The sequence below is a fragment of the Acomys russatus genome, chromosome 19 (assembly GCF_903995435.1).
Source record: "Acomys russatus chromosome 19, mAcoRus1.1, whole genome shotgun sequence".
Lineage (NCBI taxonomy): Eukaryota > Metazoa > Chordata > Mammalia > Rodentia > Muridae > Acomys > Acomys russatus.
The window spans coordinates 17,426,640-17,568,183 of NC_067155.1; the positions used below are offsets into that span (position 1 = coordinate 17,426,640).

General features: G+C 49.1%; 6 protein-coding genes, 1 non-coding gene and 1 pseudogene across 8 annotated transcripts in view; 6 read left to right on the forward strand and 2 right to left on the reverse strand.

Annotated features, from left to right (window-relative positions):
• Nucleotides 1-342: 342 nt before the first annotated feature.
• Nucleotides 343-2,306, forward strand: LOC127203244 (zinc finger protein 60-like). Its single transcript, XM_051162036.1, has one exon. It carries the CDS (start codon nt 651-653, stop codon nt 2,304-2,306), a length of 1,656 nt encoding a protein of 551 aa, XP_051017993.1. The 5' UTR covers nt 343-650.
• A 5,247-nt stretch (nt 2,307-7,553) lies between these two features.
• On the reverse strand, nt 7,554-10,311 carry LOC127203245 (guanine nucleotide-binding protein-like 3; annotated as a pseudogene).
• Nucleotides 10,312-18,551: 8,240 nt separating this feature from the next.
• On the forward strand, nt 18,552-56,400 carry LOC127203803 (zinc finger protein 780A-like). Its single transcript, XM_051162675.1, has 4 exons — nt 18,552-18,647; nt 47,332-47,458; nt 48,931-49,029; nt 54,302-56,400. The coding sequence occupies exons 1-4, from the start codon at nt 18,615-18,617 to the stop codon at nt 56,398-56,400; spliced, it is 2,358 nt and encodes a 785-aa protein (XP_051018632.1). The 5' UTR covers nt 18,552-18,614.
• Nucleotides 18,596-79,375, forward strand: LOC127203804 (zinc finger protein 780B-like). Of its 2 annotated transcripts, none has more exons than XM_051162677.1 (4): nt 18,596-18,687; nt 69,090-69,216; nt 71,502-71,600; nt 77,368-79,375. In XM_051162677.1, the coding sequence occupies exons 2-4, from the start codon at nt 69,180-69,182 to the stop codon at nt 79,365-79,367; spliced, it is 2,136 nt and encodes a 711-aa protein (XP_051018634.1). In that variant the 5' UTR covers nt 18,596-18,687; nt 69,090-69,179; the 3' UTR covers nt 79,368-79,375. The 2 variants fall into 2 exon arrangements, with proteins under 2 accessions (XP_051018634.1, XP_051018633.1); XM_051162676.1 differs by lacking the exon at nt 18,596-18,687 and adding an exon at nt 67,874-67,961.
• On the forward strand, nt 19,445-29,574 carry LOC127202945 (zinc finger protein 60-like). The gene is made up of 7 exons (XM_051161786.1): nt 19,445-19,465; nt 19,575-19,701; nt 21,995-22,093; nt 27,609-27,629; nt 27,737-28,682; nt 28,767-29,281; nt 29,369-29,574. The coding sequence occupies exons 1-7, from the start codon at nt 19,445-19,447 to the stop codon at nt 29,572-29,574; spliced, it is 1,935 nt and encodes a 644-aa protein (XP_051017743.1).
• Nucleotides 79,376-86,140: 6,765 nt separating the features above from the next.
• On the forward strand, nt 86,141-86,283 carry LOC127204036 (small nucleolar RNA SNORA48). Its single transcript, XR_007832399.1, has one exon. It is a non-coding gene; the product is annotated as a small nucleolar RNA SNORA48 (small nucleolar RNA).
• A 2,959-nt stretch (nt 86,284-89,242) lies between these two features.
• Psmc4 (proteasome 26S subunit, ATPase 4) lies at nt 89,243-98,224 on the reverse strand. Its single transcript, XM_051162715.1, has 11 exons — nt 98,161-98,224; nt 97,240-97,338; nt 96,914-97,100; nt 95,582-95,728; nt 95,382-95,491; nt 95,184-95,277; nt 90,767-90,934; nt 90,612-90,688; nt 90,302-90,470; nt 90,070-90,125; nt 89,243-89,452 (listed from the first exon to the last, which is right to left on the reverse strand). Exons 1-11 carry the CDS (start codon nt 98,194-98,196, stop codon nt 89,339-89,341), a joined length of 1,257 nt encoding a protein of 418 aa, XP_051018672.1. The 5' UTR covers nt 98,197-98,224; the 3' UTR covers nt 89,243-89,338.
• Nucleotides 98,225-115,231: 17,007 nt separating this feature from the next.
• LOC127203868 (IgGFc-binding protein-like) overlaps nt 115,232-141,544 on the forward strand; it is a 37,097-nt gene continuing 10,784 nt past the window's right edge. The window contains exons 1-12 of the mRNA XM_051162777.1: nt 115,232-115,286; nt 119,026-119,375; nt 123,107-123,677; nt 124,293-124,897; nt 128,308-128,875; nt 130,225-130,817; nt 132,031-132,616; nt 132,725-132,924; nt 134,401-134,542; nt 138,352-138,689; nt 139,879-140,452; nt 140,743-141,359. Coding sequence (XP_051018734.1) covers nt 115,232-115,286; nt 119,026-119,375; nt 123,107-123,677; nt 124,293-124,897; nt 128,308-128,875; nt 130,225-130,817; nt 132,031-132,616; nt 132,725-132,924; nt 134,401-134,542; nt 138,352-138,689; nt 139,879-140,452; nt 140,743-141,359 — 5,199 coding nt within the window. The remainder of the gene's footprint in view (nt 115,287-119,025; nt 119,376-123,106; nt 123,678-124,292; nt 124,898-128,307; nt 128,876-130,224; nt 130,818-132,030; nt 132,617-132,724; nt 132,925-134,400; nt 134,543-138,351; nt 138,690-139,878; nt 140,453-140,742; nt 141,360-141,544) is intronic.

Sequence of the window (141,544 nt, forward strand, 5' to 3'; positions counted from 1 at the left end):
AGGCATTCCAGAACAGAAGGTCGATGGCCTTTGAAGGATGCCTGGATCCATACTAAATTTTTATAGTTATCAGAGGGGACCTGTGTAAAGTATTACTTATACCTGTGGTATAGATTTTTTTTTATCTTATGATTTGGTTGAAAAAAAAAAACATTCACCAACTTGTGTATGTTTCCTGTTGTATGCAAGAAGCATATAAGATGATTTCCCCTTGGTTTGTTACTATTTCGCTACGTAGACAGGCCTCTCCACTTTCCGCCTGTTCTGCTGTAAAGAGTTGTCTCACGTGGACTTTCCTCATAGTTGTCCTCTTTCGTCCTGTTCAGCATCACGGAAAACACTCTGAGGTCTGGTCGTTCGTTTACTGGGTTATATGTTTCAGGTAAATGTGTGTGTGTGCATGACAGGAAAATAAAGTATCCTTGCTTTCTCCTTTAATTTCAGACTTGGAGTCATGTTATGAAGTTGAAAATATATCTCCAGAGAATATTTGTAATACAAAGTTACACAACCAGAGCATAAGTCAATTAAGTAAAACTTATGACCTCAAAGGCTCCAGTTTTAGTAATGGCCCCAACCCTAGTACATTCAAGGGACCACAGGGCTATCAAGAAGGAGACGCTGATCAGGAGATTACTAACAGGGAACCAATGCCTCCTCTTACCTGCCGGACTTTTTCTTACAACATAGGAAAAGCACATGAATGTAAAGAGTGTGGGAAGTGCTTTGGCTGTAGGTCAAATCTCACTCAGCATCAGAGCATTCACACTGGAGAGAAACCCTATGCGTGTGAGGAGTGCGGGAAGGCCTTCAGACTCCACCAACAACTTACAAGACACCAGAAATCTCACAGTGGTGAGAAACCTTTCAAATGTGAAGAATGTGGAAAGACTTTTCATCTTTCCACCCTGCTGAAGTACCATAAGAGCATCCACACAGGTACAAAGCCCTTTGACTGTGAGGAGTGCGGGAAGGCCTTCAATCGCGTCTCCACCCTTCTTCAACATAGGATCATTCATGCTGGCTTGAAACCGTATGGATGTAAGGAGTGTGGGAAAGCCTTTAATCGTCGCTCAAACCTCCTGCAACATCAGAAAATTCACTCTGGTGAGAGACCCTTTCAGTGTACTGAGTGTGGGAAGGCCTTCACTGCTTTGGCACAGCTCACTCGGCACCAAAACATTCATACTGCGGAGAAATCATTCGAATGTAATCAGTGTGGGAAGATATTTAGTACTGGCTCTTACCTATTACGACACCAGAGTACTCACACCAGTGAGAAACCCTTTGAATGTAATATATGTGGCAAGGCCTTTAGGCTTCACCTATACCTTTCTGAGCATCAGAAAACTCACACCAATGAGAAACCTTTCAAGTGTAAGCTGTGTGGCTCAGCCTTCAGACGCAAGTACCAGCTCAGTGAACATCAGAGAATTCATACTGACGTGAGACCCTATCAGTGCAAGGATTGTGGGAAATTCTTTCGCCGAAGGTCAAACTTTACGGAGCATCAGAGTATCCACACTGGAAAGAAGCCCTTTGAGTGTAAAGACTGTGGGAAGGTCTTTAGACTTAATATACATCTCATTCGTCACCAGAGATTCCATAGTGGTGAGAGACCTTTTGAGTGCAAAGAATGTGGAAAGGCTTTTCATTTTTCCAGCCAGCTTAATTACCATAAAACCATTCATACAGGTCAAACACCATACGAGTGTGAGGAATGCGGGAAGTCCTTCAAGCGTGTCTCCAGCCTTGTTGAACATAGAATCATTCATGCTGGTGTGAAACCATATGAATGTAAGGAGTGTGGGAAAGCCTTTAATCGTCGCTCAAACCTCCTGCAGCACCAGAAAATTCATTCTGGTGAGAGACCCTTTCAGTGTAAGGAGTGTGGGAAGGGCTTCACTGTCTTGGCACAGCTCACACGGCACCAGAGCATCCACACTGGAGAGAAATCATTTGAGTGTGAGCAGTGTGGGTCAGCCTTCAGACTCCAGTACCAACTTACTCAGCACCAGAGAATTCACACCGACGTCAAGCCATTTCAGTGCAAGGAGTGTGGAAAGGGCTTTCTTCGTGGCACAGGCCTTAGAATCCATGAGAGAATCCACACTGGGGAGAGGCCCTTTCAGTGCAAGGAGTGTGGAGAGGCCTTCCAATACCACTACCAATTCCTTGGACATTTTAGGATTCATGCTGGCAAGAACCCGTATGAATGTAAAGACTGTGGGAAGTTCTTTACTTGTGGTAGAGACCTTAAAGCACATCAAAGAATCCACACTGGTGAGAACCCTTACCAATGTTAAGAGTGTGGGAATGCCTGTAGTTGAAATCAAACTCTGCTTGACATTGTAATCTTTATAAGAAGCCTTATGTAAGAAACGTGGAAAGTTCTCAGTACTTCTGAGCTATATATCAAAGAATTCACACTGGTGAGAATGAATGTAAGAAACGTGAGAAAATGTTTATATTAAGTTCAACCTTCAGTGCACATCAGAGAACTTACATTTGTATGAAACCCTATCAGTATAAAGAATGTGAAAAGACCTTCAGCTTGAGCTTAGGCTGTCTTCAACATAAAAGGATCTATGGTGGTGCTGAGCCCTATGCAAAGAATGTGGGAACATTATTTTAGAGTCGCTGAGCTCTTAAAGCTCCTCAGAGAGTCCATATAGGACGGAAACCATATGAATGTAAAGGACGTAGAAAAGCCATCTCTGTAAATGGTGAGCTTAGACAACATCAGGGCAGGAAGGCGGACAAGCCTTTGGAAATTTTACCGAACATCAAAGAACTCATTGATAAGACGAACTGAAAAGAATGTGGGAACAATTTTAATCTGCCCTAGAGTTTGATTAACATCAGATTATCCGTCTTCTCTTGATACCGAAAACCCTTGGTCTAATGAGAGTATAAGAGGTCTGTTGGTCAAGAAGATGCTCTGTTGAGAATGTCTTTGAATGTCAGAAATCCAGTGTAGCCATCATGTGCTTGATTTATCTGATTTTTAGCACAACTGTTAATCATATAGACTTAATTTCCAAATACTATTTAGCCAATTTAGGAAGAGCAGTTACGGGAATTAGGGTTATGTGAGGCACCTTCCTGTCCCCATTAACACCCTGAGGTTCCTGTGATATCTGAGTGGATGTTTGCTTTCTCCTAATTTGTTAATGGTGAGCACAGTGTCAGCCAAAGTTTGGGAAACAGGGTTATATAGGACAGAGAACTCTTGAAATAGTATTGGTTTCATGCCCATGTTCTGTAAAGTAGCTTTTACAGTGTTCCTGCTTTTACTGGCATTACTGTAAGTGATATGAAAGCTAAATTGTATTGCAGATGGTTTAGAAAAGCCTCATGCACTCCTTAATTATTAAATTTCAAATAACTTCATTGTGGATAAATTCTGATGGGTGAAAAGGTATAGGAAAGGATTTTCATTGAGAATCTGTTCAGGTATTTTGTGGAGATGTTACAAATATAGCTCTTGGTGAGCATGCACTTTTTACAGGAGTTAAGCATAAACTTTTCAAAAGGTAAAACCTGTCACTTATGCTCTTTGCCCAGACATTAAGACAAAATACATTTGTGACAGGGCAAGACACTGCAGAACCTCCTCCATCTCAGGATTCTTGCTGAGGCTATTTTATGTTTGACTAGAATTTTGACTTCTAATGGAGACTCTTTGGGAAAATTATCCACCTCTATTCTATGAACCAGAGGTCAAGATTCCCCTGCTAATTTGTGTTGGCTTCTGCTAAACTTCCTGCTGTGCCCTCGTCCCCCCTGCAGTTGCCAAGCAAGGTAACAAAATGTGTTGGTTTTTTTTTTTTTCTTTTAATAGCCCCTTGCTCTAAATGCCTAGGGTTACACTTGATCCCACATGCTGGAGTGTAGTCCCAGCCGACTGGAATAAAGACTTTCAGTTGGCTAAACCTGAGTCTCAGTGATCTTCTTTGGTGGGCTTCCCATAAAACATGAACAAAAATAGCCAAAATCAACATCAGTTAGAAAAATACACGTGTGAAGTTTTTCATACAGGTGGAAAAGTTGGAGGAGCAAAAAAAACAAAAACAAAAACACAAAACACTATAGTCTCACCTGGATTCAAAATTGTTAACAATTTACCATGTTTACCCTATTTTTTGTATATATGGGTACTGGGGCTGTAGCATTAAGAATGTCTTTTAGAGCTGGGTGTAGTACATGCCTGAAACCCAGTCTGGGAAAGCTGACACAGCGGGATTAAAAGTTGGAGGCAAGCCTAGTTACGTTGTGCAACTTTGGCTGTATGGAGACCCTTCCACAAAAAAAGCATTGTGGACATGACATTTTTTCCCCTCATTACATCAGCTAAAGTTAAGAAAATGATCCAGAATTTTATGACTTTCAGAAAATTGTCATTAGCCTCCAAACTGTCTTTTTACAAGAGTACACATCCTTAGAGGAATCCAGTGTGGATACAGATTTGGTCTTGCCCTACACTTCATTAAAATTTCACTGTTGATATAACGTAGGCTCTTGTGTGTGATAGGCCTGAGCCTGGCTGTTCAGATGCATTGCTAGCCCTTAGCCATTGTTTCTTCTAATCCAAGGGAAGGGAAGTGCAGATGAAACACTTGGGCTAAGAACAGGTTGTATATCTCTTTGCAAGATGTCTAGAAGCACTTAGAATCCCGTTGTCACATTAGGTAAGATGCTGGCTGCCAGAGGTCCACTAAAAAGTCCAGTGTGCTGTGGATAAGTAATCTTGCCGGGGGTGGTGGCGCACGCCTTTAATCCCAGCACTCGGGAGGCAGAGGCAGGCGGATCGCTGTGAGTTCGAGGCCAGCCTGGTCTACAAAGCGAGTCCATGATGGCCAAGGCTACACAGAGACACCCTGTCTCAGAAAACCAAAAACCAAAACAAACAACCACAAAACCTTTATGTTAGTGCCTATCTTGAGTGATGCCTTCGTGTGTATGCCTTTTGTGAGGGATTGGTCTGAATCAAGTTTGTCATGGTGAAGAGTTTTGTCTAGTAGAATATTCATTAATGGGTAACATTGAGCATTTTATTGTTTTCACCTGTATTAGGTTCTCTAGAGTCACAGAACTTATGGGATGGGTTTGTCTGTCTGTCTCTAGTCTGTCTATCTATCTGTGTTTGTGTATATATTATCTATTATGTCTATATTATGTTATATATAATTATATGTCATATATATATATATGAAATGACTTACAGCTGCAGTTCAGCTAATCCAACAATGGCTATCTGTGAATGGAAAGTCCAAGAATCTAGTAGTTGCCAAGGCTCAAAAGGCTGGATGTCTCAGCTGGTCTTCTGAAGCCAAAAATGTGAGACATTTATTTACCTTTTGTCAACCAGGAAATAACACGCAGGAAGAAAAAAAAAACGTCAACGAAGTATTGCAGATGTAATGCATGCTACTGCAAGGCAGTGCTGCTCTAGACCTGGCCATGGACAACCATCTTACACAATCCCCCAAAGTTCTATGTTATAAAATATCTATTGGAGTTTATGGTCCCTTGCCCTCAGGGACAGTAAGAATGGGCTTGGGAGGGAGCAGTTTGACTTTCCAAGGATTTATTGTACATCTAGGAATTATAGTTGAGGGTTTCAAAGGATAAATGAAAATAATGGCTTGTGTTAAAAAAAAAAAATATATATATATATATTCAATTCAACACAGCTGATAGAATTGCTCAGCTCTTACTGTTTCCCTACATCAAAGGCAAAGCTGTTCCAGTGGGAAGATCAGGAGGGTTTGGAGTTACTGTTAATGATCAAAGGCCAAATAAAAGTTGCAAGTGAGTAACATTGAAATAAAGGTTTGGTGGATACAGTAGATGATGTAATTATTATTTCACAAAAAATCTTGAATTCAGGATGGCCACTTCAAAAGGTTTATACTCAGTTTCTAGGAATTGGAAAGTAATCTCAGATAAAACAAAGTGTGATATGGCTTCAAAGTGTGGCAGGAGGCAGTCAAACAGGAAAGTTAAGGCCTTGTGTGGCTGACATAACCATACGTTTATGGGGATGAGATTCATTACTCAGATTAATATCCCCTCCATACCAGAGGCAATCCCTAAGGTAAGGGGTGAAATGAAATGTGCTTCTGGGGACAGTGCTGAAAATGCCATCCAGAGCAACCACAGACTGTGCCGGTTGTCCCCAAATGGGGGGGGGGGGAGCCACCACTGAAATGACACCAATGACCATACCCTTAAAATGGTTGAATAACAAGCTTGTGTGGGTAGAGACATGGTCCTTAACTAAAGAAAAATGAAAGGCACTTGAGCAGTTGGTACAAGAGCAACTGGAGATTTAACATATAAAAGTCTACCAGACCATGGAAATCCACTACATTTGTTAAAAAAAAAAAAAAAAAAAAAAAAAAATCCAGGAAATGGAGAATATTAACAAGCAGCCATAGAAAGATCTACTCATGCCTTAAAAGAGATGCTTGTAAAACAAACAGGAAGGAAAGCAAAGGCTGTGGGTGCCACCAAAACTAACAAAAGCTCAGTTGAATAGGAGTGATCTGAAAACCTTGGTCACTGACCAGAAAGAGTGAAGAATAGAACCTGGCCAGGTGCTGCCTTCTCCTGCCAGCCAGAAAAGCCTGCACAAGAAACATTCAGCATCTAACCACTGACGGACCTATGAGCAGGACTTTGGCTTCCTGAAATACACAGCCATTCACAATGCAAAGCAACAACAGGCCAGTGAGCAGGATTTTAAAGACAGGCTCTGCTGAATACTGCATCTGCATGCCCAAGTCGGGGCTGCAAACCAAAGGTTCACAGAGCTTTCAGTGGGTATTAAGAGACTTGACTGAGGAACTCCAGCATCCAAGGTGCTGGAAGATAAGACAGTCCAGGAATACAAAAGGATTCAAAGTGGTACCCAAGTTACAGGAAAGAGAAGCCTTGTTGTTAGGATCTTATCTCAGTTGTGGATATGTTTCCTGAGAGATGAACAGGAAGATCACATCAGACACCTGGAAAATTTTTACTTAAAATAAAGGAGAGCTGTTTCACCGAAAACCATCTCAGTAAAGGACCCCCCCTCCCGTCCCAATGGAGAATGGGGATTCTGGTAGCCTGTCTGCACCAGTGCTGGACACCCCAAGGCCAGAAGCAAACCCAGTAAGACACCTCAGCAATGAACATTGATTTCCGCACTTCTGCCATTTTTCTTATGGTTTTTTTTTTGTTTGTTTGGTTGGTTTTTTTTGTCCTTGTTTATGTTTTTGTTTGGTTTTGATTTTGGTTTTGGTTTAATCCCGATGGGCACCCTGCCTCAGTTAGGGTTCTATCGCTTCGAGGAAACACTGTGACTATGGCAACTCTTTTTTTTTTTTCCTCTTTGTATTGTTTTTAATTTACAACATGATACACATTTACAAGATTTACAGTTTATGTCGTACCAATCTAAAACACTACGTGGCACATTTTAACGTCCACAGAAGCTCCACCTAATCTGTGCCAAAGTCACAGGCCTCCTCCTCGTCACTCATTTTATCCACTGAAGTAAGTGGTCGTCAGATGGCTTGCTTGCCGTTGATTCCCCCAGCTAACACTTCTCTTGTCTCTTCTTGCACAGGGGCCACATTTGAGATACCTGCATTAATTTCACCAACGTTTTCTTTCTTTCTTTCTTTTTTTTTTTATTAATTTATTCTTGTTACATCTCAATGGTCATCCCATCCCTTGTATCCTCCCATTCCCCCCCCCCCCTTTTCCCCTTATTCCCCTCCCCTATGACTGTTCCTGAGGGGGATTTCCTCCCCCTGTATATGCTCATAGGGTATCAAGTCTCTTCTTGGCCGTTTTCTTTTTTTTGCACCCCCAATTAAGTCTGTATTGACCCCGGCTTGGGGACACTTGACAGCTCTTTGGCTGCATAAAGTTGATCCTAAGCAGCGGCATATTTGATGTCTCAGATCTTGCCTGTAGCTGACATCGATGAGTCTCTGGTTTTGCGTCGGTTTTACCCAGATTCTGCACACAGAACCGAGGAAACCTCCACAGGGCGATCACGACCCACCAACGTTTTCTCGATGTTTGCCATCCCGTTTGTTTTTCTCTCTGTTTCGGCAATTCCTCACGTTTGCCCTTTACTTCGATTACTCCGTTTGTTAGGCCCAAAGACTGGAACATAATCCTGTTAGTTAAATGTGGGCCCCAAGGACGCGGATGCTGTCTGCGCTATTCTTTTCTAGTTCTTCGGGATTAACACCCCTCTTCATATTTGCTGCAATAGTCTCATGGAAATGAGGAGCAGGGCTGCAGGATGCAGGGGGATGGCAGTAGTAGCCTCATGAGGCACCTGCCCACTAAGGCCGTAGCAGCTTAGCAGCACTTGCAGCATTTGGACTTCCACATTTTTGGTGCAGACCTCTTCTCTGAACAAGTTTAGTTTTTAAAAAAAAAAAAAAAAAAAAAAAATATATATATATATATATATATATATATATAATATCCCTTATACCCCGGGACAGTGTACTTTCTTTCTTTCTTTCTTTCTTTTTTTTTTTTTTTTTTTTTTGGTTTTTCGAGACAGGGTTTCTCTGTGTAGCCTTGGCTGTCCTGGACTCACTTTGTAGACCAGGCTGGCCTCGAACTCACAGCGATCCGCCTGCCTCTGCCTCCCGAGTGCTGGGATTAAAGGCGTGCGCCACCACCCGCCCGCCCGGCTCGGCAAGTTTTTATTTCAATGTTATTCAATTACAAATTCCCTTTACATTTACATGTTGTATGCCACAAACTATTTTATATTACTATTAGCTATATAAATACAGTAAAGGAGGTGTATGGTACCTTGAAGACATAGTGTATATTAATTAAATTCTTGGTGTGCATAAGTATAGCGTGTTGTTTGTCAGGAAGTTATAATACAATTGTAGAATGTGAAAAAAAAAATGCTTGCAGTGGGTTATTTCCCTTCAGTAAATTCTGTCACTGTAGTAAGAATCTCTCACTTATAAAGAATGTATGGATGTGTTTTATGTTGTTGATATATTGAAGACATATTTAAGTTTTCTGCCTTTCAAATGGACCTATTTAACTATTCAGATTAGAGATCATTCCAGAGGATAAAGCCTGAGGAATGTAATTTGAACGCAACCGGGACAGTGTCCTTTCACACCCTTTGTTGGCCATCAGCCTGGGGCACAATAGCGCTGGCAGCCTCCAAGGATCTTAACTCTTCAATGCTTGCTGGACTTCATAGAGCAGGTGCAGGAGAGGAGTTACACGGTGAAATAGTGAGGCACGGACTCTCTGTGACCATGCTCTGCTTGTCTAAAGGGGACAATCTGCATGTCCCTTGTAAGTCGCATGGAGAGCCAACATTGCAAATCCGTTCTTGTTCTAAGCTATTCGTGATGCTGTTTCCCTCTCACATTTGGAAAACCATTTACTCCCCGAATCTCTTTTCCACATGACTGCTGGAAACCCACAAGAAGCTTCCAAAGGGCTTCCTTGCCACAGCAGCAGATTTGTACTCTGGAATGGAAGAGCTTTCTTCCTTCTTCTTCTTCTTCTTCTTCTTCTTCTTCTTCTTCTTCTTCTTCTTCTTCTTCTTCTTCTTCTTCTTCTTCTTCTTCTTCTTCTCTTCTTCTTCTTCTTCTTCTTCTTCTTCCTCTTCCTTCTCCTCCTCCTCCCCGCCTCCCCCTCTTCCTTCAAGTATCTTCTCTCTGCCCTTGATGTCTCTTGAAGTTGTGAACACCACGGTTGACAATTCTTTTATTCAAATAACTTACCCTGTTCCCCACATTCTCCTTTGGTACTAGATCTGAGTTATTCAATCCAGTACCAGCTTTTTATGTCCACCAACCAAGAGCAACCAAGAGGATCTCCGGCACCCAAAACCCCCAGCACAACATCTGGGGCCTCAGTCACACTTTTAAGTTCCTGACAGTGTGACTTCTTTGGGTTCTGTTTGCCTGATTTAGCTTTCTTTCTTTCTTCTCTTTTTTCTTTTTTTAAGATTTATTTATTTATTAGTATGTATACAGTGCTCTGCCTGCACATACACCTCCACACCAGAAGAGGGCGTCAGATCACGTTATAGATGGTTGTGAGCCACCACGCGGGTTGCTGGGAATTGAACTCAGGACCTTTGGAAAAGCAGCTGGTGACCTTAACCACTGAGCCATCTTGGATCCTTCCCAGGTTTCTTGTGACCCCGTTTTTTAGCCTCCTTCCTTGATTTCCAATGACATTTTTTTTTTTTTTTAAATAATGCTTATGGCAGGTCGTGCATTTACTCGCTTTCTTTCATTTTGGCCTCTTCATGCTGACAGTGGGCCCTTCAGAAGCAGAAGAGGTCTCAGCCACGCTGTGCTTTCTCAGGTGCCACACGCGAATTGAAACTGCGGGCCAACGTCACCAACTATGGCAACTCTTATAAACATTTCATTTGGGGCTGTGTTGTTATTAAAATCCCAAATCGTTCTTTTTTTTTTTTTTTTTTTTTTTTTTTTTTTTACCAATTAAGATTCAAGAATCAGATGCTGGGGTGGAAAGCCTACCAGCTCAGAGAAGCAGAGAAATCACAGTGCTGAGCTTATGACTCAGCTCATATGCGAGAGGAAAAGCCTTTCTTATTCAGCTCAGGTCCTAGATGGAAAAAGCCCAAAGCCCAAGGCCAAAAACTTGCTATCTCAGCTGCCAGACCAGGAGGAAAGGCCTGCTAGCTCACCAACAACCCAGAAGAAAAAAAGCTAAAAGCCCTTTCTTCTTCTCCTTGCTGTCTTAAATACTCTTTGATTAAAAGTCCCAATGCACATAAATTAAAGTTAAATAAAATATTTTTTTTAAAAAAAGATGTGTGTTTTAGTGCTGAAGCGCACCAAACAAGAAACAGAGCTTTTACAGGTCTCACTCTTGGGGTTCACAATGGGACCAAGTGTCTTGCAGCAGGGCTGGCTTGCAGTTTCAGAAGCTTAGTCCGTCATCACGGCGGGAAGCATGGCAGCCTGCAGGCAGACACGGCGCTGGAGCAGGAGCTGAGAGCTCTACACCTTGCTCCTCAGGCAGCAGAAGGAAGTCTGTGAGCCATACAGGGTGTAGCTTGAGCCTAGGAGACCTCAAAGCCCACCCCTACAGTGGCAGGCATGCTGCTTCCAACGAGGGTGCACGTACTCCCCCAAAGCCACTGCTAAGATTTCCACTTCCTATGGGCCAAACATGTGTCTACTTTAATCAGCCCATGAACTTTTTTTTTTTTTTTTTTTTTTTTTTTTTTTTTGGTTTTTTAAGACAGGGTCTCTCTGTGTAGCCTTGGCTGTCCTGGACTCACTTTGTAGACCAGGCTGGCCTCGAACTCACAGCGATCCTCCTGCCTCTGCCTCCCGAGTGCTGGGAATTAAAGGTGTGCGCCACCACGCCCAGCTCCCCCATGAACTATCTTAAATTAGACATGGTCTTTTTTTTTTTTTTTTTTTTAGAAGTGGAGTAGAAAAAATATGAAATATTAGGTTTTTTAAAAATATTAGGGGTTTTTTTGTTGTTGTTTTTGAGACAGGGTCTCTCTGTGTAGCCTTGGCTGTCCTGGACTCACTTTGTAGACCGGGCTGGCCTCGAACTCACAGAGATCCGCCTGCCTCCGCCTCCCGAGTGCTGGGATTAAAGGCGTGCGCCACCACTGCCCGGTTTAAATACTAGTTTTTTTATTTTTTTAAAAGCATAATAAAAAGTTTTCAACAGAAGCATCTCCAGGTAATGGGCATTTCAGCCATAGGTGTGTGTAGGAAAGCACTCCCCTCAAGGCTCCCTGACCCCCTTATACTGTCTCCATTTGTGTTCTGGCCGAGAGTTCACAGCTGATATGCTGTCCAAATCAACTATGCTCTGTTGATTTTCTGGTTTCTGGTTCTATCAATTATTGAGCCCGAAAACAACTGGCCATGTGGTAGTGGTGCTCGCCTTTAGTCCCAGCACCTGGGAGGCAGAGGCAGGCGTGTATCTGATTTTCGGGCCAGCCTGCTCTACAGGGAGAGTTCCAGGATAGCATGGCCTACATAGAGCAACACTTTTTTTTTATTATTATTAATTTATTCTTGTTACATCTCAATGTAGAGCAACACTCTTTTGAAAACAAAAACATGAAGAAGATTGAAAATGTGATCATAGGTTTGGCTGTCGCTCCTTATTGTTTGGAGTTGTGCTATCAGTATACTGTGAGTTTATTTTAGTTTTTAAGCAGAGTTTCACTATATAGTCCTAGGTGGCCTATGTCTCCCATCTGGCTGCTGCCTCCCCATCCCTGGGATTAGAAGGCACCACACCCAGCCAAGTTTGTTTTCCCTTGATGATTTGCCCTCTTTTTTCTTTGTCCCCCAATCTGCCTCAATTTTAAAGTTGACTTGAGTCTTCTTTTGACTGTTGTGAGGACGGTCACTTTGAATCTGCTAGAGTATTTATCTTAAATATATTTTCTGCACTTAACACATGGTTGGATCTGACTTATTTCAAATCTAATTGGACAATCTATACTTTAGGCATTTAGATAACTTACATTTAATTCGAGCACTGATATCGCTAGGTCTGTCTATTACCTTGATATTTGTTTTCCATCGCGTTCTGAGATGAAAAAAGTTTCCTGTATATATAAGAAACACAAAAGTGATTTTTAAAAAAAGTTCAATAGTGTCATGCTACGACCGAAGCGCTTCTTCCTACAAGCACGAAGGGTGCATTTATGCTTGTTTAGGAATCCTTCCCATGCGAGTCACTGATTCTTCCCGAGGTAAATGACTGTCTAATGGGCGTGGTTCTGTTGATACATATTGATGTGGTCCTCAGTCGCATTTTCCTATCTAGATAACTGAGCCCTGGAAGGTCCAGAATATCTGGCTCGCTCATGTAAATTACACACGCGTTGGCACACGCCTTTAATCCCAGCATTTGGAAGGCAGAGGCAGGTGGATCGCTGCGAGTTCAAGGCCAGCCTGGTCTACAAAGTGAGTCCAGGACAGTGAAACCGTGTCTCAAAAAACCAAAAAAGAAACACAAAAGACAAAACCAAAACCAAACCAAACAAACAAAAAAAAAAACCAACCAAGCAACCAAACAACTCAACCAATTCTTTAGTTTCCACAGCGCGGTGGGATCCTACTCACTGGGTCTCAGGCAAAGCGTAATCAAGTCAGCTACAGCTCGATCTGACCTTACTTCCTATTCTGAATTTAAACACTTTAAGTTCCTTTGCACGCGCCACGGGAGAGAAACGCGGAACCCGGAAGTACCTTTTGATCGCTGGAGGGAATCCTCCCCCTTTACGGGCGCGACCCCCGTGGGAACTCCCACAATCCACTGGGCGCCGCTCCGGGATTGGCTGGCCCAAGTTGCATGCTGGGAACTCCCTGACGAGCAAGAGCGCTGTGCTTCCGGGAGTTCTGCGGAGAAGACTGTTACTTCCCTGCGGCCGCCGAAGCAACGGCACGGATTCCGGAGTCCTGCGTCACGGCCGCGGAAAGTCAGAGGAAGAAATCGCTGCTTGGCGCAGGTCGCCACAGAGTAAGGAGGGAGCCACCGGGCTGGGTGTGCGTGTGCGCGCGCACCTGTCAGCCTGTCTGTCTGTCAGTCTGTCTGTCTGTCTGTCTGTCTGTCAGTCTGTCTGTCTGCCTGTCTGTCAGTCTGTCTGTCTACCTGTCTGTCTGTCTGTCAGCCTGTCTGTCTGTCTGTCTGTCTGTCTGCCTGTCTGTCTGCCTGTCTGTCTGTCTGCCTGTCTGTCTGTCTTCTGCATCATGTGTGTGACGGTGTCGGTCGCTTTCCGCCCCTGCTCGTTCTCAAGGCCGCAGGGCCCGAGGCAGAGGACTGAGCTGCAGTAAGGAGAGCCCGGGCGCGGGGGCTGATGGGAAGCTGTCCCCGGGGTGCAGCCTGGGGCTCGGGGCGAGCGTTCTGGGGCCGGAAGCGGCTCCGAGGGCCGCCTAGGCGGGCAGCTGCTGTGGAGCCCGTGACTTGGTCAGAGCTCTAGGCGTGGTGATGCTGTGGGGCGTGAGGGAAGCGCTCGCCGGGGATGCGCTCAGAGACGGCCTGGGAGCTCAGGCTTGCTCAGGAGGGGGCTGCACCGGGGTGAGGTCGGCTCAGCGACACAGCTGAGATCCGAGAGCCAGTTTGCTCTGTCTTTCAGCTTGAGAAACGAGGTTTCAGGTTTAGAATATAGAATTGTCAGTAGCTGAAGGAGGGACGTGCAAATTGGCACCTCCACCATTGCGGCCCTTACGTTGTCTCTTTCCTTTTCCTTTAATATTCACTTAATTATTTCTGTGACACTTGGTATCTTCCCTCTACAATAACTCCTCTTCCCCAACTTGTTACATATAGGCATGTCCACATGTTGGCGTTAGAGCTTTCCAACTCTTTTTTTTTTTTTTTTTTTTAAAGATTTATTTCTTCATTATTATGTATAGGGCGCCATATCACATTACAGATGGTTGTGATCCACCATGTGGTTGCTGGGCACTAATTTGGCGTCTTTTGAGAGCTAGTGATTTTCACGGTGTCTATGTATCGACATGGCTGACATTGGTCATGTCCAGATGAGCAGTGCGGGGTTGGATGTGCTGGGGTCGTGTCTCTGTAGCGTCCAGGTTGGAGTCTCGGTTCTTAACCTTTCCGGTTTGTCATGAACTTCAGAATGACTGTTGTAAAGCCTGTTCGTGCAAGGCCACCATGCGATAAGTGCCTGCTGTGTCTCAGCTGTTGCTCCGCATTCTCTTAAGTGTTGCACGGTACAAGGGAGCGCTGGAACCAATACCGTTACCGCCTGTGTAATTAAGGAAGTGGCTTAAAAACAGCAATGCTGGGCTTTGTGGTTCTCACTTTAACCTCAAGCCCCTGGGATGCGGAAGCAGGAGGATCACCGAGTCCATGGTCAGCTTGGTCCACATAGCCAGTAACAGGCTAGTTGGTCTACACAGTGAGACCTTGTCTCCAAAACAGGAAGAATAAGAAAACGTACTATTGTAGAACAGTCCTTTTTTTTTTTTTTTTTTTTTTAACTTTTCAGGCGAAATTTTTGGTCTTGTGTACAACATGATACTGTGGAGTACTCACATACTTTGGAACGACTAAGTCTGTTATGGTGGGAACACGTAATGTCTCCTCTCGTATTCTTTTCAAACCCAGTGATGGCGGGCATGGTGTTTGCTGCACAGTATATCTCTTGGCCTTCTGTTGTGCAGTTCCTAATTGACATCCTTCCCAACTCCCATGTGCCTCTGCATCTCCCACTCCCAACCACGATAACTGCACATCCAGCCTCAGCCACGCAAATCTCACTAACCACCATTTGATTCGCTCCTCTGAAGTTACAGTTTCGGATTCTCCATGAGTGAGATCGTATCTGCCATTTCTTTTGAAGATTAATTATCTTAAGTTTAAATGGTATGTTGTGTGAACCTGAGCACAGATGCCCTCAGAGACCAGAGGTGTAGGCTCTGCTGGAGCTGGAGTTACAGGCATTGTGAGCTGTCAAGATACTGTGGAAAAATCACGCCAGCTCTCAGCCGTGGCACCGCCTCTCCAGCCACGCCAGCTCTCAGCCGTGGCACCGCCTCTCCAGCCACGCCAGCTCTCAGCCATGGCACCTCCTCTCCAGCCATGCCAGCTCTCAGCCGTGGCACCGCCTCTCCAGCCACGCCAGCTCTTTCAGCCGTGGCACCGCCTCTCCAGCCACGCCAGCTCTCAGCTGTGGCACCGCCTCTCCAGCCCCAGCATTTGTCCTTTTGTCCTTTTGTCTTTAGTTTATCCATATTGTAGTAAATAGTTGGCTATCACCCCACTGTGCTCATGACCCTTACTCTAGATTGGCTTTGTTCATCCATCTTTTGGTGGGTTGCATATAAGAGCTATGCAAATCGTGGTGGAATAAATGTGGCAACGAAACTATCTCTTGCAGATACTGATTTTCTTTCCTTTGTGTGACCCTACTCAGTAGTGGATTGCTTTGTCGTCTAGTTGTTTGAGAACCCACCATATTGTTTTTTACAATGAGCATATTAACATCCCCCTCCAGTCATGTGCCTTTTCCCCCCTGGTTTGTTTTTTTTTTTTTTTTTTTTGAGACAGGGTTTCCCTGTGTAGCCTTGGCTGTCCTGGAACATGCTTTGTAGAGCAGGCTGGCCTCGAACTCACAGAGATCCTCCTGTCTCTGCTGCTAGGATTAAGGGCATGCGTCACTATGTCTGGCTTAGTAATATGTTTTTTCTTCCACATTCTCCACATTATTTCTTCTTTCAGACAGTGGACACTTTCAAAAAGATTATTAATTGATAATATTATTTTTCCTTACGTGTGGTTTTCCCCCCCTATATTTATGTGTGTTTTGGCTGTGTGTCTGGTGCCTGAGGAAGCCAAAAGAGGATATCAAATCTGTTAAAATCTGAGTTAGAGATGGTTGTGAGCTACCTTGTGGGGGCTGTGAGTTAAAACTCATCCTCTGTCAAGCAGCATGTGCTCTGGCCTGTGGACGCTCTCTCCAGCCATCTGATAATGGACAGTCCCTACAGGCATGAGGAGCCCTGTGACTGTGATTTTAATATCTATCTCCTCATCCTTATTTTTGATATGCATATTAATAGGCCATACTGATGTTCCATTTGGGGAAATCTGTATTTCCATGTTTGCCTCTTTCTCAGTTAGCATTTTCCTCATCGCTGAATTGTCTGAATTCTTTACAATGTTGATGTGCACGAGTTTAGGTGTTCACTCCTCATCAGGCGTGCAGCTCTCTGGATCACCTCTCTCCTCTGTTGTTTCCTTTGCTGTGTCAGGGCTTTTACATTGATGTAAACCACGCCGGTCCGTTCTGGTGCGTGTGTTTTTGAGTAATAATATATCCAGCATCATGGAGGCTTTCCTCTATTTTTGTTCTAGTAGTGTCAGTTTTAATTCTTATATTTTAATCTGTCTTGAGTTGATTTTTGCAAGTGGTGTGACTGAAGGTCTAACGTCATTTTAATAAGTGTTAAAATTGTGTTTGGCCAGCAAGACTGAGTGCAGACGCTAGCCTGGAAGTTACGCAGACCAGGGTGGCCTGAACTTTGAGTAAGCCTCCTGCCTCTGCCTCCCCAGTGTTGGAATGGTAGGCCTATGCTACCACCACCAGCAGAACCTTCTTTGCTTTTCTCTATCTATGGTCTTCAGGACCACAGACGTCATGGATGTAGACAGTTATAAACATCATGAGGACACACACTAAGGTATCATACAAACTTTTCAGTGTGGGCTGTGCAGATGGCTCAGTGGGTACGGTGCTTGCAAACATGGAACTGTGCAACGCCAGACGCAGCCGTGCACAGCTGCAATCCCAGCCCTCCACGGCTGCAATCCAAGCCCTCCACGGCTGCAATCCCAGCCCTCCTGTGGCAGGATTGGAGGTGCAGACAAGAGAGTCCCTGCGAGGCTGGCTAGCCTGGTGTATGCAGAGGCAGGAGGGCAGGAAGGAAAATGAAAGAAGGGAAACTTGTATGTGAATTTCACGTGGAGAGGAAATAGTATAAGTTCATAAGATTCTCAGATGTGTACCTGGGAGCTGGGCGTGGCTCTGATGTTAGCATGGGAGATGGAGGAAGGAGCATTGGGAGTTCAGGGTCAGCCTGGGATACACAGGATTCTGTCTCAAAAACCAACTAAACAAACAATCCCAGAGTGTATTGAACCAAGTCGTAGGCCTGGTGGCTAGAGCGCTGGTTCCCATTTGGTGCTGGCCGCTCCCTGGTGCAGGGTCTTGGGGCGTTGTGAGGCTGTGTGCGCTGCTCAGGTCTTGTGAGAAGAGGCTGAATGCTGCTGAGGTAGAACAGAGCACAGAGTGTCCTCCCGCACACGCCAAGACAGAGCGATGGTGTCCGCAGTGCTGGGGGTGAGAAACCCAGTTCTAGACGCAAAAGACCTAAGACCCCTGGAATGAATATAAAATTATTTTGTGCACAATATCCCATAATATGGAAAGAGGAAACAGCATACTCATCTCCTGTGACAGTGTGTTTTATAGTCAATTATCTTCATCAGTGATCACGGTTTAATTGACACGACATAAGCTGTGATCATAGATGACAAAGGTGCTCAGGAAAGTTCCACGGTGTGCGATCCCATTTACTAAAGTGGGCACGGAATGCTAGGCACTGCCTGACACTGCGGCTGCAGCCCCTCCAGCCTCGCTGTGCCTCAGCCCTGAGCTGCCATGCGATGCTGTGAGCCCTGTCAGCCTTGCTAGGCGGGACTCCAGTTGGAAGGTCTCCTCACAGGAGGAGGAGAGGCCCAGCCCTAGGCCTGGCTGGATCCCAGGGTGAAGATGGGCTCCTCTGCTGGCCTCTTCTGCAGGACCTCCAAGGCAGCCGTGCTGATGGCTGCTCTCCACACTGAGCCTTGTGCACTGGGCTGTCTGGGTTAGGAGAGGATCGGCTTTGTGTGGCTCCTGTCTGCTTCTAGTTTGTGTGAGGGAGGCTATGAGCGGTGAGAGGAGACAGTGAGTGGGGATGCTCGAGAAATAAAGAGGTCGATGACATCATCCTGACAGGAGCCAGTCCGGGAACAGCAAGTCATAATCCAACGAGAGGCTTTCTTTCTGTCCCCAGGGAGGAAGCCTGAAGATGGCCGGCTCCAATTGTCAAGACACGGTCTGTGTAAGTTGTCGCTTCTGCCTTTGACACAGGGGACTTCCAGGTTAGGTGACTCCTTCCTGTCTTGTTCTCTAGAAGCTTCCCAAGGCTCTGAAATCCTCCAGCCTTGTCTGCCCCTTACAGTGAGGTTGGAAGGTCAGAGCACTTCCTGTTTGTGCCTCTTTCCAGCTGCTCCTGGGGTTTTCTTTGACTGCATTCCTCCTCGTGTGCTGTCTGCTGGGTCTGTGGTCAGGGAGGACTGTGGTTGCAGGGGAGGCGTCAGTCCCACAGGGAAGCAGGCTTTGGGGTGTCAGAAATCTGATTGACATCTCTGGTATTTTCCGGCTGATGACCCAGGGTGTGAGAGTGACTGTCTTCAGTGCATGTGTGTGACCAGGTGACCTGCTTGAGGAGGCTTAGGAGAGCGTTCAGTGACCAGAGGGAAAGGTCATCCAGGCTGTGATAGGGAGGTGATGGTAGTCTGCAGACTAGGGAGACCTGAGGCACACTGACCACCTTCAAAGTTTTTTGTTGTTGTTGTTCTGTTTTTTAATGATAAAAAGGATAAACCCAATATGCACCCAATATGGACTCTTACATAGCAATTTTATGGACTTTTATGTAGTGTATAAAATTATTCTCATGACAGAAATCTTAATGATAGCATGGGACGCTATAATAAACTCAGGGACTCACACTATTTCTTAGGTATTTTACACGGAGCCTGGGTGACATTTCTCTTTTGTGGGGTGTACCTTGAAGGAGGTGCAGGAGTGGACATGCACGTTTATTGGGTGTGCAGGGCGGCACAGTCATCCGTAATGGGGAGCTCACACAGTCAGGTGCCTTGAGCGTGTCCATGTGGCTCCTTTCCCACTCTTCAGCCCTTCCCTTCTGTGTTTCCATCTTGAAAGCGTCCCCATTTCACTGTCCCTGTGTTTGTGGTTTCAGGGGTCAGTGACGTTCAGGGATGTGGCTGTTGACTTCTCCCAGGAGGAGTGGGCCTGCCTGGATGCCACTCAGAGGGTCTTATACAGGGACGCGATGCTGGAGACCTACAGCCACCTCGTCACAGTGGGTAAGGCACCTGTCCCCGTGAGTGGGGGACGCGCCCTCCACACTGTCTGCTTTCCTCACTCTGAACTAGAAGGCAGTGCCATCTTTCCAGCGGAGGCAGAAGCTGGGTTTGGTGGCCGTTTCCTGTCATTGCTTCACTCAGAAGGCTGGGGCAGGAGGATTGCTGTGAGTGCAGCATCACCCTCAGATACATACTGAGATCCAGGCTAGCTCAGTGGACAGAGTGAGGCCTCAATTCAAACAAAACAGAGCAAACAAAGAAATGAAATATAAAGGAGATGAAGCCGGGCGTGGTGGCACACGCCTTTAATCCCAGCACTTGGGAGGCAGAGGCAGGCGGATCGCTGTGAGTTCGAGGCCAGCCTGGTCTACAAAGTGAGTCTAGGACAGCCAAGGCTACACAGAGAAACCCTGTCTCGGAAAAAAAAAAAAAAAAAAAAAGGAGATGAATCCATAAGTAGAATCGGGGTTAGAGAAATAACCCGGTGCTTAGGAGAGGCAGCTGCTCTTGCAGAGGACCCAGGTTCCGTTCCCAGCACCGCAGGGTGGCTGACAGCCGTGTGTAACTGCAGTCCCAGGGGATCTGACGCCTCCCTCTGGCCTCCACGGGCAGCATGCGTGTGTGTGATGCTTAGTCATACATGCAGACACATCCTCATACATACGTAAAATGGATTTTAGCCAGGTATGGCGGCACACGTCTTTAATGCCAGCACTTGAGAGGCAGAAACAGGCAGATTGCTGTGAGTTCGAGGCCAGCCTAGTGTACAAAGCGAGTCCAGGACAGCCAGGGCTACACCAAACAAACAAACAGACAAAAAATTAATCAATAAAATTTTAAAAGAGGGAGATGTATTCCTCCTTCTTCCCAAAGGAATAATGTGAGATTTGTTTTGGTTCAAAATAGACACCTTATACAGCGCCTGGGTTTGCCAGCCCTTGTGAGTCCTGTCAGTGAGTCTATGTCAGTGAGGAACCCTGTCCCAAACACTAATGTTGGGAATACCCAACAGACACCTAAGGCCGCTCTCTGCCCTAGACACGCACGCATGTGTGCATGCACACCTACACACTCTTGTGCACACACCCTCACGAATACCTACATACACCGTACATATACAGCTAAATAAAATAGCTGTTACTATTTACTTACTGATGAATCAGTGGAATGAATTCAGAACGGAAGCGGCCACATTCTGTCCCCTTCAGCGGACACTTCCTTTACCTGCTCTGTAGGTGAAGTTTCAAGGCTGTGAAGTTTGTCTTTTTCATTGAGCTGATTTATAAGAATGAGGTGTAAACGTGAAAGAAGGCAGCGCCGACAGCAATGACGGCAACAGTTTTCATGGCTGGGGATGCCGCTCAGTGGGAGAACACTTCCTCAGCATGCTCAAATCTGTGGGAGTTAAAAAAATAATAATTCAGGGCATCTGAATATTGTATTTAACCTTAGTACCAACCCTATCCAATAGATGTCATCAACTCCATCCAAATTTTTATTTCTTCTTCTTCATCGACTTCTTTGTATCTTCACCATTGTCATTGTCACCCTCCTCCTCTTCATCATTTGTTTCTTTGAGACCAGCTCTCACTGAGCCCAGGCTAGCTGTGGACTTGCTGTGCAGCTAAACCCAGCCTTGAACTTCTCATCGGCCTGCTTTAACTCTTCAAGTGACCATGAGTGTGCGCCGCCACGCCGAGTTCTCAGATGGGAAAATTGAGCAGGGAATCATATGGGGCTTGCCCAAGTAAACGGCGTCGTTAGTGAGCGGCAGAGGTGGGGTTTACACCAGACAGTGCAGCCTGCGGGGTCCTGTTCTTGCCCACTCAGCTACATTTTCCCCTAGTGACAAGCCCCTACCTGCATTTAAATAACATCAAAACCCTAATCTGAAAGAGATGGCTTCTTACGCAGGTTCTTTTTTTTTTTTTTTCCTCTGAAATTGTTCCTCAGTGTTATTTTGCCTTTGAGAATTTTTTATTTGTTTTTCTGAGACAAGGGTCTTGCAACGCATCCCAGACTGGCTGGGTCCATTCCCCCACCTGCTGGGCTCATAGGCATTATCCTCCATGCCAAGTGTGTAGAACGTTATAATAAATCTGTACTTTAAAAATCTGTACAGGAAGGTTATGGTAGCACACACCTTCACTTCCAGCATTTGGGAGGCAGAGGCAGGCAGATGAACTAAGTTCAAGGCCAGCCTGGTCTATATATTGAGTCCCAGGACATCCTAGGATAAATATCCTAAACAACAAAAAGTCTTAACCCTGTGCCACTTTCTCTTTCTTTGAAGTGGGAAGCTGCGTTTCCAAGCCAGAGCTGATCACCTTGTTAGAGCAGGACAAAGAGCCCTGGATGGTTGTGGGGGAAGAAGCAGACAGGCCGCGCCCAGGTGAGTAGGTGTGAGCTGAGACTCCAGCATTGCCAGCCGCAGCGCGTGCTCAGAGGCCCACACAGCGGCCCCTGGATGGGACAAACTTCCTTCAGCTCCCAGGGCCTGTGGGAAACGCGCCTGAGCCCTGGGGAGGAGGTCAGGTCATAGTGAAGGCTGGCAAAGGGGATCCTGTTCCATGCATCATTTTAAGCTGTTCTTACTTTCTTCCCTGTTACTGGAGCAGGGGCCTCTTCCTGTGACTGTTAAAGGTGTTTTATTATTGGTTGTGTGTGCACACACGTGTGCAGGTATCCAAAGAGGCCACAAGAGAGTGTCGGCTCCCCTGGCTGCAGTTACAGGTGTCAGCTGGTTCTCTAACCCAGGGCCTGTGGCAGAGCAGTCAGTGCTCTCAAGCACGGAACCAATGACAAGACAGTGTGAACAGCAGTGAGAGCTGTAATGCGGTGAGCACACCAAATGTAGTTCTGTGTCTTCACGTTCACTCTAGCCGAGGTGCGATGGCGTAGCTAGCCTGTGCTTATAACTTCTGCGCTGGGGAGGTGGGCGCGCTGGCAAGGCAGCCTCGTTTGCTAGTCAGCTCCAGGCAAATGAGAGACCCTGCCTGAAACAGAATAGATGAGGAGCCAGGGGAACCACATCTGAGTGCACACAGCACAGCTTCCTGCTGCCTGCCAGGGCTCTGATGGCTCCTCCTGGTTGTCAACTTGACCACATCTGGAATTGACTGGACCCCAAACACATGGATCCACCAGTGAGAGGTTTTTTCAAATCATCTGATGTGGGAAACCCACCTCTGACCAGGCCTTTTGACATGGGAAGAGCCCTGTGAAATCTGGGCCACGCCTTTAAACATGGCGCCTGTAGACAGGCTGTGGAGGAAGGAAGCTCGGCTCTGCCTGCTCCCCTCACCATGCTGGCATGTTAGTTCCTCCCCTGTCATGGCAGCCTCGCTCTCCTGCATTGCAGCGTGCACTGGAGACCAGACGTCAGCCTCGTGCGCTGAGCAACTGCTGCATTCATGGACTTCTGTTCAATTCTTTTCCCTTCGAATTCCATGATTTCACTTTTTTCAACATCTGAGTAATACTCCATTGTGTAAAGGCACCACACGGTTCTTTCTAACTTTTGGCTAATATGATTAGAGCAGCAGTGAACATGTTTGAGTCAGTGCCTCTGAAAGGACAAGGGTCTTCGGGTGGACGGCCAAGTGCGGTGTACCTGGGTCTTGAATGATGTCGATTCTAACCTCCCGAGGAAGCAACATACTGATCTCCACAGCAGCTGTCGATGTCTTCACTCCCACCAGGGATGGCTGTGTGCGCCACATGCCCACCAGCCTGAGTGGTCACTTGTTTTACTAATCTCAGCCATTCTGACAGGTGTAAGATGAAAGCTCCACGTAGTTTGGTTTACATTTCCCTGGTAGCTAAGAGTGCCGAGCGTTTCTTTAAGTGTGTTTCAGCCATTCGTATTTCCTCCGAGAATTCTCTGTTTATATCTGTACCCCATTTTCTCATTGGGTTATTTGTTTTCTAGGTGTCCTTTTTTAATTCGTTATGTATTTTGGATATTACCTCCCTATTGGATGTGTAGTTGGTAAAAATCTACTTTTTATTCTGCAGGCTGCTGCTGTGTTCAAATGATAGGTGTCCTTTGCTGTGCAGAAGCTGTTCAGTTGCATCAGGCCCCGTCCCTCACTGTTGCTCTCCATGCCTGTGCCTGTGGTGTCCTGTTCACAGAGTCTTCTTGTAGTGGTGAACTCTGCTCCACTCCCCGCTGTCTCTCCTATCGGGTTCAGTGTGTCTGATTTTTGTTTTGTTTTGTTTTTTGAGACAAGGTTTCTCTGAAACAGAGCCCTGCCTGTCCCAGACTTTCTTTGTAGACCAGGTTGGCCTCGAACTCACAGCTATCTGCCTGCCTCTGCCTCCCGAGTGCTGGGATTAAAGGTGTGTGCCACCAGCACCTGGCCTAAAGTTGTATCTTATCAATCTACTTTTCATACTTTTCTTTTCCTATATATCTAAAGGTTTAATTTTTTCCTTTGAGAGGATACAGAAAGCCACTATGAATATTAAGGATAAAATATGAAATACTAAAAGGACAATATAGTTAATCAGTATTGAGCCAATTTCACTTAAGTCATTTAGATTTTCATTTTCTGCTTCTATTTTCAAGGCATTTAGAGTAGCACTATACAGGGCCCTAACATCTTCTACTGTGTTATTTCCCATGTTTCTCTTTGAGGATTTCCAAGGAACTTACCAAATCTAATGGCTTTGCAGTTTGTCCGAAGCTCGTGTGATTTCTCTATCCATGTGGTCCTGTTACAAACTGGAGCGCCAAATGTTCTTTTTAGCAAGATCACAATCATTCAGTTTTACTAGTAAAGACTAGGGAGCCAGATGCTGGGGTGATAGCCTGTCAGCTCAGAGAGGCAGAGAAAGCGCCCAGCTGATCGTCCTCCTCAGCTGGCATCCAGTAAAAAGGAAACCTTCCCCAGGATGTCTCAAAAACAAACAAACAAAAACAAACCACCAAACTGAATGCCCGTCCCGCCTGCTTCCTGGGCGCCTGTCAGTTCTGACTTCCTCTTACTCTCGGTGTTGTTTTGTTTTTCTATGTTTGTTCCTGTCAACTGGTTTCTTGCCTGGCCTCTTGACCTATGGTTGAGTTTATTTAATCCAAGCAGAAAGCTCTTGGATTAAAGTTGTGGTAGGGCTGAGTCACACCACGAATAGAAACAGGTTTTCCAAGTAAACAACACAATCTAAGGGTTCACAGTGTGATCCAATAGCCTGCAACACTATAATCTGAAATGCTGCTATCTGGTCTCATCTTTGTTGAGTGTGTTCTTTGTTCTTTGGTTTGTGTTGTCCTCCGTGTTTCTTGAAAGAGTTGTGGTAGCTCTGTGTTCCTTGGTAGGAAATTCTTTTGGGTTCCTGATAGGGATTGCCACTGGGAGCACCCCATAAAATGTTAGCGATGGGGATGGGCTAGCAGGTGTTGAGGGGTCCACAGGAAGCACGGAAGCAGGTAGGTGCCCCACAAGGCTCCGCTCAGTCCTTGGGGATGGGGCCAGAGTGAGGAGAGAGCACAGCATGTGATCTGCTATGGAGGGGGCTATGAGGCTGGGGTTTGGACTTGGAGGAACAGAGGCCTAGGCGAAGTGCTACAGTAGTGAGCCTGTGTCACTGACCGGAGAGTGGCCTTTGTCTTCCCAGAGCATGCCTGTTGAGCTGGGGGCTGGGATAGAGCAGTGAGTGGGGAGAAGGCAGTGTGGAGGGTAAACTTGTGTGGTGGCCTGAGATGGGGCAGGACTGAATGGGAGGCCAAGGTCGTAGTGTGCTACAGAGCTAGGGACGAGACTGGGACTGGATTTGGAGGGCAGGAGGGATAGGTAAAGACCTGTTCCCCTGGCTGGACATCCTTACTAAAAACAACAACAACAACAAACTAATGAATTCTCTTCTGTTTCTTTCTATTTTCTTTTTAGCTTGTTTTTGTTTTTCTCGCAGAGTCTTACTATCTAGTCTAATCTAGCCTGGAATTCATGATGCTGGTACCACTGGCTTCATTTTAGTGGGACTACAATTGTGTGCCACCAGCACCACCTCCACCACCTCCACCACCACCACCACCATCACCACCACCATCACCACCACCACCATCACCACCACCACCACCACCATCACCACCACCACCATCACCACCACCACCACCACCATCACCACCACCACCATCACCACCACCACCATCACCACCACCATCACCATCACCTCCACCACCATCACCATCACCTCCACCACCACCACCATCACCACCACCAGCACCACCTCCACCACCTCCACCACCACCACCACCACCACCACCACCATCACCACCACCACCACCACCACCACCACCACCACCATCACCACCACCACCATCACCACCACCACCACCACCATCACCACCACCACCATCACCACCACCACCACCACCATCACCACCACCACCACCACCATCACCACCACCACCATCACCACCACCACCACCACCACCACCACCACCACCACCACCACCACCACCACCACCACCACCACCACCACCACCACCACCACCACCACCACCACCACCACCACCACCACCACCACCACCACCACCACCACCACCACCACCACCACCACCACCATCACCATCGCCATCACCTCCACCACCACCACCACCATCACCACCACCACCACCACCACCACCTCCACCACCACCACCACCACCATCACCACCATCACCACCATCACCATCGCCATCACCTCCACCACCACCACCACCATCACCACCACCACCACCACCACCACCATCACCACCATCACCACCACCACCATCACCATCACCACCACCATCACCATCACCTCCACCATCACCACCACCACCACCACCATCACCATCACCACCACCACCACCACCACCACCTTTCTTTTTCTAATAATTTCAAGTTGAGGCCAGTTTTCTTACAGCATGACAGATATTATGTATTTGTGCGCTGTAGTTTTTTCCCCTCATGATGTGGTTCAAATACCTTTACCAAAATGTGAGTGTTAGGACAAAGGGCAAGGTGTCGGTACCTTTGTCAGGCCTGTGCCAAGGTGTGTAGCTAAGAATTACACCGCACAACAGATCTAATGTAGGAGGTTCACTGGGAGATTGGGGAAAGGCAGTCTCGGCGGGGGTGAGGGTGGGGGGCCGGAAGATGGGGGGATGGGGTGAGGGTGGGGGGCCGGAAGATGGGGGGGTGGGGTGAGGGTGGGGGGCCGGAAGATGGGGGGATGGGGTGAGGGTGGGGGCCGGAAGATGGAGGGATGGGGTGAGGGTGGGGGGCCGGAAGATGGGGGGATGGGGTGAGGGTGGGGGGGCCGGAAGATGGGGGGGTGGGGTGAGGGTGGGGGGCCGGAAGATGGGGGGATGGGGTGAGGGTGGGGGGCCGGAAGATGGGGGGGTGGGGTGAGGGTGGGGGGCCGGAAGATGGGGGGATGGGGTGAGGGTGGGGGGCCGGAAGATGGGGGGATGGGGTGAGGGTGGGGGGCCGGAAGATGGGGGGATGGGGTGAGGGTGGGGGGCCGGAAGATGGGGGGATGGAGAGGAGGAGGCTGAAAGAAGGACAGAGAAAATGAACAAAACAGGGACTGAGAGAGAGAAAACAAATGGATGGACGAGAATAGAAGAGAGCCATGTGGTGCAGCTGGGGCCTTTCATGCTCTGCATCTGGCACAAGTAGCACACGTGGTATCTGCGGGTGGTTACATCTGCTGCTGCTGTTCCTAGGTCCCTGAGGGCAGGCTGGTAAAAATGTCTGATTACTAACAGTGTGACTCTCAAGTAATATGCAAATAAGCACATACAATTATTTCTGTATAGTTAGTTACATTTTCATTAAGCACCCACGTCTTCTCATTTCCAGTCTGTTATACTGTAGAGAGTGTTGTCTTACATAAACTTTCCTTGTTGCTGCTCTCCTCGCTCCCGTATGTCCTCTTAGAATGTTCTCTAGAGTCTGGCCGTTCACTGAATAGGTTTTGTTACAAGGAATGGTGTGTTTATGTATTACAGGAAGTAAAGTATTCTTGCTTTATCCTTTTCTTTCAGTTGTCCAGTTATGTTTTGAAGCTGAAAATATATCTCCAGAGAATCATACTAATAATATAAATTTACACAAACAGAGCATAAAGCAATTAAGTAAAACTTTTGACCTCCAGGCCTCCAGTTTTAGTAATGGCCCCAACCCTAGTACATTCAAGGGACCACAGGGCTATCAAGAAGGAGACGCTGATCAGGAGATTACTAACAAGGAACCAATGCCTCCTCACACCTGCCGGACTCTTACTCACAACATAGGAAAACCATATGAATGTAAAGAGTGTGGGAAGTGCTTTGGTTACAGGTCCACTCTCACTCAGCATCAGAGCATTCACACTGGAGAGAAACCCTATGTGTGTGAGGAATGCGGGAAGGCCTTCAGACTCCACCGACAGTTTACAGAACACCAGAAATCTCACAGTGGTGAGAAACCTTTCAAATGTGATGACTGTGGAAAGGCTTTTCATCTTCCAGTCTTGCTTAAGTACCACAAAACCGTTCACACAGGCACGAAACCATTTGAGTGCCAGGAGTGCGGGAAGGCCTTCAAGCGTCTCTCCCACCTAGTTGAGCATAGAATCATTCATGCTGATGGGAAACCGTATGAGTGTAGTGAGTGTGGGAAAGCCTTCAAACATCGTCAAAGCCTCCTGCAGCATCAGAAAATTCATTCTGGTGACAGACCCTTTCAGTGTAAGGAGTGTGGGAAGGCCTTCATTGTGCTGACACAGCTCACACGGCACCAGAGCGTTCACACTGGAGAGAAGGCATTTGAGTGTAAGGAATGCGGGAAGAAATTCAGTACTAGCTCACACCTTGTTCAGCACCAGAGTATTCACACCGGTGAGAAGCCCTTTGAATGTAGTGTGTGCGGGAAGGCTTTTCGGCTTCGGATATACCTTTCTGAGCATCAGAAAACTCACATTGAAGAGAAACCTTTCAAGTGTAAGCTGTGTGGCTCAGCCTTCAGGCGGAAGTACCAGCTCAGTGAACATCGGAGTGCTCACACTGACGTGAGACCCTATCAGTGCAATGATTGTGGGCTATTCTTTCGTCGAAGGTCGAACTTTACTGAACATCAGAGTATTCACACTGGAAAGAAGCCCTTCAAGTGTAAAGACTGTGGGAAGGTCTTTAGACTTAATACACTCCTCATTCGTCACCAGAAATCTCACAGCGCTGAGAGACCTTTTGAATGTAAAGACTGTGGAAAGGCTTTTCACCTTCCCAGTCAGCTTAAAAACCATAAAATTGTTCATACAAGTACAAAACCCTTTGAGTGTAAGGCATGTGGGAAGTCCTTCAAGCGTGCCTCCACTCTCATTCAACATGGGATCACTCATGCCGGCGTGAGGCCGTATGAATGTAGTGAGTGTGGGAAAGCTTTTATCCATCGCTCAAACCTGTTTAAGCATCGCAAACTTCACTCTGCCGAGAAGCCCTTTGAGTGTAAGGAGTGTGGCAAGGCCTTCGTTGTCCTGGCATACCTCACTAGGCACCAGAGCATCCACACTGGAGGGAAGTCATTTAAATGTGAGCAGTGTGGGTCAGCCTTCAGACTTAAGTCCCAACTCAGTAAACATCAGAGAACTCACACTGAGGTGGGGCTGTTTGAGTGTAAGGAATGCGGGAAGGACTATGTTCGTGGAACATACCTGAGAGTTCACCAGAGAATCCACACTGGGGAGAAGCCCTTTCGCTGTAAGGAATGTGGGGAAGCTTTTCAATATCAATACCAGTTTCTTGGCCATTTTAGAATTCATACCGGGAAAAATCCTTATGAGTGTAAAGAATGTGGCAAGTATTTTAATCATGATAGAGACCTTAAGGCACATCATAGAATTCACACTGATGGAAATCTGTCGTGAGGTTAAGAAGGTGGGGAGACCTGTAGTTAAATATGAAACTTGGTTTGACCTGCTAAATTTAATATTAATGGGAAGTCTTACAGTGTGAGGACTGTGGAAATGCCTTCAGGAATTCTCACCCAGATGTCTATCAGAGCTTTCTTACTGGTGAGCAATTCTATGAATGTAAGTAAGTTGGGAAAATGTTTAGGTTCACTGCACAGTGGAAAATCCATACTGGTAAGAAGCCCTATCACTGTAAAGAACGTGGAAAGCCCTTCAGTTGGCGCTCAGGCCTCCTTCCACATAAAGGAATTCATGTTGGTGTCAGACACTATGAGTGCAAGGAATGTGGGGACATTTACAGAATTGGCTCTTCAGGCTCCTCAGAGCGTCCGCATAGCCCTGAACCCTATGAATGTGAAGACTCAGGAGAAGCCTTCACTGCAAATGCTGCGATTATACAACATCAGAAACTCTACGCGTGCCAACAGTCCTGTGCATTGAAGTTCGGTGGACAAGCCACTGCAGGAACATTTTACTGAACATGAGAGAACTCATATTGGGAAGACTGACTTAAAAGAATGTGGGAGCTTTAATCTGTCGTAGCATTTGCACAGTGCCACAGCACTCATGTAACGTGGTCAGTGCCACAGTGCTCATGTAACGTGGTCAGTGCCACAGCGCTCATGTAACGTGGTCAGCGCCACAGCGCTCATGTAACGTGGTCAGCGCCACAGCGCTCATGTAACGTGGTCAGCGCCACAGCGCTCATGTAACGTGGTCAGCGCCACAGCGCTCATGTAACGTGGTCAGTGCCACAGCGCTCATGTAACGTGGTCAGCGCCACAGCGCTCATGTAACGTGGTCAGCGCCACAGCGCTCATGTAACGTGGTCAGCGCCACAGCGCTCATGTGACGTGGTCAGCGCCACAGTGCTCATGTAACGTGGTCAGTGCCACAGCGCTCATGTAACGTGGTCAGTGCCACAGCGCTCATGTAACGTGGTGCAGAGAAACCCTCTGCGATGAGAATGTCAGAAGTTGGTTGTTGAGAGAAGATGCTCTGTTGGGAATGTCTTTGCCTGTCAGTAATACAGAGTTGTGGTCATGTGCTTGATTCATAGTCATCTTGGTACCTGTATAAACTTAATCCATCAATCATTAGCCACCCTGAACAGTCAGCTTAGGGAGAACAGTTATTGGAACTGGGTTTATCTGACATGTTGTCCGTGATATTAGATGTTTACTTCCTTTTTACATAATCTGTTAATGGCCAGCACAGGACCACTAAAATTGTGGCAACAGGGTTATAATAGATAATACAATTCTTGAGAATATTTGGTCACTGTCCATGTTCTGTACAGCAGCTGTCCAGTGTTTTTGCTTTTGTCCATGTTACTGTAACTGAAATAAAGGGCTAATTTGTACTTTAGAAAGTACAATATATGAAAGCCTCATGTATTGACCCACTATTAAATTTTAAATAACTTCATTCTGGATACAACTAATGAAAGGATTTGAACTGAGAGTTCATTTCTTAAGTATTTTTGTGGAGATTTTGTAGAAAAGCAATCTCTAAAGAGGTGAAAACCATAAAAAATTTAAAAGGTAATACCCTCTCATCTATGCTCTCTGCCCATAAATGAAGGTAAGCTATACATTTATGACAGGGCAAATAAGCCCACAGGATCTGCCATCTGTTATTCTTGCTATGGACATTTCAGGTTTGACTAGAATTTGATTTCCTTGATAGACAATATTGTGGAAAATTACCCAAATCTCTTCTAGGAACTAAATGTCATATTGCTGCTGATAATTTATCCTGGCTTCTGTTACGTGGCCTGTGTTTCTAAACCACCCTCTCCAGATAACTGCTCATCTTGGCTTCTGTTAAACTGCTTGCTTGCTCAAAATCTCCCCCTGTAGCTGCTGAGCAAGATAGCAGGATGTGGGCTTTAGTTTGTCCATGCCTATCAGTTGTCTTGTGCAGGGCATGGCTCCTGCCATTCTGTAAAGCCTTCCTCATGCAGCATGGAGTAGGGCATGGCCGAGGCCTCTGAGGATATAAACCAGAGCTCAGAGAGAGCGTGGGTTATAAAAGAAGTCAACAAAAAACTCAACCACAAAAGCTACAGGTTCATAGCGGTCAATTGCAAACTCATAACTATTTTCAAGAATTAATGGGAAATATTAACTGGCTGAGGCCTACAATTAGAGTAAGTACTTATGAGTCAAGTAATTTGTTTCTTACATTACAAGGAGGTTCAGATTAAAACAGTCCAAGATGTCTACCACCGAAAAAGTTAATTCTGGTAGAACAAAGGTTACAAGACGCATGTGTGGATCTAACGGATCCAAAACTTGATTGCATATTGGTCATTTTGCCTTCAACTCATTAGCCTACTGGGCTCATTATGCAAAGGGAAGATAGTATTATGGAATGGATTTCCTTATTACATAAAGAAAGTTTAAAAAGGGGCTGGAGGGATGGCTCAGAGGTTAAGAGCACTGACTGCTCTTCCAGAGGTCCTGAGTTCAGTTCCCAGCAACCACATGGTGGCTCACAGCCATCTGTAATGAGATCTGGTGCCCTCTGCTGGCCTGCAGGTGTACATGCAGACAGAACACTGTATACATAATAATGAATAAATAAGCCTTAAAAAAAAGTTCAACGAAAGTTTAAAAAAGGCATACACAGAAAAGATTTCTGAATTATTTATAAAAGGTAGACTAAGATGAAGTCAATTGTCAGGGACAGATCCGGTTGAAATTGTCACACTTCTTACCAATGTGAGGTCATGTCACTGTGGGGAATAAATGAATCATGATTCTTAGTAATGCTGAGCTTAGGTCATTGTGGGGGGGGGGTCAGTGAAAACTGGCAAAGAGCGTGTAGTAACTGCCTGGGAAAAGTGACTAACAAATACCCGAAAAGTAAACATACACAGTTTCTAAAAAGAACTAATTGGATTCTTCCACATATTGTAAAGGGAATACCAATTCTAGAGGCACCAACGTTCTGTACTGATGCAAGCAATACAGGAATGGCAGGTTATAAGTCAGACAAACGAGCAAGGTGATCAAAAGCCCTTAGTCTTCAGTTCAAAAATCAGATTTGTATGCAATCCTTATGGTATTATTAGTTTTCCTGAATCTCTTAATATAATTACTGACTTTCAGTATGCAGAAATAGTTGTTTTGCATATAGAAACTGCTGAATTTATTACTGAAAACTGAGAATTAACTTATTTATGCAATTGCAACAGTGCCATCAGATTGGTTGGATACCAACCAAACTTATAAAGATTAGAATTGGCTGGGGAAGACCCGATAGCTGAGACGTGAATGCCTTCTACCTGGTCCTCTTGATGCAGAGCTGTGCCTACAGTGTTACCTTTAAAAGTTTAAAGGTTTATTTTCAGAGCAAAAGACCAGATAACAATGAAGATAAAGCAAGTATCCCAAGTGATTCAGCCTCTTAGACTGCCTCAGTTACAGTTACTTCAAGAATCTACATCCTGGTCAAATTGAAAAGGGCTATCCCAAAGGATGGATCCCACAGCGACTAAACAGAAAACACAAACCAGACAAAAACCACAGAGACTGGAAGAACAACTCAGAGACTGAACAGAAAACTCAGAGGCTGGACAGAAAAATATACAGCTAGTTTTTCTAGTGCTTGGCCAATATCCTAATTTTTTTAAGGGTACCCAAAAGATGTTTTTAACCCCAGACAGCATGAAGTAATTTTAAGAACATTCTGCCCCCATCCACAAAAGATGGGATGAACATTTTTTATTATCTGGTGGGTTATGGATTGGTCATAGAAAGGGAGGAAATAAAATACAGGGGTTAAAATCATAGATATTTTTCTTTCTCCACTTTTTCTTTTTCTCTCCTATGTGGTATTAGGGGAAAGGAGAGGGAAAGGGGAATAATAAAAGAAACAGGTACATAGGATTATAGGATAAAAGGTAGGTTATTTACTCTACTAGTCTCCAATATTATGCATTGGCATGGATTATTGTATCTTGATAGGAATTTAAGATTATTTTGTTTGCCGGGCGTGGTGGCGCACCCCTTTAATCCCAGCACTTGGGAGGCAGAGGCAGGTGGATCGCTGTGAGTTCGAGACCAGCCTGGTCTACAAAGTGAGCCCAGGACAGCCAAAGCTATCACAGAGAAACCCTGTCTCGAAAAACCAAAAAAAAAAAAAAAAAAAAGATTATTTTGTTCAACTTTTGTTTAATTATTGTACACAATGCAACTTATTTGAAAATGTGATGTAAAGTTTTTGAAAGCAAACTTGCAAACTTCAGGATGACTGGAGATGCAAATTCGTAGTTAGTCATCTACAAATAATCTTACTTGTAGTCTTGTTAGGTACTAGTTTAGTTAATAACAGAAATACACTTTGTTTAGTCTCTTGTGTATATTTTCAAGGGGAAGCCTGGCTTAGACAGATTTGAAACATACCTCTTCTTCGTGTGATGAAACCTGTGACCTCTGATCATGGGCTTGTCCAAAAATCCAAGAAAAATAATCAAGAGGATAAAGATTATCCACTCCATGGTCCCAAACACATACTGTTTCATGCCCATATGTGGCTCACACTGTCTGATGCCTGGATAGGCTTGGACCTGAAGATACATTCTTCAACTTCCCAATGACAGAGGTGAGTCAACCCATCTTTGCAGCTGGAGATCACAGAGGGCGACTACCCTGGACCAGGCTGCCCCACGGATTTAAAACTTTCCAACCTTCTCTGATGAGACACTAAGTGGTGACCTCTTGCCCTTCCATCAGGGGTCCATCAGGACCATATTCTCACAATATATGGATGGCCTCCTCCTAGCCTTTAAAACTATCACAGATCATAAAGAGTTGCCGAGGGGCTCCTGCAAGGGTTATAGAACTGGGGTCACACAATGTCAGCTCAGAAAGCCCAACCTTGTACGTCAGAGGCTACCTGATGAGCCGAGGCCAAAGGAGTCTGTCTCAGAGGAGGACGGCTGCCACCACTCAGATCACGACATCAAAGACCAAGAGTCAGGGTTAAGGGTTCCCAGGTTCACCTATGTTATTTCTGACTGAGGAAATGGCAGCACTTTTATACGCCAGAATAAACTGGGAACTGAGCACCTCATCTTGACTGAGACTACATGAAAGGCACTTTCTCAGAAAACTGGGAGTAGGGCTTCCTCAAGACGCAGCTATTCCACTCCTTGGAATATACCCAGAAGATGCTCCACCACACAACAAGGACATTTGCTCAACCATGCTCATAGCAGCCTTATTTGTAACAGCCAGAATCTGGAAACAACCTAGATGTCCCTCAGGTGAAGAATGGATAAAGAAACTGTGGCACATTTGCACTGTGGAATACTACTCAGCAATTTGAGGCTTTAAAACCAGCTCTGGCCCGAGATGTCTGGATAATTCCAGACATCTCAAAACCTTTTCATCGGTTCATTGAACAAAATGGAAAGAGATTTTAGCCCAAATTTTGAGCCCACGGCAAAGCCCTGTGACATACATGTCCCAACATCTGGACTCTAGCTATGTAATGCCCTGCTTGTTAAATTACCAGTGTGGCCTAGTAATGTGTATCATCAGGCCTATAATTATTATTATGACAGCATTTTCTAACCCGTTAGCCATCAATCAAGACACAGACACCTGTTATATTTTAAAATAGCCTTACTTAACCTGGGACAGGGCAGACATTAATCCTCTAAACTACTTCCCATAGTGGGACAGGCATGGGATCCGTGCTCCAATCCCATGCCATCTGCTTCTAATTCTATCAACCCCCCCCCCATCTGTGATCCCAAATACTTGCTAATGTTCTTCTTCATCTGGGCCGGATTCTCCATTCACGCTGGCCATGTGCTTCTCCACTTAACCCATGATGATGCAACCTTCTCCTCCCTTCTCTGGTCTCTTCTCTTCCCAAGATCCTCTCTCCCTCCCCAAGCCAGGGAACGTTAGCCACGCCTATCTCATCTGCCCTGCTCAGGTGTGACGGCTTTTTATTAATTAGCACCAAATTACATCAGACCAACTCCCACGCGTCTAAGAGCTGCTGTGGCAACTATTAATCTAATGAAATACAAACAAGTTAATGCCGGGTCAGTGTCTTATAAAACCCAGCAATGTCGTTGAGGCCCTCATCTGAGGAACACCAGGATGCTGGTTGTCTAATGACTGTTGGACCCAGTTCCAGCCCCTAATATTGAACCACCATTGTGCCCAATTTGAGAAACCCATGACCATTAATCCTGCTACCCTCTTGCCCGATGAGGATCTACAGTTGCTCATGTATTAAGTGTCTTGGGATGACATCTCCCTTAAAGATCTTGATGCAGTGCTCCAGGTGGGTGGGACCAGCTTCATTAAAGATGAAACCAGGTATGTGGGGCCTTCAGTAGTTACCTTTACTGGTATGTTTAGGGCCCAAGCCTTAGGGCTGGGTACCTCAGCCAAGAGAGCAGAGCTAATTAATCTGACCCAGGCTCTCAGATGGGGAAAAGGAAAGTCCATCACCACACGTACAGACCGTGGCTGTACCCTTACTACCATGCAAACCCATGATATATATGGAGATAAAGGGCTTCCCAATGGCAAAGAGAAAGTCTCGGCCATCCTATTTGGCTTTCGCTTTGAGGTGCTATGCTACACTGCCAAGGGCATCAAAAAATTTCTGGCTGCGGGAAACTTGTGCCAGATTGCATGCCTCAGGGAGGTGTCCTTGGAACAGATTTACTACCTAGAACAAACACTTCCCTCTTCTTGTTCCTCAGACCTTTTGATCCTACCCATACCAAAGCCCCAGCCAACTTCACCCAGCACACCTGGAGCCACAGTCCTGCCGCCCACTGTCCCATCCCTATCACCACTTAGCGAATCTTTCTCAGCCAGAAACCAGCCAGGATTGCTGGCCGTGCTTAGACCCTTGGTCCTCATAGTCTATACAGATAGGAACTAAGCAGTCAGTGAGCCACTGACAGACAAAACTCACTGCGACTGGACAGCCCAGCTTAACATTACATGACTTACAGGTGCATGGATCTTTCCTAATGTCCCAAACCTTTAACCTAGGCGCTTCCCCTATTCTGCTGCCGGCTGCTCTGCCTTGTGGGTTAACAACAGCAATGCTACCGGGTCCCTGACACTGGTTGGCGGACATGAGGTAATGTCTTTGACTAAGTGTGCCTCTTCTTATGCTTTCCGAACTAAGAAACACATTTTATGCATCATAGTACATATTCTTTTTCCATGTATACCTATATAATGGGAAAGAAGGGAAAATAGATATTAATAGGACCCAGGAGCACAAGAGGAAAGAGTGTGCTGGTGCCCACCTCACTCCTTGCCATTGCTTGCATAGTGGGCCTGAGGGCCTTAGGCACGCCATCCTTTATCAAGGCAGATAAAACCTTGCAGAAACTAAGCAGGCTGATCAGTGTTCAGAGGTATTAAAAAGTTCCATTTCTGAATTGAAACAGCAGTTAGACCGCTTGGCTTAATTTGTCCTACAAAATCAAAGAGGTTTTAGACTTACTTTCCATAAATAAGGAGGACTATATGGCTTTAGGAGAAACCTATTCTTTTTATTACTAATCATTCAAGAGTATTTAAAAGAAATCTTGTATCTTTTTTTTAAGGATTACTATTACTGTAAGGAAACGACATCACCACAAAGCCTGTTGTGGAGGAAATGGTTTATTTGGATTCTAGTTCTATATTGCTGCTCATCATCAAAGGAAGCTGGGACAGGAACTGAACAGGGCAGGAACCTGAAGAGCCGACAGAGGCCTCAGAGGGGTGCCCCTCGCTGGCTCGCTCCTCTCGGCTTTGTTATAGAACCTAGGATCACCCATCCAGGAATGGCAGCAGCCACAGTGGGCTGTGCCCTCCCCATCGGGATCTAATTAAGAAAACATGTTATGGATCTTACGAGGACCTTTTCTCAATTAAGGATCCCTCCTTTCAGATAACTGTGTGTGAAGTTCACATAAGACTGACTAGCACGCCATAGCAAAACAATCAAAAACTAAAACAAAACAACCCCCACAAAACAAAACAAAGATTTAATTGAAATAATTGGAGCCTGTGGCAGAATTTTAGCAGAGCCATTATATCTGACATGAATTCTGGAGTGATGACACCAAGGCTTTGAAGTAGCCTTTTGTGAATAAATTATCAGTGGGGCTCAGAGAAAAGAAGGCTCCAGAAACTGCAGAACTGCAGGTAATCTACACTCACAGTGTAAGTGACACTCCAGGTTTTGGCAGAGACCTGTGGTACTCTGCATCTCAGGAGCAGCAATATGTACAGCTGCTAAAATTCTTGTTAAAAGGAAAAGCATTAACTACACAAATATTGCAAATATTGCAGGTAAAGTAAGAAGGAAGGCTTCTGGAACAAACAACCAGAAAAGGAAAAAAAAGGGGGGGGGGGAGGATTGTTCCCTATATGAACTGAGAAAGGAGGGGTTTTTCCCAATATATATAAAAAAATCAATGGCAGCTGGAACTGAGTTCTCTGGCTGGGAGCTGCCTGCTAACTCTTCTTTTTTTTCTTCAAGGCCCAGCAATGGCCTAGAAGCAACACCTGAATTCCAAAGAATTATGGGCGGGGCTCTGCTGCTGCAGCATGACTACAACTGCCCCAGGATCTAGAACATTCTTGTAGTCTCTTTGCTTGATTTTTGTTTGAATGTTTTTCTCTCTGTGTGTGTTCCTCGTAATGGAATAATTCAATATTAAAGATCCCTTCGTGGGAAGTAGTTTTTTTTCCCTAACAGCACACACTCACATGCAGACAGACAGACAGACAGACACACACACACACACACACATCATACTCATCATTTGAAAAAATATTTAAAAGATCATGTTGTATTAAAGAAGAATGCTCCAAACTCATTGGGCATTATTTAGAATAGTCACACTTATTTCTACATTGTTTCCATACACATCAGATTAATTTGACTTCAATGTGTTAAAAATCTGTGTTTTAAAATTAAATTTAGATGCAGACTTACTGTATGCTTCAGATTATGGAATTAGTGGTCACTTTTCTTTTGTATATGTGTGTGTGTGTGTTTAGTTTCTTTTTTTTTTTTCTTTCTTCCTATTTATTTATTTAGCAACATGATTTATTTATTTATTTAGAGACACGGTTTCTTTTGTTTGTTTTTAATTTACTTTTATTTAGTTATTCAGATTACATCTAAATTGTTTTCCCCTCACTTGTATCCACCCGTTCCTCCCTCCTTCCCACTTTCATCCTATTCCCTCCCCCTAGGTCTGTGACTGAGGGGACCTCCTCCCCCCATATGGTCATAGGCTGTCTATCAAGTCTCATCTTGGTAGCCTGCTTATCCTTTCTGTGAGTGCCCTCAGGCCTCCCCACCACGGGGAAGTGGTCAAATATGGGGCACCAGAGTTCATGTCAGAGTCAGTCCCCGCTCTCCACACAACTGTGGAGAATGTGCTGTCCATTGGCTAGATCTCAATAGGGGTTCAATGCTTACTGCATGCATTGTCCCCTGGGTCCAGATCCGCCCATCATGATGTTCTTCTTGTAGGTTTCTAGGACCCTCTAGATCCTTCTGTTTCCCCATTCTCCCATACTTCTCTCATCTAGAGTCCCAATAGGAAGTCCTCACAACTATCCCAATCTCCTGGTAAGTGAAGACTTTCATGGGACATGCCTTTTGGGCTAGTGTCCAATTATAAATGAGTATATACCATGTGAGTCTTTCTGCATCTCACTCAGTTTGATCACTTCTAGTTCCATCCATCTGTCCACAAATTTTGGGATTTTATTTATTTAGAGACAGGGTTTCTCCGTGTAGCACTGGTTGTCCTGGAACTCACTCTGTTAACCAGGCTGGCCTTGAAGTCAGAGATCCACCCACCTCTGCTGCCCCAGTGCTGAAATTAAAGATGTAAAACTCTACTGCCCCGCTGTGTTTACATTTCTTAATAGGTCTACTTAGTTATATTACCTAAGACTACACTTCTTAAAACTTTTTCCACTAGCCACATATTTTCACTAAGAAATCTTTATAAAACTCCACATAAGTCAACATATAAAATGGTATACAAGTCAAACACTCACTGAGTCATCAAGCCTTACTTTAAGCCAGGCGTGGTGGCGCAGGCCTTTAATCCTAGCACTTGGGAGGCAGAGGCAGGCAGATCGCTGTGAGTTCAAGGCCAGCCTGGTCTACCAAGTGAGTCCAGGACAGCCAAGGCTACACAAAGAAACCCTGTCTCGGAAAAAAAAAAGACTTACTTTAAAACAATTCCTTGAAATACATATAATCTTACAATTTATTGAGGTCGAAAAGAAAACATCCTAATGAGATAGATTGCTTGTGTATTTTCATAAAAAGAATTACATCTTTGAGGCTGCAGAGATGGCTCAGCACATAGGAGCACTTATGGCTCTTACACAGGATCTGGATTCAGATCCAGCACCCACCAGGTTGGCTCACAACTACCTGTAACTAACCCAGTTACAGGGAATCCAACTCGCCTACACCAGGCACACCACGTGATGCACAGACATAAATGCAGGCAAAACACCCAGACACATTAAGTAAATGAGAGTTAAGTAAAAAGAATTTAACATCTTTACTGAGTACGTGATCCTACAGAACTGATCAACGTTGTTGTAGTTGTCAATGCCAGAAATGCTACTTAACACTAATACAAAGTGCAACATGGTATTTTTAGAGCCATTTCAGAGTATAATCCCATCTCTGGGGGGCGAGGCGGGGAGGCAGGTCAGTTGCCATTAGACAGGGCTAGCTCTTAAGTCTGTTTCAAAGAGTTTTATGGACTTCAGATAAGCCGTTTGTACTGCTACCATCCATACTGCTAAAATCCTTTGGTATTTGCTTTGGAAGGAGAGTGTTTGACCCTGTCATTGTCCAGTCGAAGCAAGCTTTATTAAATACTGGCCAGGAAGAAGGACATTGGTCAGGTCCATACCCAGGAGTCCAAAAGAAATATGTGGAAGTAGGTTCGTCAGGTGTCTATAAAGGCCAAATGCGCAGGGTTATGTACTTTCTGCCATCATATCTCCCACCTATGTGAGACCATTCTGTGCAGCTGAGGCAATCAACCCCCTTTACTAAAGTGAAAGCACATGACTTGCTATCTTGGCGGGTCCAGGGTGGAAGCCGAGAAAACTCATTTCAGACATAGAAGCTTAAAACGAAAGCTTTATTTTTCTGAGCCCAGGGAGGCAGCCAGTTTGAGATCTCAACCATATCCCCGAGGAGAAGCCATATTGCATATTTAAAGGGTGAAAATAATAGCGCAAGGGGCCAAGGGGCCAGGGTGTGCTGTAGCATTGTCCGATCCTACTTTGACATAAGGGGTTGAGCAAGGAACTTTCCACCAGTCAGGATAGGAGTAGGTCCCTGGGCCTGGGAACACGAACTTGTTTGACCCTGCCAGCAAGGTGTAGGAGTTGCCTCTGAGATGTTTCTTTATAACAGAAGCTGTCCAGATATTGGGAATTCCCTGGTTCTCCTAGGGCCTGGCACCGTGTATTGGGAATTCCCTGGTTCTCCTAGGGCCTGGCACCGTGAACTCAAGTTTTTCTGCTATGGTTAAATGGAGTCTGAAAACAAAATGGCAGTACTTAGAACATGTTTCTTTTGCTCGTTTCAAACCTTCTTACCTGAACAACAGCCTCAGCATTCCAGGAAGCTATTTGTCCTTGGGCAAACTGGCCTGATAGGTTCATTTTAGCCCTTATGAGCAATTGTCTCATCTCACATACATCCACCTGGCTGGGCATCTCCATTGCTGGGATTAAAACGCATGAGCTACCTCAGGCAGCCAAGTTTATTGTCATTTGGTGATTTGCCCTCTTTATCATCACTGGCAATCTTACTTGTCCTAAAATCTGCCTGGATTTTAAAATCGACTTAACTTTACTTTTGACTATTGCGAGGGCGGTCACTTTGAATCTGCCGGAGTATTTATCTTAAACGTATCTACTCTGCTTAACACACGGGTGGGTCTCAATTATTTTCAAATCTAATGTGACGACCTCTACTTTGGCGTTTGGATAATTTCCAGCACATTTAATGAGACCAGTTTTATTATTAGGATCGTCTAGTCTCTTGACAGTTGCTTTCTGTCACGTTTTGGAAGTTGTCGTTTTACGATTATGAGAAACAACAAAAGCGGTTACAAAAATTCCATAGTGTCCTGTTACAACAAGTACGTGTTTCCTACAAAACGAGGCGCGCTTCTGCGTTGGTTTAGGATACGTCCATGTAATATTACTCATCCTCCAACATGAGGCAAATGACAGTCTAATGGAGAAATTGATACCTATCGACGTGGTCCTCAGTCACATTTTTCTTTCGAGATAACAGGGACACTGAAGCCTGCGAGGTCCAGAGCAGCTGGCCTTCCGAAATCTCTGGTGTAAACAACGCACGTTTAAAACCAACCAAATCTTTTTTTTTTTAAATGTATATTAAAATTTTAATTAAAATATAAAAATACTGACAATAGTAACAGAAAAATTAATGTAAAGATACAGAGGGTAGGTTTTTCATCACCAGGGATGGTACCAGCTTGGGCTATGGAAGAGAACATAACCTAAGGTCATTAAATTTTTACCTTATGTCCTCTACAAGATTTGTACTTTTTTTTTTTTTTTGCATTTTTTAAAAAAATTAATTTATTCTTGTTACATCTCAATGTTTATCCCATCCCTTGTATCCTCCCATTCCCCCACCCCCCATTTTTAAAACCAACCAAATCTTAAGTTCAGCCTTTTCAAATTTATCATGGTCCCTACTAGCGCGGCGGGATCCTACTCAGTGGGTCTCAGGCAAAGCGCAATCAAGTCAGTTACATCTCGATCAGATCTTGTTTCGTATTCTGCGCTTTAAAGCTTAGGCTCTTTTGTACGCGCCGTGGGAGAGAAAATAAATTACGCACAGAATCAGGGAGTACCTTTTGATCAATGGAGGGAGCCTCCCTTCTAAGAGCGCGTCTCCGTGGGAACTCCCACAATCCACTGGGCGCAGCTCCCGGATAGACCCAAGCTGCATGCCGGGATGCCTCTCCCGGGCTCCGCCAGCGAGGAATGCATTTCCCAGGGGCCATCGCACCGGAAGTGGCCGTGTCCGGGTGACACTACTGCGGAATCTTCTGAATCTTTCTTGTTAAAGGGAAAAAAATTTCATCTTGGCTTCAGTCTCCACATAGTAAGGCGAGAGCCAGCGGGCTGGGTGTGGACGTGGGCGGTGGGGCGGGGTGGGCGCATGCTGATTGTGCGCGTGTCTTTCAGTGTACACACACTTTGCCCTCTTCCGCATCATGTGTGTGACGGTGTCGGTCGCTTTCCGCCCCTGCTCGCTCTCACGGCCGCAGGGCCCGAGGCAGAGGACTGAGCTGCAGTAAGGAGAGCCCGGGCGCGGGGGCTGATGGGAAGCTGTCCCCGGGGTGCAGCCTGGGGCTCGGGGCGAGCGTTCTGGGGCCGGAAGCGGCTCCGAGGGCCGCCTAGGCGGGCAGCTGCTGTGGAGCCCGTGACTTGGTCAGAGCTCTAGGCGTGGTGATGCTGTGGGGCGTGAGGGAAGCGCTCGCCGGGGATGCGCTCAGAGACGGCCTGGGAGCTCAGGCTTGCTCAGGAGGGGGCTGCACCGGGATGAGGTCGGCTCAGCGACACAGCTGAGATCCGAGAGCCAGTTTGCTCTGTCTTTCAGCTTGAGAAACGAGGTTTCGGTTTTCGAATATAGAATTGTCAGTAGCTGAAGGAGGGACGTGCAAAGAGATACCACTGTCATTGTGGCCCTGACGTTGCCTCTTCCCTTTCCACTTAATATTCACATACTCATTTCAGTGATGCTTGACATCTCTCCACAATCACCCCTTTTCCCGAAGACGTCATAAATAGGAATCTCTAGGGCTTAGGGCTTCTTCTTCTTCTTCTCCTTCTCCTCCTCCTCCTCCTCCTCCTCCTCCTCCTCCTCCTCCTTCTTCTTCTTCTTCTTCGTACTGTGTACTTTGGAATGACTGCACTGGAACATATTTGTAGTGAGCACTCTTACTGTCTACTCACTTAAGTCTTTTCAAAACTATTAATCCTAACCACCGTGTTTCACGGTATTTCTCTTGAACGTCTGTTGTGTAGCTGAAATGTTGTAGTCTGTGGTTGGCGTCTCCCCAGCTCTTGTCACCCACGAGGCTGCACACCCAGCCTCAGCCACTCTACCCCATTAACCGTCATATTTATTTTACTTCTTCCTATGACATGGTGGTATCAGATTCAAAGTGAGTAAGATCGTAGGTATCTTTTGTTTGTGTGTTGAAAGATGAATTATTTTTCATGAAATTTCAGTGTGTGGGGCTGTGTGTCCATGGAGCACAGGTGTCCTCAGAGGCCAGCGGTAATAGGATCTCCTGGAGCTGGGGTTATACGGGCTTTGTGACCGGTCAGGACACTGAACTCCTGTCCTCTGGAAAAGCCAAACCAGCTCTCAGGCTCTGAGGCACTCTTCCAGCCGCAGCCTTTGTCTTCTCTGCCCTTTAGCTTATTCCACGTGTTACTCCCTGTGTTCACCCTTATTGTAGTAAATGGTTGGATGTTACTGCACTGTGTCCTGAGCCGCATCCTAAGTGTGCCTTATCCGCTCATAGCGCCCGCCCCCGTGAGCTGCGTATCATGCCATGTAAATCATCCTGGAATGCAAGCAGCAGTGTAAATATCTCTTGGAAATGTATAAAAATGTACAAAAACTCATAGAAACTCACAAGTGTGTGTGTAGGAGATGGCTCAGTGGGTACGGCGCTTGCAAACATGGAACTGTGCAACGCCAGACGCAGCCATGCACGGCTGCAATCCAAGCCCTCCACGGCTACAATCCCAGCCCTCCACGTCTGCAATCCCAGCCCTCCACGGCTGCAATCCCAGCCCTCCTGTGGCAGGATGGGAGGTGCAGACAAGAGAGTCCCTGCGAGGCTGGCTAGCCTGGTGTATGCAGAGGCAGGAGGGCAGGAAGGAAAATGAAAGAAGGGAAACTTGTTTGTGAATTTCACGTGGAGAGGAAATAGTGTAATTTCATAAGACTCTCAGATGTGTACCTGGGAGCTGGGCGTGGCTCTGATGTCAGCATGGGAGATGGAGGAAGGAGCATTGGGAGTTCAGGGTCAGCTGGGACACACAGGATTCTGTCTCAAAAACCAACTAAACACACAGTCCCACAGTGTACTGAACTAAGGCTCAGACCAATAGAGCCTTGGTTCCCATTTGGTGCTGGCCGCTCCCTGGTGCAGGGTCTTGGGGCGTTGTGAGGCTGTGTGCGCTGCTCAGGTCTTGTGAGAAGAGGCTGAATGCTGCTGAGGTAGAACAGAGCACAGAGTGTCCTCCCGCACACGCCAAGACAGAGCGATGGTGTCCGCAGTGCTGGGGTTGAGAAACCCAGTTCTAGATGCAAAAAACCTAAGACACCTGGAATGAATATAAAATTATTTTGTGCACAATATCCCATAATATGGAAGGGAGAAAACAGATCCTACTCACTTTCTGTGACAGCATGCTTTAGAGTCAATTATCTTCTTCAAGGATCACAGTTTAATTGACACGACATAAGCTGTGATCATAAATGACAAAGGTGCTCAGGAAAGTTCCACAGTGTGGGATCCCATTTACTAAAGTGGGTATGGAATGCTGCCTGACACTGTGGCTGCAGCCCCTCCAGCCTCAATGTGCCTCAGCCCTGAGCTGCCATGCAGATGCTGTGAGCCCCGTCAGCCTTGCTAGGTGGGATCCTGGAGGAAGGTCTCCTCACAGGAGGAGGAGAGGCCCAGCCCTAGGCCTGGCTGATCCCAGGGTGAAGATGGGCTCCTCTGCTGGCCTCTTCTGCAGGACCTCCAAGGCAGCCGTGCTGATGGCTGCTCTCCACACTGAGCCTTGTGCACTGGGCTGTCTGGGTTAGGAGAGGATCGGCTTTGTGTGGCTCCTGTCTGCTTCTAGTTTGTGTGAGGGAGGCTATGAGCGGTGAGAGGAGACAGTGAGTGGGGATGCTCGAGAAATAAAAAGGTCGATGACATCATCCTGACAGGAGCCAGCCCGGGAACTGTAGGCTCAATATTCTTAACAATTATATTTTATTATGAACTTATTAAATGAGCCTACCTCCCTTATAACCCAACTAGCCTGAATAAAAGGGAAAGGAAATTAAGGAAAGCACGAATGAAACGTGGGTGTCAGTTCCTAGGAACGATTCTCCTGGCGTAATCAGCAGGATTTCAGCAGCCCAGTAATTCCACCAGTGTTGCTGCTGGAACCTGGAGCAACTGGAACCCGGAGCCTCAGCCAGAGTCCAAAGCCTTGAAGCTTTCCCTGGAGTGGTTCTCTCTAGGAGCGTCCCAAAATGGAGTTATGAACAGCTAAAAGCCAAGTCCCATCGAAAAAACTCCACCTCCTGTTTTTGGATGCATGGATACACACACACACACACACACACACACACACACACACACACACACACACACACATACACACCTCCTCTCAGTCTGTTCAAGGATGTTTTTCAGCTGCCAACAACCAAGTCCCCCACGAAGTGGTTTGACTTTAAGTGAAAGCACATCCTGCTCTCTCACATCTAAGTGGCGAACATGCTGCCCTCTTCTCCATCCCACACTTGGCATCAAAACAAAACCAGAGTCATCTCCCCCACAGGGAACATCAAGTCACAGTCCAATGAAAGGCTTTCTTTCTGTCCCCAGGGAGGAAGCCTGAAGATGGCCGGCTCCAATTGTCACGACATGGTCTGTGTAAGTTGTCGCTTCTGCCTTTGACACAGGGAGACTTCCAGGTTAGGTGACTCCTTCCTGTCTTGTTGTCTAGAAGCTTCCCAAGGCTCTGAAATCCTTCAGCCCTGTCTGCCCCTTACAGTGAGGTTGGAAGGTCAGAGCACTTCCTGTTTGTGCCTCTTTCCAGCTGCTCCTGGGGTTTTCTTTGACTGCATTCCTCCTCGTGTGCTGTCTGCTGGGTCTGCGGTCAGGGAGGACTGTGGTTGCAGGGGAGGCGTCAGTCCCACAGGGAAGCAGGCTTTGGGGTGTCAGAACTTTGAGGTGATCGTCTCCCTTGCCCTGGGAAGTCTGCTTGACATCTCTGGTGTTTTCCGGCTGATGACCCAGGGTGTGAGAGTGACTGTCTTCAGTGCATGTGTGTGACCAGGTGACCTGCTTGAGGAGGCTTAGGAGAGCGTTCAGTGACCAGAGGGAAAGGTCATCCAGGCTGTGATAGGGAGGGGATGGTAGTCTGCAGACTAGGGAGACCTGAGGCACACTGACCACCTTCAAAGTTTTTTTTTTTGTTCTGTTTTTTAATGGTAAAAAGGATAAACCCAATATGCACCCAATATGGACTCTTACATAGCAATTTTATGGACTTTTATGTAGTGTATAAAATTATTCTCATGACAGAAATCTTAATGATAGCATGGGACGCTATAATAAACTCAGGGACTCACACTATTTCTTAGGTATTTTACACGGAGCCTGGGTGACATTTCTGTTTTGTGGGGTGTACCTTGAAGGAGGTGCAGGAGTGGACATGCACGTTTATTGGGTGTGCAGGGCAGCACAGTCATCCGTTATGGGGAGCTCACACAGGCCTTGAGCGTGTCCATGTGGCTCCTTTCCCACTCTTCAGCCTTTCCCTTCTGTGTTTCCATCTTGAAAGCTTCCCCATTTCACTGTCCCTGTGTTTGTGGTTTCAGGGGTCAGTGACGTTCAGGGATGTGGCTGTTGACTTCTCCCAGGAGGAGTGGGCCTGCCTGGATGCCACTCAGAGGGTCTTATACAGGGACATGATGCTGGAGACCTACAGCCACCTCGTCACAGTGGGTAAGGCATCTGTCCCCGTGAGTGGGGGATGCGTCCTCCACACTGTCTGCTTTCCTCACTCTGAACTAGAAGGCAGTGCCATCTTTCCAGCGGAGGCTGAAGCTGAGCTTGGTGGCCGATTTCTGTCATTGCTTCACTCAGAAGGTTGGGGCAGGAGGATTGCTGTGAGTGCAGCATCACCCTCAGATACATACTGAGATCCAGGGTAGCTCAGTGGACAGAGTGAGGCCTTGTTTTAAACAAATATGTTACAGAATTAAGGAGATGAATCTATTGATAGTATCCTGGGCTATTGAAATAGCTTGGTGCTTAGGAGAACCAGCTGCTTTTATATAGGATCCAAGTTAAGTTCCCAGCACCACAGGGTGGCTGACAGCCATGTGTAACTCGGGTTCCAGGGCATCTGGTGCCCCCTTCTGGCCTTCATGGGTACCCTACATGCATGTGGTGCTCAGTCATAAATACAGATAAATCTCCACATACGCACACATTTTAATTAGTAGAATTTTAAAATAGGTAGCTGAATTCCTCCTCCTTCCCAGTGACATCATGTGAGATTTGTTGGGTTGGAAATAGGAACTTCATGAAGCACCTGCTTTTCCACCCTTGTTGGTTCTCTAGGTTTGGAGAGAGACCTCGTCTCAGAAACTAAAGTGGGTGGCAACCAACGAAGACTCCTGACACTGGTCTCTGCCGTATACACACATCTGTGCATCCATCCATGCATGCTCACACTTGTGCACAACTCTCAAGAACACATACATACTGTTGGCTTTTCCAGACTCCCTTTCTTTACTTTGCACACTTTGTAAACTTTGTGTACGTTTCAGGAAAGTGTCCATGCCCCTGCTGAGGAGCTCCAGCAGCCAGGCTCGGCAGCTTCAAGTTTTGCCTCTGGGATCCCCCTCCATCCTTCCCTGGGTACCCCCTTTTCTGCTCTTCAGTTCCCTGCCACACCCTGTGGTCCTTGAAAGGGGTGCTTGGATCTTTAGGCTGTGCTGCTGGTCTCTCTACTCTTCTGGAAAGTGACCAGAGTGGCTCAGGTTAAGTCTCCACGGTGCTGGGAGCCTCCTGTAGAAATCAGACACCTGGAGAAACTGAGAGGCTAAAGCCACAGGGAAAGCAGGGACACCTGAGGCCTCGGTTATAGCTGCTGCTGCTGACAGAGAATCTGGGAGGGTGGCGTGTTTAACTGGAGCTAAGTCTATGAGCTCTTGTGGCACCATCTTTGTGGCAACAATGTATGAACTAGCTCTTCCTCTGAGGCAGGGAGTGTTTACATGGTTTGACACTGCCACCGGGGAGCAGAACTAGAGATCTGACCCCTTAGTTAGTATAAGTTCATAGTTTACTTAAAGAAAGTTGTTTTGTTTGGCTTACATATCACCTTCCAGGACATCTTGGGTTAATCAGAGAGATGAGTCTGAAAAAAGAAAAGTCGTAACCCTGTGCCACTTTCTCTTTCTTTGAAGTGGGAAGCTGCGTTTCCAAGCCAGAGCTGATCACCTTGTTAGAGCAGGACAAAGAGCCCTGGATGGTTGTGGGGGAAGAAGCAGACAGGCCGCGCCCAGGTGAGTAGGTGTGAGCTGAGACTCCAGCATTGCCAGCCGCAGCGCGTGCTCAGAGGCCCATACAGCGGCCCCTGGATGGGACAAACTTCCTTCAGCTCCCAGGGCCCGTGGGAAACGCGCCTGAGCCCTGGGGAGGAGGTCAGGTCATAGTGAAGGCTGGCAAAGGGGATCCTGTTCCACGCATCATTTTAAGCTGTTCTTACTTTCTTCCCTGTTACTGGAGCAGGGGCCTCTTCCTGTGACTGTTAAAGGTATTTTATTATTGGTTGTGTGTGCACACACGTGTGCAGGTATCCAAAGAGGCCACAAGAGAGTGTCGGCTCCCCTGGCTGCAGTTACAGGTGTCAGCTGGTTCTCTAACCCAGGGCCTGTAGCAGAGCAGTCAGTGCTCTCAAGCACGGAACCAATGACAAGACAGTGTGAACAGCAGTGAGAGCTGTAATGCGGTGAGCACACCAAATGTAGTTCTGTGTCTTCACGTTCACTCTAGCTGAGGTGCGATGGCGTAGCCAGCCTGTGGTAGGGTTGCTGGGCTCTAGTACTACCTTTTATGCTGACATTTAGGTATTTGCATTTGGATTTGGGAATACTATAATTCTACGTGCTGATGTCTGGTTTTGTCTTTGGTGGGTATTCTCCCCCACCCCCCATTTGGTAGCTGTGTGTTGCTTGGTCGGGGATTCTTGTGGGATCCTGATTCGTGTGGCCACTGGGAGTTCCAGGTAAAATGTGTTTCTAGGTTTGGGGAACTGACACTTAGAAATGGGGCTAGGCTGGGGCGGGGGAGTTTTGAGGTGACTACAGGAGGGAAGAGAGCAGCTATTCCCTTAAGATCTGCTTAGCCCCTTGGGAATGGGGGCAGAGTGAGGAGAGGCCACAGCAGGTGGTCTGCTGCAGAGCTGGGGGTGAGGAATTAGTCTTTGAGGAATGCAGGGAGACATGAAGATCCGCAGTTAGCCTGCTGGTTTCACTGATCATAATGGCCTCTGGGTCTCCAAGGAGTACCTGTTGGGGTCGGGGCTGGGTGAAAGCAATGAGTGGAGAGAAGGAAGTTCGGAGGCGCTTATCTGTGTGATGGGCTGAGATGGGGCGGGAGTAAAGGAGGGGCCAAGCAGGCGGTGTGCTACAGAGCTGAGGATGAGACTGTGGGACTGGGTTTGGAGGAGGAGGGATAGGTAAAGATCTGCTGTTAGCCTGTTTGCCTGGCTGGACATCCTTAGTCGTCTTAAAAAGTCTAATGAATTCTGTCCTTTTCTTTCTGTTTTTGTAGCTATCTAGCCTAAGCTGGCTTAGAACTCAGGAAGCCACTCCCACTGGCTTCTTTCTGATGAGATTCCAATTGTGTATAATTGGTCCAGTATCACCACCACCTTTCTTTTTTAAAGAATTTCACTTTCAGGCTAGTTTTCTTATAGCATGACAGATAGTGTGTTTTTGTTCGGTTTGGTTTGGGTTTTTTTTTTTTCAAGACAGGGTTTCTCTGTGTAGCCTTAGCTGTCCTGGACTTGCTTTGGAGGTCAGGCTGGCCTCGAACTCACAGAGATTTGCCTGCCTCTACCTCCCAGAGTGTTGGGATTATAGGTATGTGCCACTGTGCCCGGCTGGTGTATAAATCTATATCTATACATACATATATATATACCAACACATACATGTATATGCGTATATATACATATATATGGAATGATTTTGTTTTTATAAAGAAAGAAAACCCTAAAGTATTTGATTTTACCAGTGAAGATGCAGGAGCCAGATGCTGGGGGTGGAAACCTGCTAGCTCAGAGAAGCAGAGAAAGCACCCAGCTGACCTTCCTGCTCAGCTCACATCCCGAAGGAAAAAGCCAAAAACCAAATACTAAAACCTAAAAGCTCAAATCCAGAAAGCCCCAAAACCCAAAAGGCCACAAGCCAAAAGCCCAAAGCCAGAAGCTTGCCAGATCAGCTGACAGCCCAGGAGGAAAAGGCCTGGTAGCTCTCCTGACGGCCCAGGAATAAAAAGCCCAAAGCTCAAAGCCACATCGCTCCTTCTTCCCTGAGCTGTCTCGCAACGTTCTGCCTTCCTATGTATCCCTGCCATCTGGTTAATAGCTCCACCTGGGGTTAACTTTATCTTGTGTACAGATAGACCTTAAAATCAAAGTGTGTGCTAGGGCTGAACCGCACCATAATCATCTGCTTACAATAAACAGAAAGTTCTTGGAATAAATCTTTGTGTTAGTATGGACCACATCAAACAAACAGGTTTTTATCCTTCACAATCTTGGGGTTCACAATGGGATCAAATTCTGCAATATGATTTGGTCCAAAACCCTTTACCACACAGTGTGTTAGGATAGAGAGGTAGGCGTGGGCACCTTTGACAGGCCCGGGGGAGGGGTGTGGCTAAGAAGATACACCACACAACCAATTGAATGTAGGAGGTTCATTGGGAGATTGGGGTGTAGTGTGACTTATCTTGTGTGCCTGGCCCTCGAAAGGATCCCCAGTTGCTGGACAACTGGCCACTTAAGCACTCTGAGCCACTGGAACTGCTGTGCCCTATGACCCTCAGTGCAGGACATAAAAAGTCAACAGACACTAAGAAAGGGAAGTTGAGGAGAGTGAGAAGGGAGATGGCGGGTGGCGCAGACGTGGCCTAGTAGAGGGAGACGGCAGGTGGCGCAGAATACACTGTTAGGAGACAGATGAGCCAGGAGAAGCCGAGCTGAGCACATAGGCGGAAGCAGGAGCCATAGTTTGGAGCTGCTAGTATTGAGCAGACTTAAAGGAGGGACCATTGAAGCAGACCGTGGGGAACTGAGGGAGGAACAGCTGAGGAAATGTTTGACGGGGCTGGGCTGGACACCGGGAGCAGTGTTTGGGAAAGAAATTAGATTCATGGATCTCTCTCTCTCTCTCTCTCTCTCTCTGTCCTTCTCCCTCCCTTCCTCCCTCCCACTCTGTCTTTCTTTCTTTCTCTCCTATCTAGTGTTAGGAGGTAAAACCAGGGGGATAAATGGTGGGTAAAAAAAAAAAACAAAATTAGCAAAAACCACCTACATGGCAGAGTGAAAGGATGTCTTATAGCAGAGGACTTGAGAGATTGAGAGATAGAGGGGGGGGGAGAGGGAGATGGGGGAGAGAGATCTGGGGTGCCTGGGGACTTTTAATGCTGTAGCTGGCACACCTGGCTCAGCTGGTGGCTGTGATGTCCTAAGGTGCTGCAGCTAGATCCTGGAAGACATTCTTTCTTTTCTTTTCTTTCTTTTCTTTCTTTCTTTCTTTTTCTTTTCTTTTTTTCTTTTTTTTTTTTTTTTGGTTTTTTGAGACAGGGTCTCTCTGTGTAGCCTTGGCCATCCTGGACTCACTTTGTAGACCAGGCTGGCCTCGAACTCACAGCGATCCACCTGCCTCCGCCTCCCGAGTGCTGGGATTAAAGGCGTGGGCCACCACGCCCGGCCCCCAGAAGACATTCTTAACTGTGTTTCTCAAGCCGCATATAAATAAGCACATAACGATTGCTTCAGCACAGTTATAATCCATTAAGTAGACATGTGTACCTGACCTTTTGGCTACTTTCTAGGCTCCTTTTTCTGCTGCTTTTTTTCACCCTTATCTCATCCTTCCAACCCCCCAACACTAGGAGAGAAAGCTGGAGAGGAAATGGGGCATCACTGTCATTCGAGCTCTTCCTGCTGATGAGGGGCATTGAATTTTGGGGGGTAATTTTGATTTTGGCCTTCAAAATATCCACATTTTCTCCCCACCCCATTGCGCATGACCAAATCACAAACCAAAACAGCAGCAATCACCACCACCACCAGCAGGGGCAGCCACAGCTTCTCTCGTTGTAACCACCACCACCACCAGCAGGGGGAGCCACAGCCTCTCGTTGTAACCACCACCACCACCAGCAGGGGCAGCCACAGCTTCTCTCGTTGTAACCACCACCACCAGCAGCAGGGGCTGGCACAGCCTCTCTCGTTGTAACCACCACCACCACCAGCAGGGGGAGCCACAGCCTCTCTCGTTGTAACCACCACCACCAGCAGCAGGGGGAGCCACAGCCTCTCTCGTTGTAACCACCACCACCACCAGCAGGGGCAGCCACAGCCTCTCTCGTTGTAACCACCACCACCAGCAGCAGGGGGAGCCACAGCCTCTCTCGTTGTAACCACCACCACCACCAGCAGGGGCAGCCACAGCCTCTCTCGTTGTAACCACCACCACCACCAGCAGGGGGAGCCACAGCCTCTCTCGTTGTAACCACCACCACCACCAGCAGGGGGAGCCACAGCCTCTCTCGTTGTAACCACCACCACCACCAGCAGGGGCAGCCACAGCCTCTCTCGTTGTAACCACCCGCAGCAGCAGGGGGAGCCACAGCCTCTCTCGTTGTAACCACCACCACCACCAGCAGGGGCAGCCACAGCCTCTCTCGTTGTAACCACCAGCACCACCAGCAGGGAGAGCCACAGCCTCTCTCGTTGTAACCACCACCACCACCAGCAGGGAGAGCCACAGCCTCTCTCGTTGTAACCACCACCACCAGCAGCAGGGGGAGGCACAGCCTCTCTCGTTGTAACCACCACCACCACCAGCAGGGGGAGCCACAGCCTCTCTCGTTGTAACCACCCGCAGCAGCAGGGGGAGCCACAGCCTCTCTCATCTAGCACTTACATAACTTCTCAAGAGTCCCTAGAATTGCAAATGTCGTACACTTGCAGAAACTATTGGCAACTGGCGAATCACGCCTCTGCCAGAGCATGAGACAAATCATAGTCTGCCACTGTGGACAATCTGAAGTAGCTCCCTATCCTACACCTAGCATACAAAACGTAGGCTGGGTGTGGTGGCGCGCGCCTTTAATCCCTGCACCCTGGACGCAGAGGCAGAGGGGTCTCTGTGAGCTTGAGGCCAGCCTGGTCTGCAAAGCGAGTCCAGGACAGACAGGGCTGTTACACAGAGAGACCCTGTCTCGAAAACAAACAAATCAACAGTAACAACAACAACCCCATAACATTTCTGTATTTTTAAAGGAAGCAGAATTCTCGCTATGGACCTGTCTTCCCGTTTCTAGCCTGATCTACTGGGAAGAGTCTTGTCTTACATAAGCTCTTAGTGCTGCTCTTCTCGGTCCCGGTTAGCGTTTCAGAAAATACTTTAGACTCTGTCCTTTGACTGAATGGTTTTTATATTATGAGAGAGAGAGAGAGAGAGAGAGAGAGAGAGAGAGAGAGAGAGAGAGAGAGACCAGAAAATAAAGTATTCTTGCTTTCTCCCTTTCTTTCAGATTTGGAGGCAGATTATGATGCTGAAAATATATTTCCAGAAAATCATATTTATAATAGAAATTTACCCAAAGAGAACATAAAGCAATTAAATAAAACTTTTAACTTCAAGGGTTCCAGTTTTAGTAATGGCCCCCAATGTGGTACAATCAAGGGACTGCAGAGTAATGAAGAAGGAGATGCTGATCCAAAGATTAGTTATAAAGAACAAATACCTCTTTATACCTGCCCAAGTTTTACCCAAAATATAAAAAAAGCACATGAATGTAAAGAGTTTGAGAAGTACTTTGGCTGTAATTCAACTCTTATTCAGAATCAAAGCATTCCTACTGGAGAGAGGCCCTATGCGTGTGAGGAGTGTGGGAAGGCCTTCCGACATCCCCAACACCTTACACGACACCAGAAATCTCACAGTGGGGAGAAACCTTTCAAATGTGATGACTGTGGAAAGGCTTTTCATCTTCCTGACCTGCTTAAGTACCACAAAACCATCCACACGGGTATCAAACCATTTGAGTGCAGGGAGTGCGGGAAGGCCTTCAATCGGTTCTCCAACCTTGTTGGTCATAGGATTATGCATGCTGATGTGAAACCCTATGGCTGTAGTGAGTGTGGGAAAGCCTTCAAACGTCGATCAAACCTCGTTCAACATAAAAAAATTCATTCTGGTGAGAGACCCTTTCAGTGTAAGGAGTGTGGAAAGGGCTTCATTGCTCTGGCTCAGCTCACTCGGCATCAGACAATTCACACTGGAGAGAAGGCATTTGAGTGTGAGGAATGCGGGAAGGCCTTCAGACTCCCCCAACAGCTTACAAGGCATCAGAAATCTCACAGTGGCGAGAAACCTTTCAAATGTGATGACTGTGGAAAGGCTTTTCATCTTCCCGAGCTGCTTAAGTACCACAAAACCATCCACACAGGCACGAAACCATTTGAGTGCAGGGAGTGCGGGAAGGCCTTCAATAGGTTTTCCAACCTTGTAGAACATAGAATCATTCATGCTGATGTGAAACCGTATGAGTGTAGTGAGTGTGGGAAAGCCTTCAAACGTCGCAAAAGCCTCCTGCAGCATCAGAAAATTCATTCTGGTGACAGACCCTTTCCGTGTAAGGAGTGTGGGAAGGCCTTCATTGTGCTGACACAGCTGACGCGGCACCAGAGCATTCACACTGGAGAGAAGGCATTTGAGTGTAAGGAATGTGGCAAGAAATTCAGAACCGGGGAACAGCTCACCAGGCACCAGAACGTTCATACTGGAGAGAAGTCATTTGAGTGTAAGGAATGTGGCAAGAAATTCAGTACTAGCTCACACCTTGTTCAGCACCAGAGTATTCACACCGGTGAGAAACCCTTTGAATGTAATGTGTGCGGGAAGGCTTTTCGGCTTCAGGTATACCTTTCTGAGCATCAGAAAACTCACACTGAAGAGAAACCTTTCAAATGTAAGCTGTGTGGCTCAGCCTTCAGACGGAAGTACAAACTTAGTGAACATCAGAAAATTCATACTGATGAAAAGCCCTATCAGTGCAAGGATTGTGGGAAATTCTTTCGTCAAAGGTCAAGTTTTACTGAACATCAGAGTATTCACACTGGAACCAAACCCTTTGAGTGTAAAGACTGTGGGAAATTCTATAGGCTTAATACACTTCTCATTCGTCACCGGAAATCTCACAGCGCTGAGAGACCTTTTGAATGTAAAGACTGTGGAAAGGCTTTTCGTCTTCACAGCGAGCTTAATAATCATAAAATTGTTCATACAAGTACAAAACCCTTTGAGTGTAAGGCATGTGGGAAGTCCTTCAAGCGTGCGTCCACTCTCATTCAACATGGGATCACTCATGCCGGCGTGAGGCCGTATGAATGTAGCGAGTGTGGGAAAGCTTTTATCCATCGCTCAAACCTGTTGCACCATCACAGACTTCACTCTGCCGAGAAGCCCTTTGAGTGTAAGGAGTGTGGAAAGGCCTTCGTTGTTCTCGCTGACCTCGCTCAGCATCAGTGCATTCATAGTGCTGAGAAATCCTTTGAATGTGAGCCGTGTGGTCAGCCTTCTGACGTAAGTCCCAACTCAATAAACATCCGAGAACTCATACTGATGTGAAGCTGTTTCAGTGCGTGGACGGTGGAAAAGAGAATCCATACTGGTGAGAGGCCTTTCAGTGTAAGGAATATGGGGAAACTTCCATATCATTACCCGTTTTCTTGGACATTCTGGAATTCATATTGGCAAGACTCCTCATCAGTGTAAAGAATATGGGAAGTAACTTTTCCTGTGGTAGAGACCTTAAAGTACATCATAGAATTAACACTGATGAAAAGTCTTACCAATGTTAACAATGTGGAAAGACCTTTAGTTGAGTATGAAGCTTGGTTTGATCTGCTAAATTTCACAATAACGAAAAGTCTTACAATGTAAGCAATGTGGAAATGCCTTCAGTAATTCTAAGCTAGCTGTCTATCAGAGAAATCCTACTGGTGAGAAATTCAACAAATATAAATAAGGTGGGAAAATCTCCAAGATTTAAGTCAGCCTTCAGTGCACAGTGGAAAGCTCATACTGGCAGGAAATCGTATCACTGTCAATACTGTTGAAAGACCTTCAATTGGAGCTTAGGCCTTCAACAGAAAGGAGTCTATGCTGGTGTCAAACACTGTGAATGCGAGGAGCATGGCAACATTTACAGAATTAGGTCTTGAACCTCGTAAGGAAGCCCATGCAGGTCTGAAACCCTGTGAACATGAAGAATTTGGAAACGCCTTTATTGTAAGGGATGAACTTACAGGATGTGAGGAGATCCACAATCGCCAGAACCCCGTGCATGTCAGGAAGATGGACACGCCATTGCATGGAACTTTACTTAATTCTTAATTACTTAATTGGGAAAACTGTGACTTAAAAGAATGTGAGAGCTTTAATCTGCCCCAGGATTTGTTCAACATCGGAGTTTTCACATACTGTTGGCGCCAAGAAACCCTTTGGACCGAGAATGTGGGAAGCCAGTTGTTCAGAGAAGATACTCTGTTGAGATTGTCTTTGAAATGTCAGAGATACAGGGTAGTGGTCATGTTCTTGATAAATATTCTTCTTGTTACTTACATAACTCACCAATCATTAGGCACCCAACTTAGGGAGAGCTGTTATTGGATCTAGATTTATCTGAGATGCCTTCTTCGTCACAACACCCATTGGCTTCTGTGATATTAGAGGTTTACTTCTTTTTTTTTTTTTTTTTTGCATAATTTGTTAGTGGCCAACACAGTACCAGTCAAAGTTGTGGCAACGGGGCAAAATACATAATAAAATCCTCGCGTGTATTTGGGCAATAGCCATATTCTGTAAAATAGCTTTTGCATTCTTCTCACTTTTATTGGCCTTAGTACAACTGTCATGAAAGGCTAAGCGTGCTTCAGATAGTTTAGTGAAGTGTCCATGCATTCACCCAGTATTCGATTTTAAGTAGCTTCATTCTGGATACATTTTCTGGATGAAAAGGAACATCAAAGGGTTTAAATTCAACTTCCAATGATAGATATGTATAGTTTAATCTTGGTTAAATGTGAATAAAAGTTGAAATCGACTTCCAAATGGGTAGCATAATGGTGTTATGTGGTGTGCCATGAATAACGTGATTCAGGTGGTGTGACTGACGATGCGCTCTGTCGTCCACCTCCGTTCTTCCTGGTTTACATCTTCTTTGCATCAGCTTGCCTGGGCTGTTTGAAAACTCAAAACCCACCATTCTGCGAGAAGAGTAGAGAATCCATTCTCAGGCTTTCCCAGGCAGGTGTGTGTGCGTGTGTGTGTGCGTGCGTGTGTGTGTGTGTGTGTGTGTGTGTGTGTGTGTGTGTGTGTCAGGGGCTGGGGGGGTCGGATTAATGCCCTGGGGGAACACTGATGGATAATGTAGCCAGGATAGGGTGGATTTCCCATTTTGTCCAAAACAGACCAAGGAGGCTATCTTCTCAAAGTCCTCTTTAGAAGAATTAAAGACAGCTGATAAAAGGATGGCCATTTTTTTTTTTTTAATGAGTCTGCCCTATCACATATTAGAAAAAAGTCATAAAACTTAGATTAGTTTAAAAGTTTAAATAAGTCACAGGTCTTGGAGCTCAAAAGCCAACAACAACAACAACAAAAAGCTGATTCAGAGACAAGAACTTCTGGATACATGGAAAGCCACGATCCCCTTCTCTATTGATGAGATACAATTAGACTACAGGTAGCCAGCACAATTTTGGTGTCTTGCCCTCTGCCAGAAGAATATCTCTTAGATATTCTCTCAGATTAATCATAAAGATTCCTGGGGATGAGGGCAGAAATCAACTCTCCCAATATCAATACCAGTAGCAAGCTCAATTAGACATTCAGCCACCCCTGGACAGCTTAAACAATACCAATGTGGCCCTGGAACCCCAAAGGGAAATTGCAATCCATATTGCCTGGATTATTTAGACAGACTTGAAACAAACCTCTCCTTTCTGTGTCTAAACCTGGGACCCCTGACCATAGACTTGTCCAAAATCTGAGAAAAATAATTCGGTCAAGATTATCCACTCCATGGTTCCAATCACATGCACTGTCATGAATCTGATAGCCAGAGAAACAGGGACCTGAAAGATTCTTTCTTCAGCCTCTCATAGGCAGAGGTGAGTCAACCCATCTTTCCTTTTGAATGGACAGACCCAGAGGGAGGCTACAGAGAGCAACTATCCTGGACCAGATTGCTGTAAACTTTGGAGCCATGGAAAAGTCTTATGACATTCTTGTCCAAATAATTGGACCCCGTGTCCACAGGATGGACCACTTGTCTAGAGCTGTGGAGGGAAGCAAACAAGTTAACCCTGGGGTAGTATTTACAGCACCCCAACTGATTGAGGCCCTCCTCCAAGAAACACAAGAATGGTGGCTGTCAAATGCCTGTGTGAGTACTAGGCCTTACTCTTGGACTACCCTCATGTTCAGTTTCAGAAACCTGTGACTAGCTGGGTGTGGTGGTGCATGTCATGTAATCCCAGCACTCAGGGAGGCAGAGGCCGGCAGATTGCTGTGAGTTCAAGGCCAGCCTGGTCTACAAAGTGAGCCCAGTATAGCCAAGGCTACACAGAAAAACCCCATCTCAAAAGATGAAAGAAAGAAAAGAACCCCATGGCCACCAGTCCTGCTACCCTCTTGCCTGATGAGGGCCTCCAGGTGCTCATTTATGACTGTGTCAAGATAACATCCCCCTGAAAGATCTCAATGCAGTGCTGTGTACACAGGAACAGCTTTATTAAAGATGAAGCCAGGTATGTGGGGCCTTCGATAGTTACTTTAACTGAAATGATTAGGGTCCAAGCCTTAGGGCCAGGTGCCTCAGCCCAGAGAGCAGAGCTAATCAGTCTGACCCAGGCTCTCAGACAGGGAAAAGGAAAATCCACCACCATATAAACTGACAGTTGCTGTACCCTTACTACCATGAAAGCCCACATCGTGTAAAAAGAGGGTTTCTCAATGCTGGCAAGACATTAAGAAAGAAAACCTTGGCCCCTCCTATAGGCTATTTGGTGGTGGCACGCTCCACTGCAAGGGCACGAAAGAAAAATCTTGCTATCGGGAACAGGGAAACCCTGGGTGCCCAGACACTGCCACAGGAAGGGACCCTTGGAATAGATTCACTGTGCAGAATAAACTACCCCTATTTCTTGGTCCCCAGACCTTTGGATCCTAAAATGGTCTACCCATAACAAAACCCCAACTCTCCCCTCTAAGAAAACTAACTCACCTAGCACACCTGGAGCCATAGTCCTGCCTCCCAATGTCCAGGAAGCTGAGAGATTCCCCACCCCTATTTTACCTCTTGGAAAGGTTCACCACTTAGTTAATCGTTCCCAGCCAGTAATCATCCAGCATTGCTGGTCATGCTTTCACCCGCGGTCCCCACACTATACAGGAATAGGAACTAACCAGACTGTCAGTCCATTGGCAGACAAAACTCACTGCAAATGGACAGACAACTTAACATTACATGACTGACAAGTGCCTTGATTTGGTCTAATATCTAAAAATGTTAACTCAGGCATTTCCCTTTATTCCCATGCCTGCTGTTCTGCCTTGTGAGTTTACTCATCTGGACAGCGGCAGTGTTACTGAACCCCCGAGACTACTCGGTGAACATGTACTAAAGTTTTGAATAATGTGCCTCTTCTGAGGCTTTCCAAACTGAGAACACCTTTTGCGTATCACAGCACACATTCTGCCCCATGTATGCCTATATAATGGGAAAGGAGGGGAAATACATATTAATAGGACATGGAACCATAAAGAGAATAGTTTGCTACTCTTCACTGCACTTCTTGTCATTGTCAGCATTGTTGGCTCGACCCCCAAAATGTTTTTTCTCACCAGCTTGTCCTTGCTCCCCAAAGCGTTCTTTACCCGTGTGAACATTCTTCAACAGGAGACTCCAACTCGGAAGAAACTCCGAACCACCCTTTCCTGGCTATAATACATCCAATACGCAGCCGAGCTCCTGTCCCTAACCACGCACCCCCAGCTCCTCCCAATGTTTTCTCTGCGCTTCCCTCTCTCGACTACCATTGGCAGCTCTTCCCAATAACATTCCTGTATCCCATGGACGCTTGCTCTGCTCCTCCAGAGGTCCTGAGTTCAACTCCCAGCAACCACCGGTGGCTCACAGCCATCTATAATGAGATCTGGTGCCCTCTTCTGGCCTGCAGGTGTACATGCAGGCAGGGCACTGGATACATAATAATAAATAAATCTAAAAAAGAAAGAAAGAAAAGTGAAATCTGTATGCCTCTTGCTCAGCAGACTGGGTCTTGTTCTCTCGCTGGGTGCCACAAGAGCCACTGGAACATTCTTCATTCAAAACACACCATCTGGCCAGTGACCCTTTGATCCTTCAATGGCACATCGCCTTCCCTAGTGGGGGTTGTTCTCCAAAACAAGAGAGCTCTGGACCTATTGACTGCTGGTCAGCGAGGGACTTGCATTGTGTTGGGGGAGGAATGTTGCTCCTATGTCAATGGATTTGGGCTGGTGGAAGAAGGCATACAAGTGCTCAAGGATCTCCGGTGAGATCTCCAGGCGTGCTATGCTCCCAACACCCCTACCCCACGGTGCTCAAACCCTCTGGTGGCTTGACTCCTTCCCTTCCTCGGCCCCACACTGACCATCGGAGCATTGTTTCTCCTGGTACCCTGCCTCGTTCAATTTTTAAAATGGCAGATAAGTAGTATTTCAAGAACCACTTCCAATCAGGTCCCGGCTCAGGGGCAACCCGTTCCCAACATGGGAGATGATGACCATGACGACACCTCTCCTTTATAAAACAAAAAGGGGGGATTTGTGGGGGAGTCATGGGGCATCCAGACTGTGCCGCCTGGGACACATGCACGGAGCTAGAGCAAGGTCGAGATGTGTTCAAACCCCAAATATCTTAATCTTGAGGCCAGCAAGAGTAAGGATCACTCTACCTGCTCTGTGCTCACGTACCATGGTACACACAGTCTTGACCCCTAACCTTTATAAGTCCCGGGGTGATCACATAGCCTAACACTTGCAGTTTCTCTCCATGCAAATGAAGGTTGGCCAGCATCTCACCCTCAGCCAGTGATACGTGTCCACCCTGAACACCCCTTCTGTTGTAGCTAACTTACCAGGATGGCCTAGGGTGCCAATAACTGACACAGTGAGAGTATAGTGTATTTTAAAGCTGCAACCACCGCTCCGGGCAGAATCTATACCACTCTAATCCTATGGGTTCAAAAACCTACATATATACCAATAAGTTGCCAGTTTGATGACTCCTACGGTGGCTTCTTTCTGAACTCTCAACTGTCCAGCTATGGCTCCTCCAAACTCCTCTCCGAAGCCCCGCCTTCCATGTCCTGTCCTCCTGCCCAGCTGATTGGCCAAACAGCGCTTTATTGACAACTGTTACACCCACTCAAGGCCTTCCTCCACACCCTTCCTACTCCCCAAGGTTCATATGGCCCTTGTTCACCCGGAGTAAAACACACAAACTGTCTCACCGAGCAGCCTCTAGGAGCTGCTGTTTCTCGCTGGGAGAGCTAAGAGAGCTGGAACACTAGCCTCCCGGAAGGCCCTCTTCCCCGGGCACTCCCGGCCACGGCAGAGGTGGTGGTTTCCCAGTCAGGATCCTGCAGACCCATCTGCCCAGCTAAGCGTCCTTCCTTTGAGTCTAGCACCTGAATGCATTAGCACTGGAGTGACCCAAAGGGAAGAAGCCCACCCTGGGCTCCGGGACCACATATGCATTTTATTTTTATGGTGGCTGGAGAGATCGCTCAGTAGACACGCATATGCACTGCTCCTGCCCAGGACCTGAGGATACTCTGCGTTCCAGCGCTACGGTCCTTCCTACGTTGTGGTACATGAATCGAAGACTGCGAACAAATCAAAGAGCCCAGAGGCAAAACCAATGCAGGGAAGGAACTGTGGAGCAATGCTGAGTGAGTGTGCCAACCGTCAATAAAGCGCTGTTTAGCCCATCAGCTGGGCAGAAGGACAGGAAGTGGAAGGCGGGACTTCCTGGAAGAGAGGAGAAAGTTTGAGGGTTGGAGAGGGACAAGGTTTTTGGACGGTGGGAGCTGGACGCGGACCCGGCCTAAGGGGTCATGGTGGCAAGTGTTTGGAATCTATGTACGTTATGAGGTTTAGAGTAGTTTGTTTAGTTTAGAATTTAGTTTATAGTAGATTAGAATCAGTTCAGACTCTGCCCGGCGAAGTGCTGGCAGCTTTAAAGTAGGCTTTAGTCTCTCTGTGTCAGTTATTTGCTTTGTAGGCGGAACGGATACAAAACACTGTAACCAATGACCAAGAAGGGCTGCGGGGCATTGCTAAGAAGAGGCTGCCATGACTGCAGAGCTTCCCGGAGCATCAGAACCAGGCACTTCTGGGACTCCCCCAGGGCCAGAGCTCCTGGCATTTGTTTTCCAGCACATTCTGAATGGGGAAAAAGACTTATGCAAGTATTATTAACAACAAAAGTGGTTTTTGGGGGGCTGGAAAGATGGCTCAGTGGTTAAGGGCACTGTCTGCTCTCCCAGAGGTCCTGAGTTCAATTCCCAGCAACCACACGGTGGCTCACAACCATCTATAGTGAGATCTGGCGCCCTCTTCTGGCCTGCAGGTGTACACGCAGGCAGAGCATTCTATATATAATAAACAAATCTTTACTTAAAAAAAAACAAAACAAAACAAAAGTGGTTTTGAAAGTTCAATAATGCCATGTCACTAATAATAACGTTTTTTCCCTACATGAACGTGGCGTGTTAAAAGATGCTTGTACGTGTCAGTAGTCACCATCCAACATGGGATAAATGACTGTCCAGTGGACAGTTCTGTCGATGGACATCGACGTGGTCCTCAGTCACATATTTTCCTTTTAGATAACAGGGACACTGAAGCCTGCACGGTCCAGACCAGCTGGCTCTCTGAAAACGGATGTAAATTACACACGTCTAAAACCAACCGATTCCTTAGTTCAGTCTTTTCACATTTATCATGGTCCCTACCAGAGCTCAGCGCGGCGGGATCCTACTCAGTGGGCCTCGGGCAAAGGCGTAATCACGTCAGTTACATCTCGATCGGATCTCTTTGCGCTGCGTTGTGCGACTTAGGCTCCTCTGTCCGCGCCGCCCGCACAACCCGGAAGCACCTTCTGACCCATGGAGGGAGCCCCCCCGTTTTAGGAGCGCGCCCCTGTGGGAACTCCCACAATCCACTGGGCCCAGCTCCCCAGATGGGCTGGCCCGAGTTGCATGCCGGGAACTCCCTTCAAGCGCCAAGCTTCTCCCGGGTAGGGCGGCTCCGCTGGCGGCGACTGTATTTCCCAGGAGACACCGCGCCGGAAGTAGCGGAGACGTTTTTTTTTTTTTGGTGTCCCGGGTCCCACTGATGCGGAATCAATCTGAATTATTCTGGTGAAAGGAAGACTTTTCAGGTTGGCTTGAGCCTCCACATAGTAAGGCGAGAGCCAGCGGGCTGGGTGTGGTCGTGGGCGGTGGGGCGGGGTGGGCGCATGCTGGCGTGCGTGTGGGTGTGTCTGTCAGTCTGTCTGTCTGTCTGTCTGCCTGTCTGTCTGTCTGTCAGTCTGTCTGTCTGTCTGCCTGCCTGTCAGTCTGTCTGTCTGTCTGTCTGTCTGTCTGTCAGTCTGTCTGTCTGTGCACACTTTGCCCTCTTCCGCATCATGTGTGTGACCGTGTCGGTCGCTTTCCGCCCCTGCTCGCTCTCAGGGCCGCAGGGCCCGAGGCAGAGGACTGAGCTGCAGTAAGGAGAGCCCGGGCGCGGGGGCTGATGGGAAGCTGTCCCCGGGGTGCAGCCTGGGGCTCGGGGCGAGCGTTCTGGGGCCGGAAGCGGCTCCGAGGGCCGCCTAGGCGGGCAGCTGCTGTGGAGCCCGTGACTTGGTCAGAGCTCTAGGCGTGGTGATGCTGTGGGGCGTGAGGGAAGCGCTCGCCGGGGATGCGCTCAGAGACGGCCTGGGAGCTCAGGCTTGCTCAGGAGGGGGCTGCACCGGGATGAGGTCGTCTCAGCGACACAGCTGAGATCCGAGAGCGAGTTTGCTCTGTCTTTCAGCTTGAGAAACGAGGTTTCAGGTTTAGAATATAGAATTGTCAGTAACTGAAGGAGGGACGTGCAAAGAGATTTTTTTTTTTTTTTTTTTTTTTTTTTTTTTTTTGCAAAGAGATTTTAATCCAACAACATGGCTACTCTGGCTGGAATCCAGACAGTCCCTATCACGCCCCGTAAGTGTCTTGGGCGCCTTTTATACACATCTCTAATTCTAAACAATGAAGGCAGAGTTCGTTTGTAGAAGGAAGCATGTTTGAAAGCGACATCTAATTGAGAGACAAAGTGATGAATCGGAGAACTGTTTGACAGGATGAGTCACATAGGGCAAGCCCAACTCTTACGAGAAGAGACAGGAAAAAGTGCCCTTAGGAGAGGGAGCAGCCCAGTTTTACCAGGACAGTTGTACAGACACAGGTTGCAGAGAGAACACAAGCTAGACACAGGCGAAGGCAAGACCTGGAAAATGAGAAGGAGCCAGAAGACTAGATAGAACATGTTAGTCTGAGACCAACCGCAGCAATTCAGTTAGAGCGCGAGAGAAGCAAGGTTGAGTCAGTCATCTGGGAAGAGGAGTTTGAGGCAGAACAGCTGAGTTGAACCAGCCAGCCAGAGCTTAGAAAAAAAGGTCACAGGCTGAAAACATTCTAGGCCTAGATTAGATTGTATGGAGGCTAGAAGCTTCCAGCACTACCCCTAGGTTAGCAGACAGAGGGAGAAAGCCTCTGAGACAACAATTACATCAGGTGAATAAAAGTTAACTTTTTCAGGTACGTGCCAATAAAAACCTCCATCATTGTGACCCTTGCGTTGTTTCTTCTCTTTCCACTTAGTGCTCACGTCATTCTTTCAATAATCCTTGACATCTTCTTTCTGTGATCAACCCCCTTTCCCAGGATTTTTACATAGATAGGACCTTTTTTTGTTTTGTTTTGTTTTGTTATTGTGTTCAGTATGATATTTTGGAGGCTTGTGTTACTATGCTGTAACGCTTTTGTAGTGAGTACACTTTCCTGTCTTTTCTCTTAGTCTTTTCAAAGCAGTTAATCATAGTCCCCGTGTTTCATGACATAGGAACTTCTGTTGTGTGGCTGAGCTGGTGTAGTCTGTGGTCAGCGTCTTCCCAGCTCTCTTCCATACAGATCCACGTCTCCTGCTGTCACCCACGAGGCTGCACACCCAGCCTCAGCCAGTCAACCCCCAGGAACCGTCATATTTTACTTCTCGCTGGGAGAGAACAGTTTCAGATTCTACTTGAGTGACATTGTGGGTATTTGTCTTTTTGCTGAAAGATTAAACAAAATTACTTTTCTTCAAAATTATGTGTCCATGGAGCAAAGGTAGCCAGCAGTAATAGGATCTCCTGGAGCTCGGGTTATACAGGCTTTGTGACCGGTCAGGACACTGAACTCCTGTCCTCTGGAAAAGCCAAACCAGCTCTCAGGCTCTGAGGCACTCTTCCAGCCGCAGCCTTTGTCTTCTGCTCTTTAGCTTATTCCACGTGTTACTCCCCGTGTTCACCCTTATTGTAGTAAATGGTTGGATGTTACTGCACTTTGTCCTGAGCCGCATTCTACACGTGCCTTATCCGCTCACAGCGCCCGCCCCCGTGAGCTGCGTATCATGCCGTGTAAATCATCCTGGAATGCAAGCAGCAGTGTAAATATCTCTTGGAAATGTATAAAAATGTACAAAAACTCATAGAAACACACAAACGTGTGGAGGGGATGACTCAGTGGGTACGGCGCTTGCAAACATGCAACTGTGCAACGCCAGATGCAGCCGTGCACGTCTGCAATCCCAGCCCTCCTATGGCAGGATGGGAGGTGCAGACAAGAGAGTCCCTGCGAGGCTGGCTAGCCTGGTGTATGCAGAGGCAGGAGGGCAGGAAATGAAAGAAGGGAAACTTGTTTGTGAATTTCACGTGGAGAGGAAATAGTGTAATTTCATAAGATTCTCAGATGTGTACCTGGGAGCTGGGCGTGGCTCTGATGTCAGCATGGGAGATGGAGGAAGGAGCATTGGGAGTTCAGGGTCAGCCTGGGATACACAGGATTCTGTCTCAAAAACCAACTAAACAAACAATCCCAGAGTGTATTGAACCAAGTCGTAGGCCTGGTGGCTAGAGCGCTGGTTCCCATTTGGTGCTGGCCGCTCCCTGGTGCAGGGTCTTGGGGCGTTGTGAGGCTGTGTGCGCTGCTCAGGTCTTGTGAGAAGAGGCTGAATGCTGCTGAGGTAGAACAGAGCACAGAGTGTCCTCCCGCACACGCCAAGACAGAGCGATGGTGTCCGCAGTGCTGGGGGTGAGAAACCCAGTTCTAGATGCAAAAGACCTAAGACCCCTGGAATGAATATAAAATTATTTTGTGCACAATATCCCATACTATGGAAGGGGGAAAACAAATCATATTCATCTCCTGTGACAGCATGCTTTATAGCTAGTTATCTTCATCAGTGATCACGGTTTAATTGACACGACATAAGCTGTGATCATAAATGACAAAGGTGCTCAGGAAAGTTCCACGGTGTGCGATCCCATTTACTAAAGTGGGCATGGAATGCTGGGCACTGCCTGACACTGCGGCTGCAGCCCCTCCAGCCTCGCTGTGCCTCAGCCCTGAGCTGCCATGCGATGCTGTGAGCCCCGTCAGCCTTGCTAGGTGGGATCCAGTTGGAAGGTCTCCTCACAGGAGGAGGAGAGGCCCAGCCCTAGGCCTGGCTGGATCTCAGGGTGAAGATGGGCTCCTCTGCTGGCCTCTTCTGCAGGACCTCCAAGGCAGCCGTGCTGATGGCTGCTCTCTACACTGAGCCTTGTGCACTGGGCTGTCTGGGTTAGGAGAGGATCGGCTTTGTGTGGCTCCTGTCTGCTTCTAGTTTGTGTGAGGGAGGCTATGAGTGGTGAGAGGAGACAGTGAGTGGGGATGCTCGAGAAATAAAGAGGTCGATGACATCATCCTGACAGGAGCCAGTCCGGGAACAGCAAGTCATAATCCAACAAGAGGCTTTCTTTCTGTCCCCAGGGAGGAAGCCTGAAGATGGCCGGCTCCAATTGTCACGACACGGTCTGTGTAAGTTGTCGCTTCTGCCTTTGACACAGGGGGACTTCCAGGTTAGGTGACTCCTTCCTGTCTTGTTCTCCGGAAGCTTCCCAAGGCTTTGAAATCCTCCAGCCCTGTCTGCCCCTTACAGTGAGGTTGGAAGGTCAGAGCACTTCCTGTTTGTGCCTCTTTCCAGCTGCTCCTGGGGTTTTCTTTGACTGCATTCCTCCTCATGTGCTGTCTGCTGGGTCTGTGGTCGGGAGGACTGTAGTTGCAGGGGAGGCCTCAGTCCCACAGGGAAGCAGGCTTTGGGGTGTCAGGACTTTGAGGTGATGGTCTCCAGGGAAGTCTGCTTGACATCTCTGGTGTTTTCTGGCTGATGACCCAGGGTGTGAGAGTGACTGTCTTCAGTGCATGTGTGTGACCAGGTGACCTGCTTGAGGAGGCTGAGGAGAGCGTTCAGTGACCAGAGGGAAAGGTCATCCAGGCTGTGATAGGGAGGTGATGGTAGTCTGCAGACTAGGGAGACCTGAGGCACACTGACCACCTTCAATTTTTTTTTTTAAATGACAAAAAAAAAAAAAAAAAAAGTTAAACCTGCCAGGCAGTAATGGAACTTGCCTTTAATCCCAGCACTTGGGAGGCAGAGGCAGGTGAATCTGAGTTCAAGGCCAGCCTGGTCTAAAGAGTGAGTTCCAGAACAGTCAGACACAGACACAAACACAGATACAGAGAAACCCCATCTTGAAAACAACAACAACAACAACAGCAACAAAAAGGTTAAACCTAATATGTAGGCGATATGGATTTGTGTATACATAGTAATCTTATGGACTCTTATGTAGTGTATACAATTATTCTCATGACAAAAATCTTAATGATATCATGGGACGCTATAATAAACTCAGGGACTCACACTTAGGTATTTTACACGGAGCCTGGGTGACATTTCTCTTTTGTGGGGTGTACCTTGAAGGAGGTGCAGGAGTGGACATGCACGTTTATTGGGTGTGCAGGGCGGCACAGTCATCCGTTATGGGGAGCTCCCACAGCCTTGAGCGTTTCCTTCTGGCTCCTTTCCCACTCTTCAGCCCTTCCCTTCTGTGTTTCCGTCTTGAAAGTGTCCCCATTTCACTGTCCCTGTGTTTGTGGTTTCAGGGGTCAGTGACGTTCAGGGATGTGGCTGTTGACTTCTCCCAGGAGGAGTGGGCCTGCCTGGATGCCACTCAGAGGGTCTTATACAGGGACATGATGCTGGAGACCTACAGCCACCTCGTCACAGTGGGTAAGGCATCTGTCCCCGTGAGTGGGGGATGCGTCCTCCACACTGTCTGCTTTCCTCACTCTGAACTAGAAGGCAGTGCCATCTTTCCAGCGGAGGCAGAAGCTAGGTTTGATGGCTGATTCCTGTCATTGCTTCACTCAGAAGGCTGGGGCAGGAGGATTGCTGTGAGTGCATCACCCTCAGATACATACTGAGATCCAGGCTAGCTCAGTGGACAGGGTGAGGCCTCATTTCAAACAAAACAGGGCAAACAAAGAAATGGAATATAACGGAGATGAATCCATAAGTAGAATCAGGGTTAGAGAAATAGCCTGGTGCTTAGGAGAGCCAACTGCTCTTGCAGAGGACCCAGGGTCCGTTCCCAGCACTGCAGGGTGGCTGACAGCCGTGTGTAACTGCAGTCTCAGGGGATCTGACGCCTCCCTCTGGCCTCCATGGGCAGCATGCGTGTGTGTGATGCTTAGTCATACATGCAGACACATCCTCATACATACGTAAAATGGATTTTAATCAATAGAAGTGGTAGCTGAATTCCTCCTTCCACCCAGTGACATCATGTGAGATTTGTTGGGTTGAAAATAGTTACGTCGTGAAGCCCCCGCCGTTGCCCCCCTTTGTTGGTCCTCTCAGTGAGCTCTGCGTTCAGTGAGAGACCCTGTCTCAAACACTAAAGTAAAGAGCAATCAAAGAAGTCGCCCAGCCGGGCATGGTGGCGCACGCCTTTAATCCCAGCACTCGGGAGGCAGAGGCAGGCGGATCGATGTGAGTTCGAGGCCAGCCTGGTCTACAAAGTGAGTCCAGGATGGCCAAGGCTACACAGAGAAACCCTGTCTCGAAAAACCAAAAAAAAACAAAACAAAAAAAAAAACAAAGAAGTCGCCTAACCCTGGTCTCTGCCCTATACACACAGGCATGCATGCGCTCCTACACACATGTGCACACACCCTCATGAACACATAGGTACACTGTACATATACAGCTAAATAAAAGAGCCCTTATGGTTGACCAATGAGTCAATAGAGTTGATTCCAAACAGCTTTTGGTGAACACTTTTTTTACCTTCATTGTAGTGGAAGTTTAGGAAGTAAAAATGTAAAAGTCCCCCCCCCCTTAAGGTTTTTTGAGACAGACTTTCTCTGTGTAGCCCTGGCTGTCCTAGACTTGCTTTGTAGACCAGGCTGGCCTCGAACTCACCGTCCGCCTCTGCATCCTGAGTGCTGGGATTAAAGGCGTGCGTCACCATGCCGGGCTATAAGTTTGTCTTTTTCATTGAGCCAATCTGTGAGCATGAGGTGTAACTGTGACAAAGACAGCATTCATAACCACAGCGGTAACAGTTACGTGGCTGGGGATGCTACGCAGTGGTAGAGCACTTCCCAGCATGCTCAGGGCCCTCGTTCCATCCCCTCCATTACTCCATTTAAAAATGGAAATGTAAAAAGTAATGACTTTGTGTTAGTCTACATCAGACAATCTCCAAACTATTTGAATATAGTGTTTAATGTTGATATCAACCCTTTCCAATAGACATCATTGGCTCAGTCCCAATTATTTTCTGTGATTATTACTAATTCTGTGTTTCCGAGGCCAGGTCTCCCACAGAGCAGGCTGACTGGACCTGCTGTGAAGCTGATTTAGCCCGGAGCTTCCCATCTGCCTGCTTTGACCCTTCAAGTGACCATGAGTGTGCGCCGCCACGCCGAGTCCTCAGATGGGAAAATTGAGCATGGAAACTCATGGGGCTTGCTTAAATAAATGGCATTATTAGTGAGCTGCAGAGATGGGGTTTATACTAGACAGTACAGCCTAAGGGTTCATGGTCTCACTTTCCTCTTTAGTGACAAGCCCCCACCTGCATTTAAATGACATTAAAACCCTAATCTGAAAGAGATGGCTTCTTACCCACGTTCCATTTTTTTTTCCTCCTTTTCTGAAGTCTTCTGTATTATTTTTTGCTTTTGGTTTTGTTTTCTGAGACGAAGGTCTTGCTGTCCAGCCCAGATGGCCTGCTCATTCCCCCAGTGCTGGGCTCACAGGCACGATCCACTGTGCCAAGCTGTATAGACCTTTATATTAAATAAGTCTGTATTTTAAAACGCTGCATAGGCAGGGCATGGTGGCACACACCTTCAGTCCAGCATTTGGGAGGCAGAGGCAGGCAGATCCAGGAAGTTCGAGGCCAACCTGGTCTACATACCACCTTCCTGGTCATCCTGGGTTAATCAGAGAGATGAGTCTGAAAAAAGAAAAGTCGTAACCCTGTGCCACTTTCTCTTTCTTTGAAGTGGGAAGCTGCGTTTCCAAGCCAGAGCTGATCGCCTTGTTAGAGCAGGGCAAAGAGCCCTGGATGGTTGTGAGGGAAGAAGCAGACAGGCCGCGCCCAGGTGAGTAGGTGTGAGCTGAGACTCCAGCATTGCCAGCCGCAGCGCGTGCTCAGAGGCCCACACAGCGGCCCCTGGATGGGACAAACTTCCTTCAGCTCCCAGGGCCTGTGGGAAACGCGCCTGAGCCCTGGGGAGGAGGTCAGGTCATGTATGTATGTATGTATGTATCTTTATTTATTTATTTGGTTTTTCAAGACAGGGTTCCTGTGTGTAGCCCTGGATGTCTTGGACATCCATCTGTAGACTTGGCTGGCCTTGAAAGTCACAGAGATCCACCTGCTTCTGCCTCCTGAGTTCAGTGTTAAAGCCAGCACTAACTGGCGGGATTGTTTTTCTCTATGATCTTGTTGAAAATATTTCCTGTGTCTCTTTCTTCTGTTCTTACTCCTAGATTTGGTCTTTTCATTGTGTACCAGATTTTCTGGATGATTTGCACAGGGTTTTTTTTTTTTTTTTTTTTTTAAAGATTTACCACTTTCTTTGAGCAAGGGTATTTATTTGTTCTATTGTGTCTTCAAAGAGATTTTCTCTCCCATCTGTTTTTAAAATTAATGTTTTTTACATTTACTTTTATATTATTACACATATATAAAATCAACTACATACAGCAAGAAGAACTGTGAAACAATCAGGAATTATATAAATGTTACATTCATACTGTTTTGGCTATTTATATCTAGCAACTTGAAGAAGACATCTTTCCTGCTTGGTGAGTCTAAGACTCTGAATGTAAATCAATATCTGTCATATCTCAGTGCCTCACATTTGACCATGTCCCCTGGAGGGGGAGACCTGGTGGCACTCAGAGGAAGGACAGCAAGTAGCCAAGAAGAGACTTGATACCCTATGAGAATATACAGGGGGAGGTAATCCCCCTCAGGAACAGTCATAGGGGAGGGGAATAATGGGAAAATGGGGGGGGGGAAGGAATGGGAGGATACAAGGGATGGGATAAACATTGAGATGTAACAAGAATAAATTAATAAAATAAAAAAAAGGGAAAAAAATATCTATCATATCTCATCTCTGTCAACTGAAAACACCTGTCTAGACCTAAAATCCTGTCCAGTCCGATTCATGTTCAATGTCAGGTTCTTTTGTTCTAAAAACATATAATTTCTCACAAGCATTATATAGTCCTGAAACTATAAATGGATGAGGTGTGCAGGACGCACAGAACAGTTAAGGCTGCTTCTCTGCTCTCTGAGCAGAAGAAAGACACCTGTAAATCTTCATTCATGCCATAGGAAGAATGGCAGCTAATCCTAAACCACAGGGAACCTGTGACCAGCAAGAAGCACTGTCTCTGCACAGACACTCATGTCTCAGCCAGCCTCCGAGCTGTTCCCGTGTAGTGGGATTAGCAGTACAAGGTGCCTGCTTGTTCTGCAGTTTAAATTCTTTACACCCTGATTGTAGCCCCCTCCTTCATCACCTCCCAGTCCCACCTCCTCCCCTAGCCCTCAGAAAGTGGAGCCCCCCTCCCCTAACATCTAACCTCAGCCCATCAAGTCTCATCTGTACTACCTTCATCCTCTTCCTCAATGGCCTGGCAAGGCCGCCCAGCCAGGGGGAAGTGATCAGCATTGGTGTATTTACACAATGGAAGACTATTCAGCTATTAAAAACAAGGAAATCTTGAAATTTGCAGGCAAATGGATGGAACTGGAAAAGATGGTCCTGAGTGAGTAACCCAGACCCAGAAAGACACACATGGTATACACTCACTTATAAGGGGGTATTAGCCCAACACAGATGTCCTCTGTTGTATTGTGTTGATGAGGCTTGCCTCTGATGCTCTGTTCCAATTCCTAAGCATTTTGTTTTCAGAATTATCTCAGTTTTGGTTTTCTTAACTGATTCTATTTATGCTTTGAGGTCTTGAACTGTTTCATTCATTTCTTTCACTGTCTGTGTTTCCCTAGATTTCTTTAAGGATCGTTTTTCCTCTGTAATCACTTCTATCACATTTGTACAAGCTGCCTTAATGCTTTCCTTGTGCTTCAGGTCTGCCGCAACCCTCAGGGCCTGCTGTGGTAGACTTGCTGGACTCTAGTGCGGACGCGCTGTCCTAGCTTTTATTGTGTTTTTTGTGGTGGCCTTTAGGCATCTGCGTTTGGGAAGAGTACAATTCTAAATGCTGATATCTGGTCTTGTCCTCGTTAGGTGTGTCTTTTGTTCCTTGGTCTCTGTGCCCTCTCTGGTTCTTAGGAGAGTCGTGGTTGCTATGTGTTGCTTGGTAGGAAATTGTTGTGGGACTCTAATAAGTGTGGCCACCGGGAGTTCCGGTAGAATGTGTTTCTAGGTGTTGGGAGCTGACGCTTAGGAGTGGAGGTGGGCTGGGGGGCCAGTTTTGAGTTGTCCACAGGAAGGAGGAAAGCAGCTGCTCTACTAGGGTCTGCTTAGTCCCCTGGGCACAGTGGGGAGGGCAGCGTGGGGAGGGCAGCGTGAGGAGGGCAGCGTGAGGAGGGCAGCGTGGGGCGGGCAGCGTGGGGCGGGCAGCGTGGGGAGGGCAGCGTGGGGAGGGCAGCGTGGGGAGGGCAGCGTGGGGCGGGCAGCGTGGGGCGGGCAGCGTGGGGAGGGCAGCGTGGGGCGGGCAGCGTGGGGAGGGCAGCGTGAGGAAGGCAGCGTGAGGCGGGCCCACAGAAAGTCTGCTGCAGAGCTGGGCTTGAAAGTGGGCAATGGACCAGGAAGGACAGAGGAAGAGGTGGAGATCGGCAGTTGGCGTCCTTGTTTCACTGACCAGACTGACCTTTGGGTTTTCAGGGAGTGCATGTTGGAGTTGGGGGCTGGGTTAAAGCGGAGAAAAGGAAGTTTGGAGGTGCTTATCTGGGTGATTGATGGGCCAGATGGGGCGAGAATGAAGGAGGGGCCAAGCAGGCGGTGTGCTACAGAGCTGGGGATGAGACTGTGGGATTGGATTTGGAGGGCAGGAGGGATAGGTAAAGATCTGCAGTTAGCCTGCCTGTTTCCCTGGTTGGACATCCTGTCTTCTTAAAAAGTCTAATGAATTCTGTCCTGTTTCTTTCTGTTTTTGTAGCTTGTTTTTGGTTTTCTCACAGAGTGTCACTAAGCTAAGCTGGCCTGAGACTCATGTAACGTTGTGTGGCCCCTGCCACCGGCCTCTCTTTGATGACATTCTAATTGTACACAGCCACCACCTTTCTTTTTAAAACAATTCCACCTTCAGGCCGGCTTTCTTACAGCATGACAGATATTATGTATTTGTGTGGTCTGCTTTTTGTTTCTCATGATTGGTTCAAAAACATTTAACAAAGTGTATGTGTTAGGATGAAGTGACAAGGTGTGGGTGCCTCTGGCAAGCCTGTGATGGGTGCATGGTTAAGAAATTATACCACACTATAGATAGAGGGTAAGAGGGTCATTTTGGGGTGGGGTGTAGTGTGATTTATCTTGTGCGCCTGGCCCTTTAAAGGGTCCGCAATTGCCACTCAACTGGGCTGCTCTGCTCACTTGTTCCCGGGGCTGTGTGCATCAGTCCCCAGGGACTAGGGAGCAGGAGTGGTGAACTGGGGGCTCCACGGCTTGTGAGCACGGACAGAAAGGATCTTCCGGGATCCGCTGCGGGAAGGCAGATCAATTCTGTTTGGGGTGAGGGATGGTTATATAGAATTTTGAGGAGTGGGCGAGGAGATCCAGTGTGGGTGAATGTCATTGGCTGCAGGGCTGAGGTGCTGAGACGCCTCACTGGGATGGAGAGGAATCCCAGGGCTTATTGAGCAGTTTCTATCAGGAGAAAGAGAGTTGAATATGTAGTTTCCCTCAAGGCTTTCTGACATTTCTCAGGTAGAGGCTGTGGGGATTTGGGCTCCTCGGGTCAGGCAGAGACGAGGGAGCCCTGCTGACAACGGGGGTCCATCATTTTGCGAAGCTCAGAGCTGTGCGGTCATGAAGACTGCAGTATTAGCCGCGGCCGCCAGCACTGGTCTTTAAGAATTCTTAGCCATTAGAACAACTTGACTCTATGACTTTGAGTGTAGGATATAGAAAAAAAAAAGCCAGCAGAAGCAGAGAACTGCTAGGAGACAGACGAGCCAGGAGAAGCCGAGCTGAGCACATAGGCTCCCACAGACGTTATGGTTCAGAGGAAAGCGGGAGCAGGGACTGTTTAAGCACGCTGGGGAGCTGAGTGAGGGGCAGTCAGGAGAAACGTTTGAAGGAGCTGGGCTGGACACAGGGGAATGGTTGGGAAAGAAATTAGATATCATGGCTCCCCCCCCCCCCATCTGTCCTTTTTTCTCTCCTATCTAGTGTTAGAGGGCAAAATGGGGGGGGGGGTAAAGGGTGGAGAAATAAGAACCCATAAAGTAGCAAAGACCACCTACTGTGGGAGAGTGACCAGCTGTCTCACAGTGGGGACATCAGAGAGAGTGGCAGAGAGCAGGACAGAGAAAATGAACCAGACAGAGAAGGGGGAGGGAGAGGGAGCGACCTGGGGTGGCTGGGGACTTTTATGCACTGCACCTGGCACAGCTGGCTTGCCTGGCGGCTGCGGGGCTGCAAGTGACAATGTAAGCTGCTGCTGCTGCAGCCAGGTCCCTGAAGGCTGGCTGGCAGAAATGTTGGATTGCTACCTGTGTGTTCTGAGTTGTGTGCGAATAAAAGCCCCTAGGCTTACCTCAGTGCAGTTGTCATCTCATTAAGCAGACTGTGTAGCTGGACTTTCGGCTACTTTATTTATTTGTTTGTTTGTTTTTTCTAACCCCCTTCTCCACCTTTGCTCCTCCCTCCACAGCACCAGGAAAGCGGGAAAGAGAGCTGGCTGGGGGGGCGGGCGCAGGGAGAAGCCATTGGTGGTGTCATACTTCCTCCTACTGATCAGAGCCATTGGGTTTCTGGGGGCAAGTTTGATGTGGCCCTTCTGGCTGTCCAGTGTGGCCCTTCTGGCTGTCCAGCGTGGCCCTTCCGGCTGTCCAGTGTGGCCCTTCCGGCTGTCCAGTGTGGCCCTTCTGGCTGTCCAGCGTGGCCCTTCTGGCTGTCCAGCGTGGCCCTTCTGGCTGTCCAGTGTGGTCCTTCTGGCTGTCCAGTGTGGCCCTTCCGGCTGTCCAGTGTGGCCCTTCTGGCTGTCCAGCGTGGCCCTTCTGGCTGTCCAGTTTCCCCTAGTCACTGTGCACAGCTACCTGGCAAACTGCAGTGAGAGCAGCAGGAGCAGCAGCGGCCACAGCCTGTCCTGTGCCTCCCCACTTATGCACCTTCTCAAGAGTCCTCAGGATTCCAAATGCCATACTTGCAAAAACTGTCTGAGGCTCACGCCCCTGCCAGAGCAAGAGGCAAATCAAAGTCTGCTGCTGTGGACAGTCTGAGGTAGCCCGCATCTAGCACCTGGGGTTAGAAGGATAGGCCAGGTGTGGGGCACAGACTTTTAATCCCAGCACTTGGGAGGCAGAAGCAGGCATGTCTCTGTGAGTTTGAGGCTAGCCTTGTCTACAGAGTGAGTCCAGGGCAGCCAGGGCTGTTAACACAGAGAAATCTTGTCTCAAAAAACAAAAACAAAACAAAATCTCTATGTTTCTAAAGAAACCAAAACTCTCACTGCAGACAGGTCTTTCCATGTCCGGCCTGCTCTACGGTAAAGAGTCTTGTCTTAGATAAACTAACCTTGTCGCCGCTCTCCTTGCTCCTGTTCAGCTTTGCAGAAATAACTTTACAGTCTGGCCACTCATTTAATGGGTTTTATGTTACAGGAAAGTGTATATATGTGTGTTACTACAAAATAGATGATTCTTGCTTTCTCCTTTTCTTTCAGATTTGGAGGCAGATTATGATGCTGAAACTATATCTCCAGAAAATCATATTTATAATAGAAATTTACCCAAACAAAGCATACAGCAATTAAGTAAAACTTATGACCTCAAAGGCGCTAGTTTTAGTAATGGCCCCAACTGTAGAACATCCAGGGGACCACAGGGCTATCAAGAAGGAGACGCTGATGAAAAGATTAGTAACAGGGAACCAATGGCTCCTCACACCTGCCGGACCCTTACTCACAACATAGGAAAAGCACATGAATGTAAAGAGTGTGGGAAGTGCTTTGGCTGTAGGTCCACCCTCACTCAGCATCAGAGCATTCACACTGGAGAGAAACCCTATGCGTGTGAGGAGTGCGGGAAGGCCTTCAATCGGTTCTCCAACCTTGTTGGTCATAGGATTATGCATGCTGATGTGAAACCCTATGGCTGTAGTGAGTGTGGGAAAGCCTTCAAACGTCGATCAAACCTCGTTCAACATAAAAAAATTCATTCTGGTGAGAGACCCTTTCAGTGTAAGGAGTGTGGAAAGGGCTTCATTGCTCTGGCTCAGCTCACTCGGCACGAGAATGTTCACACTGGAGAGAAGGCATTTGAGTGTGAGGAATGCGGGAAGGCCTTCAGACTCCCCCAACAGCTTGGAAGGCATCAGAAATCTCACAGTGGTGAGAAACCTTTCAAATGTGATGACTGTGGGAAGGCTTTTCATCTTCCCGAGCTGCTTAAGTACCACAAAACCATCCACACAGGCACGAAACCATTTGAGTGCAGGGAGTGCGGGAAGGCCTTCAAGCGTGTGTCCAACCTTGTAGAACATAGAATCATTCATGCTGATGTGAAACCGTATGAGTGTAGTGAGTGTGGGAAAGCCTTCAAACGTCGCAAAAGCCTCCTGCAGCATCAGAAAATTCATTCTGGTGACAGACCCTTTCAGTGTAAGGAGTGTGGGAAGGCCTTCATTGTGCTGACACAGCTGACGCGGCACCAGAGCGTTCACACTGGAGAGAAGGCATTTGAGTGTAAGGAATGCGGGAAGAAATTCAGTACTAGCTCACACCTTGTTCAGCACCAGAGTATTCACACCGGTGAGAAGCCCTTTGAATGTGATGTGTGTGGGAAGGCTTTTCGGCTTCAGGCATGCCTTTCTGAGCATCAGAAAACTCACATTGAAGAGAAACCTTTTAAGTGTAAGCTGTGTGGCTCAGCCTTCAGGCGGAAGTACCAGCTCAGTGAACATCAGAGAATTCATACTGATGAAAAGCCCTATCAGTGCAAGGAATGTGGAGAGCTGTTTCGTCGAAGGTCCAATTTAACTGAACATCTAAGTATTCACAGTGGAACCAAACCCTTCGAGTGTAAAGACTGTGGGAAGTTGTATAGACTTAATAAACTTCTCATTCGTCACCAGAAGTCTCACAGCGGTGAACGACCTTTCGAATGTAAAGACTGTGGAAAGGCTTTTCACCTTCCCAGTGAACTTAATAACCATAAAATTGTCCATACAAGTACAAAACCCTTTGAGTGTAAGGTATGTGGGAAGTCCTTCAAGCGTGAATCCAGCCTTGTTCAACATAGGATTATTCATGCCGGCGTGAGGCCATATAAATGTAACGAGTGTGGGAAAGCTTTTATTCATCACTCAAACCTGCTGCACCATCACAAACTTCACTCTGCCGAGAAGCCCTTTGAGTGTAAGGAGTGTGGCAAGGCCTTCGTTGTCCTGGCATACCTCACTAGGCACCAGAGCATCCACACTGGAGGGAAGTCATTTAAATGTGAGCAGTGTGGGTCAGCCTTCAGACTTAAGTCCCAACTCAGTAAACATCAGAGAACTCACACTGAGGTGGGGCTGTTTGAGTGTGTGGACGGGGGAGAGGGCGTTGTCCATGGAGCAAACCTTCAAGTTCAACATGGAATCCATACTGGTGAGGACGCCTTCCCGTGTAAGGAGTACGGAGAAGCCTTTCAATATCACTACCCATTTTCTTGGACATTTTAGAATTCATCCTGGCAAAAATCCTTACGAGTGTAAAGACTGAGGAAGGACTTTTCCTGTGGTAGAGACCTTTCAGTACATCATAGAATTCACACTGACACAAACCTTGGCAGTGCTAACGATGTGGGAAGACCTTTAGTTATTATGCAACTTAGTTTGGCATGCTAAATTTAACATTAATAAGTCTCATGATGTAAGGGCTGTGGAAATGCCTTTGGTAATTCTGAGCTAGCTGTCTATTACAGAATTCCTACCGGTGAGAAATTCTATGAATATAAGTAAGGGAAAATGTTTAGATTTAGTTCAGCCTTCACTGTACAGTGGCAGATTCATGCCTGTATAGAACCCTGTCGCTGTGAAGATTGTGGAGAGCCCTTCAGCTGGCGCTCAGGCCTTCCACATAAAGGAATTCATGTTGGTGTCAAACACTGTGAGTGCAAGGAATGTGGGGACATTTACAGAATTAGCTCAGCTCTTAAAGCGCCTCAGAGCGTCCACATAGCCCCGAACCCTATGAATGTAAAGACTGCGCAAAAGCCTTTATTGTAAATGGTGATCTTACACAGCATCAGAAAACCCATGGTCATCAGGAGTCCTGTGCATGGAAGGAAGGTGGACAAGCCAGAGAACTCATATTGGGAAGACAGTGACTTAAAAGAATGCGGGAGGTTTAATGTGCTCTAGAATTTGGCCAACACAGAGTATTCATATACTGTTGATGCCAAGAAACCCTTCGGGATGAGAGTGTGGGAAGTCTGTTGTTCAGAGAAGATGCTCTGCTGAGCTTGTCTTTTAATGTCAGAGATACAGGGTAGGTGTCATGTTCCTGATTCACTCTCATCTTGTTCGTTGTATAAACTTAATTCCTCAACCCAAAACAGCCAGTTTAGGGAGAGCACTTATTGGAACTAAGTTTACCTGAGATGCCTTCCTTGTCGCCGTTAGCATCCCATGACTCCTGTGATATCAGATTGGATGTTTACTTTCTTTTTGCATATTTTGTTAGTGGCTAGCACAGTTCCAGCCAAAGTTGTGGCAACAGGGTTATAATAAATAGTAAAATCTTTCAGAGTATTTGGCCAATGGCCATGTTCTATAAGATAGCTTCTGTATTTTTTTCATTTTTATCAGCGTTAGTATACAGTTATATGAAAACCTAATTGTAGTTCAGTTTAGGAAAGCCTCACACATTCGCCTACTATTAAATTTTAAATAACTTTGTTCTGGATACGTCTAATGGATGAAAAATAACAAAGGATTTGAATTGTGCATCCATTCTTTATGGATTTGTGTGGGGATTTTAAAAAACACAGCCATTAGTGAATAAGTACCTTCTAAATGAGTGAAACCCATAAAAATTTCAATTTATTTATGCCCTCTGCCCACACCTGAAGATAAACTATACTTGCCTGTAACAGGGATAGTAAATCCACAGGATCTCTTACTCTTTCTGCGGCCATTTCAGGTTTACTAGAATTTTATTTTCTTGATGGAGAATCTTAAGGAAATTTACCCAACTGTATTCTAAGAATAGAGTTGATCTAGGAGGTCAAATTGCCTCTGATAATTTATCCTGGTGTTTGTTAAACAACCTGTGTGTTTAAACCTCCGCCTCCGCTAACTGCTCATCTTGGCTTCTGTTAAACTGCCTGCTTGAACAAAAGCTCCCCCTGCAGCTGCTGAGCAAGATAGCAGGATGTGGGGTTTGCTTTAAATTCCTGGGGTTATATTGGGTCCCAAGTACCTGAATGTGCTCCCAGCTGGCTGGACTAAAGACTTGCAGTCGGCTATACACTGTGTCTACGTGGTCTTCTTTGGTGGGCTCTCTGTAACGCATTAACAGAAACTGCCAAATTGAAAACACTTATAAAGATACATATGTGAAAAATTTTATACACATGGAAAACTTGAAATCGTCAACAACACACCTTTGGATCCTCACCTAGGTTCAAAACTGTTAACAATTTACAACATTGATCTTTTTTTTTTTTTTTTTTTTTTTTTGTCTACATAGATATTTGAGACTGTAAGAATCTATTTTAGAGTTGGGTACGGTAGTGCATGCCTGAATCCTAGTAATTGTAAGGCTGCGGCAAGGTGCTCAAGGGTTGAAAGCAAGCCTAGCTATATGCTGACTTTAAGTCTAACTTTGGCAGAATGGAGACCTTTTATTAAAAAAACAAAAACCAAAATCTGTAGACATGACATTTTATCCCTGACTACATCAGCCAAGAGAGAACGCTTCCTTTAACACAGAACCATACACGTCCTTAAGGAAATGATCCAGAATTTTATGACATTTAGAAACTTGTCGGTGGCCTCCAAACTCTGTTTTTTTTTTTTTTCAAATGTATATAGCCTGAGGAGATGCAAATGCTGATGGAGATTTGGCCTTGCTCTGGCCTTTATTAATTGTTCAGTGTTGCCCAGGGCTGTGCACAGCAGCAATGGGCTCAGTCAGCCAGCTGCATCCCCAGCCGTAGCCGTTGTATCTTCTACCCATGTGAAATTAGGTTCAGAACAAACATGGTGGGTAAGAACACATTGTAGACTGTGTGTCATGTTGCAGCATGTTCAGAAACATTTATGTGTCAGCTGTCACATTATTGATGAGATTAAGGTTGGTCATCCTGACCAACTAAAATGTCTAGTTTGCACTAAATGTACTCAAATATCTAGTTTGTTGTGAATAAGTAATCTTTGTGGAGAAACTATTACTTCCAGTACATAGATATGTATAGTTTAATCTTGGTTAAATATAAATAAAAATTGAAATCATCTTCTAAATGGATAGCATAGTAATGTTGTGTGGTGTAACTTGAAAAACAAATCGTGTGGTATAACTGTTGCTGTACTCAGTACAAAACTCCCCTCCTTTCTTGGTTTTATCATCCTTTCATCAGGTGACCTGTGTAATTGAAAAACCCGCCATTCTGTGAAAAGGGGAGAGAAACCGCTGCCAGGACTTCCTGGGTGCAGGTCAGTGTCCAGGGGGGACACTAATGGATAGTACAGCCAGGATAGAACAGATTTTCCCTTTTGTCCAACTCTGACCAAGGAGGCAATTTTCTCTAAACCTTCTTTAGAATAATTGAGGACAGTTGGTTTAAAAAAAAAAAAAAAGTTGCATTTTGCACCCAGTCAGCCCTATAAGAAAAAAAAAGTTATGAAACTTAAATGGACTTAAAGATATAAGTAGGGTTCAGTTCCATAGGTGGGAGCGGCTCCATTTACGATGAAACCAGGTATGTGGGGCCTTCAATAGTCACTTTTAGACCTAGGGCTGAGTACTTTAGCCCAGAGCTAATTGATCTGACCCAGGCTCTCAGATGGAGAGAAGGGATGATCACCACCACATAGACTGATAGCTGCTGTACACTTACTGCCATGCACATCCATGGTATATATACAGAAAGAGGGCTTCTCAATGCTGGGAGAAAGGGATATTAAAAACAGAAAATCCCAGGATTATAGGCTTTCCCTTTTGAAGCGCTATGCTCCATGTCCAAAGACATTAAAAAAAAAAAAAAAAAAAACTAACCTGTGGGAAACAGGCAAAGCCAATCAGGCAGTTGCTCTAAGCTAGAGATGACTTAGAAAACCAAGCAAGTGGCTGGAGAGGTGTCTCGGTGGCAGAAAGCACTGGCTGGTCTTCCAGAGGACTTGGGTTTGATTCCCAGCACCACATGATAGCTCACAACCATCCACAATACCAGGAGCTCTGGTGCTTGCTTCTGGCTTCTGTAAGCACTGTGTATATGCGATTCACAGTTACACATGCAGACAAAACATCCATACACACGCTAAAAAGATGAGCAGCATCAGGAAGGGTGTGCGTGAACGTCCCTGAAGGCTGGAGGAAGATGGCAGTAGATAACATAGGTGTCATTTCCGCCCAAACAATGCTCAAACTTTCTTTAGAAATTTAAGCAAAAATTCAGGGGGATTCCTAGAACAACTACCTGAAAATTGACAGTGGAGAAAGCTATGGCGGAAACATTCAGTTACCAGGGTATGTATCTCACCCAGTGAGGCAAGCTTGCTGCAGGGTCCACATCTCCAGACAGGTTCTTCTGTGCAGGCTCTAGATAGGTCCACTCCTCATGAGGGTGGGCTATGGCCGTGTCCCTGAATGCCACGGACACCTGGAAGTGACAAATCTGTGTTTGCAAATAAAAATGTAAATTTGTGATAAAGTTCCTTTGCAAGAAGCAGGAAACATGGCAGGCAGGAAAGCAGGGGTCCACCCTAAAACGTGTGTGAAAAAGCAAGGACGTTAGTTTTCCTAAGGGAGAAGGCATATGTGGCTTTATAACACTTGTTATAAAGTGTGTGTGTGTGCGCGCGCGCGCACGTGTGTGTGCATGTGTGCTTGTGAGTGTGTGTGAGTGTGAGTGTGCATGTGTGTGTGCGCGTGCGTGAATGTGTGCTTGTGAGTGTGTGCATGTGCGTGTGTGCATGTGTGAGTGTGTGTGCACTTGTGAGTGTGTGCGTGAATGTGTGAGTGTGTGCATGTGTGAGTGTGTGTGTGTGCGCGTGAGTGTGTGTGCTTGTGAGTGTGTGCGTGTGTGAGTGTGTGTGTGTGTCTGTGGGATGAGATAATGTAGTGATCCAGTGGCCTGGGGATGAAGAAACAATGTAACTTCCTCAGAGCAACCGAGCATCATGACTACATAAACTGTATCACACGCCTGGAATTTGTTCTGAATATGTGTCAATTCCATCATTCTTTCATCCCAAATGGAATTAAATTCCTACAGGAGCTACTTTCCTACAGAAGTACTCTAAAAGAATCTCTGTTGTGGAGTTTGTAACCCCCTGGGAAAGCACCATAGACTCAATATAATTATAATTAAAGGCTTTATTTGATTAGCTGCTAGCAGGACAACAGCCTTAAGTCCTAATCTCATGCATGCCACGACAGAGGGGTATAGGAAAGAGGTTTTAAAGGGGGAAAAACCCATAAGAGACCTTCAATATCTATGCAAGCAAGCAAAACTGGTCTGTTCTGCCAAGTTAAGTGGTTAAGGCACCTTAAACATATTTGGGTATCTGTGTAAGCAAGTTACAGAAGCAAAAACAACAACAACAACCCCCCCAAAAAAACCCCCCAACAATCCATGCGTCATACCACAAGTAGATAATCACAGCTGTACGTTTTTTGAGTTAGGGTCACTGAATCAAGATTACTGGGAACTGGAGTCAGAGACAATTGGGTATCAAGACGGAAGCCTAGCAGAAATGGAGTGTCTTCAGTCATCACCTCTCAACCTCAGAAAACAGAAACGTATTGACATTGCATAAGTAATGATAATTCAAGCCATTTTATGCAATTATCACAAGCCATGCACGTAGTGGATATATTTACTGATGAGCTAATCACACTATCTAGTTCTACTTATTAACTCTACAAGCTCATCGTGTGAAACTTAATCTCACCGTGAGGTATCGGATGTGCGGTTCTGGACACAGTGGCGTGCGAGCATTGTTCTAGCTGCTACCCAAGACACCCAGGCACAATGGTCACTTGGGCCTGGGAGTTTGAAGCCAATCTTGACAACAGCAGGCCTCCATGTCTTTGATGAAAAGAAAAAAAAATACCGTGAAAGAAAAGAAAGGGTAGAAAAATATGGTTTTCAGAGGTAGTGCCTTGGGGACGTCATTAGGGTTAGATAAGGTAATCATGGTGAGACTTTATGTTTGAATACAGTGGATGTATAGAAAGAATGAGACCGGAGGATATGGAGGGAGGATATGGGTGGAGGATATGGGTGGAGGATATGGAGGGAGGATATGGGTGGAGGATATGGAGGGAGGATATGGGGGGAGGATATGGGTGGAGGATATGGAGGGAGGATATGGGTGGAGGATATGGAGGGAGGATATGGGTGGAGGATGTGGGTGGAGGATGTGGGTGGAGGATGTGGAGGGAGGATATGGGTGGAGGATGTGGGTGGAGGATGTGGGTGGAGGATGTGGGTGGAGGATGTGGGTGGAGGATGTGGGTGGAGGATGTGGAGGGAGGATATGGAGGGAGGATATGGAGGGAGGATATGGGTGGAGGATATGGAGGGAGGATATGGAGGGAGGATATGGAGGGAGGATATGGAGGGAGGATATGGGTGTGTGGGGGCGTGCTCTGTTCCTTGCCTTGTGGTTTTCAGACCTGTCTTGGGATTCCACCAGCAGGAAAGTGATCGTGAGAGATGCAGCCCTTGTGCCTTCGCCCTCCAGAACTGTGAGTCAAACTTTTTTTCTTTATAAATTACCCTCAGAACGGTGGCATTTGCCTTTAATTCCAATTGCCTGGAGGGCCAATAGGAGCGGATTACAAGTTCAAGGTCAGCTTCAGCTATAAAGCAAGATCCTTTCACAAAACAACAAAAGCACAGGCTCAGGTATTTCATCATAGTAACAGAAAACCTAACACAACCGTCTCCTGGATATTAGATCCACACTTCCTCTTTACAGGGTAAGAGTTTGTGTTGGACAAAATGTTGAGTCTTTCCCAATCATGCAATTGTATTTCTGTCCATCACTGGGAATCTGAGCTGTGTGCAAACGGTAGAGAAATCAGTGTGTCTAATCTAAGCAATGCCTGATGGGTTCTGAGCATTCCTCTTTAATACATGAAATTTTGGAAATTATTATGTGTATGTGCATGTGGGTACAGAAGCCCAAGGAGTGTCTGTTCTTTCTGCCAGCTATGGAAAAATCCCTTCCCTTCAAGGACCTGACATTCTTTATTTTTCCTAATAATTTTTTTCACCCCTCCTCACCCCAGCAATGTACAAAGAGACCCATCGTTGTTGGCGGTGCTCTTCTATCAGTCCGGGGCAGAGCAGATGGCAGTCCCTTGTTCATACTAGCTTGATACCTGGCTTGGTGGCCAAAACTGTTTTATGCCTAGGACACATAAATAATCCAACCCAATCCAGGAGGCTCAGCCTGGGAAGAAGAGGAAGACAAAAAGAGACCCACGCATTCTGCCGTGTCACTCGGTGCTGGCAGGGAAAGACGTCTATAAACCTGTCTCCATCGACACAGGTGGGCTGTAGACACCTACTTGCTGGAAGATGTCCCCTACCCAGGGGCCCACCAGCCACATGGCCAGTCTGCAGCTGGAGCCTGAGTATGTAGTAGACCAATGAGAGAGAAAGCAAAATGGAGTAGCTTGAGCATTATGAAAAGAGACAGAACTGGAGACTCCAGGGTAGAGAGAAGTAGCCTCTTGTGAGTGGCCATGCTGCCACCTGGGGCCATGGTGAAGTCCCAGCCAGAGCTGCCACTGAGGGCCATGTCTGGGTCATGACTATACGGCAGGGATCGGTGTTGATGTCCATGGCTCATATCACCACTAAAGAACACAGGGGGCGTCCCTGGTTGGGGCATCTGCTGGGAGCCAGACAAATGTGCAGGGGGCTGTGCAGGACTGTCTGCAGCGCTCTGCATAGCTGGCCCCACCTCTCACCGGTGGCAGCCAGAGGTAATGGCCCCGCCCCTCACCTCCAGCAGTTGGAAAAGCTGCCCACAGAGTCATGAGTGAAGGAGAGCTAGCCCTGCCCCTCACCAGCTGCAGCACTTGGGAGAGTGGGGCCCTGCACCTCACCTGAGTAGCACAGTAGAGATGCCCCTGCTGGAGGGAGCACAGGTGAGCTGGCCCAAGGGCCAGGGTGTGGGAGAGCTAGCCTCACCACTTGTCTGCTGTGAAGTGACATGGGTGTGGGGGTGAAGCTCCCCCCTTGTCACCTGTGGTAGTTGGAAGAGCTGAGCCTGAAGGCATGAACGCAGGAGAGCTTAGTCCTGTCCCCTCACTCACTGTAGCACTCAGGAGAGCTGGCCCTGAACCTCACCTGGGCAACACAGTGGAGTTGGCCCTGATGGCGAAAGCAGAGGTGAGCCAGCCCCAAGGGTGTGAGAGGAGAGCTGGCCCAATTGCAGGCTGCAGCAGTTGTGAGAGTAGGCCTTGTGAATTGACTGGGCAGCACACTGGAGTTGGCCCTGGAGGTCTGGGTGCAGCAGGTGAGCCAGCCCCGGGGGGCATGAGAGCTGACTCTGCCCCCTGCCAATGGCCTAGCCAGAGCAGTGCTTGAGAGCTTGTTTTGCTGGTATAGATAAGGGAGATCAGCTCAGCTGCCACCCAGGCCCTAATCCAGGGCTGAGTTGGCACACCCCAAAACCTATTATCTTTTGTGCATAGTTGGGACATGTGAAAGGCCCAGGCCTGCTGATCCAAAGCTGTGGGATATCCATGACACAGGGAAACAACATAACCAGGAGTTATGGTGAGGACCCAATACATCTGACACTAATGGTGCAAAAAAAAATTTTTTTTAATGTTTTGTCTACACGCACGCCTGTATACTATACTCAGTACATGCCCAGTGACCACGGGGGCCAGGGTCATCAGATCCCCGGGGTACTGGATGAGCGACAATTGCTCTTACCCACCCAGCCATCTCTCCAGACACGTCTCTTATGTTTACTGGAGGATCCCATTGCTCTTTGAAATACTCTCAGTTTTGAAAACAACACCCAAATATCTACCATAGGCGATGGCGACGGCACTACGACCAGACGGCAGTCCCTGACTGCTCCGCCCTAGTCTGGAGGGGAGAGAAAGAAGTCTAAAGCAGTTTTTTCAACCTGTGGGTCATGACCTCTTTGGGGTCGACCGGCCTTTCACAGGGCACTGAGAAACAGGTATTTACGTTACTCTTCCTAACAGTAGCAAAAACTGGAGCTATGAAGTAGCAACAAAAACAGCCTTAAGGTTGGGGGTCGTCACCCATGAGGAATGGGTGTGTAGGGGTCTCAGCGTTAGGAAGGCTGAGAACCACTGGGACAAGGCACGGCAGCTGCTACATCTCCACGCAGAACATCGGCAGGCCCCACTGAGCACGGCAAGCGGACGGACTGCTTCCCGACACGGGTGGGTGGGAGCAGTCTGCGTAGCTACACACAAGGAGAGGTTTCTAAACACTACTAAGGGAAACTGGCATTTGGCCTGACTAGAAGGACGGGCAGTCTGTGTTGTCTAAGGGCACAGAGGGGAGCCTGGGCTTCAGAGCCCTGCAAGGTCAAACGGCCAGGCGGTAACAGTTGAGCAGGGGTCAGGCCGGAGCCTTGGAAGCCACACTGAACTGTGGTCAGTAGCTGAGTTGAGACAGAGAACCACGGACACAGCCACATCTGCAGACGGATCACCGAGGACGCACCACACCCGGAGAAGGTGGGCACACCTTAACCAGACACGGAAGCCTGGAGACACCAGGGCGAGCTAAGCACCAAGTCTTGAGCGCAAAGGAAGGTGGAAAACATTTTGTTAGGTTACAAGGGACTCAGGGATCAAGACTCATTTGCCTGGGGAAAAGCACGTAGTTAAGTCACTGAGTTTAGGTCTCTATACACACGGTAACATTCTAACAGATTCCATGCCCAGGCACGGAAGAGTGCATTGTGGGAACTTGCCTCTTCACAGGCTGACAAGCACGTGCACTGGGGTTTTACTGTTTACTTGGCAGCCAGAAACACCTGTGCTCTCTTTGGGACGGCTGCACAGAGGGAGAAGAGACTGAGGGACTGACTGCCTCTGTCGCTGGTCCCCGTGAATGTAAGGAGGCAGATACTACTGAAAATGCAAGTGATCTCGTGGTCAAGGCTTTAGTCAGAGGTTCATTTTCTATCTCGTTTCCCAAAACCTCCCAAGTCATTTGGTTCACATCCTTTGCTCTTCTCTCAAGCTGCAAGCCAGGCCAGGAACCCTGTCAGGAACCATCTGTCAGGACACAGGAGGGCCCAATGGATCCTACTCAAGGTCCATAGTCCCTAAAGGAGCTAACACCTAACAGGAAATTAAACAGATTCAATCACGTCCATTTATTGACTAAACCGATCCTGGGTAAAGAGAAAACTAGCTTTTGGGACAGGCGCCTGGGGGGAAGGGGGTTCATGGGGGAGTTTGGGGGGGGGGGTCACTTGTAAAACTCGTGTTCCTGCTCGTCTTTCTTGATCACAGTCTTGTATGCTTTCTCGAAGTCCTTGGCCAAGACGATGTAGCGGTTCTCACGGACAGCCAGCATCCCACTCTAGGGAGGGAAGGGGAGTGAAACATGAGAACCGCACTCGCTGCACCCCGCCCCACCCCAGACCCCTGAGCACCCCGCCCCACCCCAGACCCCTGAGCACCCCGCCCCACCCCAGGCCCCTGAGCACCCCTCCCCACCCCAGGCCCCTGAGCACCCCTCCCCACCCCAGGCCCCTGAGCACCCCTCCCCACCCCAGGCCCCTGAGCACCCCTCCCCCCCACCCCAGGCCCCCTGAGCACCCCTCCCCACCCCAGGCCCCTGAGCACCCCTCCCCACCCCAGGCCCCTGAGCACCCCTCCCCACCCCAGGCCCCTGAGCACCCCTCCCCACCCCAGGCTCCTGAGCACCCCTCCCCACCCCAGACTCCTGAGCACCCCGCCCCACCCAGGCCCCTGAGCACCCCGCCCCACCCCAGGCCCCTGAGCACCCCTCCCCACCCCAGGCCCCTGAGCACCCCTCCCCACCCCAGGCCCCTGAGCACCCCTCCCCACCCCAGGCCCCCTGAGAGTTGGGAAGGGGGACACGGGCCCAGAACCCAGGGAGGCAACAAGGGGACACCACTGCAGAAGGGAAGACATCTTCAAACCCCCTGCTCAGATCAGAGAGACATCGCTCACCTCCTGACAGATGGAGTTGATGTCGGCACCTGAAATCTTATCTGGCCGGGCCACATCTGCAGCAGCTGGGTTAAAGAACGCTTTCCTCACATGGCGGGGTCAGTTCTTAGAAGTGCATATTGTCCTGGTCAACACCCCTCTTCCCTGGCTTCCCCTCTACTCAAATCGTGGTGACGACAAAGACCCAAACTCCACTCCCTGCTGGGTCCCGTCTCTCACTTCTGAAGGATACAGTCTTCCAGGTCGACCTCCTCAGAGAGGTTCATCTTGCTGGTGATGGTGGAGAAAATCAACCTCTTCTGGCGACGGTCGGGGAGCGGGAACTCGATTTTCCGGTCCAGGCGTCCTGGCCGTAGCAGAGCCGGATCCAAGGTGTCTGCTCTGTTTGTGGCCATGATTACCTGGCACGGGCAGGGACTCGCTCAGGCTTCTGCTGTCCCCACACCCTCTTTTCCTGTCGTGACATCTGGCCCTCAGGAGCTGAGCCCTGTGTCCCCCAGTCCCTCTCCATTCCCACCCCCTGCCAATCCTGAATCCTAAACCTTCACATTGACGTTCTGGTCAAATCCGTCCATCTGATTGAGCAGCTCCAGCAGGATCCTCTGAACCTCCCTGTCAGCTGAGAGAGACACAGCCAGTCCGGAAGGCAGCCTTTGTCGAGCCCGCACCAGACCCAGGCCACTGGGGCACTACTCACCTCCTGTCTGGGCATCAAATCTCTTGGTGGCGATGGCGTCGATCTCATCTATGAAGATGATGGCGGGCGCGTTCTCCTTGGCCAGGCGGAACACGTCCCGGACCATGCGGGGGCCCTCACCCAGGTACTTCTGAACAAACTCTGAGCCCACCACACGGATAAATGCAGCTGAAGTCAGAATGAGGGGGTTAGAATGGGGAGCGCCCTCCTCTGGGGTCTCCTGCACTTTAACTGGCCCTGGGCATTGCAGAGATGTCCTTTTCTTGGATAACTCCCCTGGTGGCGGCATAAGGCACAGGGTTGGGTCCCCACATCCAGCCACTGCGCATGCCTCACAACGACAGAGAAGCCCCAATCACAAACCCTGCATATACATGTCATGGGGGGGGGGGGGCGACAGAGAAGCCCCAATCACAAACCCTGCATATACATGTCATGGGGGGGGGGGCGACAGAGAAGCCCCAATCACAAACCCTGCATATACATGTCATGGGGGGGCTTAAAAAAAAAAGTATCAGAATATTAAATCCAAAACAAAAACGAAAAGCCCCCAATCTCCAGAACCCATGCAAAGCCATTTAACACCACAGAAGTGCCTGTAGACTAAGATGTTAGCGGCCTGGCCAACAGCACCAAGTTCACGTCTGCTCTGTGAACCATCCTCGTGTGTCTGGAGAAGGGATCTTGACATCCAGCCCAGCCTTGCCTAGGAGTGACTGTAGCCAGGTTGGCCTTGACCTTGTAATTGTCCCGTTGCAAGCTCGGCAGTGCTGAGATCACACATCTTTGCCTGTCTCTGAACCACTTTTTCACATCCTGGAAAAGTCTTCTCGTATAAGTGACAGCTGGCAGCAAGGCCGAGGCAGGTTTGCTCTGGGCCCTCCACCTGCCCTTGTTTCCTGGGGAGTGTACAACTGCATGCTGCGTGGAACACACTCCGGGGACTCTTTCCTGCCACGGCAGCAAGGAGACATAACTCATGCACACGGACCAAGTAGGAACTGAGCAAGGCTGCAGGCGTGGCCCGACATTCCCTTCAAGCCTACACTTCTCATCTGGCTGAATATATCAAGAGGTACCCACTTTCCTGCATCACCTTGGGGCTCACCACACATCCTAACCTCATGTCCTAGACATACCCTCACCACTTTCCTTTGTGCCCAAGAGAAACCCCATCTCTGGAGTGGCTTACACGACTCAGCTCAGTCTCCTGGCCTGCATCCACCCTCCCCACCCTCCTGTCAATCTCTTAGGTGGTTCTGCCTCCGCCATCCCTCCCACCTGCCCTGGAGCACTCTCGGCAATTAGTCGCCACTGCAACAAGTAGGTGAAGTCTTTTGTTTGTTTGTTTGTTTTTTGAGACAGGGTCTCTCTGTGTAGCCTTGGCTGTCCTGGACTCACTTTGTAGACCAGGCTGGCCTCGAACTCATAGCGATCCCCCTGCCTCTGTCTCCTGAGCGCTGGGATTAGCAGGACTTTCTTTCTCCACGGAGACAACTCACTCAGGGACTTTCCCATTTCTACACCCCTGCATCCTCTTCCCGATTCACTCAGAGCAGAAGAGCCCCTCAATCTGTCTGTTCCCAGCCAAGGCCGCCTGTCTGGGTAGAACAGACAGTAGCGGGCCGCTGCAAACTGTAAAAGCTGTCTACTCTCCGGTTCAGAGTACCTTAGCAATGTCAACTTCCTGCTTTTTGTAACTGCTGTGACTGTGGGGACATGAAGTAGCATGGAAGAGGGCTACAGAGGAACTTTCCAGAATCACTTTCTCTAAAATTATCTTCAGGGAATACTTGAATTAAAAAAAAAAAAAAAAAGTTTTAAGGTAGCAGAATTCTTGAATTCCAAATATAACACAAAGCTTTATGATTTTATTACTACCTTCGTAAACAGCCAGCCATTCTCTTACCAAAGCAGGAGAAATGTATCCTCTGTACCATCTGTCTTGCTTACACATCCCTCTGTCTCACTGAGCTCAAGGAACCAACGGAGTATCAAGAGCCTGCGGTTTGAGGTCAGAGGTCTTGGCATCAAATCCTAGCACTACAGCTGGTCAGCTGGTGACCTTGAACAAGCTATAAGCCTGCTTTCTTATGGGAGCCATTTTGTTTTCTACAGGGCTGCAATAGTCAGGATTCACAGGCGATACCCGCTTCAGTGCCCAAAGCTACCCCTAAGTGGGATTCGATACCATCACCACATGGTGAAAGGCCAGGGGACAGGACAGACGGTGCCACCACAAACTCTCATCAGCCTACCCTGGCTCTTTAATAACCCAGGAACTTCCCTTAGGTCTCTCTCAGAGCAATCTTGCATTTCCACAGCTGGTGTTTAAATCTCCCACTGTCTGTAGCCCCTCCTCCATCTGCTTTTGCTGTCAAAAGATGTCAACTAAGCCACCTCCGCCATCAAAGAGAACACCGAGCCCTCAGGTAACTGCTCTGCTCCCTTGGCCTCTTTGCCAAGACAGCATCTTCCCTCACCTTCTCCTTCACCCTGATCCTATCATCTCTCTTTATGTGTACCACCAGTGTCTCCAGGCAACTAACTCTTCCTAAAGGCACCAGCACCTACCCCTCCCAGCCATCCCCCTACCCCACTTGCCCCAGGAATGGACACTTGCTTGCCACAGCCTCTCAGGAACTCGAGCTCCCAGGCACATGGCAGGCACTCAACAGTCAGTCAGTGTGGACCAGTGCCATTTTCTGAAAGGTATACACAGCTTCTGGAGGAGAGGAGAAGATTCCATGTGTCCTGCTAGCCCTGTGGCTTTTACTCATCACCGCTGTTACCATTTTTACTTCTCTGTTTAAAGCCCTGGCTCACACCCATAAACATGACCTCAGAGGACAGACACTGATGACCTCCACAGCTCCACGCACAGCACAATGAAAGCGGGACGGTACATCCGTGCCTTACGTTTCTGGCTGAATGTTCCCTGGTCATGAAATCTCTGCCCCTCAGTGAACCCAATGCTCCCCCACTCCAGTTCACCTCTCTGTCCTGTGGAAGACAGCAGTCACCTCAGGGTGCTCACACCGGGGACTCGGGACTGCTCTGAATCACCTTTTGCCAACCACACCTGGGAAATCTCAGCGCTGCCACCCTTCACCATCCACACCATCCACGCCAGAGCATGCAGCATGAGGCGACTGTATCAGGGCCCCTCAGTTTCTTGTCTTTTGATCGGCTGCCAGATTCTTTTAGACTAAAATCATCTAAGTTTTTATAATCAGGCACCTCACAATCTCTTCAGCCTCACCGCCTGTGTGCGGCAGCCACTCACCAGGAAAACCCCACAGCCTGAGTCTGCTCTAGTGGCACCTGCAGTCTGCCCACTAGTCTCTAATGCGCCCTCCCACCTCTGGGCCTTCCTTTCCTGACCTAAATTCCTTCTCGCACTCTCCGTGCCTGGCAGGCTCCTCCTCACACCTTGCTTCCCCTGGGAACCACTTCCTGAGAGGCCCATGTGGGATGGACAGCACGTCCAGGACACTGTCGCAGTCCACCGCACTTCCCGAGAGCACTCTGTGGCCTGTCCCCTCCCTGGCCTTATCTCTTAAGCACTTGCCCCAGTGGCTTCAACCCAGCAATCAAGTTGATAACCACTGAGTCTGAACCCACATAAGAATTACAGTGCAGGGCTGGAGAGGTGGCTCAGAGGTTAAGAGCATTGGCTGCTCTTCCAGAGGTCCTGAGTTCAATTCCCAGCAACCACATGGTGGCTCACAACCATCTATAATGAGATCTGGTGCCTTCTTCTGGCCTGCAGGTGTACACGCAGGCAGAGCACTGTATACACAATAAATAAATACATCTTTAAAAAAAAAAAAAAAAAAGAATTACAGTGCATTATTTCACTAACTCCTCATAAGCACCCTATGGAATTACAATGGGATTTGTCTATTTGCTTGGTTATTTGGGTTGTTTGCTTGTTTGTTTGTGTGAAAAGGGTCTCACAAGGTAGCCCAGGATAGCCTCAAACTCTTATCTTACTGCCTCAGGCTCTTGAGTTAGAACTAAGGCTATTGGCCAGCATGTCAGATGGACTTATTAAATTCTATTTTACCTTATTAAGATGGGGTGTCATTATTTAGCATCAGCCAGTCGGGAACTCCCCATGTAGACCAGGCTGGCCTTGAACTCACAGCAACACAGCTGCTTTGAGACCTCCTGGGAGCTGGGATTCGAGGTACGCGACACCATACCTGGCTCATTAGTTTTTAATTTTGAGAAAACTGAGGCACAGTGAGGTCAAGAAACCTGCCTGGGACTGTACACCCAATAAGAGGCCCGCTGCCTGGGTTACATCCCCAGAGCCTGTATTTACAGATACCAAGTTATGCCATTTCCTACGGAACTTGGGGGCGCAGGAGGCGAGGTGAGGAGAGCGCCGGGGAAGCAATGAGAGGCCTACCTGTCGTGTGATGGGCCACAGCCTTCGCTAACATTGTCTTCCCACAGCCAGGTGGGCCGTACATGAGGACACCTCGGGGAGGGTCGATGCCAATCTGAAAGAAGCGGGCAAAGGATGAACCAAGGCCTCCCATCACCGCCCCTAAGCCCAGCAAGGCCTCTCCCTGCTCTCCCTGCCCCGCCACCTCCTCCCCCTCACCTGCTTGTAGAGCTCGAAGTGCGTAAGTGGGAGTTCCACGGCCTCCCGCACTTCCTGCTTCTGGATGTCCATGCCTCCGATGTCCGCATACATCACATCTGGCTTCTGGTCTGGTGGGAGAGTGGAGCTGGGGCTTGCGGCTTGGCCCACGGGGTCCCCTTGAGACTCCCAGGGCCCTGGGCGTGCCCCTCCCCCCTCACCTGAGGTAAGCATCATGATGCTGCTGTCAGCCTCAGGAGGCAGGACGTCCACCAGGGCGTTGCTGTGTTTGTGCAGGGCCACTGAGGCATTGGGTTTGAGCAGTTCCCGGTCAATGGTACTTAGGATGCGCACGTAATAGTTAGATCCTTTGGAAAGGGGACGGGAAGGAGCAAGGGAATGTGGAAAGGGCCAGAGGCTTGACATCACCCCTTCCCCACTTCCCTCTACACCACAGCCACCACTTTCTAAGGTGTTCATCCCCTCCTAGCCTCCAGCCTTGCCTCCTCTGACCCACCCCCATGCTTATACTAATGACGTCCTCCTTTGTCTCCAGCCCTGATTCTCTCCTGAGGTCCAGCTCTCCTGGATGCCCTGGGGTGTCTTCCAATGTGTCCCAACAGATTCTTGTATTTCTCTCTAAACTGTGCTGTTCCTACTGGATCTGTTTCATGGGTACCCGCTGTCCTTGAGTTCCCAGCCAGAGGACTAAGCCTCACGCTGAACCCCTCTCTCCACCCTTTCGGGGGGGGCCACCTCATTCAATGTGACTTTCCACCCAACCTCCCCAATCTATTCCACTAATCCCTCCCCTGCTCTCACCTACCCCCGCCACCAGACCCTGCCCCCATCTGGCCCTATCTTCTAAGTCTGCGTGAGTTCCTGGTTACCAGCCTCCATGCCTCTTCTCCAGTCTACTCCCTGCAGTTACGCTGAGTATGTAGGGCAAGACCTGACGGTATAGCAGCCTACTAGACATCTCCCGCAACAACCTAACTTCCGGTCGCTGCCTCCTCCAATCACACTGCTATCTCAGGGAGCCCCCACGTCATAAGGTAAGATACCGGAAACAACAGCCAGTGTTGGCAGGGCAAGGATTTATGCTAATTAACAGCAGTTACTGCGTGGCAGCCCTCAACAGGGCACGAAGCCTTCAAAGCGCTCCCAGAGCTTTCACACGGCAGCTCCAAATCCAGCAGCGGTTGTGAAATTAACTTGGGGTGGGTGGGGGGTGGGGGTGGGTTGCACTTTTGTTTGTTTTAACATATGTAGTCCTGGAACAATCTTATATAGACCAGGCTCGTCTCAAATGCACAGAGATCACTGAGACCCTCCTGCCCCTGCCTTCTTGGTACTGAGATTAATGGTGTGCACCATCATACCTGGCTGGTCAAACTCTTACATATACGCACACCCAAGAACTGAGAGGCAGAGAGAGACATTCAGGAAATAAAACATACATCCACTTTTGAGTTTGTCAATACTCCGGTCGTTACATCACACACACACACACACCCCTCACCGCCCCACCCCCAACCTTCCCTACCACTCACCTGTGGTCGAGCCCACAATGGCTGTGTTCTGATCCACAGCCTCCAAAAACTGACCAATGACCAGCGGGATGCTCTGGATGCGCTTCACTTCCTCCTGGGCGTGGAGGAATTCCTTTTTCAGATTCTTCTGCTCGTCCTTGATGTACTCCTCCTGCACCTCCAGGAACTCCAGCTCCTGCTGCAGCTTCTGTCCCAGAGAGAGAGAGAGCAAAGGGTTGGCTGCCAGCGGCCCTGCTGGGCCACAGCGGAAGGTGTGTGTGTGGGGGGGGGCGGCAGCAGGTGACGGGAACCCCCTGCGCAGGACCCAGGTTAGGGTGGAACACAACCTTGTAGCGACTGTACAGGTCCTCCAAGTCCTCAGGTTCAGGCCCCAGGAAGGACAGGCCGGTCTGGGGCCGAGACACAGACAGTGCTGGGATCTCATCCTGTAAGACAGAAGAAGAAAACTGGGTGCCGGAAGTGGGAGAGTCATCTCACGAAATCAGCTAGTGACTCCATTTCACCACGAAGCCACTCTGCCTCCAGCACCTGACACGATTCAATTCCTCTAAATAAACACGGGAATTGCTCAATCCCCCGTGCAGGTTCCTATTGTCAGGCCCCTTAAACAAAACTTCGTCCGCCACCGTCTCCTCCCCGTCTCCTTATATAACGCCCCTAACAGGGATGCAGATATTACAGCAATTGCACACCAGATCCCAGCATCCCACTCGCCCCACATGGGTTTTAAAGTCAGTGCACACATTCCAAGTATCATTACCCAGTCCCCCCCCCGCCCCCAAAACCTTTCATGTCAGACTCCCAACTCACATTACAAGGCCCAAAGGTCACTCAGCCAAACCACAAATAATACTTCAACACGGCGCCTCCCCGTCCAAATCCCAACCACAGCCAGTCCGCTCAGCCACTTGCCCGCGGACATACCTAGGCCACGGGGTCCCACACATCACTCCCCACTTGGTCCAACCCCCAAAACCGAAAGAAAAGCTATGAAGCACAGCTATCCAGGCCTCGAAACGGCCCAGTCGTAAAAAGAGTCTTTAAGTCGAACGCCACTTTGCTCCCGCTCTGCTTTTTGAGCTCTGACAAGCACGGCTACCCAGCCAGGCCACGGGAACCACTCCAAGCTCTCCACCGGGGGCCTCTGAAAACCACCCAGTGTCCCCGATCTAAGAATCCCGGAAACCAAACAGCACCCCGACCCCAGCCCTAGCACGCGCCAAAAAAAACCCAGATTCCCACCGCACCTGAATTTTCTCCACCAAAATGCCTATCTCCTCCATAGTGACCAAGCCGGCCTCAATGCAGCCGGGCTAGTCACGGCTTCCGCTGACGCCAACGGAAGTCCTCCTCACAGAGCATCTTGGGAAACGTAGTTTTAAGTTATCTCCGAGGGCCGACCGGACGGGCCCGGAGAGCAGGAAGGGCGGGAAAGACTTGGTCCCCGCCCCCTCCCCCAGGGCTCCGCCCCCAGGACGCGTTCCTGCGCCGTGAGCCTCCCCCCCCCCCCCCCACGCGGGGTGGTTCGCGCGTGCGCAGTAACTCGTGCTCCGGCTCCATCTTGCTCCGCGGGAGCTCGGCCTCGGTGAGAAGTTTCTTTCTCCACAGTAGGTGGCGCGGCTGCGTCGCTCTTAAAGAGACTCAACGGGAAATTTAGCGGAGCTGTAAAGAAACCCGAGGCGCTCGCTCCTCTCTGCCCGCCGCCTGCATAGTGGAGCTGAGGCCACCGAACGGTGGGGGGCTCGGGGGGAGGGGAGAAGGCGGGAAACGGGGAGCCCAGCCAATCAGATCGCACCGAAGCTAGAGAAACCGAGGCAGCCGCGGCTTGCAGGTCTATGTCAGGCCCCGTTGGAACCTTTTCTTTTTTTCTCCGTTCCCTTGCCTTATTCTTAATTTTGCTTTTGGTGGCCGCAGAGATGGCTCAGCGTTTAAGAGCACCTGCCGCTCTTCTAGAAGGCCCGAGTTCGGTTCCCAGCGCCCACGTGGGGACCCTCACTAGCATCTGGCTTCCGCAGGCACCTGCGCCCAAGCACACATCGCCACTTGCAGACACACACACACACACACACACACACACACCTGTACACATGATTTAAAATAATAGAAATACATCCTTCTTGAAAGGGTTTTATACTTAATTACGTGTGCATTTGTATATCCGAGTGTGTTTGCGCACATGGATTCTAATACACTCGGAGGACGAAAGAGCCTGCGGCACTGGAGTTACCTGTCAACTTACTGTTGTTTCTTTTCTTGTTGCTGGTGCTGGAGTTTGGGGGGGCGGGGGTTGATATCTAAACAAGCCCAGCTAAAATTCTTAGTGTGTATCTTGTTCTCTTTTACAGAGAAGTGAACAGGTGTCAAGCCCGGAAGTCACTTGAGCAACGGGCAGAAATGGCAAAGCAGGGTTGGAACCTTAGACCTGTGTTCCTGGTACCAGGGACGTACACCACCATGCTGCGTAACGGCCACAGCCTTTGTTAAGTAAACTTTTTTTTTTCTTTTTGCTTTTTAATTCGAGCATATATAGGTAGCAGGCACAAATCGTTACTGTCCAGCTACACAAGTCCGCACACACTGAGCTCCCTGGGTGTTGTGTGTGGTATGGAGAGTCCTACGGTCGCCGTGAGGAAAGGCGCCTTCCTTCCCCTACACCAGTTGAAGAATTAAGACAGGAAAACAGGCCGGGCGTGGTGGCGCACGCCCTTAATCCCAGCACTCGGGAGGCAGAGGCAGGCGGATCGCTGTGAGTTCGAGGCCAGCCTGGTCTACAAAGTGAGTACAGGATGGCCAAGGCTACACAGAGAAACCCTATCTTGAAGAAAAAAAAAAAAAAGACAGGAAAACAGTCAGCACAAAGTAAAAAGCAAAGCTGGCAAGCAATCAGATATCCGAGGAAGGGAGACCTGCGACTTTATTAAGGGAGGGCGGTTGGGCTTTCATTTGGGTTTAGGGTGTCCCACCGAGTCCCACCGCCTCCTTCTCTTCCGTTGATGTTTTTGTGCCACCTTCTCTGGCGGGCCTCTCTTGGCCTCCGCTGGCATGGAAATAACTGAGTTGTTGATTGGCTGAGGTAAGAGTGGGCACCCCAGCACCCACTCCTCCTCGTGGTGTTACAGGCGTAGAGAAGGCCACAGTACATGGAGAAATGGAAACTTAACTCCTGGGCCAAACACCACCAAGAAATGGAAACTCATTACTGTTGGAGGAAAAAAAAAAAAAAAAAATCAGGCCGGGAGTAGTGGCGCACACCTTTAATCCCAGCACTCGGGAGGCAGAGGCAGGCGGATCGCTGTGAGTTTGAGGCCAGCCTGGTCTACAAAGCGAGTTTAGGACAGCCAAGACTACACAGAGAAACCCTGTCTCGAAAAAACAAAACAAAACAAAAAAAAACCATTTAAAAACTGTGGGCCTAGGTCCTTATCCTGTCTTTCAGTTTTGAAGGAATGTGTGTGTGTATAAATATCTACATACATGTACATATCAGAAATAGCAAAGAACAGATAAACAGAAGTGGCGGGTCGGTGACGCCACCATCAGTGCAGCTCGAATCCCCACCGGAAAGTCCCGGGTGGAGCAGAGTGTGGAGTTGGGTTCCAAGCCTTCCAAAAACAAAAAATACACTGATACCATCGTCAGATTGGGTGCTTCCAGTCTCACTCATCAGAAGTGACTTGGCAAAGTCCCGTGGAGGCAGCCAGCTGGACCCACCTCATCGAGAGATGTGGGTGGGATGACATGTCCTCTCAGGTGAGGCTTCCAAGGAAAAGAAGACAGGCAGCAGCAAGTAGGTAACATCAAAGCTGGCGCTTCTGGCCACCCAGCAGACACCGCTGCTGCGTGATGGTGAGTTCCAGCCACAGACTCGACAGCGGCCGCCTCTGGTGGACGTTGCACACTTTCCAGCAGCTCACAAAGGGCACAGTGGCTCGCTGCTGCTGTTATTGTACACTGGATCTTTTAGCATGGGGGAGCAGTGTGCATACTACAGCTTAATAGCAAAGTACCAAATAAACAGACTCCGTAGGCCGGTGATGCCGCATCAGTGCAGCTCGAACCCCCACCAGAAAGACCCCTCGGGTGGAGCAGAGTGACCTCTTGGGTTCCCAGGGGTTCCAAAAAGAACAAACGCAAGCAACACACTGATACCATTGTCAAATTGGGTGCTTACAGCCTCACTTATCAGAAGTGGCTCGGGAAGCCCCGTTGAGGCAGCCAGCTGGACCCAGCATCTCGTGGAGAGACGTGGGTGGGACAACATGTCCTCTCAGGTGAGGCTTCCAAAGAAAAGACAGGCAGCGGCAAGTAGGTAACATCGAAGCTGGCGCTTAATTAAGTTGCTGGCAGCAGTGGGCAAATGCTGATAGCTTCCTGGCGGGGGCTTGCAGCTACCATGTAAGTGGGGGCTAGGACTGATGGCTCCTCGCAGGGCCTTCCTTGGGTGGTGGCAAGCATCCAAAAAAAAAGAAAGGAAATAAGGAGAGAAAAGAAGTACACACATTTGCGCTTGATGATAGTGTAAGTCAGACTCCAGCAGGTAGGTTCCAACAAGCTGCTGCTTCCAAGCTTCTCTTACTTTGCACACACGCACACACACACACACACAGGTGCACACACACGCGCACGCACGCACGCACACGGTGCAACACACTCACATATTGGATGGTTGGAAATGGATTCCAACAACCTTACACACATGCGTATATACACACATACACACATCTTGGTGGATGAAACAAACTCCAAAGAGCGAATTCCTTTATTATTTCTCCCACAGCTTGTACGTCCCAGGAAGATCTTCCAAGCAGTACAAAACTCACAATATGGTTGCATTCTATTTTTCTTTAAGTGAAAGATTACAGTGAGTCTATGTGAGGAAGACATGTTCCTCGGCGCCTTCGCAGCATCAAATGTTTTACATATTAGGGCCAAGGAACAAACGTGAGAACCAAGTTATGTGCAAGAACGCAGATACATTTGTGACTTAGGCAACGTGTTACGGATGTCAACAGAGTATAAGCAAGCAAGGGAATTTCTTAACCCAGCTTTTCTTTACTGGCAAGCTGCAATTTGTGATTACAAAGAAATAATTATCTTAAGACATAATCTTATAAAAAAAAATCGTACAAGAATCACAAATCTAAACTTCTCTATAGAAACCAATCAGCTATTCCTACTTTAAATCCTAAAGGTGCTCATCTACTCATTAATAATTTCCATTATATCAGGAAGCTGAGGGCAAAATAAGTATAAGAAATCAGTCGCCTTGAAGTCCAGCTTCAGCGAGAGAGCCGCGGCAGCCAGTGCTAATTGGGGCATTGCCTTTGCTCACCAACCTCAAGGAGTCCCTGGCTTTACTATTAAGAGTGCACTTCTTTTTCAACTTGTTCCCTAAGGTTTTCTACATCAGAGCCGCTAGCAAAACTGTCTTTACCTTACTTTGCTAAACAATCTGTCTTTCCAAATTCCTTCTAAGGGTGGTGGTCGTTGCTAGCAGTCTCCATCTGCAGGTTCTTGTCAAGGCTAGTGGTTGAACCTGAAATGCCTGAAAGAGATTAAGCCTTGTTTTCGTGAGTGCTAACGCCACTGCCCAGTGAGGGGCTGGCAGCCCCTTTATAGTGCTCACACAGTTCATATATGGAGGCTTATGAGGACCGAGGGTAACAAGCAGAGCCATGCTGCCTAATGGCATGAAGCCCTCTGGACACTTAGTTCTCAGGAGGAAGCCTCCCCAAGACACGCACATCATGGCTATGCTAAGCAGCAGACCCTCGGGAGGCAGAGGCAGGTGGATCACTGTGAGTTCGAGGCCAGCCTGGTCTACAGAGTAAGTCCAGGACAGCCAAGGCTACACAGAAAAACCCTGTCTCGAAAAACCGGGAAAAAAAAAAAGTTCTAGAGCTCTTTTGCTGTTCTTCCTGCACGGCCCCCAACAGAACTTTCTGTGTAGACCGGGCCGACCTGGAGCTTAGAGATCCACCTACCTCTGCCTCCTGAGGGCGTGCGCCACCACACCGGCTACACTAGGTATTTTTAAGTATGTCACATATACCACTGGATTGAGTCCTCAGAATGGTGCTTGAAATGAGAACTCTGGTTTTCCTATGTCCTTGGGCCCTACGTTGGGAAGGCAGGCTCGGGAAGTGAAGCAACTTGCCAAGCAGCAAGTAAGACACAGGGATGGCACTAACATCAGAGTCCTGAGTCTTAGCATCTTTTGATAGTTCCTATCGATGTGCCAGAAATCTTGCATAGGCAAGCCTATCTTCTTCAACAATGAGTAGACCCAATGCTCTCTCAGGAGTTTTTCAAGCCAGACCTGAAGAGTCCAGCCCGATCTAAGGATGACCAGCTTCTGTTTAAATTTCCACTACCTCAGAAATGTGCTCAGCCCTCCTGGTGGAGAATGTCCCCAACTATTGTTAGCCGGCTCAGAAAACCGCGCCTTTTCATCCCACCCACACCCTTTCTCCTCCCTCGCCTTTTTCTCCCGCCTGCGCCGTTACTTAGCCAATCGTTTTAAAGGTCAACTAACTAATCATGTTTGTACTAATCATGGCCTGCTAGTCCTGCTTCTGTGAGGGTATGAAAAGCCCTTGCTCCTGCTCTTCGGGGTCTTCCGACTCTTCTGAGCTTGATGGACCCCGGCGTGTCAGCTCAATACAATTCCCTTGCTTTTGCGTCAACTCTGGACTCTGGCTCTCACGGGCTTGCAGGAATAGACTCAGCGATCAGAGTCTAGCAGACCCACCTTTCTGTATCCTGTATTATTAAAACCTACCCTCCCACTCCCCAGAGCAGCCCATAGGGGACACTTAACACAGGAAACCTCGCACCAGGAAACCTCATTTAACTTCTCTTCAGGTGCAAGCCCAGGGCTGGCTTTCTCCCTGTCCCACCACCATCTAAAAGAAATCCAGACTAGTCTCACAGTTGGGACTTGGGTGCCTGGGGAGAGGCTCGGTGTGCAGCAGCAGATAACCAAGGAAGTGGAGATTGCCAGGCTGACTGAGAAGACAGCCCTCATCCTCAGGAAGAAGTTAGCACCCAGCCCCAGTGAACACCGCCATGCCAAAAGGTGCCGTCATTGTTGCTAGGGCTGGTGTTTCAGGAGAAGCTCAGAGCTGAGGACTGGAGGGGAAGTTCCGCGGGGGAGTGCTTGCCTACACCCGCTGGTACCCAGAGCACCTGCAAATTGACTCTCAATGAAAATCTCTGAACCTTAAAATGTTGATGTTTAGTTTAAAACTTAACAGAATACCATGCAGGTTAAAAGAGAAGCATGCGTGTGCTTCAATCACAGTTCACCTTTTGTCATCATCCGGGTTTTCCAACCTACCAGGATGTCGTGGTAAGCTCTGTGGTTAGCAACTAGAACTTCTTTAGACTGCATTCTAAACTCTTCCACATTCCTCCAGAAAATCAATTCCAGAGGACTACCAACTACATGGTCAGCCTTGTCACAGCAACAGCCCCAATTCCAGGTTTTTTTCATTGCTATGATAAAAACAACTCATGAAAACGTTTTTCTTAGCTCATGGTATAAGGGAATAGTTTGTCCCAGTGGAACCATATGGTGGAGAGTCACATTGCAGCCACAGTCAGCACATGGGGACATGGATGCTGGCGCTCGGCTTACTCTCTCTATTCCTTTTTACTCAGTCTGGGCCCCCAGCATGAGTGATGCCATCAGCATTTATGGTGGGGGTCCCAGACTGAGTAAAAAGAAATAGTTAAAAACGCTCTGGAAGTGCCCTCACAAACGTGCCCTAGGCTGTGTTTCCTAGGTGATTCTAAATCCAGCCCAGTAAACAATGAAGAGAGATGATTACAAATCATAATGTGAAAAAAAAAGAAAACGAATAGCCTGGAATGGTGGTAAATTCCTTTAATTCCAGCACTCGAGAGTCAGAGGCAGACAAATCTATGTGAAATTGACGCCAGCCTGACGTACACAGCGCGCTCCACGACTGCCAAGGCTGGGTAAAGAGACGCCGCCTCAAAATACAAAACAAAACAAAAACAAAAAAAGGAAAAGAGATAAGAAGAAAGGAATACCAATATTCTTGCTGAACATGGATGAAAAAAAAAAAAACCTAAACAGGGATGCAAGGATGGTTGAACAGATACAACACAGCACATTAACAGAGTGAATGACAGCACCATTAAGCTCATTTCAACAGACGCATAAAAGGCATTTGACAGAATCGACATCTCTCATGGTAAAGGACTGAGCAAGGCCGTTGAGATGGATCAGTGGGCACAGGCCCTGTCACATAAGCCTGTCGATCTCAGTCTGATCTCCAGAATGCAAGTAATAGTGAAAACAGAACCAACTCTACAAGCTCTGAACCATTTGGAAGGCAGCGAGAACATGAGTGGAAGGAAGAGATATTAAACTTCAGGAAAAACAACTGTGAATGCCTAACAATAGCTACTAGGTTAAGTAAACTTACATTTTTTTTCATTTTCTTTTAAACTTCAAGCTTTGTGCGTGCAGTGCCTGAGGTTGTCTTCTGTCCTCTACACTTGCCGTCGCATGCATGCATTCACACATCACAGAATGAAGTGTGTGTCTCTCAGCATAAGTATCATAAATGACAGGTCAATGTCTAATGTAATGAGTGGAGCAAAATTGAAAGCTTCTGAAGATGGGAGCTGAGAGTAGGATGCTGGCTTTCATCATAGGGCAAGAGAAAGAAATCACCGACATAGAAAGTCAAATAGAGCCGGACGGTTGGTGGCGCACCTGGGAGGCAGAGGCAGGCGGATGACTTTGAGTTCGAGGCCAGCCTGGTCTACAAAGTGAGTCCAGGACAGCCAAGGCTACACAGAGAAACCCTGTCTTGAAAAAGCAAAAAACAAACAAACACAAAGAGTCAAATTGGTATTCTTTGCAGGTGATTTTATATATAGAAAAATCTCAGGTCCTGTGGGGAGCCATGCTAAATTTAGCCATATTAGAAATCCCGTGCTTAGGCTGCGCCCTGTGACCTTCGAGTTGTTGACCCTTGCTGAAGGAGGTCTTGTATTCTGGGCTATCTTTGGATTGTCTACCCAGAGAAATAAGGAAGTCCTGACAGGGATCTACCCAGAGGATTAAGGAAGTTCTTACAGGTGATTGTCTTCTTGCCTGAGGGCTAGGGAAAGTGAGCTCAGCATAGATCCTGTTGACCTTGCTATATAAAGCCTTACTCATCTGCATTAAAGAGAGTCTTGATCAGAAATTTCCAGACTCAATTTTCTCACGTCTCTGTTCGCACTTTCAATCCGCACCCCCTCTTTCAGGTGAACCCCAGTTCGATTTGTCCTGTGGGCTGGGACAAGGTCCCACCCCTAAAGGGGCCCATTAGAACTAACAAATGAAATTACAGAATATAAAATCTTAGAAAAATCAGCAACATTGGGCTGAGAGTATAACTCACTGTTAAGAGCACTCACTAGCCTTGCACACACAAGAACCTACATTCAGTTCCCAGAAAGAACACGCACAGTTCATTAGCACTGCTGTACGCCAGAAATAAACAAACTAAAATAGATCAAGAAAGTAATAGCTAACACCATGTTTTAGAGGTCACCTGGTGTGGCCCTGTGGGGCTGGGACCACTGGGGCAGCTCTCGGCACCTGGCCACGGAGACGTGCTCAGGACTTCATACATGCCTCAGCCTCTGCGTGATGGCTGGCAGGGAGACCAGGCCATCGTTTGCGAGGAGAACCGTGTGGTCATCCTTTATTCCAGACACATCTGGGACCCCACTTGCATGAACACGGACAAGGTTCTGTGCAGCATCGTAGAGAAGAAATGGAAGATAGCGGGAGATGTCCCTCATCTTGTGTGAGTCCTGTTTGGATATCCCAGCTGTTTTAAAGCAAATGATGTTGGTGTCACTTGTGCTTTGTGGCATCCTCTCTGCTTCTCCAGAGTCTAGAAGGCCTATCTTCCACCACTATGAACATCTTCCGTGCTCGGCCATATGACTCGATAAACACTCGACACTGCCACCTCCTTTGCCTCCCTGAGAACTACCAGATGGAGCACTATTTCTGTCACGGCCTCTCTTGGCCCCAGCTCTCCTACATTGCTGAGGATGAGGATGGAAAGTCCTCGTGGGGTACGTCCTGGCCAAGATGGAAGAGGATCCCGACGATGCCCCCTCACGGACATACCGCCTCACTGGCTGTGAAATGCTCCCACCGGCGCCATGGCCTGGCACAGAAGCTAATGGACCAGACCTCACAGGACTGAACGAGAATTTCAGTATGTGTCCCTGAATGTCGGGAAGAGCAACCGAGCAACCTTGCACCTGTACTCTAGCCAAAAGGTACGCAGCCGATTCAATAAGAGATTCTGTCTTAAAAAAAAAAAAATAAGGTTTGTGTAGGCTTAGATTTTCCAAGAACCTCCTTTATTTACGGCTCTTAAACACTTCTACCTCCTTTCCGACCCATCAACCCAGAGGTAGGAAAGAGCAAAGATAGGGGCAGAGGATGTGGACCTTTTTAGACAGAGTTCCTTGGGGGGCGGGGTCCCCTCCACTTTGTCAGGACACCACCGCCCAGTCAAACAGCAAACACGAAACAGCAACACGACTCAGTAACAGCAGAAGCCGCAAAACTCTGCCAAATCAGGTCGGCGCAAGTCAGCGGGCTCAGCTGGAGCTCCATGAGCAGCTCTACTGATGTGTTGGAAAACGACAAGGCGTAGCAATGCAAACGCGTCTCACAGGTCTGTTTTCTACTAACAGAGGTCACAAGGCTATCTTCAGCAGTGGGGAAACACTCCCACGTCCCATACTTGGGACCAAAACCAAACACACACACACACACACACACACACACACACACACACACACACACACACACACACTCACATTCACGTGACACAACTGAGTCTTCAAAGAAGCCAGAAACTTCCACTTCAGTTTGGAGAGCAACAGGCACTGTTCTCTCTAAACTCACACGCACACACACACATTCGTGTCATCGTGGTGTTAGTTGCCAGCTTTGCCAGGATCCAGAATCACCCAGGAGAAGAGCCTCTGGAGGTGCAGATGGGGAGCATTCGATTACACTAGTAGATGTGGGAATGCCCATCCTAACTGCAGATGAGACCCTTCCCAGGGCAGGGGATCCTGGACCATACGGCACAATGAAAATGCGCTTGTCGCCGGGCATGGTGGCGCACACCTTTAATCTCAGCACTTGGGAGTCAGAGGCAGGAGGATCACTGTGAGTTTGAGGCCAGCCTGGTCTACAAAGTGAGTTCAGGACAGCCAAGGCTACATAGAGAGACCCTGTCTCGAAAAACCAAAAAAAAAAAAAAAAAAAAAAAAAAAAAAAAAAAAAAAAAGAAAGAAAGGAAGAAAGAAAGTGCGCTTATCTCTCTGTTTCCTGATTGTGGATGGATTTAACCAGGTGCTTCAAGCATCTGCCACCTTGCTGGACTGTACCTTGAACTGTGAGCTATAATAACACTTCCTCCACCCCTGTTCTTTTCTTTCCTTCCTTCCTTCCTTCCTTCCTTTCTTCCTTCCTTCTCTTCAAAGACAGGGCCTCAGTGCGTAGCCCTGACCGGCCTGAGACTCAGAGGTCAAGCCGTCTCTGCCTCCTGAGTTCTGAGATTAAAGGTGCACACCATCCCCTGCAAATTCTTTTTCAGGTTGCTTTTGTCAACATGTTTTTCCACAGCAACACACGCACGCATGCACACACACACACACACACACACACACACACACACATGCACGCGCACACACACAGGTTTAGAGAAAGTAATCTCCAGCTTTCCCACACTTAAAGAATTATAAACAATTTTATGCACCCTCTCCCAGGAAACAGAAGAAAGGACATTTCTCCAACTCAATCTGAGACCAGCATGACCTTGACATCTACACCAAAAACATCGTAGAAGGAAGGCATGGAGCAGAGAGAACAGAAAATTATACAGTAGGTCTCATGAACTTAGATTTTAAGATACTTAGAGATGTTAATAAATTGAATCAAAGTATGCAAAAAGTATTTTTGATATATACTATATCTAAGTGCAGTTTCTTCCACGTATGCAAAATTAATTCAGTACTTAAAAAAAGAAGTTAGTGTAGTTTGCCATTTCAGCGAGTTACAGGAGCCATTTTCTGTGACACAGGAGAAGTGTTTGGTAAAACCTAACGTTCATTTGTGACAGCACTCTCAGCAAATTGGAAATAGGAGAGAACTGGCACTTCTATCAAAGCCTCTTAGCTAGGACTGTGTGTAGCAGTGAAAGAGTGAATGTTTCCCAGATTAGGAAAAAGTCAAGAACTGTTTGCTCTCACCATTCTAAGCACACTGCTAGAACTTATATCCCGCTCAATGGGGGGGGGGGGGGGGGGGGGGAAACAACCCAAGATATAACAAATAGTAAATAAAATAGAAAAGACTAAAACTGCCTCTACCTTTGGATCAAATAACTGCATTCAACAGTCCCACGACCTACTGAAAATCTGCTGAGATCAGTAAGTCCAACAGGTTTGGACAAAGGATGGCCCAATATGACAAAACTGAATAAATTTTTGTACACTAACAATGAAAGCATGGGAATCTGAAATTAAAAGCATAATTTCCCCCAGATAAAAGTTAAAATTTATTATTACATCTAAGGGAATAAGTAGAAGATTTATATTCTGAGAAATTTCAAAAAAACTGATGAAATCAAGATCTAAATAAATGGAAAAATATTGTACATGGATTAGATGACTCAATATTGCCACCAAAAAAAAAAAAAACCAATTCCAAAAACAATACTGACTGATAAAATCTACATTAAAACTAAGGATCTTTTTCATTCTTTGGAGTATTAAAAGCCAAGTCACAGAAAGGAGGGAAATATTTACAAAACATGCAACCAACAAACTGTTTATGTTCAGAGCATATACAGAATTCATCTAGTTCAGTAAGATAGGCAACGAAAGATACTGGGAAAGAAACTTGAATATGTGTATTACTGAAATCCCATTAAAAAGATCCAGGCGGCCAGTAAACATGAAAATGGGTTCAACCTCACTGACAAAGAAACACAAAGCTACAGGTCAGGCACCGGGGAGGGGGTCAGGTCAGGCACTGGAGAGGGAGTCAGGTCAGGCACCGGGGAGGGGGTCAGGTCAGGCACCGGAGAGGGGGGGTCAGGTCAGGCACCGGAGAGGGGGGCAGGTCAGGCACTGGAGAGGGAGTCAGGTCAGGCACCGGGGAGGGGGTCAGGTCAGGCACCGGAGAGGGGGGTCAGGTCAGGCACCGGAGAGGGGGGCAGGTCAGGCACTGGAGAGGGGGTCAGGTCAGGCACCGGGGAGGGGGACAGATCAGGCACTGGAGAAGGGGGTCAGGTCAGCCACTGGAGAGGGGGGTCAGGTCAGCCACTGAAGAGGGGGATCAGGTCAGCCACTGGAGAGGGGGTCAGGTCAGGCACTGGAGAGGGGGGTCAGGTCAGGCACTGGAGAGGGGGTCAGGTCAGCCACTGGAGAGGGGGGTCAGGTCAGGCCCTGGAGAGAGGGATCAGGTCAGGCACTGGAGAGGGGGGTCAGGTCAGGCACTGGAGAGGGGGGCAGGTCAGGCACTGGAGAGGGGGGTCAGGTCAGGCACTGGAGAGGGAGATCAGGTCAGGCACTGGAGAGGGGGGCAGGTCAGGCACTGGAGAGGGGGCCAGGTCAGGCACTGGAGAGAGGGATCAGGTCAGCCACTGTAGAGGGGGATCAGGACAGGCATTGGGGAGGGGGGTCAGCTGTTGATAGCAATAGCTGCTCTTGCAGAGGAGCCAGGCTTGGTCCCCAGCACCCACACAGTGGCTTACAAGCATCTGTAACTCCAGTTCTGGGGAAATCTGACAGCATCTTCTGCATGCCACAGGCTTTTGCCCATATGTGGTGCACAGACATATACACTCAGACACGGATATGCGAAAAAGTAAATGTTTAGATCCACACCACTACACTTTTAGGAAGCATTGGTGTGGCTCTGAAGCGACCACAATGGCTGCATACTGTGCGAATTAAAATCAGTACCTTAGTTTTGAAAAAATACTGACAGCATCTAAATATTAATCAGTGACCTGGAAAACTTACAGTTTACAGGAACTTCGCACTGTTTTCCAAAGAAATTGTATACATTCACCAAAAAACCATTAACTAGTTAACAACCTAAATGTTCATGGATACGTATATTTTAGTATAACTGAGTAACATGTTGCACTGAAAAATGAACTATAGTTACTTGGCCAAAGAAGCTTTTGACTGTAAATAGACGATCACAAAACAAGACAGACTCCATTTACACAGAATTGAAAACTAAAACAGCCAAAATAGTCACTACCCTTTAAGAGGCAGGGAGTGAACAGTGTTTGGGAGGGAACACAGTGAGGGTTTCTGGGATGCTGAAATGATCTTTCTGGAGACTTCACCTGGCCTTATAAACCTTTACCTGCAGCTTATAAGGGTGGGTTTATTTGAGAGGATTTAATGCGCTATATACATTTATGATTTGTTTACTCATTAATACTGCATCCTATTTTAATCAGATACTTAAAGAAATAGACTCACAGGTCACAGCAGAATAGTTGTCTATGGGGAAACTAAAGGCATGAGAGAGTAGATAAGGGACAGGCGGTGTGGGTGGGCAGCACAAACAAACACCCTAATGGGCAGAGGGACTGAGCCTGCACACGGAACAGCCCTGGTGTGGTGTGGTAGCTAGTGTGGCCGATGGGCACAGGTCCTCATTGGAAAATACACTCAATTAAAAAAAATTCAGCTCTTCGACTGCACTTGTCACACTTCCAACGCTCAGTAGCCGCATGAGTACAATAGCTCAATTGTCTACCACAGGCAAAGGAAAGTGTCTCTCAGCACACGATGTCCCATTGGACAGCAGGGGCAAACATGGTTTCTAAAAACCACCAGCATTCAGACCAAAGTAGCACAAAATCCGGGAGAAGGGGCGTCATGGAAGCCAAGACAGTTTCAAGAAGGAAACATTGATGTTTGATATTACAGAGGAAAAATCTGGAACCACATGGCAAGCACCAGGTCGCTGGAGAATACAACGCACTTTCTGGGCATGTGCGAAGTCAGATCCTGGGGTCCAGTAGGAAGAAACAAAGAAACTTCCAGCAAGACCTGAACTTAGCTGGACACAGTAATCCGTTGTCCTGTGCCCTGGCTTGTAGAACCCAGACAGGTAAGAACGTCCCCAGGGCCTGGAATAGTATGGCCCCGCTCACGGAGAGGCCCAAAGGTTCAAATGTAAACACCCATTGCTTAGGCTCAAAAGAACACTGCCATTGGCAAGATGGACAGAATCTTTCTGACCATAAGGAAGTGTTCCCAAAGCTTATTTCCGGTATAGTTAGTGAAATTCCTGGGAATATAAGTAATCTGTGGTAGGGCACAGGAGTGTATCATAATACAGACGCACACACCACACACACACACACACACACACACACACACACACACACACACACACACACACACACACACACACACACATGCTTTGAACCCTGAACGGGGTAACAGCCAAGGTCCCTGCGGGGGGTGGGGTGGGGTGGGCAGGCGGGGCGGGCAGTTTGCCAAGTTACAGGAAGACTTGCTCCACCACCCAATTTCTGAGGTCTCCATCTGCAGAACAGTCATCAAAGCATAGGCTTCTCTTTGGTTTCAGCCAGGGGGGCCGGATTAAGGCTTACAACAGTGCCAGTGGAAAGGAGGCCAGAATTATCTCCAAGAACTCACCCTGATGTTTTCCTGCTCTCATCTCCTGTCTCCTTTCTCTGAGTGTCTTGAGGGAGAAGAGAATACCCACACTGCGTGTTTTGACATCTTAGTTTGCAATCGCTTTCTTAGGGGTCCTTTCTCTTCCGAGCCCATGTTCCCTTCAGGGACACAGTAGTGTCCTCCTCGCCAGCTCTCACAGGATTTCCCTGAGGATATGGGCATTCCTCGCTCTCCATGGGCCTCACCCCACACCCCACACCCTGCACCCCGCATCCAGCACCCTGCACCTAGTACCCCACATCCTCTACCCCACACCAAGCACCCCACGCCTCACACCCCGCACCTCGTACCCCATGCCCCACACTCAGCACCCCACACCCCATGCCCCACACTCAGCACCCCACACCCTGCATCCCGCACCCTGCATCCCGCACCCTGCATCCTGTACCCTGCACCAAGCACCCCACACCCCACACCCTGCACCCCATGCCCCACACCCAGCACCCCGCATCCTACACCCTGCACCCCACACCCCATGCCCCACACCCAGCACCCCGCACCCTGCATCCCGTACCCTGCACCAAGCACCCCACACCCCACACCCTGCACCCCATGCCCCACACCCTGTACCTCGCACCCCGCATCCTACACCCTGCACCCCACACCCCATGCCCCACACCCAGCACCCCGCACCCTGCACCAAGCACCCCACACCCAGCACCCCGCACCCTGCACCAAACACCCTACACCCTCCACCCCATGCCGCACACCCTGCACCTCACACCCTGCATCCCACACCCCGCACCCTGCACCCCATGCCCCACACCCCGCACCCTGCACCAAGCACCCCACACCCAGCACCCCGCACCCCACACCCTGCACCCCATGCCCCACACCCCACACCCCGCACCCCACACCCCATGCCGCACACCCCGCACCCCACACCCCGCACCCACTTTTGTTATCTCTGGGTTATAGCCAGCCTCCTATTTATTCACCTTGCTTTCCTGGTTGACTTGAGGGCCCTATCAGTACCAAAGCTTTATCTTTCCCTCTGAAAAGTCACAGCCCTAGAGAGAGGATTCCCCCACCCACCCTGGCTGCACAGAAGTCTAGGCCTTAGTGATAAGGGAGGAGGGGAGGGAGGGAAGTATTGACACAGGGCACCAGGCTTTGCAGCTGCTGTTTCCTGAGAAGACACCTCAGCAAAGTAGAGATCAGGAGAGTATGGCATGGGCCAGGCCAATCCCACGAGACAAGCTGACTCCAGCCCAGACCGCTTTGCCTCTCACTGTGCCACCTGGCCCTCACCTCAGACCAATTGCAGGGTACTGGAGAGGCGCAGAGTCACTCAAAGCCTATCTATGGGCACAAAGGAAAGAAGAAAGGAAGAAAATAGGAGAGAGGGAACAACAAAACCACAGACATTTTTGAAAACCCCAAGCCAAATAATTCTCCAGGAAGTGAAACCCGCATGGTCTCATGGGACCAGGAACTAGAGACCTCTGCCCTTAACCACACACAGACTGAGCCCCGGCACCCGCCTCACCCCCACCCCTGCCTTACCACAAGTAGTTAAAGAGCAACCAGAACATGAAGAAGATCAGCAAAGCTGGTTTTTTCATATTTACACTTCACAGGTGAGAAACCCAGGAGACTTTGATGGACTGAGGGTAAGGGCGTTACAGACCACACTACAGGCCCCGGGCCAAGGCCTCTGCTGGTGACTGGAAAGAAGATATGGGACAGCCAGGGACCAAGGCTCAGCTTGACACTGCGAGGAATTAGGACCCGGATATGGGTCCCTTTACTGTGGCTTCTGGCAGGGGTCAAGGAAACTAATCTGCCCAGTGAGCCGGCAAACATGACCAGTCGCCACCTCCCGTCTTGATTTCAAACCCTGCCCATCACTCTACCCCTGCCCAGGGAGTCAGGCTCTCAACATGCTGCTCCCCAGCTGTCCCCGCAAGGACAACGCCCTTCCATGACCCGACTGATCCATGAGCTGTCAGGGTGTACAGCCACCAGCTGCTCTCACAGCCCTCTCAGAACACAGGCTACAGATACATCCTCCACCCTTGGCAGGTCTTCAGGGCTCCCCATTCCACCTGGTCTGAGATCAGCATCCTTCTCCAGGAAGTTGGCGCTGTGCCCTGATCAGGTGACCTGGGGTGTGGTCGGAGGAGCCAGGAATCTCCACTCTATATAGCCTGGCTTGCAATCTGGTCCTGCAGCTCTGGGACTCCCGCAGGTGAGAAGGGATGGGGTTCCCTATGGAGGTGGGACAACTAACTGACATCCTATTCTGGGTCTGGGCCCTGGACCACCTCTTCTACTCTGCTCTCAGACCCCTGGATAGCCAACACCTCATACACGGCCCCTGATCCTGTCCTCATCACCTCACCTCCACCCCAAACCCATCTGGTCCTGTTTATTCAACTTCTCTTACCACTGGACCCATCCGTGCACCCATGTGGCTCTTGTCCTAGGACTGGCCCCTTAGTCCCCTTTTGTTCCCTCTGGAATGGTCTCCGACAGGCTGGCACCCTCTGAGCCCCCTCTCTCTTTGCTGCAGGCATGGGATCCCCGTGGAGCTGGTGGGCCCTCTGGGCTGGAGCAACCCTCCTGTGGGGTAAGTCAGATTGAGCCCCCCCACCCCCGATTCACATCTGAAAATCTCTGCTTGCCCTGGTCAGCACCCTACATTTTTGTCCCCTCCACAAACTACCTCCCAGTGCCTTCCCCAGGCTAACCTCAATGAGGCAGAGGCCAGCTGAAACTGAAGAGGTCCTTAGGCACTGAAAGACACAGGGTAGATGTCATTTACACATCCCTCTTTCTGTGTGTCTCTGTTTCTCTCTCTCTCTTTCCCCTCCCTCCCTCCCTCCCTCTCATGTTAAGAAGGCCACTACCCTCTATCTCTCACAGACACTCTCTCCACACTCCCACCATCCCCTTTCCCCTTCAGTTCCTCACACAAACCACGGAGTCATACTGAGGCAGGAAGGACCCAGATTGGATCGATCGATATCCCACTTAGAACTTCATCCGGCCCCAGCCAGGTTTTCTTGAAAAAAAAAAAATGCGAATGTGTGGTATTTTTCTTTTTAGGGCTCCAATCTTTTGTATTAACAATTAGTGAAAGCTGTTTCAGGCAGAGTGTGGTGCTCCAGCGTCCAGGGTTACTACCAAGGCTGCCACACACATTCCTAGTCTTCATCTGGCCCCTGCAGCGTTTGAGTTCAGTAAGAGCCCTGCACAAGGTGCTCCAGCTCTGGGGCAGCAGAGGCTGGAAAGGCTTATAGGTGGACGCTGCGTGAGGAAGGAAATAGGAACCGAGGGGAGAATTATTTCAGCAGGGTCCCAGGCGCAGGCCAGCGGGCTGGGTCTGTAGTGGGGAGGACTAGGTAAGTGGACCCACAACCGCGTTTTCTCCAGGATGGACCCAGGAGGCCACAGTGGACTCCAGGAACACGGGTGGGGAAGAATTCCTCACGGCCTTCCTGCAGAATTACCAGCCTGGGTCCAGCAAGGCCTATCTGTGCCTCTTCGTCTCCAGTCTGTCAGACGACACCGCCTCTGTCTCCATCCTCAGCCAGGCTGATGACACCACGCAGAAGGTCACAGTGAATCCTGGGGAGTCAGTCATGGTCAACATCAGTGCCAAAGCAGAGCTGACTGGCAGCGGCACTTTCCGACATGCAGTGGTGGTCCACTCTGACCGCCCCATCGCTGTGCAGGCTTTAAATGCCAAGCCTACAACAGCAGAGCTGACATTGCTCTGGCCTGTTGGAGCCCTGGGCACCGAGTACTTTGTGCTCACACCCCCCAGCATCTCTGCCCGATATGCAAAGGAGTTTGCTGTGGTGGCTGGCAGAGCAGGGGCCTCAGTCACGATCAGCTTGAAGGCAGCGGTGACGTTCCAGGGCACTTTCCATCCGGCTGGCAGTGCCTTTAGTGTGGCCCTGCAGCCTTATGAAGTAGCCCAGTTACAGAGCACAGAAGATCTCTCTGGGTCAAGGGTCACAGCCAGTAGCCCAGTGGCTGTTCTTTCTGGCCACAGTTGTGCCTACAAGCACACAAATTGCAACCATGTGGTGGAGCAACTGCTACCTACATCTGCTTGGGGAACCCACTATGTAGTGCCCCCTCTGGCCTCCCAGTCCCGCTATGACCTGGCTTATGTCGTAGCCAGCCAGCCCACAAAGCTGACCTACAACCATGGGGGCACCGTCGGTTCCCGAGGTCTCCAGATGGGTGATGTGGTTGAGTTTGAGGTCCGGCCAAGCCGGCCTCTCTACCTGTCTGCAGACGTGGGTATTCAGGTTGTGCTGTTTGGCACAGGGGCCATAAAGGACCAGGTTGCCTATGGCCCTTACCTGGTCCTCATCCCAGATGTGGCAGCGTACTGCCCTGACTATGTGATCAGGAGTATGCCAGGCGCTGAGGGTGTGGCCCTGGTGATTGCACAGACAAAAGCTACCAGTGAACTAGCAGTGGACGGGAAGGCACTGAAGGGGAAACTCACCTGGGTAGCTGTGCCAGGCAGTGAGTTCTCCTATGCAGAAGTGGACCTTGGCACTGCTGACAAGATGCACACAGCCAAGGCCTCTACCAGCTTTGGACTGCTCACCTTCGGGCTGGCCCAGGCTGTGGGCTATGGGACAGCAGCTGCCTGCGGCCAGAGTGAGTGATGAGAGACCATCTGCAGCCTTGGCCTCTTGGCCATGCCTTCCTATCTCTTCCCTTTGCCTTCCTGACTCAGTTAGCCTTTCTATCTTAATTTTTTTTTAATTATTTATGTATTTAATGTATGTAACTAGTTTATACCTGGAGGCCAGAAGGGGGCGCCAAATCTCATCACAGATGGCTGTGAGCCACCATGTGGTTGCTGGGAACTGAACTCCGGTCCTCCGGAAGAGCAGGTGGTGCCCTCACCCTCTGAGCCATCTCTCCAGCCCTCTATCTCAATTTTACCCTCCACAGCATCCTTCCTTAACTCTTCTCGGGCCCTCCCCTCCCTTACAGTAACTGGTTCTAAATATTTACCAACAAGAGTGCCCCAAGGCACACGGGTCCAGAGCCCTGCATCAGGAAGCCCCCTCTGTGCACTCTGTTGGCTTTCAGTGAATGGGTCTTGGGAAGGACCCAGGGAGCCAGGACGGAAGGGTCTTTGGGGAGGGGCGGGTCGCTGTTTTGATACCTCAGCAGCCAATTCAGTTGTACCGCTGCCGACTGCTCCCCTGCACACCTCATGTAAGTAGGACTGCTGTTGCTGCTGCTGCTGCTCACAGTCGGGAAATCCGGGCAGAGCAAACCTGAGGCCCCCGGGATCGGGCATCTCTGCATTCCGGCCTCCCTGTGCGCATCACGTGCTTTGACTAGTTAAGGACCAGGACCTGGCCCTGTGATGGACCTCAGGCTCAGCCCACTCAGAAGCTGCCACCAGGCAGCTGTGAGGGCACAGGGCCAGAGCCAGAGGGTCTGGGGCTAAGTGCCCGCTGTGCCTGGGTGGCCTTCGGCCTGTCACTCCACTTCTCTAGGCTTCAGTCTCTGTGGCTCTGAAGTAGGGATAATGCCTGCCCTCCCCCGCAGCCGGACTGTGGTGTGAGTGGGCTAAGTTAATGCATGTAAGTCCTTAGATTGGTCTATGAGGAGAGATGAGGGCAGCACTGCAGGGCGACCACCTGTTGTGGGGTGGGGGTCAGAAACAGAGTTCTTGAGGACTGGAGGCCAACCAGGAAGGGCTGTTTCTTCAACCTGGGAACCCACATTACGGTGATCCTTGTCCTGGCAAAACATGGCACCCCACCTCAAGGGACACTTGGGATTTGAATATTAAAACGGGGGTGGGTGGGTTTAGGTTATTAATCATATTCATTACATAGGCTCAGTTACCAACATGACTCCCGTTTAACTTGCTAAAACGTGGCAGCGTCTCCCTCAGATTTCTATCGATAGCCCATGTGACAGGACACGGAAGCCAGGATACTTACAGTAATATACCCAGGGGCCCAGTAGTGGGTGCTTGAGCTAGGACATCTATTAAGGCCACCTCTTCGGCAGTTGTCTCCATGTTCCTGAAGTTTTCACCTGCCATTTTCTACCCTTTTGGCAACTTCTAGCCTGGTGGGGAGACGAGGAAGAGGGATGTGGAGGTCTGAGCAGTTGACATTTCAGTGGCTGCTCCTGGCCCTCTGTCACTACCTGCCTCGCCTCTGGGTCAAGCTAAATTAAACCGTGGAATCAGAAACCCTGAGGTGTCGGGAAGCCCAGAGGAGCTCTCTCCATGAGCCTGTGAGCCTCAATTTCCCCAAGTTCCTGACCCCATGAACATTTCTAACTTGGCTTCATCTCTCTTCCCTCCCCAGCTTGGCTCACCCCGGGAGAGGCTTCCTGCCAAGGCATTCAGTGCACATCTGGCCAGCGCTGCCAGATGGTGAGTGGGAAGGCCAGGTGTGTGGCAGAGTCCACGGCTGTCTGCCACGCCCATGGCGACCCCCACTACACCACCTTCGATGGCCGCCGCTATGACATGATGGGCACCTGCACCTACACCATGATTGAGCTGTGCGGGCAGGATGAGACCCTGCCAGCCTTCATTGTCGACGCTAAGAATGAGCATCGGGGTAGCCGACAAGTCTCCTATGTGGGCTTGGTCACAGTCCAGGCCTACAGCCACTCTGTGTCGCTGGCTCGTGGGGAAACTGGTTTCATCCGGGTAAGTGTTCAGAGTCTGATGCTCGTGGGCTACCAGTGAAAAAGGAAGAGACAAAGACCTGGTGTTAGAGCCTCAGACTCAAACTCAAGGTCACTTTGGTAGGTGAGTGATAGGAAGTGGTAGATCTGCAAACAGCTGGGCATGCTGGCGCACGCCTTTAACCCCAGCACTCCGTGAGTTCGAGGCCAGCCTGGTCTACAAATCGAGTCCAGGACAGACAAGGCTACACAGAGAAACCCTGTCTCAAAAAAACAAAACAAAACAAAAAAAAACCCGAAAGACAGAAAGACAGACAGAAGAAATTCAGATGGACAGACAGACGGGAAGGAAGGAGGGAGGGAGGGAAGGAAGGATCCCGGAAGAGATCTTTAAAATCTTTCCCTCACCACCTCCACTTCCAGAAATGTTAAAGACATTTAGTGACATAGTCAGAAAGAAAACAAGCTGAGGCTATTTTAAAAATCATAAAGGGGGAAAGGGAAAAAGAAAGGATCTAATTGTCCAGCAGTAGGTGATCTCTAATGTGATAAAACCAGTTAGTCACCATGCGCTGGTCCCAGACGACAACTCGGTACATTCTGTGTTCGGTGCTTAGAGGCTCTCTCTGAGATGGCGCTGCCTTGTGAGCAGCACAGGTGAGGAGAGGCGTTGGAGGACATGAGTGGTTCCACGGGGCCCCGAGGGCTAGTTCTTCCTGGGTAGCGCAGGGTCTCTGCACCGAGTCTGGCAGATGCACTGCTCGGAGGCTAAGGCCGGCCTCTGCCCTCTACCTTCCCTCCCATGTTACCGTGGAAACCGCAAAGCCTCTGTGTGTGCAAAGCTACTGTGCAGCTTGAGAGTCCCTTATCTGAGCGGCGGAGGCCAGAAATGCTTCTGGTTTTGAACTTTTAAAAATTTTGGGAGCCGAATGTGGTGGTACACTTGGGAGGCAGAGGCAGGTGGATTGCTGTGGGTTCGAGGCCAGCCTGCTCTACAAAGTGAGTCCAGGACAGCCAAAGCTACACAGAGAGACCTTGTCTCAAAAAACCAAAAAACAAAAACAACAACAACAAAAAAAGGGATATTTGCATGTACACACTGTGACGGGACCCAAGTCTAAACACGGAGTTCATTAAGTTTCATACATTGCTAACAGATAATTTAATACACTATGTTTAGTGCACACATTTTTAAAAATCTATTAATCTTTCTGGTATCGGGGAGCAAGCCCATGTGTAACACCCTCTTAATGGTATCAGATCCACTTATTATTTCCGGTTTCAGGTTTGAGTCAGGGGCCTATAATATAGAAGTTAACACTTCTATGCCAACCCCTGCATAGATTCTAAACACTTTACCTGTCCCTCATTTATTACAGATGCCCATCTTTACATTCCTGTCAGACTGACAGCCTCTCATTTTTATGTACTTGAAAAATCAATTCCAGATATCAGAGCACATTACCAAAATGACTTTATGATTAGAATGCAATGTTTAAGTAAGTTGTGTGCTTAATTTTCAGAAAATATATACACACACACACACACACACACACACACACACACACACACACACACACACATACACACACACACAAACTCATAGCTGGGCCGTATGGCATAAACCTAAATCCAAGCACCCGGGAGGCTATGTGGTGAGCACAGCCATTCCTGGGCAGCTCAGGGAAAAGCAAAGGGAAGATGAGAAGGTGGCTCTGTGGTACAGCGCCTGCTTGGACTCTGCCAAAGAGGGGCTGGGTGTATAGTCACAGTGGCACAGTGCTTGCCTGGCATGTACCAGGTGCTAGTTTCTATTTCAGAGTCTCGCTATGTAACTGGCTGGCCTAGAGCTCACTGTGTAGACAAGGGTGGCCTGAGCCTTACAGAGATCCGCCTGCCTCTGCCCCCAAGTGCCGACAGCCCTAATTTCAACCCATAGTAACACACACATACCCCTCTCTCAGAATCAAGCTCACACACTCTAAGTGTGCACTTGAGCTGCAGCCCCCATTAAGATAGAGATTGTTTTCATCACCTCGGACAGCTCCCTACAGCAGCTCCCCAGGCCAGCTTCACGCAATCTCTCCTGGTTAGCAGCATCTTGATTATTTTCACCCCATCACATAGATTAGTTGTGCCTCCCCATGCTTGGGAGGCAGAGATGGGTATCCCTGTGAGGCTGACGCCAGCCTCATCTACATAGTGAGTATCGAGATGCACAGAGGACTTCGTAAAAGGGCAATATTATATTACAAAGCTTACCAGTTTGCATATGACACCACCTGGGCTTTTTGTCCTCCACACAAGGAACTACTTCAGTCTTTAAAAGGAGTTATTATTGCACTCAGTGCTTTACAACTGCTATCTGGGCACTGGACTGCTGAGCTATATTCCACCTGTCTTTGGTTTATTTTGAGAAAGGATTCGTTGAGCTACCCCGGTGGCCTCACACTTGCACACCTCCGGTCTCCTTCATAGTGTTGGGGTCTCCTATTGGTCCTCTGAAGCGCAACACAACTGTCCCCTTCTTCGGGGAGCCTTCCTTGACTAACAGAATGCAGCATGGCCTTTCCTCAGGGCTTCTACCCAGGCCTAACCCCTCTGCCAGCACCTGCCCCATCCCAGTCCCGACTCCCCAGCTGCCTTACCGCTCCATCCCCAGCGGGCTCTCGTCACAGGGCCTGAGCAAAGTGAGTTCAGTTCATAGCACTAGCCTCAGCCCAGGGGTAGGGCAGAAACGTGACACTCCTAAAGTGAAGGAAGGCGAAGGTTGTGTTACAGGCAAGAAAGACGGCCGACCGCTGGCTTCAGAAGAGGGAGGAGGCGGCAGCAATGTGGCGGGCTTTTGTACACAGCTCAAAGATGTGCAGTGCTTGTGTTAAAGCTGCCCCTGAGAGCCCAGCGCACGCCTGCAGTCCCAGCACTTAGGGAGGCAGAGGCAGCCAGACCTCTGTGAGTTCCAGGCCAACCTGGTCTACAAAACAAGTCCAGGACAGCCAAGGCTACACAGAGAAACCTTGTCTTAAAAGAATAAATAAATATATAAATAAAAGTACGTTGCCCCTGGGCAGGGATCTTACTAGGCTGATTGACACACTACAGTAATGGTTTAATGGGCTGGCAGGCCTCCCAGCAGATTTGTCATTACCTTGCTGGTTGCCAGTCTTTACTGGTTCTGCCTGCAGTCTCCTGACTCTCACTGGCTCATCTCATGAACACGAGTCCCGCTTGTTTCACTGGCACCCCTCAGTAGGTGTCCCTTGCGGCCGCCAGGCCTGCCAGGTTCCTTCCTCACACTGGCTTCCTGCTTCTTGTGTGGAGCCTGCTGTTCTGCCAGGCACTGTTGGAGGCACTGGGGATAAAACCGTGAGGCGGCCTTCCAGTGGCTCGGGCAGATGGAGGGCGTGGGGAGCTTGCACACTGAGGGAGAAGGTTACATGCTGTGGGGACTGGGGAGCAGAGCAGGAGAGGCAACAGAAAGGGGCTACTGAGAGCGTGATCAGGGACAGCCTCACAACCCATGACACCTCAGCAGAGGTTGTTGGGGGTGGGGGTGGGGTCTTCACGCACATCTCAGGGAAGAGCACTTCAGGGCACTGAGGTACAAGAGGAAGCATCCTAGCTCAGCTAGTGACAAGGGACAGAGGGCATCCTGTGTGGCTAACCTGGGGACCTGAGTGGAGGAGATGAAGGGCTGAGGGGGAGATTATACAGGGGTCTGACCGCTGCTGACCTCTTGTCACCTCTCTGCAGATTGACAATCAGCGCTCCCGCCTGCCCGCCTCCCTGAGTGACGGCCGCCTGCGTGTATACCAAAGTGGAACACGGGGTGTGATAGAGCTGGACTTTGGGCTGGTGGTCACCTATGACTGGGACAGCCAGCTGACGATGAGCCTGCCCAAGCGCTTCCAAAACGAAGTGTGTGGGCTGTGCGGTAACTATAACGGAGACCCCGCCGACGACTTCCTCACGCCCGGCTGGGAACAGGCTCCGGATGCCTTGGAATTTGCAAACAGCTGGAAGCTGGATGACGGGGACAGCCTGTGTGATGACGGCTGCCATGGCACTTGTCCCTCCTGCACCCCAGGCCAGACCCTGCACTATCAGGGAGACCGGCTCTGTGGCATGCTAACTCTGTCCACAGGCCCCTTCTCTGCCTGCCACGAGCTCCTGGACCCCAAGCCTTTCCTAGACGAGTGTGTGTTTGACCTGTGTGTGACTGGAGGGGAGCGGCTCAGCCTGTGCCGGGGCCTTAGTGCCTACGCCCAGGCCTGTGTGGACCTGGGTGTCTCTATCGGGAACTGGAGGTCACCAGCCAACTGCCGTAAGTAGCACCACGGGAGCCCCGTGATGACGGGAAGGGGACCCCTTGCATTTGCTCAGTGTCTGAGTCAAGACATCCAACATCCAAGCTTTGCCAAAGTTAGCCTAAGGCTGGGACAGACATATCTCTACATAGGGAGAGGTGGGAGCGATTGGGGCGTTGATACAAGGAAGGCAAAGACAAATGGGTGGGGGTGTGAGAGAGATGGGGACAGGGAGATGAGGAGGGAAAACCCTGGTCCTTGGGAGGACTCTGCTTTGCTCTGAGTGAGATGGAGCCACAGGAGGTGGGGGTGGGGGGTGAGGTCCTGGTCTGATCCTACATTCACAGCCACTCTGGCTGCTGGGAGAAGCACATTTGGTACAGGGGAGCAGGAAACCAGGCACCGGGCTGCTGTGGTTTCTGTGCTGTAGAAACAGGTTCTGTGTGGGCTTGGAAGGTCATAGAATTTGTCCACTGACTGCTTGTCCAGGGATGAGGTGGAACAGGGGGGCATTGGGGCCTGAGCACCCAGAAGGTAAGAGTGCTGTTAACTGGGGGGTGTGGACCTCCAAAGAAGCAGCACTGCCTGTGGGAGCCCCACACTGGCCTGACAGAACTTCCGTCCTTCCACAGCCCTGTCCTGTCCAGCCAACAGCTGCTATGATCCTTGCAGCCCTGCCTGCCCAGCTTCCTGCAACTCGGAAGCCACACCTACCAACTGCTCTGGGCGCCCTTGCGTGGAGGGTTGCGTGTGCCTTCCGGGCTTCGTGGCTAGCGGTGGCAACTGTGTGCCTGCCTCGTCCTGCGGCTGCACCTACCAGGGCCGACCGCTGGCTCCCGGTGAGGAAGTGTTCGCTGACGACCTATGCAGGCGCCGCTGCACGTGTGATGGAGCCACTCAGAAGGTGACCTGCAAGGACACATCGGGATGTCCTTCTGGCGAGCGCTGCCAAGTGCAGAATGGCCTCCTGGGGTGCTACCCAGACAACTTCGCCAGCTGTGAGGCGTCAGGAGACCCGCACTACGTGAGCTTTGACGGAAGGCGCTTTGACTTTATGGGGACCTGCGCGTACCTGCTGGTGGGCTCCTGCGGCCAGGATGCCGCGCTGCCCGCCTTTAGGGTGCTGGTGGAAAACGAACACCGAGGCAGCCAGACCGTGAGCTACACGAGGGCTGTGCGGGTTGAAGCCCGTGGCGTAGAGGTGGCGGTGCGGAGGGAGCACCCCGGAAGAGTGCTGGTGAGTACCACAGGGCAGGGAACTGGGGGAGGGGGTGTGACTCCTCTGAAATATTAGTGGTTGGAGTTGGGAGTGGAAGAGGCTTATTTAAAAAAAAAAAAAATCACATGGTTAACAAAGTGGGCCAGGGGGCCAGGCGGCATCTCTTCTCGGCTCTGACGTCTCCAACCTTGATGCTTTCCTCCGAGAAAGGAGGAGTAAGATGGCAGCCACACCCTGGAGTAGGAGCCCCCAGCTACGGGCTGGGTGGTTGTGAAACGCTGATGAACTCTGGCCTGCCTAGTCTATAACAGATTCCTCCTGGTGCCCACGAGATGCTCAGGAGATGTTGGTGGTTGCTATCTTCTGAAACTTCCGACTTGTGTAGGTTTGTGCGTTTTCTGGAAGATGGTGGCTCATAAAGGAAGTCGACATGTGGAATATCCATATCTAGCTGGGTGTGCGAGTTAGAGGGTAACCCGGGTCCTCGCCCGGCCTCTGGGAGCAAGATGGAACACGGCTGACAGGTGTCTGGGTGGCTGCAGAAGGTCCCAGCCCCAAATCAGAGTAGAGCAGCTGCTCATTGACTCTGCAGACAGCAGAGGGGAAACTGGAAAAGCAAGCCATTGGATAGTCACACACTATCTCATACTCACAACAAAGAAGTCTGGGCCATAGGGGGACGTAGGACACTGGGGACCAAGAATTTTTCTGTGCTTCTGGCCCTGTGTGCCTCTCACACACTTTCATTCCTAGTCCCCAAGGCGATCTTAGGGTGAAGGAAATCTTGCCCATAAGGGGCTCCAGATAAGGAGAGAGGATAATTATTAATAATTTTTTGTCTTCTCACTTCTCTGCAATGACATTTGCGTAAGGCGTGGGTACTGATAGCAGCACACACTATGTCACTACTTACCTCAGTGGGCTAAATGCACAGTGCATATTCATTCCTCTCCTCTCCACCGCAAGCAAGGAAAGTGGTTCACCTTTGACTGAAAGAAAAAAAAAAAAAAAGAAAGAAAGAAAAAGAAAAAAAAGAAAGAAAGAAACGCAGAGGGACTAGGTCACCTACAGAGGCTCACAGTGTGCATTAATGAGAGGTCTGCTGAGTCTGAGATGCCCAGAGCTAGAACCACCACATCCAGCTTGGAGCCCATACTTTACAAAAAAACAAAAACAAAAAACAACTCTTGTTATTTTTAATGAGGGTTGTGCAGAGGTATGGGATCCTGCTGGGCTGGAGCTACAGGCAAAGCGCTGCCCACCATGCATGCTGAGAACTGAACTCAGCCCTTGAGGCCCCTGCGAGAGCAGTTGTGCTGAGAACTGCTGAGCTACCTCTCCCGCCTGCAGGAGAGACATTTGTTCTGTTTTGCTGCTTGTCGTGAGGTGAGACGCGGCGCAGACAGAAAGGAATTCCAGGACAAAGGGGCAGCTGTGTAAAGATTCTGGCTCAGGAATAAGTCTGAGTGGCTGAGAAGCAGCAACCGTGCTAGTAGGGCTTGAGTGGAGGGACCAGAGATGCTGAGTGAAGAGATGATGAGGGACCAGAGATGCTGAGTGAAGAGATGATGAGGGACCAGAGATGCTGAGTGAAGAGATGAGGGACCAGAGATGCTGAGTGAAGAGATGATGAGGGACCAGAGATGCTGAGTGAAGAGATGATGAGGGACCAGAGATGATGCTGAGTGAAGAGATGATGAGGGACCAGAGATGCTGAGTGAAGAGATGAGGGACCAGAGATGATGCTGAGTGAAGAGATGAGGGACCAGAGATGCTGAGTGAAGAGATGAGGGACCAGAGATGCTGAGTGAAGAGATGAGGGACCAGAGATGATGCTGAGTGAAGAGATGATGAGGGACCAGAGATGCTGAGTGAAGAGATGATGAGGGACCAGAGATGATGCTGAGTGAAGAGATGAGGGACCAGAGATGATGCTGAGTGAAGAGATGATGAGGGACCAGAGATGCTGAGTGAAGAAATGAGGGACCAGAGATGATGAGTGAAGAGATGAGGCAGGGGCTAGCTATAACCAAGCTTCTGAATTCAGGTGAGGCCCAGAGAGCAATGAACAGGCCATTGGGTAAATGGTGGCCTCATCCAGGCAGAGGGAGCAGCAGATGTGAAGCCCGAGGCTGGGGAGTCTTGAAGAGGCTGGCACAGCACTAAGATGAGGAGAGTACTCCTGAGAGAGTAACGCTGGGAGGTGGCATGCAGAGGCAGGGGATTGTGGGTCAGAAAAGCGGGCCTAAGAAGGGTCAAGTGAGTAGAGAAGTTTGGTTTTTAAGCAGGATACGAAGGCGGTGTGAGCAGCTGTTTGAGAACTGAGATGCAGAAGCGAGTGAAAATGTTGCAAGCAGGGGTACAGCAAGTACAAGAGCCTCAAGTCTGGACTGGGCTCTGTGAGTTCAAGCGCATGCATGACTGGAGATGCAGGGGTAAGGGCGGTGAGCTGGGAGGCAGAATAGGGAGTAGTAGGGCTCAGGGCATCTGAGGCTGCGCTGAGAGCTTTGGCTCAGACCTGGCGCTGGAAAGTAGAAGGTGCGGAGAGCAGGGGGGAGATGAGGAGCGCTGTTCCAGGAGGGGCTCAGCAGAGGCAGTGGGGGCTGAGTAATTCCGGGCAAGGCGCTGACAGGGCGGAGGCGCAAGACGTTCCGTGCTTGCACTGCAGCCAAACCCAGAAGGGTAAAACAGAAGCATCTTACCAGATGGGCTAGCCGCTCTTCTTTCCTAACCTTGAGTGCCTGACAAGAAGCAGCATAAGGAAGGGGATTCGTTTTGGCTCACGGTTTAAGGGGACACAGCACATTGTGGTAGGAAGACATGGCCACTGGCTCCGTATCAACTGGAATGTGAGGGGCCCAGAAAGCAAAGACAGCAGGGCCAGGTTATAGCCTGCAAAACCTTACTCCCAGGCCCTGCTCTGTGCTTCTGAAGCTTGGACCACTTCTTTTCTTTCTTTCTTTCTTTTTTCTTTTCTTTTCTTTTTTTGCTTTTTTGAGACAGGGTTTCCCTGTGTAGCCTTGGTTGCCCTGGACTCACTTTGTAGACTAGGCTGGCCTCGAACTCACAGCGATCCGCCTGCCTCTGCCTCCCGAGTGCTGGGATTAAAGGCGTGCGCCACCATACCTGGCTTGGCCCACTTCTTAAAAGGTTCCAAAGCCTCCTAATGCAGTGCCATCAGCTGTGGATGATGCTCAAAGCTATGAGCCTGTGGGGACACACTCCAATAGGTACCAGGGAGGCAGGCTTTGAAAAGCAGCTGTCAGAGATTCAGTTCCGAGGGTAAGGAGTGATGGGTGATGTCCTAGGCAGAGGGAACAGCCATTGTGGAGCCCTGTGGTGGAGCCAAGGAGGGCGGGGTGGCTGGAGCCAGCTCAGTGAAAGCGCGAACACCCTGACCTGTTGACCCTCCCGTGTCTCTCCCCCAGGTGGACGGCATCTTTCAGTACCTGCCTTTCCAGGCTGCGGGTGGGCGGGTTCTGGTGTTCCGCCAGGGTAATGACGCTGTCGTGCGCACAGACTTTGGCCTCACCGTCACCTATAACTGGGATGCTCGTGTGACCGCCAAGGTGCCCAGCAGCTATGCTGATGCTGTGTGTGGGCTCTGCGGGAACTTCAATGGGAACCCGACTGACGACCTGGCTCTGAAGGGTGGAGGCCAAGCTACCAGCGCATTGGATTTTGGGAACAGCTGGCAGGAAGAGATAATACCTGGCTGTGGAGCAACTGATCCTGGTGACTGCCCCCAGCTGGACTCCCTTGTGACCCAGCAAGTGCAAAGCAAGAAGGAATGTGGGATCCTTGCTGATCCTGAGGGTCCGTTCCGGGAGTGTCACAAGTTGGTGAACCCCCAGGGTGCTGTACGTGACTGCGTCTATGACCTCTGCCTGCTGCCCGGTCAGTCTGAGCCACTGTGTGATGCGTTGGCTGCATACGCCGCCACGTGCCAGGCTGCTGGGGGCACTGTGCATCCCTGGAGGAATGAGACGCTTTGCCGTGAGTACCAGGAACGGTGGCCTAGGGTTGGGTCTGATGTTTGTTCATGACCATGCAAATAGCTTTGTTCTATCCTTATGATGCCTGGTGAGGAAGGGGCTGTGCTTGTACCATGGCAGAGCCGAGGGCACTGAAGCTGCCCACGCGCAGTTGGATGCCTGCCAGCTAGGAAGTCAGGGACAACAGCATGCAGTGACACTGGTGACTGAGCTATACGGTGGCCGCGAGTCAGGTTGCCAGTGTCAGCTATCAGTCAGAGGTGAGCAGTGGTGCTGCGTTTAGTAGGAGCGCAGATGCCACTGCTGTTGCTGTTGGTCCCATCTGGCCACTTCCCCCGTGCACATCTCTGCTTCAGATGTGGGTGCAGGAAGGTTGGCAAGCAGTTTTGCTTGCCTTTCACAGAGACGTGGAGAGCCATGCACGCGCCCAACTCCCGAGTTTTAAACTTTGCTCGTGTGCCCTATGAGGCACATATTTTAGCCATGTGCATAAACAAACAACTTGGCTGGGCTTCAGTTTGGAGGCCAAACTGTGTAAATGGTGCCCGGGCTCCCTGCCGCCATGTTGCTTTTAAGGATTTGAGCTATGATTGGAATGTAGGCCTCCAGCTGCTCCATCTCAAGCGTGGAGGCCGCAAACACTGAGACTCCCAGCAAGTGCTCATCTTTGACTTTTAAGAACCTTTCATTGTGGGAAAAGTTGGCCCTATGACAAAGCAAGAAGGACAGTGGACCCTTCATGTCCATCGTCCAGTGTGTGTGTGTGTTTGTGTATGTGTGTGTTTGTGTATGTGTGTGTGTGTGTATGCGTGTGTGTATGTGTGTGTGTGTATGTGTGTGTGTGTATGTGTGTGTTTGTGTGTGTATGTGTGTGTGCGTATGTGTGTGTGCGTATGTGTGTGTGTGTATATGTGTGTGTGTGTGTGTGTGTAGCTATATCAAAACTACTGCTGGAGAATGGTAGAACGCTTTTCTTGAATGTCAAAGGTTCTGAGTTAAAAGAAGATGCGGAAGCAAAGGGTGTGTGGGAGGAAGAGTGTAGAAAGGAAGACAACGTCCACAGACACCCTGCGCGGATCACTCGCGTGTACACGCATGTTCAAAGCATGCAATTTGTACCTAACTTGAATAGAGTCACTAGGGATAATCACAGAGCTCAGTGGTATTAGATTTAGATATTAATTGACAGGATGAAGTTAACCGTGGTAGGAGAGGTTCTCCTGGTTCTACTGAGCATACAGACACGAGTCACCTGCTCGTGTGTGCTGGGGGTGGGGTGGGGTGAGGTGGGCGGAGGTCCACTGTGTCCCCTTGAAAGAGTTATCCATCTTGATGACCCTCTCTCTGCAGCGCTGACCTGCCCCCCTAACAGCCACTATGAGCCATGTTCCTATGGATGCCCACTGTCCTGTGGAGACCTGCCAGTGCCCGGGGGCTGTGGCTCAGAGTGTCGAGAAAGCTGTGTTTGCGATGACGGCTTTGCCCTCAGTGGTGAGACCTGTGTGCCTCTGGCCTCCTGCGGCTGCGTCCACCAGGGCACCTACTACCCACCAGGAGAAACCTTCTATCCTGGACCCGGGTGTGACTCTCTTTGCCGCTGCCAGGAAGACGGCCTGGTTTCCTGCGAGCCCTCATCCTGTGGCCCACATGAGGCCTGCCAACCATCTAATGGAGCCCTGGGCTGTGTGGCTGTGGGCACTACCACCTGCCAAGCATCAGGGGACCCTCATTACGTCACCTTTGACGGCCAGCGCTTTGACTTCATGGGCACCTGTGTGTACGTGCTAGCACAAACCTGTGGAACCAGGCCCGGCCTACACCAGTTCACCGTCCTGCAGGAGAATGTGGCCTGGGGTAACGGGAAAGTCAGTGTGACCAAGGTGATCACGGTCCTGGTAGGCAACTACACTCTGAGATTGGAGCAGAACCAGTGGAAAGTCAAGGTGAGAGCAGAGCGGGGCTCGGGAGGAGGCTCCCTGTGGGTGGGGGTGGGGGGCACATGCGGGAAGCACAGGTAAAAGCGTGCGGAACCCCTGGAGAAAGTGTAGAGTGGAGATCCCTATTGGAGGAGGCTTTGGTGGAAAGCCCAGAGCCAGGAGGCCAGAAACTAGGGACCTTTTCCCATGTGGCTCTGACCTTCTCTCCTACACTACTGACGGTCCCCACTGAAATTCTCTTTTCCTCATCTCTCCTTGTACCCCCATCTTGCTGGATCCCTCATGGGTGTCTGCCTCAGGCACCTCCCTGGACTCTCACCATAAACAGGACATGTTGTGACCACACAGAGGAAAGTTCAGAGATGAAAAGGTTCAAAGAGGAAGGCAGCCTGTGATCCCATTGTCCCTAGCCTATAGCAGCAACAATAAAGCAGCTACAGAGTTCATGCCCTGCCCTGGGCTGTTGGCATAGACACACAACCCTTTTCACCTTGTGGAGTTGAGGCTAGCTTTCATTTTTAGAGGGAGTGTTCCTACCACTGCGCAAAGTCCTTGAGAAAATTCAGTGTTAGGTTTTTGTTTTTTGTTTTCCTTGTTTGTTGTTGCAATGATCTGGGGAAGAAATACTTATTTTTGTTCAGGGTTTTAGAATTTAGACCACGGTCGTCTGTCCCTATGTGCCCAGGAAGAACATAGTGGCTGTGGGGACACGGGGTAGAGGACACAGGGAGGGAGAAATGAAAGGACTAGGTACAGATACCCATAAGGTCCTGCCTCCAATGACCTATCTCCTCCAGCTGGGAGGAGGCTGCACACCCGGCTGCAGTAAAAGTTCTTACTGCTGAGCCCTCTCCCCAGCTCCCAAGCCGACTCACCTTTTTTTGTTGTTGTTTTGTTTGTTTTGAGACAGGGTCTCTCTGTAGCCTTGGCTGTCCTGGACTCACTTTGTAGACCAGGCTGGCCTCGAACTCACAGCGATCCGCCTGCCTCTGCCTCCCCAGTACTGGGATTAAAGGCGTGCGCCACCACCCCCCGGCCAGACTCACGTTTTTGCAACCGCTTCTCAAACCCCTGTAAGACACTAGGATTGTACATTTTTTACAAATACGGAAACTAGAGAAATGAGGTCACACAGGATTTCCGTGTCAGGTAGGGCACATTTAGGGACAGATTGCCTCAAAGTGTGCCCATCTGAAGCTTGGCGTTTCCTGTCTTCCAGGTGAACGGCGTGGACATGAAGCTGCCAGTGGTGCTGGATGGGGGCAAGATCCGGGTCTCGCAACACGGGTCTGACGCTGTGATCGAGACCGACTTCGGCCTGCGCGTGGCCTATGACCTCGTGTACTATGTGCGGGTCACCATCCCGGGCAACTACTACCAACAGATGTGTGGGCTGTGCGGAGACTACAATGGGGACCCCAAGGATGACTTCCGGAAGCCCGATGGCTCGCAGGCGGCCAACCCCAGCGACTTTGGGAACTCCTGGGAGGAAGTCGTGCCCGACTCGCCCTGCGCTCCAGTGCCTCCCTGCACGGGAGACGGCTGTGACCCCACTGAGTGCAGCCCTGAGCTGAAGGACAAGTATCAGGGCCAGCAGTTCTGCGGGATGCTCACCAAGCCCACGGGGCCCCTGGCTGCCTGCCACAAGCTGTTGGACCCCCAGGGTCCCTTGCAAGACTGTGTCTTTGACCTCTGCGTGGGCGGCGGGAACCTGAGTATTCTCTGCGACAACATCCATGCCTACGTGAGCGCCTGCCAGGCAGCTGGCGGGCAAGTGGAGCCCTGGAGGACAGAAACGTTCTGTCGTGAGTTATGGGGACACTGAGGGGTAGAGAGGAGCGAGGCTGGGAGGGAGAAGCGGTAGAGGTCCCCACCCCCACTCTGCACTCTGATCCTGTGTACTCTTCCTGCAGCAATGGAGTGCCCCCCTCACAGCCACTATGAGGTCTGTGCAGACACCTGCTCCCTGGGCTGCTGGGCTCTCAGCACACCCCAGAAGTGCCCAGAAGGGTGCGCCGAGGGCTGCGAGTGTGATCCTGGCTTCCTGTACAATGGCAAAGCCTGCGTGCCCATCCAGGAGTGTGGCTGCTACCACAATGGGGTCTACTATGAGGTAAGAAGCCATCGGCGCAGGGCCTCAGGCCTTTGCACTGCTCACCAGCACTATAGCCTGTGCAGCGTTTCAGGCTCCATGCATCCCCCTGTTCTCCACCTCCCCCCCCCCCCCCCGTCCCCTCCCCTGACCCGACTTTGCTCCACTTCGTCCTGTCCCCCGACCCCCACCCCCACCCCGCTTTTGTTTCCTTTGCCGCACCCTCTCCACGACCGCAGAAAGATCTTCTAAAATACGACCCTCCTTCACTGTCTCCCGAGATCAAGGCTCGACTTTGAACCCAGGTCTCAGCGGAGATGCTCTTCCAGGGCACGAAGACAAAGTTCTGTTTGCTCTGCTTACCCCATCCTTCTCCCTGCAGGGACGCCTCGGCTTCAGTGTGTTTGCTTAAATCTGCCTCCCCCGTGGGAGGGAGGACTCTCTGAGGACAGCGCGCTCTCTCTGTTACTCAGACTAGTCCTGGAAGCACATGTGTGCGTGGTGCTTGCCATGGACCTATTTTATTATGTACAGACATTGCATGTGCACACTCACGCACCCTTATACACACACACACACATATGTATACACACACATGTATACACACACACATGTATACACACACATGTATACACACACATATGTATACACACATATGTATACACACATGTATACACACATACACACATATGTATACACACATATGTATACACACACATGTACACACATGTATACACACACACATATGTAGACACACACATATGTAGACACATATGTACACACATGTATACACACATACACACATATGTACACACACATGTATACACACACATATGTACACACATGTACACACACGCACACATATGTATGTGTATACATTCATACATATGTATATATATATACATATCTCCCGACTTCATATTATGAAAATTCTCAAGTGTGCATTTGTTGGGATGACTCACTGTATCCCTGTTCATCACTTAACTTCTAAAACCACCAGCTCCCCCCCCACCCCCCGCCGCCCCCGCAGCCGAGCTTGGTCTCTACTCACCTTTCCAAACCAGTCTGAGTGACTGAAGAGGCCCCGTCTTTGGTTCCATTCTCTGCTTTACATGTATTATTAACTCCCTTCTCCTCTCCCACAGTGGTCCTATTACTAGCTGCTCTTTACAGGCGAGGATGCTGAGGCGCAGCGAGGTTAAGCAACACCGTTCGGTCATCCAGTTTGGAAGCAGTGGGGCCAGCATCAACTGGGCAACGTGCTCCCTACATTTGGCTCTAAATGACTGCTTCACTGTGCTCCTCGCTGCGCGTGTTAGAACCGATGGGTGAAGGGACGCGGAAGTGAGGGAGTTGGCCTCAAAGCCACGCTGTGGCCCTGTGGGTCACACTGCCGAGAACCATCCTCCCACCGTCTCTGTGCTTGGGACACTGGGGACACTAAAGTTGCCACCCACCCACCTCTGGTTACTGACGGCATGATCTCTGTCCCCACAGCCAGAGGAGTCAGTTCTCATTGACAATTGCCAGCAGCATTGTGTGTGCCATTTAGGCAAAGGCATGGTGTGCGAGGATCACAGCTGCAAGCCTGGACAGCTGTGCGAGCCCTCAGGAGGCGTCCTGACCTGCGTCACCAAAGGTGCTGGGCAGTGTGGCTGGGCTGGTGTCGGGTGTGTCAGGGGTGGGGGTGGGGGGGACAGGAATCTGGGAGCTGAGGGTGGTGTGACTTCATGGTGAGAGGGGCAGAGGTCTGTGGATTGAGGGGTCAGACCTTAGGCTGGGATCCCAGGCGCCGAGGGCAGAGGCCGTCCAACCTTGGTGTCGAGGAACCCTAAGGGACTCTGGGCTGCAGGAAGCTAGCGGTGAGAGTTTGGTGGTGGATGTCAAAGGCCCTTGGAGTACTGCAGCACCGGGCAAACGTTTTTTCTCAAGGGCCCTGTGGTGAACACTTAGGCTTGCAGGCCACAGAGCTCTAAGCACAAGTCCCGACCTCAACCCTTATGATACAAAGCAAGCAGAGTCTGTGCTTAGGAAGGGGCGGAGCTGCAACACGAGTTTGTCTGTGCCCACAGGCACCAGGTGGCCCCACGGCTTCCTGAACACTGGCTCAACGGATTGCCCTGGAGCTGGAGACACAGCACTACGGGGCAACTAGTCAGTCAAGGGAAAATATGTCGTTTTAATTTCCATTTCCCAGATGACTAAGGTCATTGAGCCCTGGGAAAGCAGAGCACTGAGGTCTCCTAGGGCACAGGGGGGCTGGGCCAAGGCCGACTCTTTCAAGTGGGGGATCAGAATGTCTAAGGGTTCTATTTCCGAGGGTGCTTAGTTTAAAGCTGGCACTGACTTCCTAAGGCGAGTGGCAAGAGGGTGCCGAAGGAGTACGAAGTAGGAACAGATCTGCAAGGCTGGACTGGAGCTCCCAGAGGTGATAATCAGGACAGCAGGGGTCCTGTCAGGAGAGAGGTGCCACAAAGTCCTTTGTCACCCCAATGGGGAAAGCGTAATCCCTGAGGTGAACGATTAGTGTGTGTGTGTGTGTGTGTGTGTGTGTGGTGTGTGTACGCACGCGCGTGTGTGCGTGCGAGTGTGCATGCGTGCGGTTGTGCGGGTGTGAGTGTGTGCGGGTGAGTGTGTGCGGGTGCGGGTGTGGTTGTGCGGGGGTGTGGGGGTGGGAGTGCAGGTGTGGGGGTGCGGGGGTGCAGGTGCGGGGGTGGGAGTGCAGGTGTGGGGGTGCGGGGGTGCAGGTGCGGGGGTGGGAGTGCAGGTGTGGGGGTGTGGGGGTGCGTGATCTGGCTGTAGCATATTTGCCTAGCACGCACAACGCTGTAGGTTCTCTTCCAGCACAAAAGTGCAACCTCCCTTCCTCTCTCCCTCCCTTCCTTTCTTTTTCTTTTTTACTTATTTGTTTTTTGTTTTTTTCTGCATAACCCTGGCTGTCCTGGTAGACCAGGCTCGTCTCGAACTCACACAGGTCTGCCTGCCTCGCCTGGGATTAAAGGTGTGAGCCGCCACCACCTGTAGTTCTCTTTAGAGCTACATTTTATTAACTCCAAACACCCTGTGGTTGCTCTTTGTTACTACTTTCCCTTTCCTTCCTCCTCCACATCTGTCAGCACCCCCACCCCCCTCCCCCTCCCCACAGTCAGCTTCCACATCTGTCAGCACCCCACCCCCTCCCCCACCCCACAGTCAGCTTCCACATCTGTCAGCACCCCCTCCCCCTCTCCACGGTCAGCTTCCACATCTGTCAGCACCCCCACCCCCTCCCCCACCCCACAGTCAGCTTCCACATCTGTCAGCACCCCCTCCCCCTCTCCACGGTCAGCTTCCACATCTGTCAGCACCCCACCCCCTCCCCCGCCCCACGGCCAGGTTCCACATCCTTTTTTTCTACACGCGAGAGAAAGCATTATCCATTTTCCTACAAGTGACGTGATCACCTTGTGTGGACGTACCATTATTTCTTGTCCTTTCAGTTGATGAAAGGACAGACTGACAGCACCACTTGGTAGTTGTGACCAGCTAACAGTAAACATGGCTGTGCAGGGACCTCTATTGTACGGTTGCTTAGACTCCTTTGGGTACATACCCAGGAGTGGTGGAGCTGGGTCACACAGTGGTCCTAGTTTTGGTTTTATCAGGAACGTCATCCTGACTTCCACTGTGGCTGCTTCAGGGTTAACATTCCTCCCAGCGGTGGATAAGGCTTTCCTTTCCTTACCCAGCCAGCGCCTCTGCCAGCAGTGCCTTGCTTCCTTGACAATAGTCATTTTGACTGGGCTGACATGAAGCCTCGGTTGTTTTAAATTAGAACAAGGATTTTGGCCACTGATTCGCTGATTGTTTGTGTCCTCCACTTGAAAACTGCCTGTTCTGCCCGTCTGCTCCTTGGATCACTGGCCGACTCGTGTTTAACTTTTTTGAGTTCTTATGTAGCCTGGATGTTAATCTCCTGTCAGACTAATGACTGACAAAGGGTTCTCTCCCATTCTGTGGGCTGTCTCTTCACTCTGTTACATGCAGATGTTTTTTAATTTTGTGAAATTTTATTTACCAATTCTTGCCATTTTTTCCTGAGCTAGTCATAAAGCTGTTTGTGACTCCTCCTGTTTTTGTTTTTTTGTTTTTTTTTTTCATTGTTTTTCCCTAGCAGTTTCAAAAATCTCAGGACTTGCATTAATGTCTGTGGTCCGTTTTAAGGTGATTTTTGTACAAGGTGGTGAGAGGGAAAGGGAGAGGAGGTTCTGTCTTTTATAAGGGAAAAGACGAGATGGAGAAAATTGATTTGACCAAAGGTAGGGAATAAAAAAGTAAGAAGGAAGGAAAGAGTGTTTAAAATTAAGGGTTAGGGCTGCAAGGATGACTCAGTGGCTCTTTCAGAGATCCTGGGTTCAGCTGCCAGCACCCACATGGCAGCTATGGAGAGAGAGAGAGAGAGAGAGAGAGAGAGAGAGAGAGAGAGAGAGAGAGAGAGGCAGACACAGACACACATAGACAGAGAGAGAGACAGAGATACCCAGAGAGAGAGACACAGAGAGAGAGACAGAGATGAGAGAGATTCTGTGCTTGTGTGTGTGCGCGCGCGTGCGCGCTCACTAAGACTTGAGTGTGTTTCTGCCATTGCCCACCTCAAAGGCTAGCTGCTTTCCTGCTGTCCCTGGTTCCTCCCTCAGAAATTACAGCAGCTAGTGTGTGGGTGTGGCCCACCACCTTCCCTCTCAAGACCCACTTCTAAAGGGGGACTGAGGGCTTTCAGGTAAGGGGAACCCAAAATTCAGAGGAGCTGCCACGCTAGAGCTAATCCCAAACGCTGGAGGAAGGCTGGGACCTAGAAGAAGGCCTCCACCCAGTGGTGGTGGAGGACCCTGCAGGCTGCCATTGCAGGAGTGAAACCTCCAGAGAAGTTGGTGCAAGGCAGGTGGAAACAGCCACCTGGGGTGTCTAGGTGACTAGGTACAGCCCCACAGCCCAGCAGCTGCTACAAGAGCTGAGCAAGTTGTGAGGACAGAAGGCCCCTCCATCCTGCAAACTCCCCAGTGCAGCTGCTGACAAAGTTTTCAGGCTCATTTCAAAGAGGAAACAAGACAGAGGAGCAATTTGAAGGCTGCACGCCTAGCCTCCTAGCCGTAAATCTGGAGCCACAGAGGGAGTGACGCAAGTGAGACCTTGAACACAAAAGCCCTTGAGGACAAGCTCTCAGAAATGAGACTTAGATGTGGGGACCACAGGCACAAGGTAGAAAATTTCTCGACCCTTAGTGCTAGGTTCTCAGGGCCTGGTCTTACATAGCAACTTCAGGGCCGAGGGCTTAGGTCTTGGCACAGGGAGATCTGGCCACCCCTGTAGTCAGAGCTGGCATCCCTAGCACAGACAGGCAGATGCTGGGTGGGGCCAGCCATGCTTGTGGTGGGCAGCTCCTCAACGCGCTCTCTCCTCTCCTCACAGATCCGTGCCACGGTATCACCTGCCGGCCACAGGAGACCTGCCAAGTTCAAGGTGGTCAGGGCGTGTGTGTGCCCAACTATAATTCCACATGTTGGCTGTGGGGTGACCCTCACTACCAGTCCTTCGATGGCTGGGCCTTTGACTTCCAGGGTACCTGCAACTACCTGCTGGCAGGAACTGTCTGTCCCGGGGTCAGTGCTGAGGGCCTGACGCCCTTCACCGTCACAACCAAGAATGAGAACCGCGGCAACCCCGCCGTGTCCTATGTGAGACAGGTCACCGTGACCGCCCTCAACAGCAACATTTCCATCCACAAGAATGAGAATGGCAAAGTCCGGGTACGCTCAGCATGATGGTCCCAGAAGCACCCCTGGGGCATGGGGCCAAACGAATCCTAATGTTAATGGCAGCGATTAGGAGCTGGAGAAAGTCTCAGGGTTCATGTACACACGAACCCACATGGGGAAAATTACAGGAAAGAGCATCCTTTTCCTGACAATTAAGCCCAGCCCACTGCTAACAGCTGAAAGTGGGCCCATGATGTGCGACTTCAGGTAGGCCAGTGGTTCTCCACCATCCTGCTGCTGCGACTTTTTAATACAGTCCCTCGTGGTGTGGTGACCCTCCAAGCATACAGCCATATTTGTTGCTACTTCATAACTAATTGTGCTACTGTTATGAATCGCAATGTAAGTGTCCGTGTTTTCTGATGGGCTTAGGTGACCCCTGTAAAAAGAGTGGTTTGACCCACAAAGGGGTCTCAATCTATAAGTTGAAAACTGCTGGTGTGGACAGAGATTTGAGTCCAGACCCTGTCCTGCTGAGTTCTGTGACACTGTGCAGGTGACTGAACACAGAGGGCCTTGTATCTTCCCCCTGGCAACCCGGTGCTGTGGTACCAGTTAGAGCTCAACTCGTGGCCCAATCCTGGAAGCCCCCGTGACTGATTGACTACAAATGAGAGGGAACGTGCGGGAGCACGGAGGAAAGCGGGGGCCCCACGTTCTTCACGTGGAAGGAAGGTGTAGGCTCACAGTGGCTCACAGAGAGGGAGTGCAGGGCGGAGAAGAGGGCGGGTGCGGGGCGGAGGAGAGGGCAGGTGCGGGGCAGAGAAGCGGGCAGGTGCAGGCCATGGAGCCAAAGGCTTCTGGTGAAGGGACAGGCCACGGGCACAGGAAAAGCAGGAGAGACTTGGGAGGAAATGCACACAGATGGAGACCAGGAAGGGTTGTCTAGAGAGATAGACCCATGGAAAGAGAGGGGGAAAGAGATGTGGAGGGTCGGAGGAGGAGGGACAAGGAAGAGAGGAAAGAGAGTGACTTTAGAGAGAAAACCCCAAAAGGCATGGAAGTACAGGAGTCACCTCCCAGGGCTGAGCAGGAAGAGATACCTACGATGCTTGTAATGGGCTCTGCCTCCAACAGCCTGAGGGGCCTTGGCAGGGGGAGGGAGAGCCCCAGGACAGCAGAGGCTGCAGCTCCATGCCCACTGCTCCCTTGACCCCTGTTGGCCTCTCTGTCTCCCCAGGTGAATGGAGTTCTGACGGCCTTGCCTGTCTACTTGGCTGGTGGGCGGATTTCAGTGGTTCACGGAGGCTCGAAGGCTGTGCTGGTGACTGACTTCGGCCTTCAGGTCACCTATGACTGGAACTGGAGGGTAGAGGTCACACTGCCCAGCAGCTACCATGGTGCAGTGTGTGGGCTCTGTGGAAACATGGACAAGAACCCCCAAAATGACCAAGTCTTCCCTAACGGCACAGTGGCACCCTCGATACCCACCTGGGGCGGCAGCTGGCAAGTTCCAGGGTGGGACCCTCTTTGCTGGAACGAATGTCACGGGTCCTGTCCAATGTGCCCAGAGGACAAAGTGGAGGAGTATGAGGGTCCTGGCTTCTGTGGACCTCTGGCTCCTGGCACAGGGGGCCCCTTCGCCAGCTGCCATGCCCACGTGCCTCCTGAAAGCTTCTTCAAGGGCTGCGTGCTGGACGTCTGCCTGGGTGGTGGCATCAAAGACATCCTATGCCAAGCACTGGCTGCATACGCTGCTGCATGCCAGGCTGCTGGTATCAAAATCGAGGACTGGAGGACTCAGGCTGGCTGTGGTGAGTGATGGGGAGCCGGGCAAGGGGTGGGCACAAAACACTGTCTCAGCAGGGCTGGGCTGGCTTAACTCCCACCCTTTGGGGTCTTCCATCTGGCTCCTGTTGGTCTCTGTCTCCTGGCTGTGTCTGTCCGTGCCTGGAGCTCATCACCTCCCTGCCCGCCTCTCACTCCATCTCCTCTACTTTGTCTCTGTGTCCCTCTCTGACCGTGTCACTGGAGCTGGGAGTCTCAGTGTCCCCCCCTCCACTCCAACACCACGGCGTCTCTCCCTCCCTTCATCTCCCCACAGAGATCTCCTGCCCTGACAACAGCCACTATGAGCTCTGTGGCCCACCCTGCCCAGCCAGCTGCCCACCCCCAGCACGCCACACAACCCCACCTGTGTGTGACGGGCCCTGTGTGGAGGGATGCCAGTGTGACCAGGGCTTCGTCTTGAGCGCCGAGCAGTGTGTTCCCTTGGACAGCGGCTGTGGCTGCTGGGTCAATGGCACATACCACGAAGCAGGCACTGAGTTTTGGACTGATGCCACCTGCTCTGAGAGGTGTCGCTGTGGACCTGGAGGTGACTCCTTAGTCTGTGAATCGGCCAGCTGTGGGCTGGGTGAGGAGTGTGCCTTGTTGCCCTCTGGCCAGCTAGGCTGCCAACCTACAAGCACAGCTGAGTGCCAAGCCTGGGGTGATCCCCATTATGTCACCCTCGATGGTCACCGGTTTGACTTCCAAGGCACCTGCGAGTACCTCCTGAGCGCACCCTGCCATGCACCACCCTCGGGGACCGAATACTTCAATGTCACTGTGGTTAATGAGCACAGGGGCAGCCAGGCTGTCAGCTACACCCGCAGTGTGACTCTGCATATCTATGGCCTCAGACTGACCCTCAGTGCCCAGTGGCCACGGAAGCTACAGGTGAGTGGGCTGTGGGCCACACAGAAGCCATCCCAGCCTCTGCTGTGCAGGAGAGAATGAGGTGACCATTGCCCGGAGCGCCTTTCCCAGCTTGGCAGGAGCAGAAGCTGGTTCAGCGCCCAGCCTGTGGCAGCAGGAAGGCTGCAAGCCGCTGGCTTCCCCAGGCTCAGCCTTCCAGCATTCCT

Bases quoted from the DNA above. Each gene is read 5' to 3' on its own strand.
- LOC127203244 (XM_051162036.1), top strand. From the start codon at position 651: ATGCCTCCTCTTACCTGCCGGACTTTTTCTTACAACATAGGAAAAGCA.
- LOC127203803 (XM_051162675.1), top strand. From the start codon at position 18,615: ATGGCCGGCTCCAATTGTCAAGACACGGTCTGT. The intron at 18,648-47,331 runs GTAAGTTGTCGC...TTGTGGTTTCAG, and splicing joins ATTGTCAAGACACGGTCTGT to GGGTCAGTGACGTTCAGGGA. The intron at 47,459-48,930 runs GTAAGGCATCTG...CTTTCTTTGAAG, and splicing joins CAGCCACCTCGTCACAGTGG to TGGGAAGCTGCGTTTCCAAG.
- LOC127202945 (XM_051161786.1), top strand. From the start codon at position 19,445: ATGGGGAGCTCACACAGTCAG. The intron at 19,466-19,574 runs GTGCCTTGAGCG...TTGTGGTTTCAG, and splicing joins TGGGGAGCTCACACAGTCAG to GGGTCAGTGACGTTCAGGGA. The intron at 19,702-21,994 runs GTAAGGCACCTG...CTTTCTTTGAAG, and splicing joins CAGCCACCTCGTCACAGTGG to TGGGAAGCTGCGTTTCCAAG.
- LOC127203804 (XM_051162676.1), top strand. From the start codon at position 67,929: ATGGCCGGCTCCAATTGTCACGACACGGTCTGT. The intron at 67,962-69,089 runs GTAAGTTGTCGC...TTGTGGTTTCAG, and splicing joins ATTGTCACGACACGGTCTGT to GGGTCAGTGACGTTCAGGGA. The intron at 69,217-71,501 runs GTAAGGCATCTG...CTTTCTTTGAAG, and splicing joins CAGCCACCTCGTCACAGTGG to TGGGAAGCTGCGTTTCCAAG.
- Psmc4 (XM_051162715.1), bottom strand. From the start codon at position 98,196: ATGGAGGAGATAGGCATTTTGGTGGAGAAAATTCAG. The intron at 95,492-95,581 runs GTGAGGGGGGAG...CTCTCCCACCAG, and splicing joins CATCATGATGCTTACCTCAG to ACCAGAAGCCAGATGTGATG. The intron at 90,471-90,611 runs GTTTAGGATTCA...TGCCCGTGCCAG, and splicing joins ACCAGAACGTCAATGTGAAG to GTAATCATGGCCACAAACAG.